The 143,596-nt window shown below is 42.9% G+C and overlaps 5 protein-coding genes and 2 long non-coding RNA genes across 15 annotated transcripts in view; 4 read left to right on the top strand and 3 right to left on the bottom strand.

The window, feature by feature from the left end:
- The window catches only part of Pdcd1lg2 (programmed cell death 1 ligand 2), a 62,009-nt gene extending 8,589 nt beyond the window's left edge, over positions 1–53,420 (bottom strand). The window contains exons 1-5 of the mRNA NM_021396.2: positions 53,198–53,420; positions 41,901–41,968; positions 26,804–27,109; positions 18,151–18,420; positions 9,739–9,874 (exon numbers count right to left, since the gene is read on the bottom strand). Coding sequence (NP_067371.1) covers positions 9,762–9,874; positions 18,151–18,420; positions 26,804–27,109; positions 41,901–41,955 — 744 coding nt within the window. The 5' untranslated portion in view covers positions 41,956–41,968; positions 53,198–53,420 and the 3' untranslated portion in view covers positions 9,739–9,761. The remainder of the gene's footprint in view (positions 1–9,738; positions 9,875–18,150; positions 18,421–26,803; positions 27,110–41,900; positions 41,969–53,197) is intronic.
- Positions 53,421–76,243: 22,823 nt separating this feature from the next.
- Cd274 (CD274 antigen) lies at positions 76,244–102,232 on the bottom strand. Of its 3 annotated transcripts, XM_030251020.1 has the most exons (8): positions 102,146–102,232; positions 96,833–97,188; positions 91,820–91,885; positions 90,440–90,781; positions 83,751–84,035; positions 81,753–81,863; positions 80,196–80,255; positions 76,244–78,949 (listed from the first exon to the last, which is right to left on the bottom strand). In XM_030251020.1, the coding sequence occupies exons 3-8, from the start codon at positions 91,869–91,871 to the stop codon at positions 78,927–78,929; spliced, it is 873 nt and encodes a 290-aa protein (XP_030106880.1). In that variant the 5' UTR covers positions 91,872–91,885; positions 96,833–97,188; positions 102,146–102,232; the 3' UTR covers positions 76,244–78,926. The 3 variants fall into 3 exon arrangements, with proteins under 3 accessions (XP_030106880.1, NP_068693.1, XP_030106881.1); NM_021893.3 differs by lacking the exon at positions 102,146–102,232 and having other exon boundaries at positions 96,833–96,901; XM_030251021.1 differs by lacking the exons at positions 91,820–91,885; positions 102,146–102,232 and having other exon boundaries at positions 96,833–96,926.
- Positions 79,388–85,590, top strand: Gm36043. Of its 3 annotated transcripts, none has more exons than XR_877803.3 (4): positions 79,388–79,975; positions 81,729–81,894; positions 82,938–83,017; positions 84,860–85,590. It is a non-coding gene; the product is annotated as a predicted gene, 36043 (long non-coding RNA). The 3 variants fall into 3 exon arrangements; XR_386642.4 differs by having other exon boundaries at positions 81,729–82,647; XR_001782679.2 differs by lacking the exon at positions 82,938–83,017 and having other exon boundaries at positions 81,729–82,647.
- On the top strand, positions 97,047–115,740 carry Plgrkt (plasminogen receptor, C-terminal lysine transmembrane protein). 5 transcript variants are annotated; one of them, XM_017318283.1, is made up of 8 exons: positions 97,047–97,133; positions 99,464–100,575; positions 102,200–102,542; positions 103,412–103,522; positions 105,936–106,022; positions 113,165–113,295; positions 113,870–113,979; positions 115,334–115,740. In XM_017318283.1, exons 5-8 carry the CDS (start codon positions 105,942–105,944, stop codon positions 115,453–115,455), a joined length of 444 nt encoding a protein of 147 aa, XP_017173772.1. In that variant the 5' UTR covers positions 97,047–97,133; positions 99,464–100,575; positions 102,200–102,542; positions 103,412–103,522; positions 105,936–105,941; the 3' UTR covers positions 115,456–115,740. The 5 variants fall into 5 exon arrangements, with proteins under 5 accessions (XP_017173772.1, XP_030106919.1, XP_030106920.1 ...); XM_030251059.1 differs by lacking the exons at positions 97,047–97,133; positions 99,464–100,575 and adding an exon at positions 103,200–103,297 and having other exon boundaries at positions 102,203–102,542; NM_026362.2 differs by lacking the exons at positions 97,047–97,133; positions 99,464–100,575 and having other exon boundaries at positions 102,468–102,542; positions 115,334–115,662.
- A 346-nt stretch (positions 115,741–116,086) lies between these two features.
- On the bottom strand, positions 116,087–129,701 carry Gm52390. Its single transcript, XR_003952902.1, has 3 exons — positions 129,589–129,701; positions 129,320–129,452; positions 116,087–117,020 (listed from the first exon to the last, which is right to left on the bottom strand). It is a non-coding gene; the product is annotated as a predicted gene, 52390 (long non-coding RNA).
- On the top strand, positions 129,669–132,584 carry Rln1 (relaxin 1). Its single transcript, NM_011272.2, has 2 exons — positions 129,669–129,953; positions 132,173–132,584. The coding sequence occupies exons 1-2, from the start codon at positions 129,743–129,745 to the stop codon at positions 132,517–132,519; spliced, it is 558 nt and encodes a 185-aa protein (NP_035402.2). The 5' UTR covers positions 129,669–129,742; the 3' UTR covers positions 132,520–132,584.
- A 6,436-nt stretch (positions 132,585–139,020) lies between these two features.
- On the top strand, positions 139,021–142,985 carry Insl6 (insulin-like 6). The gene is made up of 2 exons (NM_013754.1): positions 139,021–139,294; positions 142,600–142,985. The coding sequence occupies exons 1-2, from the start codon at positions 139,024–139,026 to the stop codon at positions 142,902–142,904; spliced, it is 576 nt and encodes a 191-aa protein (NP_038782.1). The 5' UTR covers positions 139,021–139,023; the 3' UTR covers positions 142,905–142,985.
- Positions 142,986–143,596: the final 611 nt, after the last annotated feature.

Here is a 143,596-nt window from a genome sequence, read left to right as displayed (position 1 = left end):
TGAGAATTGAAGTCAAGACCTCTGGAAGAGCAGTCAGTGCTCTTAACCACCTAGCCATCTCTCTAGCCCCACAATGTATTTCTTAATCACTGTTGGTTGCAAAACTGCCACCCAGTTGTACTGCAGCTGAGTATGTGAGTATACTGTCACTTTCTTCAGACCGACCAGAAGAGGGCATCAGATCCCATTACAGTTGGTTGTGAGCCACCATTTGCTTGTTGGGAATTGAACTCAGGACCTCCGGAAGAGCAGTCAGTGCTCTTAACTGCTGAGCCATCTCTCCAGCCCAATAAGTCATTTTCTTAATTAGCGATTGATAGGGAAGGGCCCAACCCATTGTGGGTGTTGTTATCCCCAAGCTGGTGGCCCTCGATTCTATAAGAAAGAAGGCTGAGCAGGCCATGGGAGCAGCGGGCCAGTGAACAGCACCCCTCCCATGGTCTCTCTATCAGCTTCTGCCTCCAGGTTTCTGTCCTGTTTCAGTTCCTGTCTTGGCTTCTTCTGATGATGAACAGTGATATGGAAGTATATAACTGTATAAACCCCTTCCTCCCCAACTTGCGTTTTGGTCATGGGGTTTTATTGCAGCAATAGTAATCCTAACTGTGACAAGATAAAAACTCAACAGTGCACTGTTAAAGTCACACTTCAAACCATCAACACCACATTGTTCCATCTCGTACCTTCCCATGGATGCTCATCTGGCAACAAGTACCAGAGTCCCCCGGCAGCTAGTTCCACATGACAATCTATCCAGAGCCTCAAACAGAGCCAGAGCCAGGGTCGCTAAGCTGTGCAACGAGAGAGCATGTGTGAACCCATCCGGACACAGCCATGTTGTGTTCTTCTCAAAATGCCCTTCAGGGAAAACATCCATACAGAGTATGGAGCTGGAACCTTCACTGGGTTAGCAGATCTTGGTGATAGACCATTGCTAAAAAGATGTAGGACAAAATATACTTAAACTGGGGGGGGGCTTTAAAATATGAAATATACACATACTTCATATTTTATATATTCCCTATATATTTATAATATAGGAAATAAGATCTGTCAGAGAAGGTAAGACTGGGTTCTTACCCAGAGTCTTCCATGTTTGAAGGCTCAGAATTAGATGTTTTAAGCTCACCTCAGAAGTACCGGTCAGGGGTGGAAACAATTGTATCTACACAGACAAGGTTAAAGAGTTCTGAGGAGGTTCCTGGAATCCCTAGAACCTGATATACTTCCTACCTATCATGCATATCAGATATTTACATTACAATTCATAATAGGAGCAAGGTTACAGTCATGAAGTAGCAATGAAAATAACTAATGGTCGGGGCTCACCACAAGGTGAGGAGCTGTATTCCAGGGTGTCAGGATTAGGAGGCCTGGGTACCCCTGCTCTAGACTCCCCTTCCTTATGATTCCATTACTATTACCTTCTCCATGAGTAGAAAAGTCAGCTTGAGGTAAGCTTATCTGACAATAAATAACCCAGAGCAGACATTTAAAAGACACCAGCATAAACTTTTGGTTGTTATTTGAAAGAGAAATGTCCCTTACAGGCTTCCATGTTTGAACACTTGGTCCCCGGTTGCTGCTGTTCGGGAAGTTGTGAAACTTTTATGAGGTGGGAGTTAGCTGAAGGAAGTAGGTCACTGGGGTTTGGTCTTGAGGTTAATAGCTCGTCTCTACTTCTTGTTCCTCTGGAGCTTCTGGCCTTAGGGCGGTGTGAGCAAGCAATTGTCATACATGCTCACACTGCCATGGCTTCCCTCTCCAGTATGAGCTATCACCCCTCCAACCATGACCTAAGCTGCTTCTTGTCTGGTCTTTGGGGACTGCATTGAGAAAAGTGACCAATACACTCTTCTTTTCTGCCATTGTTCCATAAACAATGCAATGTCCCTACTATTTACAAAGCTCGCATCTGCGCTGTCATAGGTATTTTTCAGGAATCAGAATTATTTCAAGCCCATGTGAAGATGTATATAGGTTATCTGCAAACATTGGGCCATTTTCCCTAAGGGACGTGAGGACTCCCTAATCTAAGTGAGACTAGAACCAATTCCCGTGGAGATTGGGAGAGAATTGAATTTATCAACTCAAGCTAAGATAGCAAAGGAGGTGAGAAAGAAATGCAAGCTGCTCACCCTTGGCTCTGCTCACTTCTCTGTTGTGGTGGGGGAATTTGTTGTCTATAAAACAAAACTCCCACAAGTGTCTAGCTTCAGAATTACTCCTCTCTTTTCACTTTAAAAGTATCATTATTAGCCGGGCATGGTGGTGCACGCCTTTAATCCCAGCACTTGGGAGGCAGAGGCAGGTGGATTTCTGAGTTCGAGGCCAGCCTGGTCTACAAAGTGAGTTCCAGGACAGCCAGGGCTATACAGAGAAACCCTGTCTCGAAAAACCAATATATATATATCTCATTATTAATTGAGCGTTTCATACATGCATACAATGGGTTTGGGTTGTATTCATCTTCCCATAACACCCCCCCCCCAAGGACCACCCCTCTATCTCCAAATCCTCCCACCTCTGACATCCAGCCATCCACTGGAGCATGGCCAACATACCAGAGCCCATACCCTTCACTGATCCTCCCTCCCTCAGATGACATCACCTGTCAATAACTTCTCAGCTGAGTATGGGGTTCACGAGCCCCTCCCTGATCTGTGCTGAAATGTTGTGAAGGCATCCTCTAGTTCAGGTCTTATACAGGTCTCTATAGCTGCTGTAAACTTATGAGTGTAGTGGTCCCATTAATGTCCGGAAAACACTATTCTAGATCTGTCCTTCCCAACTTCCGCCTCTAATAATGTGTTTCTTACTCCTTGATGACCCCTGTCCTGGCTGGCTTTGTGTCAACTTGACACAAGCTAGAGACATTGCAGAAGAAGGAGCCTCAAATGAGGAAATGCCTCCATAATGTTAAGGTTTGGTCTTTTGCTATGCGAAATACTGGTTACTCCCAGAGACCACATATAGACCCACATAATGCTATGTGACCTTGACTCCCAAGTTATCCCTAATTGGTGAATAAAGATGCTGACAGCCAATAGCTGAGCAGAAGAGGCATAGGCGGGATGTAGGGTTCCCAGGCTTGGGTCAGAGGAGAACCACGAGGTGGGAAGAGAAGAAGTTGGAGAGAGGAGAAGCTGAGGTGGGGTAAGAATCTTGAAATAATGGCCACATGGGTTGGCTAACTGGAGTTAAGAGCAGCCCAGACAAAACATGGCAGATTATTTAATGGGATTATTGGCTAGGAAATAGACATAATAGCATGGAGAATAAATATCTGCCCAGCTCTTGTGCTGATTAAGGCTTATTGTAAATATAAAGGTTATGAGTATCTTTTATCTGGGAACTAAATGGTCAAAGGTGGAGTAGAAAACCTGGATTGAGATTAAATATTTTCTACAACATCATGATCCAGATGTAGGATATTTTCTTATTTAGTGATCCATGGGGAAGAACCCAGTCCACTATAGGCAGTGGCACCCCTGGGGTGGTGGTCCTGTGTTCCATAAGAAAGCATGTAGAGCAAGCATGCATCAGCTCCTGCCTCCAAGGTCCTGCCCTGCCTGAGTTCCTGTCCTGACTTCCTTTGGTGAAGAATAGCAATGTGGAAATATAAACCAAATAAACCCTTTGGTGTTTTGTTGCAGAAAGTGAAAGCCTAACTAAGACAGTCTGTAAACCTAAAGAGGTAAGGGTGCGATATTGATGTCCTATTTTGGCTGAGTTCACCATAGACAATTACTCTCTGAACTTTGAGCCATTATGAGTTTCTTTGCTAACCACTGTCCACTGCACAAAGAAACTTCATGATGGGGTCTGGGAGCTGCAGAAATCTATGAAGATAGAGATAGAAATTTAGAGAAATGATTGGTACTGTTGTCCCTTTAGCAACATCATTGTAGTAGCCTCACCACCGGGACCTCTGAGCTCGCCAACCATGGATTCTTGGTCACAGATACAATACCAACTACCAGGCAGCTCCTCCTATAGAGTGGGCCTTAGATTCAATCAGAATATTGATGAATATCAGATTGTTCATAACTGTGATATTATTGCTACTACTGTACCCATGGGTATATATTGCCATGACAGGCATTATTGTGGCTCACAGAACTCTCCGCTGGGTAAGGTGTTGATGGCTCACCCCACGCCTAGCAGCTCACATTGTTCCTGAGATACTATGAAAGGTGGCCAGCAGGGAAGAAGCTTCCTGGGTAGGGCCAACTTAATATTTCTGTGTCCTGTATCTACCAGAATAAGGACTCACCATCAGGTTCTGGGGGGCAATCAAGAGCAATGGCAATAGTTTGTATTGTTTTGGGAGTCTCTAGGATACCCATGACAAACAACAGGAGGGGCATCAACCCACACCTTTACTTGGCTTTTTGTTTTTGTTATGGGTTCTGGGAGAAACATTATTATTATCCTCTATGTAGAGTAACTCTAATTAAACTTTTAAATATGAATATATAGATTCTATGAATACATAGGTTAGGTGAAGAATATATATACTTGTAAAATAGGTTCCCACGTGGCTTTTTTGAATGGCCTGTTTGACTGACGCTTTATACCTGGCTGTCCAGGAATAGAACAAAAGGCTTGATTGCTCAATTTACACTAACTAAGGTGTAAAAGACTGATGTCAGAGTTGCTAAGAGAACAAAAGCATACGTTTGCACGATGAGTTGCTGTTACCAGGTTTTTCTAGTTTTATTTCTTCCTTAAATAGCACTTGCTATTTCCTATCAGATTCTCTTCTAGGACCTGGCTCTCCACTGTCCTGCGCTGCTCCTGCCTATCTGGCTTTTTACCAGTTCCATCATGACCATCCTGACATTAGCTTGGGCTTTCAGAGTCAAGGATCAATTCAGTGCCATAGCCAGGGTAGTCTCCTTCAAGAAGATTGGTATTTGAAAGGAACCCAATTCTCAACTCAGAGGAGCTGCTCTGGAATGTCTCGGTTTTCAGTGGCAGCCCCCTTACTGCCAGAGGTCAGGGTTAATATTCTCCACCAGCCATAGGCAGCCAGAACATAACGCCTTTGACTTTTGGTTTAGAGTCTGGCAAAGTCCCGACTCGGTCTTCTAAGGCAGCACCAACCTGGTGCTGGTCCCTAGGCTGGATGATGTTGGCTGAAAAACTGCTAGTTACCAGCTCATGATCAAACGAGGATTAATATTCGAATCTAAAACCTTAGAGACTTTTATAAGAATTATGGCCGTTTTTTCTGTTATTGAAGTGTGCTGTATTGTTGTATCTAATAAAAAATGTGGGAGAAGACTGGGAAAATAACTCAATAAAGAGGCTGCTGCACACGGGTGAGAAGCCGAGTTGATCCCCAGCATCTGTGTAAAGAGCTGGGTGCAGTAGCACATGCCTGGGAGGTGAATGTATCCCTGGGGCTCAGTGAACAGCCTCACGTCATAATGGAAGACTTTGTGTGGAGGAAACACGGCATATGGTGCCTGAGGAATGGCACCCAAGGTTGATATCTGTATTCTACACACAGCATACTGATGTACCTTGGTCACATATGAACATAGATGTACATGCACACAGACATGTACACACACATGTACATGCACACATACACACACTTGTGCACACACAAGTCTCCACACATCTTAAGAACCATATTTCCCATATCTTGGCAAGAACCAGATTTGTTTGTGTATGTGTGTGTGTGTGTATTACATCTGTGCTTTTTATTTTCAAAGTGTTGTTGATACTTTCATAATATACACTGTAAAGGAGTTCTTAAAAACTGCAATAGGAAGCCAAGGATACATACCTGTACCAGGCTCGGGAGGCTGAGGCAGGAGAATTTCTAGTTTGAGATTAGCTGGGGCTACATAGTAACTAAGAGGTCTGTATGAAATGGGAAAACACAAGAACATAGTAGTCCCAAGTTTTATTCATATTTTATTTTATTCTATGTGTATGTGGAGGGGGATGTGTGTATGTGTGGTGTAGGTGTGTATATAAGAATTTGTGTCTGTGTGTGTATGTGACTGTATGTGGGGGAGAATGTGTGTGTGACAGGGTATATGTGAGTGTGTATGTGTGTGCGTGTGTGAGACAGGGTATGTATGTGTGTAATAGGGTATGTGTTGTGACAGGGTGTGTATGAGTGTGTGTGTGTGTGTGTGTGTGTATGTGTGTGACAGGGTATGTGTGTGAGAGAAAGACAGGGTGTGTGTGACAAGGTGTATGTGAGTGTATTTGTATATGTGATAGTGTGTGACTGTGTGTGTGTGAAACTGTATGTGAGGGAGGATGTATGTGTGACAGTGTATAGCTACAGAAACTAAGCATTTACTGGTATGAAATAATTAACTTATTTAAAAGCAATTCTTTGTGCATATATAATTCTACCATTTATTAAAGACAAAAGAAAAATTTTATACTAGTGAGTTAGTTGTATTTAAAATTAATAGTTTTATGGTGAATGGCAGAGAACACCTCTCACATAAATATACAACACAAATTAGCAGAAGTATATTTAGGGGCACTTAAGAAATTTTTGGAAATTCTGTCCTAATAACAACCCAAAACTCATTGATAACTTTTTAATGAAACTCAAGCTAGCAATTAAATCAGCTTTAGAAATAAAATTTCTAATGCAACTAAATATAAAGTTATATGAATTTGACACATATTGAGGAAAAGTGGTAGAAAAATATTAAAAGTGTTTTTATATAGGCATGTAGTGGCTCACACCTTTAATCCTGGCACTTCTGAGGCAGGGGTAGGCAGATCATTGTGAGATCCAGACTGGCCAGGTTTACAGAGTGAGTTCCAAGACAGCTAGAGCTATGTAATGAGACTTTGTCTTATATTATTTGTATGACATAAGACCTTGTCTTGAAATATACTTTTAGAATTAAGTTATTCTATTTCAATGAGATAATAAGACTTTGTATGTACAATAAAAACACTGCAAGCCATAACACAGAATAGTCTCAACTTGGACCCAAGGTGTTTCTGCAGCATCCTTGACATTCAGTTATAGAAGAGCATGCACAGTGTAAAGTGACTGTGTTGTATGTCCAGACCATGCTTTAATGAAGTCATGTGATAACATGAATGAGAACTGCCATAAGCACCTTGCATTTGTTATATATGTATGTTTGAATTGATTATTGCTCATTGCATGTGCCAAGTTTTTTTTAATCCTCATTCATTTAAGCCACCTGTAGTTTAATAAGCTCTACAGATCTAGACTCTGTACAGGTAACTTCTGTGGGACTCTGACTTGGCTTCGTGATTGGCCCAGCATGTAAATGAGAACTCATTTAATTCTTTGGGTTACGACTTCCTCTTCCCTTGTATGGATAATACTATTCAGATTGCTGGTTTCAATTAAGCTCTTTTGCCATAAAAAGAGTCACACATTTTAGAGTTCAACTGTCTATGTTGTGTGACTTTGGGAAGTCACACGGATTTTCTGAACCTCAGTTCCTTCATGGACAAAATAAAGGCACTGCTTTCTGTCCTGGGCAAAGCTTGTAATTTGGAGAGGAGTTGAGGGGGACATTTATCACAGTGCTGGGCAGTGATGTGCAGTGATGTTGGCTGTCTGCAGTATCCAATATTGTAGCCTGTAACTACAGCATGTGAATGCTTTAAATATGGCTACTCAAATGGCCAAAGCAGGTCTGTCATGCTCACCTACAGACAGTAGACTACAAGTTTAATGAGCATTGCAGAAACCCATAACAGACCAAAATCCAAGAGTAAGCACTGCCTTAGATGAGATATCTATTTCACTCCCTCCAACACTCAGGGAACATCATGGAAGAGGGGGAGGAAGGAATATGAGAGACAGAGGGTGGGGGGAGGATCAACAAAACGTCAGACATAGCTGGTGCACTCGGGAACCCAGCATAGCTTGTATATTTGCTCAAATATGCACAAGATTGGTCCTGCCTACATTTCATTATGGATGAGAAGGAATCCACGATGCCCCCTTCTGAGGCACTATTGGGAGGTAATGGTTGCTATGGAAAGGGGTGCCATTTTCTTCAGTGGTGTAACTACCGGTCAGTTGACCTTTAATAAGTAACCTACGCTCATGCCTCATGCTCCCGCAAACAATTTCAATTAAGCTCAGGGGGCTCCACCCACACAAAGAAAACGAGAAAGTAGAGAGGAGACTTGTTGGAAAGAAAACGTCAGTAGGAAAGGAAGGGGAGGTAAGAGTAGAGAAAGGGGGATGGAATGTCTAAAGTTCATGATAGGTTCATATATATGCATGTATGAAATTGTCAGGGATGAAAAAAGAAAAAACTTACAATTTTATTGGGCATTATCTTATATATATATACCACATAGCATTTTAGATATTGAACATATATCTACTGATGAGAGAAACATAGTTCCCATATACTTAAGCCTAGCTGATAAAACAGAACTAGAATTTGCCAACTTCTCTGGAACATATTGTTTCACACTGGATCCTTCAACAAAGGATTGAATGGCTCTATGAAAGGAATAGTTAATAAGACACTTTTATGGACTGGCAATGGCTGCCCTCCCAGTACTCAGCAGGCATCATAAGTTGTGATTATCTGATGAATAAATCTGTACAGGAGCCGAGGAGGCTTCTAGAAAGAAAGGGATGGAGACTTCTCTATCTTTACTGTAGTCTCAGGACAACAATGGCCCAAAGAACTGTAGAAGAGAGAGAAGTTAAAGCTCTTGACTCAGGTTCCTTATGAGGGTCTAGTGTAGAAGGGGCAAATGGTGCAGCTGACGAGAAGGAAGGAAGCCCCTCTTTCCTCATCAGCCATGAAAGTTTAATGGGCTCTGCATGGGACTCTGCTCTAGCAAGGACTCAAGAGCTCTACACCACAGTGGCAGTGAATTAGTTATGGCATCCTCACATGCTACTTGCCATTGGTCTCTGTGCAAGACACATATGGCTGAAGAGGCAGGTGGGACTTCCTGTCGGCCACAGTTGTGTACATTCAACCCCTTACCCACTAGGCCCTCAGCATTGGCTCAGATAGGGCCCTCTGGTGGACTAACTTAGCTCCCTGGGAGGCTAGAAGAGGACCTTAGATCCCCTGGAGCTGGAGTTACAGGTGATCAGGAACTTCCTGATATGGATGCTGGGAATTGAACTCAAGTCCTCTGTAAGATGACTCTCTTAACTCAGGAGCCATTTCTCCAGCCTAATCATCATGGCTTTTCACACACATATACACTTCCATCATTGTATCTCCTTTCCGCTGTGCGGGTACCTTGTCCTTGTATTTATTTTTTTTTTAAGTCTAGAATCTATATATCAAAAGAAATATAATCTCTGTCTGCACCTTCTGAGTAGGGCTTAAAACGATGACCTCTAGCTTCATTTCTTCCCCTGAAAAATGACAGTATTTAATTTTTTCTTTAAGGCTACAAGGTGCTCTGTTATGCACACATATCACATTTTTTTAAAAAATTGTTTATCATTGATGGGAATCTGGCTGATTCTATAACTTGGCTACCATGAAGCTTGGAGGGCAAGCCAAACTCCTTCAGCCCTGGAACAAACTTCCCCTTAAAAAACAAAAAAACCAAAATAAAACAACACAAAACTTCAGCGTGGGTTCAGCTCACTGAAGACTGGACCATGTTCTTCTTGGAGTAGAATGTCCCCAGGGTAATCTCAAAACCCTTCTAGGCTTGAAGTGCTTCTCTGAAGACCCGCAGGCCACAGGCTTACATGGCTTGTAAGTCACTCACCTTCTTCCGTAATACAGCTTCCCCTAGATCCTCTTTCTCTGGATTATCACTATGGCCAGGAAGATCAAAGCGATGGTGCAGGCCGGGATGAAAACATGAAGTGGCCACGTTCTGGGGACTTTGGGTTCCATCCGACCTGGGTGAATGAGAGAACCGGAATCTCATCACAAGGTGGCCCCGAGACAGACTGAGGTGGCTTCCTGTGTGGTTTCTACCACGTGGAAATGAAGTTAAGCCTTCATTCCACATCTCTCTCAAGTAGAGGTTCTTTTCCTTTCACCTCCACCCAGTGAGGCAGCCTCTTCTTTGATCTCCACATTCACCCATGAAAGAAGAAAGGCTGAGAAATGTCCCCAAAGTTAGACAGCAGGTGATTCAGCTATGATGCAGTCCTTTTGTCGCTTTGTTGTTCCACCCACCCACCTATTCGTCATCTTTCTTTTTCCTCCCTCCCACCCTGTCTCTGTCGCTATCTCTACCTCCATCTCTCTTTTCTTCACCATCTGGATTTTCTCATTCAAGTAGAAAAAGTCCCTCAGCTCAAAAATGTATTTTCTCCCTCACTGATAAGAACTCAAGAGCCTAGACTCTGCACTGTTAGTTATTCAATTTTAAACACCAGCAAGGTCCTTTTGAAAGAGCAGAATATCCCCAATGGGCTGACATGTTAAATCCAGCCATTCAGATACAAGTTACCCCTTATCTTGTCTGAACTAACCAAGGTGCTGCCACTGACACATCCATTTAGTGAAGAGGCGATTTAATTTAAAGGCTGGGGAACAGCTTTGCAGAGCACTGGTACCTTCAGGCTGGCCAGATGGAGAGAAAAGAGGGCTACAGAGATGTTGAAAACATGGCAAAGAATAGGCACACAAGTTACCCTATGCCTATTTCTGCTGGCTGCTCTGCTCTTGACCTTCCCTCTACAGAGTATGGGACCATGGGAAAATCTGGCTAAGGAAGGATATATATATATAATCCAGAGTCACTTTAGAGCCAAGGAAGCCTCAGGGATGCTAATCTGTCTATGGTAATTGTTTCCAAGGAAGTAAAACAGCCAGGGTTTTAGATATAGATCTTCTTGATCCAAAACTCAAGCCCCAGAGCTATCATCTTTATCCAAGAGCATGTGAACGCTAGAACCAAAAAGATAAGGGCCAGTTTGGTAGATGTAGGGAGAGGAGCTGAATTGGTTCTTGATTGTGTCAATAAAGAAGGTGGAAGCTAATTGCTGGGTGAAGGGTAAAGGTAGAACTTCCGGGTCCAAGGAGGAGGAGGAGGAGGAGGAGGAGGAGGAGGAGGAGGAGGAGGAGGAGGAGGAGGAGGAAGAGGAGGAGGAGGAGGAGGAAGAGGAGGAGGAGGAAAGAGAAAGGAGTTTGTGGCCATGCTTGGGAACAATGAGATTCTGCTCCCAGCAATTATGCTATCTGACAAGTACTAAGTTAATAAAGCTGTCTAAGTCTCAGAGAGGTGGGCAGAGATAGAGAGAGGCAGTAGCTGGTGGCTAGCTGGGAAGGGCTGGGAGCATAATCGCAGCTCCTGGGAAAGGCACCAGCTGGCCATTGGCGGAGCTAAGCTGGGAAGAATGGGTTTTTCCGAGAGTGGGGATGGCGCAGCAGATCTGCCAAGGAGATAGCATATTTTTAAAATTACATGCAACAGGTAGAGGTGTGTTGCAAACCCTAACTGATCACACTGCTTTTTTTCTACTACATGCATGTTGCAAGGTAGTGCTGTGAGCCAGGCCCCTGCCTCAGCGTCTTTGGGAACCCTTGTTCTGTCCAGGTCTGCTCATAGATCCTTCCATGTATGGAATTTCTGCTTACCCTTGAAGACTTTAGTTTTCTTAGAATGCATTTGGAGGATAGAGTTGGCTCCTAAGCCACCACTCAGTCTGGTATGAAGCCCAGCACCACTGCAGGAGAGACTTAAGTCTCAGTTCCTAGGCTGAATTGACTAGTCTATGTTAGTTACCTTGTAGCAACCTGCTGGTTATTAATCTTACCTACTCCCTCTAGTAGCTACCATGTAGCAACCTGCTGGTAATCTTACCTGCTCCTTCCTTCCCAGTGCTAGGTTAATAGTTAGACATAGAGCTCTCTGAGGGGCTGCTTTTCTAGACCTCATCAGCACTTAAACATAGCCTGTAGTATAAACTAAATTCCGGCTAAGAGTGAATTCTCCAGATCTTGACTTAGAACATCAAAGTTCTCTTCTACTACTCTTTCCTCTCTGAAGGCAGGGATATAGATTTGGCAATGACCCTGATTTGACAATTTAACAGGGACGATATCCCGGAGAATGACAGAGTAACAATATGGAAATAACCTGGGTCATTGAATGACTTACGGAAGGTAGTTGTTTAGCTGCCTGAAGCGTTTTCTCTCTCTCTAAGTATTATGTAAAGAGAAATACACAGTTGTGTTGAGTCATTGCATGTTTGAGAATCTTCATTATGGCAGCATGGGTGACCTACATATTCTTTTCTATTATTTTAAGATAACTGCATTCCCTTTAACAATGATAAGATATGTGATGGAAAAAAATATCCATCCTATTCTTACCATAGCCCTATGCACTCAGAAAGAAGCCAGGAGTCTTGCTGGAGGTGACAAAGTGGCCTCCCTACTCCTTGTTAGTATCATATTTCATTTACCTACACAGTAACTTTTTAAGCATGTGTATCATCATTTACTGTAACTGTATACCTGTGAGACTGAGTTCCCAGAAGGCTCTGTAGGGTAGTCAAGTTCTAAAGCCAAGAGGCGGCAGAGATAGCATTTGAAAGTTTGAAGTCTGGCTTCAGAGTCCACGTTCTTTTCTAGCTCCTTACCTGAGCGGTCCCAAGAGGGCTTCACTTTTCTGCCAGCTCTACCAGGTATTTTACGGTTAATCCCATGACCTAGCCCAGTTACATATGCCAGTGAAAATGTAGCCACTGGCTGAGGACAGCCCTGTTTCTAAAGGAAAATGACCTGATGACTCCCTACCTGCTGACCAAAACTTAGTGCACTCAGTCTTCTGTTCTAGAGTGTCAGACATCCTCCACCTTCTGTTCTAGAGTGTCTGGCACCCTCTGCCTTCCTTCTGTTCTAGAGTGTCTGGCACCCTCTGCCTTCCTTCTGTTCTAGAGTGTCCGGCACCCTCTGCCTTCCTTCTGTTCTAGAGTGTCCGGCACCCTCTGCCTTCCTTCTGTTCTAGAGTGTCCGGCACCCTCTGCCTTCCTTCTGTTCTAGAGTGTCCGGCACCCTCTGCCTTCCTTCTGTTCTAGAGTGTCCGGCATCCTCTGCCTTCCTTCTGTTCTAGAGTAGCAGGCATCCTCTGCCTTCCTTCTGTTCTAGAGTGTCCGGCACCCTCTGCCTTCCTTCTGTTCTAGAGTGTCTGGCACCCTCTGCCTTCCTTCTGTTCTAGAGTGTCCGGCACCCTCTGCCTTCCTTCTGTTCTAGAGTGTCCGGCACCCTCTGCCTTCCTTCTGTTCTAGAGTGTCCGGCACCCTCTGCCTTCCTTCTGTTCTAGAGTGTCCGGCACCCTCTGCCTTCCTTCTGTTCTAGAGTAGCAGGCATCCTCGCACCTCACTTCTGCATTTGTTTTATTCACTGATTTCTGAGGTGGTTCACAGCAGTCAGCAGCCAGCAGTGGGTGAGTAGCTCGGTTGATAAGAATGAGAAGAATCAGCTAGACAATGGTTTTAAGAGGTAGGACCACTTGGGAGGATGTGACTGTGTTTATCCTGCTGCTATTGTTTGGGGTCACAAGGCAGGGTGTCACATCTGGTCTGTCTACGTAGACTAGGAGCTGAGATGAGGGAGCTGAGGTTCTTTATGACTGATTATGTTTCTAATTCGTCATGGCAGCACTTGTCATGGCCCAAACATGACGTTCACTATGATCTGGATACAAAGAAGATTCACGCGAACTATGAAAACACACTGGAGGCTACTTGTCTTGGCCGCCAGCTGAAGGGAGTCAAAAGAGCCTGTGTGAGTAGGAGTGCAGCCATCTGTCAGATCCCAATTCCAAAGACTAACGGACAGGTTTGAGAGTCTGAGGTCTGAGAGACAGTCTAGCAGGACATCGCTGCTTCTGGATACGAGTGTTTGTGGAAATAGCAAGGCCTCTACACCAGCACAGAGCAGGCTTTGGTCCTCTGATCTGGACTCAGATTAAACAAAAGGCATTTGAGGCTTTAAAAACAGCTCTGACTTCCACTCAAGCCCTAGTCTTTCCAGATGTCTTGAAACTTTCTCATGTGTTTGTTGATGAAACAAGACAGAAGGGAGTTTTTAAACCAGACTTTGGGGCCACGGAAATGCCCTGTGACATACCTGTCTAAACGACTGGACCCTGTAGCCACAGGATGGCCCACCCATTTAAGAGATATAGCAGCTACTACTAGACTAATTAATAATGATCATAATGATGTTAACTCTGGGTCAAGATGTTATGCTCACAACACCCCATGGCACAGTTGAGGCCCTCCTTTAAGGAGCACTAGAATTCTGTCTAATGCCTGTGTGACCCAGTTCCAGGCCCAACTCCTGGCCCACCCTCGAGTCCAGTTTTAAAACCCCACCACTGCCTATCCTGCTGCCTTCTTTCCTGCTGACAACCCAGAAGTGCTCATCCGTGACTGTCAGGAGATGAAAGATGACAACAGGTATGTGGGAGCTGCTGTAGTTACTTTAACGGAAAGGATTTGGGTCCAAATTTGGTGCCTCAGTCAAGAGAGCAGAATAGATCTGACCCAGACTCTCAGATGGGGAAAGTCCACTACCATATACACCAGCAGTTGCTATACGTTTATTAGCAGACATGTCCATGACATGATCTGTAGAGAAAGAGGGTTTCTTGGTGTTGGGGAAAAGAACATTAGAAAATCTTTGTCCTCCTAGGGGCTATTTGGCTTCCTCCATGAACTGCTGTTCTCCTGCCTGCCTGCTGACCTGGCTACCAGACAAATGTCCCTAAGACCAATGGGTCTATGGGTATTCTGATGGTGTACCCTGACCTGGTACTGGCTGAGAATCCATGGGAGAAATGGACAGCTTAAACACACAGGTTGACGGAGGACTCCAGAAAGAAAGACTGTTCTCTCAGAAACAACAGGCAGGATTCTGGCAACTGACCTTTACCAGGCCACTCATTTGGGGTCCACAAAACTTCTGAGCTGCTCAAAACAAGGTATGTTATACCTAGACTGGACAGCCTAGTGTGGAGGCTTCAACCAGATGCCAGGTTTGTGCTCAAGAAAATGCAAAACAGAGAGCCCTTTCCCAGGAAGGGGTCCAAATAAGAGGCCAACACATCACAAAACAGTAAAACTGACTTTGCCAACATTTAGCCTGCCAGAGGAGGATCAAAACAACAACAACAACCACCACCACCACCCAGTACTTGCCAGTTTTTCCAGTACTGCTCAGATAGTAGTTTTAAAAACTCCTCCAGGTCCTTTTGGCCTCCACGTCCCCTGATTTAGCCTCCCCCTCCCAATGGGGTCTGACAATAACGTAGCTTACAGCCCAAAACCTATTAAGTAATAGCTAAAGCTTTAGGCACTGACTGAAAACTTCACTGTGCATACAGACCTCAGAGTTGTGGCCAGGTCAAAAGAATAACCAGGACATAAAAAGAAACCCTAACAAAACTCTCATTAGTGTCCAATGAGAGGGGTGGATAGGCCTCCTTCCTTTGCTTTGCATAGACCTGTTTCACCCCATATGGGGAGGGACTTACTCCCTATGAGATTATATTTGGAAGACCTCCCCCACTGTTTCTCGAGCTCAGAGACCAGCAGTTGACAGAACTCTCTGACTATTCCTCTGTCCAGTCACTATAGACCCTCAGTCTTGGACTAGCTGAGAGACCCAGCCAACCTCCAAGTTCACCACCAGTTTCTATTTGTTCAAGTCAAGTGGCTGCCCTAAAGGGCACTGAAAACAACTTGGACAGGACCCTACACAGTGATTCTTTCTACTCCTATGGCTGTGAAGACAACTGGCATTACACCATGGATTCAGTACATCCAGGTCGAGAAAGCAGAAGCCACAGACACTGTTGCCAAATGGACTGTCTCCTGCACTGTGACCTATTAAAATTAAGGTTTCACTGGGCCCCAGGAAACAAAAAAGTTTCCATTGTAAAAATTAGGGTTGTGAAACTGAGGCTTCCTAAAATTCTTCTTTAAAAAAAAGTTCTGGCCTTTGGGAAACAGGGAAAACCTGGGGAATCGGACTTTATGCCACAGGAAGGGCCCCCGGGAGTTCATCACTCCCAGCCAGAAGTTGGCCAGGATGGCTGGTTATGTTTAGACAGCCCAGCCCTCATACTACAGAGGGATAGGAACTAACTAGACTGTCAGTCTACTGACTGACAACATTCATTGTGACTAGGATCAACACAAATTAATATTACAGGACTTACAAGGACCTGAAACTTGCCTAATATACAAAACCTTTAACATAATAGCTTACCTTATTCTGATGCCTGCTATTCTGCCTTATGGGCTGATTCATCTGGATGACAGCAATATCACCAAACCCCTGACTATTTGGTGGAGAGTAGTTAGATTCCCCTGCAGAAAGTATCCTATAAAATTGGAGAGGTTTAGACTTCTCACGAGATGAAGAAAACTATGTCTAGCCCTGGGAAGAGCCTGTTGTTTCTATGCTAATTGATCAAGAGTAATTAGAGAAAGTCTTGCTATGGTTGAAGAAAACATAAAAAGAAAGAAAGAAAGAAAGAACAAAGGAAAGGAAGGAAGGAAGGAAGGAAGGAAGGAAGGAAGGAAGGAAGGAAAAGAGACAGAGCCCTAAGTCAGATAATTGATGCCAGTGTCTGTTCTCGTAGTCCCCTTGGCTAACTATCTGCTATTAGTGCTCACTGCACATGTCATTCTCCTGATTTGATCAACCACGGGCCCTTATACCTTGAACTAAAATAGAATGAGCCTATGGTTTAACTCACTCTCTAGGGCCAGTGGGGAATGTAATAGAGCTCCAGAGGTTACTATGCCTTCAGACCTTAGCACAACTGACTCCATGATGGATGTGCCATTCAAGTCATAAAACTCAGCCCAAGGACAGCCCCATCTGACAAATAAAAACAAAGACCTTATCCATCCAAGTTCATAGTTCTAGGAAATTCTCTAAATGTACTAACTAACCTTGCTTTATTTCTGGCTTCTGTAGTTCTGCTTCTGGTAACTGTTCTTGTTAACTGAAAAAGGTTAACTACACCATAATCTCAAACACACAGTATGATGGACAGCTGGCTAATACAGACTTTCTATTGGCTTAAACCCATGCTGATCAATCTTCTTTTGTGGATTCTCTACATTTGGATCAAGTTCAGGGAACACATGGTGAAGAAGGGACGGGGACACACACATACACACACACACACACACACACACACACACACACACACACACAAACCAGCCAATGGGAGGCACCAGTAGGACACTGGGGGACCCGCAGAGTGGTTGTGGTATGTCACATACTTCCCTCCTCGAAGCTGCACTCCCAGAGGAGCTGCCTCACAGCTGTCTTCTCCTGGTAGCCTCTCCAACACTGGTAACTCTTTCTCAACAGTAGAGATCTTTGCCCCATTCTATGTTTGTAGTTCTTCGATATTCTATCTCGACTTCATGAAGAGTCTCTTAGAACCCCTTTTTGAACAAGCCATATGAGCGCACCATCTGTTTCTTGTAGAGGAATTTTAATCCAGCAACATGACTGCTTTGGCAAGGGATCACATCCAAAAACCTAGATCTATGTAATCTGGCTGGAATTACACACCTTTAATCTCTATATCTGGAATACAGACACACCCTTAGTACACACCTTTAATTCCAAACCTTGAAGATTTGGTTAGTTTGTAGAAGGAAGCAGCCATGTATGAAAACGAGGGGCAGACAAAGTGACAAATCTGAGAAAGACTTGACAGAATGAGTCAGAGATAGGATATGCCCAACTCTCATGAGGACAGGGAAGAGAGGTGGCTTAAGAGAGAACAGTGGAGGGAGAGAGAGACAGACAGAGACAGAGATGACAGCAACAGAGAGACACAGAGAGAGGAGAGAGAGGAGGCAGTTTTACAGAGACAGGTGAAGACAGAACGATCCAGAGACTGAGAAGGAAACAGAAGATTAAACATATTGCCGGTTAGTTTGAGGCCAAGTGGGCAATTCAGTCAGAAGCCAAGAGAACTCAGGTTGAACCAGTCAGCTGGGAGAGGAATTTTGATCCAGAAGAGCTGAATTGAACCAGTCAGCCAGAGTTCAAAATGATCTAGAAAGCTTATTCAGAAGTAAGCTTCTGAATGACAATTATCTCTTGTGAATACAAGTTACACTTAAGATTTTTCCCGTCTGAACTCTAATTGATAGGACTAGGAAATGGGGGCCACACTTACTCAGAGGGTCAATGATGGCTGAAGTCAGCTCCTTCATGTGAGCATTCCAGAACATGCAGCTGAAGTTTCTGCTAGGCTGAGGCTTGAGGCGCAGAACACTGGTGACCTGGTAGAGGCCTTCGGGGGTCCTGATGTGGCTGGTGTTGGCAGGAACACTGACATTTTGCCAGGACACTTCTGCTAGGGGATAACCTCTAGCCTGGCAGGTAAGCTGCACCTCCCCTGTACCTGGAACCTCCAGGATCCTAGTGTCTATCCTCATGTAAGAAGCTGGACAACAGAAGAAAAAGAAATGTTGTTTTGGATTGCTGTACAGTTGTACTCAATGGAAGAAGAAACACGTGATTACTATTGATCTTAGGTGATACATTTTTCTAAACTCAAAAATATTTCCTATGTCTCAGGTTCATTAGCTTGTATAGTTTGAATAGTTTTTATTCATACAGTACAACAAAGATGTTTTGTTTGATACACATAATTTTTGTTGAGGTTGACTGAAGACAGGTTGACAGTGGTATCCAAAGTCAGAAGAAAAAAGATGGATAGACCCAATGTTTGAAAGTAGGAAGGCTACAAATTTACATCCTAGCACTGTGCTAGGATGCCATATTCTGTGGTCTCTTGTATTCTAAACAGTCTCATAATTGAAGGATGGTGAAAGCTGAGGGAATGGTTAGGGCTAGATTACCCCAATAGATCACTTTTCAGACAGCATCAGTAGAAAGTTTACTCAAAAGTTCTTCCTTTCCCTCCATTATCTTTGTGATTAGGAGGAGGAAAATAAGGACTCATGTATGAGCTGTAAAAAAAAAAAGAGCTGGGTGTGTTTCTTATTTCTCAGTACAGATATGTTCTGTGACTGCACACTAAATGAACTATTCATGTGTGATTTTCTACTTTCTAGAACACGGAAATCTAAACCCAAAAGGAGATATTTGGAGAGTCAGGAAGGCACAAAGACTGTCCAACAGTCTTAGGCCACACCTAAAAATTAACGAATACCGCTACACATGTATATAGCTGGAAGTGTTGACAATCAACTATGGGGTTTTGATGATGGAAGGGGGAGCGAGTCCTGCCTTTCATTAACTGGGAAATATTTCCTTAAATAAGTAGTACAGGCATTGAAGTAAAAGCAATCTTGAAGTTAAAACCACAGTTGTTGAGATGGTTAATCTTGTCAATTTGATTGGACAAGAAGCTCAGTTATCTAGTGGGTGGGAAGTCTGCCTTGAACATAGACAGCACCATCCCACAGGCTGGGAACCCAAACAAGCTAAAGAGAAAACAAGCCATGATGGGAGTTCTCTTTTGCTGTATCCCTCTGATCATGATGGACTGGATCCTCTGAAACTGTGAGCTAAAATAAATTCTCCCTCCCCTGACTTACTTATGTCAAGTGCAGTATCACAGTGGTGAAAGGCAATCATAACAGGTGTGATAAGGTAGTTTCTTAAACTGCTGGAATATATAAGAACATAACACTCATTGGAAAGACCATTTCATATTAAACTAATAGCAACTATATTTTTTAGATTTTGTTTTTGAGACAGGCTCTCTCAATGTAGCCTAGGCTAGCCTTGACCTCATTACGTATTCCAGGATGAATTTACATTTGCTGCCCTCTGGTGTCCGTATCCTAAGTGCTGGGATTATAGACCCTGCATGACTTTACCCAGGTGGATAACAGTTATGTGAAAAACCTTAAATACCTATGTATTTAATGCCTTAAATACCTATAGCACTCACAGAATCTTAACTGTAAGCTTTGCGGCATGACCTTTTTACCTAATGTAGAACAGTGAGGAGGAAGACATGCTCAGAGCCTTTCCCATGTGATTTGCCTCTCTGTCTTTCTCTGTTCTGCTTCCATGTAATAACTTATTAATTTGACTAGTTATATTCAGAGACACAGAGAATCAGGGTTTCCCCAGAGATTAATTCCATCACCAGGGATTAATCCCAGGGCACTGTACATGTTAGGCAAGTGCTCTTCTGCTGTACTATATCCCCAGGCATAAGAAAGATGTTCTTATCTTTTATGAATGGATTAGGGTCTGTAATGGTAAACTTTAATTGTCAATTGGATACAATCTAGAATCATCTGAGGCAAGCACCTTAATGAGGGGCTGTCCACATTGAGTTGGTTGGTGGGCATCTCTATGGGGTATTGTCTTAATTAAGTTGATATGGGAAGACCCAGCCCACTGTGGGTGGTGCAGTTTCCTAGGCATGTGGTCCTGAACTACATAAAAGTAGGGAAACCAAGCTGAACACAAGCAAGCAAATGTGCATGCATTCATTTGTCATTGCTCCTGACTCTGGGTGTGATCTGAGCTCCTGCCTTGATTTTCCCTCAAAAAGAATACAAGGTGGAACTCTAAGCCAAACAATCCCTTCAAGAATAAGTTGTATTTCCTCAAGGTATTTTATCCAAGCCTCAGAAATAAAACTAGAACAGGGTCTAGTGAAAATCTGTGCTTCTAGATTAAGAGGAGAGGGCAGGGAAGAAGAGGGTCTTTGCTCTTATTCATGCTCTCCCATGTAAGTCACCCAGAGATGCTCCAAATAGGGAGGCGAGGGGAAAATCATGTGGCCAGGCCACCATTCACCTGTCACATGATGTTCACTTCCAATATGGCTTTGCATTCTTGTATGCTGCTCACACTTTTTAAAACTTTGAGAAGAGGAGGGGTTAAGTGGCCATAAAATGTGGCCCTAGCCTGGTAACCCGACCATTATCTTATTTAAAGTATACAAGAACTGTATGAGGTTGGTAAATTTTGGATTCGTAGCTTGTAAACAAGGAAACAGTAGAATCCTTGAGATGGAGAGATGTGAACTTCTGCATTTTATCATAGCACTTTGTATTAAAAATACCACAATGGGCCAAGAAATAACACAAACAGAAAGATTGCCTTCTCTTTATCAATCTAGCAATCCCCAGAATTCAAAGAGACTTGGACTCTGAAACTGTCTACTAAATGATTTGGTCTAGTCCTCCCAATCCCTTGGAACTAAGTTTTGGGCTGTCTCTGCCAATCAAACAGTATCTGAAGTAAAAATGTCAAGTACTCATTTCACCTCTAGATTAGCCATACATTTTCTCTGGGTTCAGCATCTTCTTAGAAATATTTCACTATATCATACTGTATCTTATGTCTACTTTTGTGACTTTGGGGGGTAAATATGGAAAACGAATTTTTGGAGTAGTTTGCTGTAGGGGCGATCCAGGCAACTTCCATGGGAGGGCTTCAAACAAGAAACTGATCTTGGCTGAGCAAAGAAAGGTGATTCAGAAGGGGAAGGACGAGGAGCCAGGTGCTTGGCTGAGACTTTGCCTTGTGGGGTGTAAATGAAAGGACACATCATCGGAAAGGATAGATAGTTAGCTAAAGGAACCATCATGGTTTCAGGAAGAGATGGAAACCCCCACCCTACACAGTTACATTATCAGAAATGCCTTCACAGTCCATTTTTCATTGGAAAGTAGTTGGAGAGATATTATCCCCAACAATATAAAATGAGGAAGTTGGACTGGGGTAATATTCTTGTGAAAAGATGAGCAAATGAGTTTCAGAGGTGGAAGTACTTTTAAAAGTTCAAGATTTCTTTGAAGGAAGGTCTGATGGAATTCTACACTAAAGCCATCTGGCCCTGGGCTGTTTTTTTGTTTGTTTGTTTGTTTGTTTTGTTTTTTGGGTTTTTTTTTTTTTTTGATTGGTTGGTTGGTAGGTTTTTAATTCCTTCTATTTCCTTAGGAGATATGGGCCTGTTTAGATAGTTCACCTGCTCTCGATTTAACTTTGGTATGTGGTATCTGTTTGGAAAACAATGCATTTCATCTAGATTTCCCAGTTTTGTTGAGTATAGGTTTTTGTAGTGGGATCTGATGTTTCTTAATGTCCTCAGTTTCTGTTTTTACGTCTCACTTTTCATTTCTGGTTTTGTTAATTTGCATACTGTCTCTGGGACCTTTATTTAGTTTGGCTAGGGGTTTATCTTGTTGATCCCCTCAAAGAACCAGCTTTTAGTTTTGTTGATTCTTTGTATAATTCTCTTTGTTTCTAGTTGGTTGATTTCTGTCCTGAGTTTAACTATTTCCTGCCTTCTACCCCTCTTCAGTGTGTTTTTTCTCTTTTTGTTCTAGAGCTCTCAGGTGTGCTGTTAAGTTGCTAGTGTAGGAGCTCTCCAATTTCTTTATCAGGGCACTTAGTGCTATGAATTTTCCTCTTAGCATTGCTTTCATTGTCCCATAAATTTGTATGCTGTGTCCTCATTTTCATTGAATTCCAGGAGTCTTTAATTTCTTTCTTTATTTCTTCCCTGACCAAGTTATTGAATAGAGAGCTGTTCAGTTTCCATGGATACCTCAATCCCACTTGGGAAAGAGAAGAAAGCAATTGGGGGTGGGGATGGGATCTGGGTGGGAAAGGTGACAGGGAGGGGAAGAGAGGAATATGATCGGGGCAGGGGGGAATAGGACTGAAGCCCTGAAGGCCAGCACAAAGAATGGAAACAGGCAACCTCAGGAGGTAGGAGGTGGGAGGACCCTCCAGAATGTACCAGAGATCTGGGAGGTGAGAGACTCTTAGGACTCAAAGGGAGGGACCTTAGATGAAATGCTCTACAGTGGGGAGAGGAACTTGTAAAGTCCACCTTCAGTAAAAAGACAGGCCATCAAGTGGAGGGATGGGGTTGCCATCCCACAGTCACAAACTCTGACCCAGAATTGTTCCTGGGTCGATCTGAAAGAACTGCAGGAACAAAACTGGAGAAGGGACCGAGGAAAAGGAGGTCCAGTGACGGGTCCAAATTGAGATTCAGCTCAAGCCCAAGGCCTGACACTATTACTTATGCTATGGTGTGCTTACAAATTGGGGTCTATCATGACTGCCCTCTGAAAGGTCCAACAAGCAGTTGAAAGAGTCAGATGCAGATATTTACACCCAAGGAGCCTCAGTTGAGAGAAGATGTACCTAACCCTTGAGAGACTTGGGGCCCCAGGGAGTGGGGAGGTCTGGTGGGGTGGGGCATGGGGACATCCTTGTGGAGACAGAGGAGTGGGGTGTGGGAAGTGTGGGATGTGGAACAGTTGGAGGGTGGACTGAGAAGAGGGTGAAGTCTGAACTGTAAAAAAAAAGATTAAAGAATAAAAATGAATGAAAGAAAAAAGTTCAAGATTTCCAACTCAATGAGAAGTTCTTCTCTTGCAATAACTTTGCTTTGTTCTTCTTTGCTAGATAACTACATTGGTGAGGGCTAGGCACGAACCTAGAAGCACCATGTCTTCTGCAGTTGGTGCTCTAGACATGTTAACTAGGTGAGGATGGTTAAGTGTGTCATTCCGGTCTGTATGTCTTGTCCTTTCTGCTATAGCAGAGATGAACCAAAAACTCACATATGCACAAATTCATTTTCTTCTTCTTCATCTCCTTCTTCCTCTTCTTTCTCTTCTTCCTTTTCTTCCCTTCTTCTTCCTCTTCTCCTTCCCCTTCTTCCTCTTCCTCTATTTCTTCCTTTTCCTCTTCTTCTTCCTCCTCCTCCTACTCTTCTCCTTCCAATTGTTTTTGAACAAATAGAACTGGGATTTATTAGGAAAAAGTGAAAAAGTCCAGGAGGCCTCAACTCCAAACAAAAAACTAAAGGCAATTATAGACAACTAAGGAATATTGAGAGTGGGAGAAATAGTTTTCCCCAGCGAAGAGTACACCAAATGGGTATTCAATACTGAGTATATATATATGGTATTGTACAGATTGAGCAGGTTGTATGATATATATGTATGTATGATATGTATACATATATGTGTTTGTGTGTATTTATGTGCGTTTATGTATATACATATGTCTATAGCAACAATTAATGAAAAAAGAATAATGACTTTGCAAAAAGATAGATATGTGTTTGGGGTGCTAAAAAAATTAAAATGGTATAATTATAATTTCAAAATATAAAAATAATTTAAAAGAAAAAGTTAGAAAAATAACTTCTGAGAGAGGGTAGGGCTTCAAGGAAGGAATATCCATCTTTCCAATTTATGTTTAACATATTGAAGCTATATATTCAGATGTGTATACATTTAGAATTGTCATGTCTCCCTAGAGTGTGGATTCTTATTAGTATGAAATGTGGCTTTTTAAAGATCCTGCCATTTTTCTATGGCATATAATGGTAGTACAAAACATAGATCCTATTACCATTTTCATACACACACTGACCCCTCCATTACTGTCAGCCCCCCTCCTCCTTCCTCCCTCATCCCTTCCTGTCCCCCGATAGTCCCCTTTTACTTTGATGGCATCCCTTTCCCTTTATAGTCCACAGATGAGACCAAACATATACATTTCTTCCCAAGTCTTCATTATGTCTCTTTACACAGTGATTTCCAGTTCTATCCATTTTCCTATAAAGGACATGGTTATTTTCCTCATTATGGCCGAATTCTCCATTAAACATACACACTACATTTTCTTTATGCATTCATTTGTTGTGGCCAACTAGACTGTGACTTGCCTAAGAGGAATAGTTCTACAATAAATGTGGTGTGTGTTTTTATGGTAGGCTGACTTAGGGTCCTTTGAATTTATACTTAGGAGTACTATAGCTCAATTAAACGATAGTACTACTTTTAGTTTTTTAAGGAACCTCTAGTCTGATTTCCACTATGGCTAGAGCACAGTGAAATCTAAAGTAGGCCAAATGAAAACATGGCCTTTTATCTTTAGCAACATCTGTTTTTCTCATACTAGCAATCTCCTAGCTACCAACTTGTAGTTAAATGTAGCTATCAATGGGAGCTTCCTCTTCCTTCAGATGCCATCTTCCCATAAGCACCACGTAATTACACTTCCATTGGGAAGTACATTCTCATGCCATCAACTTCTTCCCTCAGACACTTGTGTGGCTTGGTAAAATAACATAACAAGCGCAGTGGCTAAGAATCTGAAAGGTGTTAGGCAAGGGCTGGCGACATGACCGTTCAGACTCTCAGCTTTCTTGTTAATTAAAGGACTTAGCTCTCTGCTCTGCTCTGACAGTGTCTCTAGCAGCAGAATCATTTCATTCCTGTCACCGGCTCTCACTGAACGGTCTGCCAAGTGACATTCCCAGGGGCTCCACTGCCCACCACCCACGTCTTCCTTAGTACTCTTGCTGATGTGACTTGCTACCTTGTTCCCTTGCTGAGCTTTCAGTCTCTAACATTAAAAGATTGATTAATTTCTACTTTAGATTTCTATATCCTTCATGGTTTCTATTTCCCTGGTGTATGTATGCATGTGTGTGGGGAGGGTGTATGGTGAATGTTACTCTGCACATGTGTGTGCAGGAGTGTGTGTCCATATAAGGAGTATGTGGTGTATATTTCTCTGTGCATATATATGTGTCTAGGTGGGCATGCCCATGTAAGGATCAGAAGATGGCTTTCCTTACTGTTCTCCACAGCACTCTCTTGAGATGGGCTTAAGTTCACTGTTTTGGCTAGGCTGACTGGCCAGGGAGCTCCCAGGTCCTGCCTGTTACTGCTCTGGGACACTGAGGGTACAAACAAAAATTGTTTTTACTGCAGGTGATGTGACTTTGAATTCAGATCCTTACTCCTGCACAGCAAATGCTCTTAGCAAACTCGGCAGCCCCCACATCACTTCTAAGACAAGGGCAAACTTTGCACACAGCAATTGTTGTCTTAATCATCATAGTGGCTCAGAATAAAGTGGAAATGTTCTTATATGCTTTTGTCTTAACAGGATCCAGGTGAATTTCAAATAGTCACTGTACCGGCTGGGTTTGTGTGTCAACTTGACACAAGCTAGAGTCGCTACAGAGAAAGAAGTCTCAGTTGAGGAAATGCTTCCATGAGATCCAGCGGTAAGGTATTTTTTCAATTAATGATCAGTGGGGGAGGGCCCAGCCCATGGTGGGTGGTGCCTTCCCTGGGCTGGTAGTCCTGGGTTCTGTAAGAAGGCAGGCTAAGCAAGCCATGAGGGACAGAGCAGTAAGTAGCACCCTCTATGGCCTCCAGTCTCCAAGTTCCTGCCTTGCTTGAGTTCCTGTCCTGATGGCCTCCAGTGATGGACTGTGATCTGGAAGTGTAAACTGAGTCAACCCTTTACTTCCTAGTTTGCTTTTTTGTCATGGTGTTTCATCACAGCACTTGAAGCCCTGACTAAGACAACCACTGAAATAAATCTTTGAGGGTTGCTTCCAATCTGTCATTAAACAGCTTATGGATATTATATTATAGGGCCTGACTTTAATTCCAAAAGCTTTCCCCTCTTGGAAAGTCAGGACAGTATGTTCTTGACTCCAGGTAGCCATATTCCCCGGTTTCCAAGTTCCCCTTGGGAATGGAGCTGAAGGCACAGATGTGGCTCCATTAGTAGGTTATTTCAGCCGGTACTTTCCGAGTCCAGCAGAGGAAGAGGCCTGGTGTCTGCTCATTTTCCTGGCTTCCCCTGGCTCCATTGTAAGCTTTAACCCCCGTTACCTTGACTTAGATCTTATACCAGATGCCAAAAACCATTTCCGCTCAGGTGCCCCTTTGAAGGGGCTGCCTCTTAAGACCCGGTCTCTGGTTTTGGCCTGAGCTACCCATGCTGTTGTGTAAGCTATCACAGCCCTCCGTCAGAGATGACTTGCGGGGGACACTCACCTTTGACTTTCACCGTCAGGTACTTGTAGTCCCAGGCGGCCCCGCAGATGACCAGGCAACGGTACTGCCCGGAATCTCTCACTTGGACACTAGGGATGTGGAACAAAGCCTTTCCCAGGGGCAGCTGCTCCTCCAGCAGGGTGGCTCTTTCACTTTGCAGAGACGTATCATTTTCTACCTTCTGCAAACTGGCTCTTATCCCTTCCAGTTCAGTGCATTCTCTGCGGTCAAAATCGCACTCCAGGCTCACACTGCTGCCGACGTCTACGGTGTACACTTCTTTAGGGGCTGTCACGGTGAATAAAGCTGCAAGGGAGACACAGCTCGCTGTTGTCTGCTTTTATGTCAACGTTTCAGTTCTTCTGGAATGAGAGTTGTGCTCCCTCCCTCCGGCATCTTTTAGAAGATCCTCGCCATTCTCTGGGCTCCTCTCTTCCCTCCCCTCATCCCATATAGAAACAGTGGAGTTCTTGCCTCGGGACCTGGAGGTGGTTTTCTCATCTGAACATTCCCACCCGCACAGCTGATCGCACTCCTGTTTCTCCTGAACACCCCAGCAGGAACTTCTGATGGACAGGCCTGCTTGCCCTCAACAACATCTCCCGCTAGCTCCTCAGGGCCCTGCAGTCAACCCAGAGCATTTCCTCTTTTGAGACCAAACCTTTCTTTAGGCTGCCCTACCACTGCGATCTGCCTTATTTATTACCATTATATTTCAATCACCTGGGCTGACTCTCTTTAGTTTGTATGAAGTCAATTTTTACCTCTCTTTGCCAAACATCACCACCTCCAACCAGCGATAGTAACAACACCTCTTATTGTTCACAGAGCTCATAGATACATTAGTATCCCTTTTAGTCCCCCTAGAAGCCAGGGAGACAGGCAGCATTGTTACCGCCTTTAAAATGAAGTAAGGCATAGAATGGTTAAATTACTTGCCTAAGAGTGCATAGCTAAGACTGGTCCAGGATTTCTCAAGGTTTCACATGCTGTTAATCACCAAGTCATAAAAGTTCAGTGAAGATGTTCACTCTTGGATCAAGAAAGTCAAAGGTGATGGGGGGGGGGGCTATTTTTAACCACTACAGGCCAAGTTCCATGCAAGGTACTTTGTTACTGTATTACCTAACACTATGACCTGAAACATGTATGGTCATTAAGATTTTATAATTTTGTTCAAAGACATTGGCTGTATTCTTAGGAATACAGTTCATATGGTAGCAATTTAGGGCCCATTGGTGTTTGACCTGAAAAGCTGCAGTTTCTATTCACAGTATTTTCCAAAATTTGAGATGAATCTCATCAGAGACATGCGAGATAATTTCATGTCATACAAAACCAAAGCCTGAAGGGAAGTGAATTGTTTGTAGAGAAATTTATTCCCTTCTCAATTTGATTCCAATCCTTCACCTACAAGCTTCCTAACTCGACTCTATTGTTTTGGAATGAACATCTCTTCTTTAGCAAAAGGTAGGGAGCTCCTTGGAAGATGACTCGCATTGGCAAGAACTTAGTAGGACTGCTTGATTTTTCAGTGCTTGCTTTTGTTCCTAGCCTCCTTTATACTAGTGTGTTACTGAGTTTCTGCCTATACAAAGTAACCTGTTTGCTTGTATTTTAAACAATGAGTTGACTTAAATAACTCTGCAACAGCTGGAAGAAATCCCACTAAAATCAGGGACTAGACAAGGCTGTCCACTCCCTCCCTACCTATTCAACATTGTACTTGAAGTCCTAGCCAGAGCAATTAGACAACAAAAGGAGATCAAGGGGATACAAATTGGAAAGGAAGAAGTCAAAATATCACTTTTTGCAGATGATATGACAGTATATATAAGTGACCCTAAAAATTCCACCAGAGAACCCCTAAGCCTGAAAAACAGCTTCAGTGAAGTAGCTGGATATAAAATTAACTCAAACAAGTCAATGGCCTTTCTGTACACAAAGGATAAACAGGCTGAGAAAGAAATTAGGGAAACAACACCCTTCTCAATAGTCACAAATAATATAAAATACCTTGGCGTGACTCTAACTAAGGAAGTGAAAGATCTGTATGATAAGAACTTCAAGTCTCTGAAGAAAGAAATTAAAGAAGATCTCAGAAGATGGAAAGATTTCCCATGCTCATGGATTGGCAGGATCAATATAGTAAAAATAGCTATCTTGCCAAAAGCAATCTACAGATTCAATGCAATCCCCATCAAAATTCCAACTCAATTCTTCAACGAATTAGAAAGGGCAATCTGGAAATTCATATGGAATACAAAAAAACCTAGGATAGCAAAAACTCTTCTCAAGGATAAAAGAACCTCTGGTGGAATCACCATACCTGACCTAAAGCTGTACTACAGAGCAATTGTGATAAAAACTGCATGGTAGTGGTATAGTGACAGACAAGTAGACCAATGGAACAGAATTGAAGACCCTGAGATGAATCCACACACCTACGGTCACTTGATCTTTGACAAGGGAGCTAAACACATCCAGTGGAAAAAAGACAGCATTTTCAACAAATGGTGCTGGCACAACTGGCGGTTATCATGTAGAAGAATGCAAAGTGATCCATTTCTATCTCCTTGTACTAAGGTCAAATCTAAGTGGATTAAGGAACTCCACATAAAACCAGAGACACTAAAACTTATAGAGGAGACAGTGGGGGAAAGCCTCAAAGATATGGGCACAGGGGGAAAATTCCTGAACAGAACAGCAATGGCTTGTGCTGTAAGATCGAGAATCGACAAATGGGACCTCATAAAATTGCAAAGCTTCTGTAAGGCAAAAGACACTGTCAATAAGACAAAAAGGCCACCAACAGATTGGGAAAGGATTTTTACCAATCCTAAATCAGTTAGGGGATTAATATCCAATATATGCAAAGAACTCAAGAAGATGAATTCCAAAAAATCAGATAACCTCATTAAAAATGGGGCTCAGAGCTAAACAAAGAATTCTCAACTGAGGAACACGGAATGGCTGAGAAGCACCTGAAAAAATGTTCTACATCCGTAATCATCAGGGAAATGCAAATAAAAACAACCCTGAGATTCCACCTCGCACCAGTCAGAATGGCTAAGATCAAAAATTCAGGTGACAGCAGATGCTGGCGAGGATGTGGAGAAAGAGGAACACTCCTCCATTGTTGGTGGGATTGCAAGCTTGTACAACCACTCTGGAAATCAGTCTGGCAGTTCCTCAGAAAATTGGACATAGTACTACCGGAGGATCCAGCAATACCTCTCCTGGGCATATATCCAGAAGATGTCCCAACCGGTAAGAAGGACACATGCTCTACTATATTCATAGCAGCCTTATTTATAATAGCCAGAAGCTGGAAAGAATCCAGATGCCCCTCAACAGAGGAATGGATACAGAAAATGTGGTACATTTACACAATGGAGTACTACTCAGCTATTAAAAAGAATGAATTTATGAAATTCCTAGGCAAATGGATGGACCTGGAGGGCATCATCCTGAGTGAGGTAACACAATCACAAAGGAACTCACACAATATGTCCTCACTGATAAGTGGATATTAGCCCAAAAACCCAAGATATAAGATACAATTTGCTAAACGCATGAAACTCAAGAAGAACGAAGACCAAAGTGTGGACACTGTGCCCCTTCTTAGAATTGGGAACAAAACACCCATGGAAGGAGTTACAGAGACAAAGTTTGGAGCTGTGACGAAAGGATGGACCATCTAGAGACTGCCATATCCAGGGATCCATCCCATAATCAGCTTCCAAACGCTGACACCATTGCATACACTAGCAAGATTTTGCTGAAAGGACCCAGATATAGCTGTCTCTTGTGAGACTATGCCGGGGCCTAGCAAACACAGAAGTGGATGCTCACAGTCAGCTAATGGATGGATCACAGGGCTCCCAATGGAGGAACTAGAGAAAGTACCCAAGGAGCTAAAGGGATCTGCAACTATAGGTGGAACAACATTATGAACTAACCAGTACCCTGGAGCTCTTGACTCTAGCTGCATATGTATCACAAGATGGCCTAGTCGGCCATCACTGGAAAGAGAGGCCCATTGAACTTGCAAACTTTATATCCCCCAGTACAGGGGAACCCCAGGGCCAAAAAGTGGGGGTGGGTGGGAGGGTACGGGGGACTTTTGGGAATGAGGAAAATACTTAATTAAAAAAAAACAATAACTCTGCAACAGCAGAAACAGCCTAGGCAGTGTTTGCATGTAGAAATTGTGGGAACCTGTATGCTGCATCCTTGAGTAATGAATGGGTATCCCAATGATGGTAGTAAGGTAAGACATGGAAATTATTTCTAAATCATCACAAAAGATTGGATTGAATTATACTCCATAGATCTCTTTTATCATTCATACAAGAAAATAATCTGATCATCAAATATTTGTGGGCTTTTAAAAAAATATTTTTATTTAGTGAGCTTGAGTTCAAATCCCAACAATACCAGGATTAGTTAGGGACCTTTGGAGCAGGGGAGGGGCTGGCTTTTAGCTTCTATGAATCTGTCTGTATGAGGTAAATATCCATCTCTTGGTTCTGTGGGAAAATCTGACCAAGGTGGAGCACGTGTATCACCCGTGTCTGCCAGCCAGCAGGGACTCAGAAAATGTTCTTTCAGGTGATGGTTAATTCTTGGGAAAGTAGTACTCATGTAGGGAATGCACAGTCATACTTTATTGGCCAGAATAGTCTGTCCCTCCCTCCCTCTCTTCCCTCTTCCCTCTCTCCCTTCGCTTTCGTCCTTTCTCCTTTCTCTCTTTTCTTTCTCTCGCTGACAGGGTCTCACTATGTATCCCAGGCTGTTAGCTCGTCCTCCTCCTGCCTCAGCCTTCTGAGTCCTCAGATTCTAGGTGCCCACCACAACTGTGGCAAACCAGAATATTTTAATTAACCAGGAAGGTTGTCTGTTCCCTGGCCTGACTCCAAAAACCTTTTGGTTTTCCTGCTGGCTGATGTTCACATTGCAATTCACTTTTGGATCATCTTTGGTTATAAGACAGGGTCTTGTTACATAGTTCTGTATAGTCTTGGACTCAAACCTTTCCTGTTTCAGCCTCCTGCGTGCTGGGGTGGCCAGGGTGTGGCCATACTCAGCTTGCCAGTCTCTTTTAATTCAAACTTCCATTATCCTTCAAACCTTAGAAATGAATAAGATTGCTTGCTTTGGCATTTTTCAAGTATCCAAAATATTAATCTCACTTCTGGAGGAGCAGGGAGGGAAAGGGGAGCGTGGTGAGAAGACTCCTAGCCTGCCTGCATTCACTTCTCCCTGAGGCATACTTCACAAGAGACCACACGAATCAGCAACTGTGGGTTACCACCCAGCATACCAGACAGTGATTTTCACAAATGAGCTTTACCAAAAATGACTGGACAGTTTATTACCTCCATTCTCTGCTTTGACTACAACTAGAACATTAATGCACATTTTACACAGATCTGTAGTGTGGAGGAGATGCACACATGCCCAGCATTTGTTTGTGTAACATGGGGCCCAGGAGAAAGGCTCTAAGGTATATGCTTCTATGCAAAACAATGTAAATCATGCGTGTCCTTGCTGGATCAGGCTGAAAAGACCCTCGGATCATACTAGTAAAAAAAAAAAGGATGTAGCTCAGGAATTCCTGTATGATTCCATTCTGTAGAGTCCTTTGCATGCTGAAATAACAAGTTCTTATGTACTTAGTGTTTAGATCCATTCTTAGGAGAACTGTGATGATTAAGTCTTAATTCGATGGGATTTTGAAACACCTAGGAGTCTTAACTGAGCAGGGAAGATCCGCCTGGGAGTGACAGCATCTCATGGACTGGGGTCCTGGGTTAAGTAAAACCGAGAAAGTTAGCTGAGCGTCAGCATCCCTTTCTTCCTGCTTCCTGATGTGACAGCTGCCTCACATCTGCTACCGCGCCTTCCCAACCACTGTGGACTCCTGTGTCCTCTCCAATGGTGAAACAAAATGAACCCTTCTCCCTAAGGTCGCTTCTGCCAGGCTGTTACTTAGGTACCAGCCAGGGAGAAAAGTGACTAAATCAGAAATCATCTCTAAACCCTTCACTCACTTGTAACTAAAAGATACTTTGTTTCAAATCCACTCTGCGGCTCCCTAGGGGGCGGGAAGCATAATCATCCCTCATCAAAGATATACTAAGCTATTTTCTGAGCATTTAGCTTAGGAATTTACTACTACTAAAGTCTGTTTCCCCTTTTAAATTTCAGATGCCCAAACGGAAAACAAGGAGAGAGGTGGTGAAGGGGAAAGAGGAGTGTGCAAGGAAGATAACTGGCTGGGTAGATTTGGAGATGTGTTAACAGCTAAGCTGTTTACCGCTCTATCTTTTTTTTCTCATGAGAGAGGAGAGAGAGCCCATAACTTCCTCTGGAACTCCCCTGTCATTACCGCAGAACTTCCCTCATCCCCTGCCCCAACCTTTTATAAACACATGGCTTCTCTTTTTTTTTCAACCCCACTCCACCCCCACCCCTTGCAGAATAAATGCCTTGAGCTTTAGAAATACATTTTACCTTTCAGATAGGTGACTTTTGGGGGCTTGGGGGTAGTATTTACAAGAGGAAAGAACAATGACCTGACAAACCGTGCATCGGAATACTTCACAATGACTGAGACTTGTTACTTAGACTAACTTCACCTCAGGTATAGCTTCCAAGACATGCAAAGCTTTGGGCTTGATTTCTCACAAAATGGGTAGTTTAGGAGATGCAACATACGTTTGAAATTCTATAACTTTCAGCTTTTTTGTGAATCACAGAGGAAATGAAACCACTTGTAATGGATTCTGTACACAATTCTTTCTCAGGGCTGGCTGTCAGCGGGTTAGACTAACCAAGCAGAAGGCCTCAGCCAGTCTGACACAGGAGCCTTCTGGGACACTGCCTCTGCCCACTCATGGTTGCTTTAACAAAATACCTGTGTGCTGTGTACTGAAGTTCAAGATTCTGGTGGTGGGGGCTCCAAGAAGCTTGGCGCCAGCACACAGCCCTGCCTGTGTGAAGAAGCAGAAAGGGATGGCCATACTCTTGGGGTAGTTTCCCGTTATAACTACCCACTCTTCAAAGACAGATGGGACTCTTTTTATCAGTGTGGACGTTTGGGATTTAATTAACTTCTGTTAGACCCTACCTCTTAAAGCTTACACCACTGCCCTGGAGGTATAAGGGAACAGGAACCTTTGAGGAACATATATCTAGACCATAGACCATAGCAAAGACTTTTTTTTTTCTTAGAAAAAAATATTAATGCCCAAACCCTAATTCGCATTCTTTAGATGAAGTTATTATTGGGGTAAGCAGACATTCGTCTTGCCGTTTCCCTGGAGCTTCTAACTTGCAGACAGTATTGAATAAGTCTAACTAGGCAGATCAAACATCTGCAGTTGCAAACACCGACGACCACCTTGCCACCTGAAACGTTGCTTTCAGCGTCACCTGAGCACTAATTAGAAACACAGTCTCTCAGGCTTGCCCCAAACCTAAAACCCAGGATCTGTGAGGCAGACTTAGGACACTGTGTAACTGGGGAAAGAGTGATAGTTAACCTTTATTAAACACACTGGTCCCAACACCCAGGGACTCTTCTATCCTCTGATTGGTCCTCTGTCATCCCTCCTTAGTAGGTGATACTGTTCGTATTTGACAGGTTTTAAGAAGAACAGTTTGCTTAAGGCCACTGAGTGGTGTCTATGGAAATGGAACACAAATTCATCTCTAGCTATAATTCGCTCTCCTCTCTCTGCTCTGATGACTCGGCTGCGACTCTACCAGCTACTGCCAGCAAGAGTAGACAGCACCTAAGACTGAGGCAGGTAAACGTTTGGCTTTGTGGTAAGGTAACTGTGTTTTCTCTTACATTTCATTTGCTGTGCAGGAACTAAATTAAGCTTCAATCTAGACCTGAACTTCCGAAGCGATCAAAGGACACCCAACTTAGATAATTTGGGAGTCTTTTTTTTTGATCCTGAGGTCAATTTAGCATTTTGAAAACAGGCCTTGGTGACAGCTGGCACCTGTCACATCTCCAGGAAACACAAAACAAATCATTTGCATTCTCTCCCAAGATAGTTTCCTTGTTAGGCTAATTTTGAACTTTTTTCTATTGAACAACAGAAATTTACTTTTCTTTTTTGCCTTCCTATACAGTGTACTTAAAATATGAGAAGGGACTGGGAGGTTTTTCACAAAGTCCCTACTCTTCAGAAAACTGTTCTGTGAACTAGACTCATGCTCTGTGGCTCTGTGTGTGAGCATCTCACAGGACATCCTTCACTGTAGAAATCCTACCCTGGCCAGGGTCCATTCCTTTGCTGTCTTATTTCCTGTTTGCATCGCTGCTGTGGAGGAATAGCTGACAAGAAGCAACATGAGGAAGGAAGGGCTTGGCTTGCCTTGGCTCACAGTTCAAGGAGGTACAGCCTATCACAGCAGGAAAGGCCTGGCAGCAGGAGCAGTCACACTGCGCCTGCAGTCAGGACACTCATTTCAACTTACTCTCTCCCTTTTATTCAGTCCAAGATGGCAGCCCACAGCACAGTGCCATCCACGCTCAGGGTGAGTCTCTCTTGCTCAGTTAAACATTTCTGGAAACACCCTCAAAGACACACTTACAGGTATGTTTTCTTGGTGGTTCTGAATCGCAAGCCAATTATCAATATTAGCCATCATACTCATACATATCAAGAGTCATTGACAATCAGAATGAGTGGGGTGTGCTCTGCACCAGAGTCCTTCAAGCAGCATCATGGCCAAATTCTCCCTCTCCACCCCTACCTGCTTCTGTCCACATCTGGAAGATAAAGGGCAGTAAAGGAGGGAAACCTCCATGATACAAAGTACGGGTTTGTTTCTGCCGAAGACATAAATATAAAAATAAATACTATCTGTTCAATACATCTGGACTACAAGATAGTTTTAGATTTTGCAATAAAAGACACAAAAAGTAAATTAACTGTAAAGTTACAAGAATCAAAAGAAGAGGATACTCACAAAAAGCTGGGCACATGCCACGGACCAAAGATTCAAAATTAGCTTAAGGAGGGTCAGTGGACCCACACAACTATGAACTATTGCTTTGTGATAAAGAGTCAAAGGTGCTTCCCTCTGAAGAAATGACGGAGAACAGTGGGGCCGCAGTGGGTGAACATTGTTAGGTCTTTGACTTGCACTCCCATATGCTGTATAGACACTAGCTCAAACTTGATTACAGACCTAAATGTAGCGTGAACAGCTATGAGATGTTAGGAAAGAATCCTTTCGATTTGAGCTGCTGAGAGATCAAAAGTGTGGGACACGAAACATGACACCCTTAAGTCAGACCACAGTGAGTATGTCCATGAAGCCTTGTTCAAAGAATGGAAAACAAGCTGAGAGATAATATCCATAAGCCATATACCTTATAATAGACTTATATCTCAGATAAATAAGGAATACTCGACGCTTTGCCAGAAAACGAAGAACCCAAATTAAAAATTATTAGATGATTTCCATACGTAGTTTACCAAAGAAGATACGCGATTAGACAATAAGCACATTAAAATGTGCTTAGCATCATTGGCCACTGGAAAACTGAAAGCTACAACCACAGCAAGGTATTTCCATGCATCTGTGGGGGTAACAGAGGTCCAACACGGCAATGTTGCTACCAGGGCCAACTGAAACTTTCAGACACTGCTGATGACGGTGTAAAGTTGGTACAACTGCCATGGAAATCTAAGAATTTCCTATACATTTGTTTATAATGGCCACAGGGTCTAGAAATTCAATATAGCTAACAAGTCCAAAATGCATGTCCATGCAGAAACCTATTTGCAAACATCTATAGCAACTTTATTTAAACTCACCAGAAATGGGAAATAGCCCAAGTGCCCTACAACTGGGGACTGGATCACAGAGCACACACCGCTCAGTAACAAACAGAAATAAGCCATTGATAAAGACTGCAACACGCATGAACCTCAAATGCATTACACTAAGAGAAAGAAGGCAGATAGCCAAGTGTCTGCAGACTATGCTGTGCACATGTGTGGGCATATCACAGTGAATTCCACTAAACAATATAATCTAATGTATATTAATAATAAAAAATAAGTAATTACATAAAGACTATCTAATCCCACTTTGATTGCAGAGGCCATTACATGACCATGTATTTGTCAAAATACACAGTTATTTTTCCCTTAGTGAAAAGGTGAATTTTACTGAATATAAACTTAAATACTTTTAATATAAAAATGTATCGCTAATTCTGTTAAATCTTTATAGATAGTATATATTGGCATTTCTTCTAGGTTCTGCCCCACAGTTACTTGGCAACAGCCAGGTGTGCCTGACTCACTATAAAAGGGGCTGCTTGCCCCCTCCTCTCTCTTGCTCTTGCTCTTCTCTTCCTCTCTACCCTCTCTTGTGCTTTCTCTCCTCATTCCCCTCCCCCTCTTCTCTCCATATGTTCATGACTGGCTTCTACTCCTCCTCTTTCTTCCTCTCTCCCTTTCCTGCTACCTCTCCCACACCTCCTCTCTTTCGCTCTCTGCCTTTCTCTGTCTCTACTACCCCCTCAACTCCCCTCCCTATGCCCTGAATAAACTCTATTCTATGCTATACCATAGTATGACTGGTCCCTCAAAGGGAAGGGATGTCTCAGCATGGGCCCACAGAGGCACCCCCTTCTCCCACACCATACCACACCTCCATCAGACATATCCCTGGCTTCTTTATCTTTTTTTAATAAAACACAACAGTATACCTACAGAATATACATAAGGAAAGAGTTGATAATTAATGGATCATGAAATCAGAACAATTCAGGCTTCTCTACAGTCTTGCAGGGGTTCACTTAGCCCAGACACTGAAATAGCTGCAATGCCCATCAACTAGGTAAATAGACTATAGTGTGTTCAGTAAAATATATAGTTGCTTAAAACCTGGGGTTGCTTCCATTTGCTGACTTGGAATCTACAAAGAACGTATACTGTCTGAATGCTTTAAGAGATTTCTTTTAAAGCCGGACATGGTGGCACACGCCTTTAATCCCAGCACTCGGGAGGCAGAGGCAGGCAGATTTCTGAGTTTGAGGCCAGCCTGGTCTACAAAGTGAGTTCCAGGACAGCCAGGGCTATACAGAGAAACCCTGTCTCGAAACACCCCCCCCCCCAAAAAAAGATTTCTTTTAATCATCGGTAGCCAATTGTTTTTATGAAGATCAGGGCCGTAACAATGAGGACATGAGCAGGGCTTTGAGGAGCAGCCTGCTTGGGCTGTAGAGGGGTAGTTCTTGGGGGTGGGGGGCGATGAACACTCTGGGGGTATTTCCAGCAGTGTTTGGTCAGGTCAAGTTTGTATCTGTTTTGTGTGGTTTTCGGTGTCCGTGGCATATCTTACAGCAGGGTGATTTATAGGAGAGTTATTAACGCAATTCCTGTAAGTAAAATGAGCATCCAGGAGCCCACCCCTCATCCAAGAACTAGAGCATAACTAATGACACCTCTACTGCTTCCAGAGGTAACTGATACTGAGGCCGGTGCTTCTCGATGTCTTGCTTGTTTCAGCTTCACCTAATTATTGAGGGATGCTCCAACAGCAGACTTAGGAAAAAGGCATTGTGCTGTGTGTCATCCTTCCTCCTGGGTGTTTTACGGATGCAGCAGCTTGTTTGTGTATTTACTTCCATGCTTATAATAACATATCCTTGCCGTGGACCGTGATTTCTCTATTTTAGAGCATTAGGAATGCTACTGTCTGTCTGTAACGACTAAATGATCCGCTAAGCATTTTTTAAAATTTAAACCTAGAAATTTATGCATAGAGGGTAATGAGGAATCATATCCGGATAACTCCTGGGTAGGAACTGTTTTGTTCAGGGAAGATACGGGTCAAGGGCTACACACCAAGCAATTACAGAATTGGGGTCATCATTCCCGCCCCCGTGATAACCAGGGAGTCCTCTCAGGCAATGAGTATCATAGCCCCCCTACTCTCAGGATCTTTTAAAAACTCTCCTATATTCTTTAAATTTTTGTACTTTGTATTTTGTAAATAATACCTGAATGCGCAGTTTCTATTTAAAAGCCTAAACAAACACACAATGATACTGTAGTTTCCCTTTTCCTCCCTATCCCAGGCCTTTTCCCTTTCAATCACCATTGAATAACCACCAGCATTCCTAAGCTTTGTTTTCTAGGTGCCCCACCAATAGCTTTCTAAGAAATCAAAATACCTTAATTAGAAAGACACATAACGATGCGGTTAAAACACACAAGGAGGCGTTCTAATTTAACACTCATTTTAATAAAAATGTTTTGCAAAGAAAGAGTAGACAGGAATTCTAAGTTTACTGAGCGAGCAAAACATGCTGTTTGGGTTTTCTTTTTATTAATTCATCAACACAACTCATAACATATGTTTTGGTTTGTGAAATGCTCAGAATACACATTAGAACATATCTCCAGAATACCGAATGGCTGAGAAGCACCTAAAGAAATGTGCAACATCCTTAGTCATCAGGGAAATGCAAATCAAATGACCCTGAGATTCCACCTCACACCAGTCAGAATGGCTAAGATCAAAAACTCAGGTGACAGCAGATGCTGGCAAGGATATGGAACACTCCTCTATTGCTGTGGGAATGCAAGCTGGTACAACCCCTATGGAAATCAGTTTGGCAGTTCCTCAGAAAATTGGAGATAGTACTACCTGCAGACCCAGCTATACCACTCCTGGGCATATACTCAGAAGATGCTCCAACATGTAATAAGGACACATGTTTCACTATGTTCATAGCAGCCTTATTTATAATAGCCAGAAGCTGGAAAGAACCCAGATGTCCTTGAACAAGAAAATGTGGTACATTTACACAATGGAGTACTACTCAGCAATTAAAAATGATTGATTCAGGAAGTTCTTAGGCAAATGGATGGAACTAGAAAATATCATCCTGAGTGAGGTAACTCAATCACAAAAGAACAATCATGATATGCACTCACTGATAAGTGGCTATTAGCCCAGAAGTTCAGAATACCCAAGATACAATTCACAGATTCATATGAAGCTCAAGAAGAAGGAAGACCACAGTGTGGATACTTTAGTCCTTCTTAGAAGGGGGATCAAAATACCCATGGGAGGAGACACAGAGACAAAGTTTGGAGCAGAAACTGAAGGAAAGGCCAGTCAGTGACTGTCCCACCTGGGGATCCATCCCATATACAGTTCCCAAACCCAGACATTACTGTGGATGCCAACAAGTGCTTGGTGACAGGAGCCTGATATAGCTGTCTCCTGAGAGGCTCTGCCAGTGCCTGACAAGTACGGGAGTGGAGGCTCATAGCCAACCATTGGACTGAGCACAGAGTTCCCAATGGAGAAGCTAGAGAAATGACCCAAGGAAATGAAGGGGTTTGCAGCCCCATAGGAGGAACAACATTATGAACCAACCAGTACCCCCAGAGCTGCCAGGGACTAAACCACCAACCAAGAGTGCACAAGGAGGGACTCAAGGCTTCAGCCGCATATGTAGCAGAGGGACAGCCTTGTGGGACATCAATGAGAAGAGAGGCCCTTGACCTTGTGAAGGCTCAATGCCCCAGTGTAGGAGAATGGCAGGACAGGGAGTGGGTGGGTTAGCATGGGGGGGGGGGATAGAGAGGTTTTTGGAGAGGAAAGGAGACAAAATTTGAAATATAAATAAAGAAAATATCTAATTGGAAAACAGAAAAATATATATCTCCATTTTAAAACTTATGTAAAAATCCCACCCCCAGTTAGACGATTCACAATTTATTGTCTACTGTCATAATTTATTTAGTACTGTTAGCACTATAATAGGGGCAGGGGAAGGGCAGAAAGGATATCAGCGTGTGAAAATCTTTCATATGCCACCTAGTAACTAACTATGTCATCTCGGGCACATTGAAACACCTTCCCATGTCTCAGCCTCTCTCCTTGCCAAATGAGTGTTGTGAAGACTGAATGAGACATAAGCTGCCTTGCACATTGCCACATATCCGTCCTTGTGTGAATGTAAGCATACCTTGCTTCCACCATCCTTCCCGCTCCCTCAACATACGTCAGAGCTCATAAAGACTGTGATTGCCTAGTGCTGCTTTTCTTAAAAGAAACAGTCCTTCCCCTACAGAGAGTGCCAGTGTGTGTGTGTGTGTGTGTGTGTGTGTGTGTGTGTGTGTGTGTGTGTGTGTGTGTGTTGGGGGGGGGGGTGGCGCGGCGGGGCGGCGCAACAAAAAACAAAAATATTAAAACAACAAAACCAAAACTTGCCATCCCTGTTTCCCTAGCTCCTTCATTTCCTAAGCAGCCCACAGGGAAAGAATGAGAAGCGTGGAAGAGAAGCGTGGGCTGACCCCCCGGACAGAATGAGATGGGAGAGGAGACAGCCACTTATCAAAAGGCTATCCAACGCCAAAGTACCACTTTCCCATGATTCCCCTCAAGGAAAGCCTCACGCTCCTGCTGTGGAGCAGCCACACCCTTAGCCCCACAACTGTTGCTTTTTTTTTTTTTTTTTTTTTAAACCCAATGTTCTCTTGGTACTGCAGCCCTGATGGCACACACCAGTGATCTGAAATGCCTTCCCCAGGGAAATAATCAATTCTGAAACAACTTTCTCCCTTCTAAACCACATCCTCCACGGTATGTCCCATCAAGTTCAAAGGCATAGCCTTCTGACTGAGTTTTCATTGGGGGTCTATTGTCTCCGAGTTTCCAATTCAAGTCTACGTTATGGTATTAAATGACCAGTGGCTGCCGCCATTGCTTGTTAAAAAAAACTCACATGAGTAACGAAGTGCTCTATGTTTGCCTCAGTCACTGTCCCTGATAGAGGGCAAAAGGGTAGCTGCTTGGCACCTTACATTAAAGGAAGCGGCCTCTTAGTTCGTTCAGACACATGTAATTCATTGCAAGCATTGGGTAGTGGGGAGAGATGGATCAATAATACCCTGGAAAGTATTCTTTTCGCTACTTGAAATATCCAGTAACCACACTCCCTCTAAAAGAATGCCCACAGATACTCATTTCCGGCTTTGGCTAGGAGCCACCACCTGCTCATCGTCCCCAGGACCCTCCCATCTTCCGTTCCTACCTGCTACAGGATGAAGTTGTAAGCTCAGGTTCAGTATCGGCAGCAGGAGCAGCATGGTCTGTGTCAATCTGAAACAGACAATTGAGAGTCTCAGGGCTCCGCGCGCGCTTTTTCAGTCTCTGAGAGTTTAACTCATCCCAAGAGCAGGGTAATGACTCAGAATCCAATCTTATGGGAGATGCAAGTGACAATGGAGGAGCAAAGACAAGAAGAGAGGCTGCGGGTTGCTTTTCTGGAGAAGAGCTTATTATGCACAGCAAGGAGGAAGACGACACTCTTTCTGAATTCAAATGAGCTGCTCTTCTTGCTCCTCGCATGGCCTTTTCTGGAGAGCAGGGTGGACAGCAACAGCCACCCACACTGGCAATCATCCGTATCCTTGCGGGCCTCCACGTCACTTTCTAAAGCTCAGTCAGTACCAAAATCAGTCTTGTTTACCTAATAATAAGCCATCATCTGTAGCTGGACTGGAACTCGCGGAGCGTGATCCCGGAGAACAGGGCTCAGGAGACCAGAGCTGGTGTATCAATATGTATTAATTGACTAAGCAGAAAGCATGAAGCTGTTGAGTGCTGCCACCCCCAACGTGCCTGTTGTATGGTTTGTCTCTTAATGAGCTTTCTAATTATTAGCTTTCAAATTACTTATTTCTTGGAGGGGGGGTTGAAGCAGGGTCTCAGATTGTCTAGGCTGGCCTCTATCTATGTTACATAGCATAGGCTGACTTTGAACTCCTGATCTTGCTTCCACTTTCAAGTACTAGGATTACAGGCAAGTGTCACCGTGACTGACCCACTTTTTATTCTTTTGGACATATTAAATTGAGGTTAATTTTTATTACTTGTTCTAAGATATACCTCAAAGAAGCTTAGTAGAGTCTGTATGCTGAAAATGTTTACCTCCACGTTATAAAGACTTTTATCAGCTAACTGTTAATTGTCTTACACAATGGATTTCATTGTAACTCTTCAGGTATGTTTATAATGTACTTTGGGTTATGTTTAGTCCATTTACTGGATCTGCCACTTCCCCCATCTCCTCATTGCCCCCTTCCTCATTAGCAATTCTATAAATGGCATTGAATTCTTCCTTATGGCTGACTAATGTTCTATCATCATTCATATATATATATATATATGTATATGCATATATATGTATATATATGTATATGCATATATATGTATATATACATATATGCATATATACATATGTATGTATATATATTCCATTTATCTATCAGTGAGCACCTGGGTCAGCAACATAACTTGCTTACTATAAATGGTAGAGCAATAAGCATGGATATATGAATATTTGGAAGCTGACGTAGACTTCACTGGGTATACTTGGAGGAGGGGAACAGCTGGATCATATGGTGGTGCCAGTTTTAGTTGTTTTATTAAGGAATATCCATGCTGATTTCCATAGTGGCTGTACTAATTTACACTCCCATCAGCAGTGTGCAAGGGTTAATTTTGCCTGCATCTTTGCCAATATCTGTTGTTTTGATGTTTCCTTGACGATAGCCATTTTGATTGGGTGGGTGTCTGTGTTTTATGAGAGCTCTCAGGTCTGCCGGGGTCAGGAGGTGTGGTAGGCCCTGCTCTAGGGGACAGGAGGTATGACTGGCAGGCCCTGCTCTAGCTCAGTGTGGCTCCATCTCCTGTTTCACTTCTGACCTCAGGTTTTCTGCATCCACAGAGTGCTCATGTTTGAAGCCAGCTGGGAAGACACACTGCTGTCAACCCTTCTGTCTTGAGGCTTTATTAGCCAGAGTAAGCTGCACGCCTCAGGCCCGGGAAAGCAGAGCCAGTAAGCCGGTGGAGGGCTTCGCTCTGGAGCCCCGGGGACTTTGTCTGCATTTTTAGAGAGGACGGTGCTTTGGTTAGAGAGTAGACTGCTTTGGAAGGATGAGCTGCAACGCAGCCTTAGGAGGGCACTGTATACATTTGCACTAGGGTGCTGGGCTAGTGGAGGGCGTGATCTGTGGAGGGTTTTAAAGATGTGTTCATTAAATTTATTTTTAAATGTTCAGCAGCTTTATTAAAATGTTGTTAACACACAAAAGCAGGCCGTATAAACTTAATGTAAACTCTTGGCACACTATTCATTCAGTTGGACTGCTTAGTATATGCATAGAGTTGGCTAACCAACACCACTATTTAATTTGGCAAATCTTAATTACCACTAAAAGAAGGAACCATATTCACTCAGAAATAGTCCCATTTCCCCTTCCTTTTTCCAGAATCCTGGCAGGTGTCCATCTGTGTTGGTCAACTGCTTGTGTTGACATTTCATAGAAATGACATTGAGTAGCCCTTGACCTTTTGTGGCTTGCTTCTTGCACTGAGCATGATGTAAGGTTTATCTGTTGTGCAGCACACATCAATACTTTATTCCTTTCATAATGGGAAGATATTGCATTGTATAATAAGCCAAATGTGTTTATTACTTGCTAACATTTTCTCATAAGAACTAAGTCTGTTCTGTTCATATCTGGGTCTCTAATCTGTTTTGAGTTCATTTTTGTGTATGAGCAAGGTTCTTTTGCACATACTCCAATAAATTTATTTTAAAAAACTAAACTGTCCTTTCTCTGTAGAATTATCCCAGCATCCTGGATGATAAACGTGGGGTGTATTCCTGGACTTTGCATCCATGTTGCTCAGGTCTGTGTCTGTTCTCTGCCCCCATCACATAGTGCCGTTTACTGTAGCTTTGTGAAAAGTTTGAAATTAGGAAGTAAGGCCGTCAGCTTTGTTCCTTCTGAAGTCCTCTCTCTCCCCCTCCCTCTGGCCCTTCCTCCTCCTTTCCCTTGAATTTCTCTCTCTTGAGTTTCTGTATGAATTTTAGGGTAGACTTGTCTATTCTGCACAAAAGGAACTGGTGTGCTTTGCTAGGAATTACATTGACTCAGCAGTTCCATAATTATCTCAACAATGTTGTCTTTCAAACTCTAAAAGCAGTCTTTCAGTTTTCTTTTCTTTTTCAGATTCTGAAATATTAAAAAAAATTATTATTATTGGCAACAAAGCCATGTGTAGGAGCAAGTGCCATGGTATGCATCTGGAAGCTAGCTTTATGAAGTTGGTGCTCTCCTTTCATGTTGTGTGAGGTTTAGGAATAGATCTTAGGTCACCAGGCTGGCTCAATAAGAATCTAGACTCACTAGGCTATCTCACCATACCAAGGTTTTAAACTTTTTATTTGCATACTTAAAAGCTTTACATTCTAATAGTTACACATTCTAATAATTAAAATAATTTGAAAAAAAAAGGCACTCTGATTATAGGACACGCTGCAGCCTGCAGGACACAGAGGGTGACCTTGGATTTTACTCCAGGTCTCACCACTTTCCAAATCCAGCTTCTTCGCTCACCAGCAGGACGTTCTTTCTCTTTCCTGCCAGTCAGACCTGTGGATGTGAGAGGCAAGCCGAGCCAGCCAGAACTTTGTTGCCAATTGTTACCGCTGTGAAAGGGAGAACCGAGTCTTTTAAACTTTGTCCAACCCCTTCACATTTTACAAAGCTAAACAGAGTAACCAAGTAAGGTCAGAAGGTGATGTTTGCTGAGCGCTCACTGCCTGTTGGTGGCACTTGCCTCACCATCTGCCCACTCCCGTCTGTTTGCTTGTTTCTTTTGAAGGAAGAGATTCTCTCTTAACATTTCTAGGCTCTTCAGTCTCCACTTACTGAACTACAGGATGTCAGCCACATCCGGTATTTCAGATAAGGTTGAGGAGAGAACCCAGCGAAGTGTGTGAGCAATAAAGCCTGATCTGTTATAGACTAGCCCATTTTCTTAGAGCTATGTTTTTGAAAACAAAACAAAACAACAACAAAAACAAAAAAAAAACAAAAAAACACCTGTAGGACATTGCTGACAGTATAGGTAATTAAAAGGAAATACAGACCTCCTGGGCTTAGGGATGGAGTCATTAGGACACTAGAGGGCTAGGAACATCCATTAGATCTGAAATGCCTGCTAGAGTGCCCAGAGAAGTTCCTCAAGATGTGGAAGGGCAGACAGTATAAAGCTGGAGGTAGAGATTGGACCTGCTTAATGGTCACGTAGGCCACAGCCTGCATGGCATCAGGGATGAGAGATGGGAAGAACAAAGTGGGAAGCAACAGACCTGAGGTACTGATTGCAACATGTCTGGACCATGTAAGTCTTCCTTACAAAATGCATAACTTGAAAAGTTATTGTCTTCACGCACAGTAGTTGGCACTTGCCAACGTTCTCACTTTTGGACAGTGACAGGGTGACAAGAGCCAGAGTTCTAGTGATGAATAGGCTCCTGGGCCACTCACCACTGGCTCAGCTTCCCTTTCTTCTTTAGCCACCCAAGGGGACTTTCCTGGAGCACTGCCTTCTTGGAACACTAAGGGGCAGACTCTGTTCTAAAGGTACTTTCCAGCCTGCAAATGCCTGTCCTACTAGTCTGTGCAATGGGTAAGAATGCACACTCTAAACCCAGACACATAAGCAATCAAAATCTGAGGTTACAAATGTATTAGCCTCTAACACATCAGACAGCTTAGAAAAGCTTTGTGCTTTATTTCCTCTCCTCCTCCTCCTTCTCTTCCTCCTCCTCCTCCTCCTCCTCCTCCTCCTCCTCCTACTCCTCCTCCTCCTCCTCCTACTACTACTCTACTACTACTACTACTACTACTACTACTACTACTACTACTACTACTACTACTACTACTACTACTCTACTACTACTACCACCACCACCACCACATGCCAGAATATTAGGAGTCATTCCATACTTTCCTCCCACCCTCTTGCTTCTACGCCCACTGTGCATCTTAGATGGTCCCTGTCCCTTCTGCTTTCCTGTGGCATCACCATAATTCTGATTCTCATTGCTTCTCATTCTACCCTAGTGCATCTTCCTCACTGCTGGCTCCCCCTTTGTGGCTCCCTCTACACCAGCCTTGTTGAGGCAGAGAGCATCAATCCTGGAACCATTCTTCACTCTTCTCTCACCCTGCGTCTGATTCATCAGCTAGTCCTATAGGCTGTCTCTTCACTGATCTTCAGAGCCTAATCACTTCTCACCACCCCAGAGATTCCGTACCATCTGGGACATTATCATCTCCTGTGGTGATTTCTGCACCTTTCTGATAGTAGGATTCCAAGACCCTACCTAATCTCATTATCTGACATTTGATTCCCAATACAGCAGCCAGGGTAATTATTTTAAAACACAAGTGCTATTGTTTTCAAGTCAAGTTTTTCTTAGGACAGCCTTTAAATGCTTTTCCTGCCCTGGTCTCTCTTACCTCTCGGTCACATAATGACCCATGCCCTTTCCATGAACAGGAACTCATGGTGGTTGCGAAAATCTAATCTCATTTTACTTTGTAAAAATAAATTTTTTTAACTTTATCTCAGTTTCTTTGTAAGTTAACTTTACCTCAGTTTCTTTGTAAGTTTTTAAAGATTAGTATGGCATCATATATGTCTTGTTAAAAGCCTTAAACTCTTTTACATTCATTACAACCCTTTTCTAGTTGCCTTATGTGGTTTCCTGTATCCTGAGTGTATCCTAGTCACCTATAATGATCACTTACAGCTCATTACTGGCATGTAAGGTCTCAGAAGTTTGTTAGATAGATAATAAATGACACGCACAATTTTTTACCCATGAGTCTGGCTCCCCGTTGGATTCCTTTTCTTTTAGATAAAAAGAAACTTGAGAAAGAACTTCCTATAAGTTAAGGCCACAACAGGATGAGCTAGTCACAAAGTAGACAATCATTATCCTAAGACTTACTTAAGACAAAGGCCCACTTGGAAGCAAGAGTTTCCATTGGTGGAGAGTGATTCCTTTTCAATGCTTGCAAGCTTGCCAGCACAGATACCTTAAGCTCCTCCATCATAAACTTGTCTCAAAACTCTTTGCAATGCAAATATGACCTTTGTCCTTGGAGTTCTTAGTGAGAACCAATTTTTTTTCCTCTAAACGAATATGTACTTAGAGCCCTTATAGTTAGGAAAGCAAAAGTCAAGTACAGTGAATAGAAGGAAGAACAGACTGCTTTGTAGCTAGGCAAGCAGGGTCTGGGGAGTCTGGGATGTATGGAGTGATGGGGAGTCTGGGGTGTATGGAGTGATGGGGAGTCTGGAGGATGTATGGAGTGATGGGGAGTCTGGGATGTATGGAGTGATGGAGAGTTTGGGGGTGTATGGAGTGAATATATAGCCAAAATGAATAAATTCATAATTTCAGAGCATCCAGTCCTTCAGCTGCACGAATACTGTTATACACAGACAAGAGAAGTGTTCAGATGACTAGTCCTTCTTTTTAGTATTCTTTCTAAAATCCACATGTTTTTTATAAGTCAGTGACCTACCATCTATTCTTGCTGTGTGTTCATTTTTTCTTAAGTCTATGGTGATTAGGTGGCTACGAGAAATCATCAGGTTCGCTAGCACACTAACACCTGCATGTCTTGGTCAAACCTCACCAAGTGTACAGAAGTGCTTGTGGGTGCTTGGATGATACATTGTAAATGATCAATTATTCTTCACATTGACTGCCATTATCACTTCTGAGGTAACAGACAGTCTTAGGTTTAGAAATTGCATGACTTTATATCTGCCCATCATCTGTGGTGACAGATATTATATTATTACAACAGACAACTTATTAAATTTGTATTCATCTCTATTAATGGGATGGAATACTTAAGTTCAAACTACATCTCAACTGTCCATCCCATAAACACCAAGCTCCTCCAATATACATACTGGCTTTTTTGAGTCTTTCTATCAGACTGTGGAGAACTTGTAAGAGGATCCACTTAGGAAAAGACCCGTGCAAGCTAAAGACATTATAATAAGTTAGAAGGTCAAAAACCCCACTCAGGTAGAAGCTGGTGTAACATGAGTGTTAAGAGAGCCAGCATCATGTGAACTGACTACAGATATGGAGACTTCCTAGGGATGGGGGACTTAAAGTGGCTTTTATAGCTCTGAGACATTTGACCTGAAAGTTCTTTGAGTAGGCACCTGAGAGGCTCAGATAAAAAGCCTCAGAAATGCAAAGGCATGGGAAAGCTGAAGGGGCAGTGCCAACAGACAAAGTGGTTTCTGAAATTCAAATTCAAACAACAATGTGCTTAGTGCCAGGCAGAGGGATAATGAGGTTGCAGTGCCCTTCATCCCAAAACAGTTAAAATGCCAAAACAGTGTGAAAAGTGTGTGTGTGTAAGTGTGTATAAGTGTGTGTGTCAGTGTGTGTGTCATTGTGTGTGTGTGTCAGTGTATGTGTGTGTGTCAGTATGTGTGTGTGTGTGTCAGTGTGTGTGTGTGTGTGTGTGTGTCAGTATGTGTGTCAGTGTGTGTGTGTGTGTCAGTGTGTGTGTGTGTCAGTATGTGTGTCAGTGTGTGTGTGTGTCAGTGTATGTGTGTGTGCCAGTGTGTGTGTGTGTCAGTATGTGTGTCAGTATGTGTGTGTGTGTCAGTATGTGTGTCAGTGTGTGTGTGTGTGTCAGTGTGTGTGTGTGTCAGTGTGTGTGTGTCAGTGTGTGTGTGTGTCAGTATGTGTGTCAGTGTGTGTGTGTGTGTCAGTATGTGTGTCAGTGTGTGTGTGTGTCAGTGTGTGTGTGTGTCCGTGTGTGTGTGTAACTGGAGAAGGGGTATAATGGAGGTTTACCACTCAGTGAATCAATGTCTTCTAGATGTTTCATCATAAATCTTTGTTTAGAGTCAGAAAGGGGAAGCAAGAGAGAGAAAGGAGAGACAGTAAGACCATTCACAGGACACTTGAAGAAACAATTGGCAACTGATCAGCCATATAGGTGAGAAAAAGAGAAGCATCAAGGATGACTGAGGCTTTAAGGTCAGAAGGTTTTAGGGCTAGACAAAGATGTCGGTTCCACCGTGGAAGTGTTAGCTAATATTGGGGACTGAAGATACTGTCTTAGTAAAAGAACACACTGAAACTATCTTGTAAGGCTAATCAACTCTAAAGCGTGGTACCTCAGTTTGTGGTACCTCAGTAATATCTGGGGACATTTCCAGTATCTTCTTTTCAAATCAGAATCAAACTTCTTGTTTTATATTCCACTTTATTTCTGGTGGTATGCCTACCATTTTACTGAAAAAAAATATTAAAACAGTAATATAACAGCATTCAATGCATCCTTGTGGTCATGGCCAATGTATTAGTCAATGTTCTCTAAAGTAACAGAACTTAGAAAATGAATATTTCTCTCTCTCTCTCCCTCTCTTTCTCTCTCTCCCTCTCTTTCTCTCTCTCCCTCTCTTTCTCTCTCTCCCTCCCTCTCTCTCCATATATATATATATGGCTTGCAGGCAGGTTGTGATCCAGATAATCCAACAATGTCTGGATAAAAATGGAATGTCCAAAGAATCTATGAGTTCACAACGCTGGTTGACTTAGATGGTTTTCAGTACACCTTGGAATTCTGAAGAAGTAGGCCCTAATGCTAGTGAAGAAATAGAATTGCTAGGAAAACTTCCTTCTTCCATGTCCTTATATAGGTTGCCAGTAGAGGTGAGAGCAAGCAGGCAAAGAGCAAAAGCTTTCTTCTTCATGTCTTGTATAGGCTTCTAATAGAAGAGAAGGCATGGCCCAGGTTTGATGAGAATTAAAATCTGGATTAAAGGTGTGTCTTCCTACCTCAAAGATCCAGATTAGAAGTAGATCTTCCCACTTCAAAGTAAGCAAAAATCCCTCCATTTTAAGGTTTTAGTTAACGCCAGATGGGAGTCAAGTTGACAAACAAGAATGGCTACTGCAGCCAGGCACTATCCAGTGCACTCAGGGCTCAGAGAATCTTCAAGCATTCCAAGCCAATGGAATGACTTGCAGATGGAGACAGAAGAGAAGACACTCAGAAGCATCAGACAAGGAAGAGAGTCTGTTGATGAAAAGAGCTCAGGTAATAAAGGTAAGTAGAGCAAGTTTTCCATTGCAAGAGCAATGTTCATTGTTAATGGGCCCTCATACTTGGAAGGGGAGAAAATGGAGCAGAAAGATCACAAAAGCCAGATGACCAGGGTGTTTGCTGTGAGACTGTATTTCCTAGTAATGTCAGAATTTACACCCATAAAGTCTCAGTAGCATAACTGCCAAAATGTGAGCTGAAGAAAGACAATAACAAGAGACAAAGGAGAAAGGAGAAAACCCTCAGGGCTTCATCCCTACACCATGAACTATACGCAACTACGGAAAGCTGGGACTGTGCCAACTGGTTATCCAATACCAAATGGCCAGCTCGGAAAACGTACACATGAGTAAAACTATACACACACACAGCAGGTTGTATTTAGAAATATATATAACCATAGCTAATGAAAAAAATGCCTCAAATTTGAAAGAGAGCGAGGCAGAAGATGTACAGGATTTTGGGGAAGGGGGGGGGAAATGATGTAATTATATTATAATTTTAAAATTTTTTTAAAAATGAAGAAAAATAAAAAATTGTTTAGAACCATGGAATATTATCATTTAAACATGTTTCTTTCTTTCTCTAATAGTGTACTCTCAGAGTCTTGCTTTGTAAACACAGGCCAGATGGGAATATTGGCTGCTGTCCAAAAGGATAACCACACACAGATGTCAGATGTAGAAAAGTAGAGTTTCAAAGTTATTAAACTGTTAACTTCAAAACTCAGAGGGAGGCAATGTTAAGAATGTTTTTTCCCCCCTCAGGCTGTTGAGATGGCTTGGTGGTAAGGGTCAAGGCCTTCCAAGTCTAAGTTCCATCCCTACAAAGTACAGGCAGAAAGACAGACCCAATTCCACAAAGTTGTCCTTTGAGGTCAACACATGTGCTATGGCACACACCACCACCACCACTGTACAATATTAATAAAAACAAATTTAAGCCCCAAACAAGAATAGTTTTCTCTATAGTGAAACTTTTTTTTAATGCAGAAAGTTCTTTACCTCATGAAGACGCTCATTAAGAATAAAAAACAACCCTGAGATTCCACTTCACTCCAGTCAGAATGGCTAAGATCAAAAATTCAGGTGACAGCAGATGCTGGCGAGGATGTGGAGAAAGAGGAACACTCCTCCATTGTTGGTGGGATTGCAAGCTTGTACAACCACTCTGGAAATCAGTCTGGCGGTTCCTCAGAAAATTGGACATAGTACTACTGGAGGATCCCGCAATACCTCTCCTGGGCATATATCCAGAAGATGTCCCAACCGGTAAGGACACATGCTCCACTATGTTCATAGCAGCCTTATTTATAATAGCCAGAAGCTGGAAAGAATCCAGATGCCCCTCAACAGAGGAATGGATACAGAAAATGTGATACATTTACACAATGGAATACTACTCAGCTATTAAAAAGAATGAATTTATGAAATTCCTAGGCAAATGGATGGACCTGGAGGACATCATCCTGAGTGAGGTAACCCAATCACAAAGGAACTCACACAATATGTACTCGCTGATAAGTGGATATTAGCCCAAAACCTAGGATACCCAAGATATAAGATACAATTTGCTAAACGCATGAAATTCAAGAAGAACGAAGACCAAAGTGTGAACACTTTGCCCCTTCTTAGAAATGGGAACAAAACACCCATGGAAGGAGTTACAGAGACAAAATTTGGAGCTGTGACAAAAGGATGGACCATCTAGTGATTGCCATATGCAGGGATCCATCCCATAATCAGCTTCCAAACGCTGACACCATTGTATACACTAGCAAGATTTTGCTGAAAGGACCCAGATATAGCTGTCTCTTGTGAGACTATGCCAGGGCCTAGCAAACACAGAAGTGGATGATCACAGTCAGCTATTGGATGGGTCACACAGCCCCCAATGGAGGAGCTAGAGAAATTACCCAAGGAGCTAAAGGGAACTGCAACCCCATAGGTGGAACAACAATATGAACTAACCAGTACCCCGGAGCTCTTGTCTCTAGCTGCATATGTATCAAAAGATGGCCTTGTCGGCCATCCTGCAAAGAGAGGCCCATTGGACTTGCAAACTTTATATGCCCCAGTACAGGGGAACCCCAGGGCCAAAAAGGGGGAGTGGGTGGGTAGGGGATTGGGGGGGGTGGGTATGGGGGACTTTTGGGATAGCATTGAAAATGTAAACGAGGAAAATACCTAATAAAAAAAAGAATAAAAAACACTGAAACACCTGGTCTTTGGAAGGTAGGAATGATTTCATTGTAAGCACAATTTCTCAGAGTAGGATTTTTAAAAAGTGTTCCCCCAGCACAACAGACTCACCCATCTCAACAACACAAACCCAGAAAGTAAGAGAAGTTCCCAATGTACTTCATACTCACATCAGCACCCAGCACAGCTCCTCAAGCAAAGACACAGAAAAGGCAGCACACAGTTGCTCCTTGTATCAGGTTCCCTGGAAGCCAATCACACCGACAACCAAACCTGCCCGGGACAGGAGCCGTAAGTGTGTTCTCTCTAGTTGGGAGACAGAAGGAGACAACAAAGATATGCCACATTTGACATTAGGATATATCCAACAAAGGGAACAAAAATGATGTGGTCACGATCCTTGAAGCTGTTTTCCTGTTAAAAAGAAAAAGCGGGGGTGTGGGGTGTCATTCAAACCAGAATGGTTTCTGAGGAACTGGAGCATGCTGCCTGGAAGCATACTTTGGTTTTGTTTTCAACAGTTCTGTTTTATCTTTAGGCTCTCTCAAGCCGCTTACCTGCCAGGCACCCTAGAGCCATTGTTCTTGTCAGCTGCCCTTTAGCTGTACCCCTGGTCCACATGTACCAGGGATTCCCCACAGCAAGCTGGCTAATGAGACTAGCCATTATCACAAGCTCCGGGTCTGACTGAGAGACCTGGCCTCATTGAATAAGGTGGAATATGATTCTCTGACATTACCCTCGGGTCTCCATATTCACACTCACAAGTGCATCACACAAAGGTATGCCCACATGCACACACACACAGAGAAATAGAGAAAATAAATACAACAAGAACACTTCCCAACTTCTCCATGGCTTCCCACCAGGTAGCTACATGGCAGTCTTGGGCATCCCTTGCTTTGTAGAGCACCACCCCATTTTTACATGGCCCCATCCCTTGTACATATATCTCTGTCCCTTTCCTATCTCTATAAAGGCATCAGCCATTGCATTTGTGTCCAGCCTGATCAATTATAATTGTATCTATAAATTGTTAGTTTCCAAGTAAATTCAGAAGTTCTGGGTCTAGACTATGACTAGGGTTTGGGGTGAGAGGGTGGGGGTGGGCATTAGTTTACTACAGCATCTAGGTGGGCATGACCTGGCACTAATTCCCTGCAGTATCTTATCTCATTTTCACTTCTAATCTAGAAAGTCAGTCTACACAAGAAGGAATGGCTAACATACAGCACAAGATATAGCAGTGGTTTCTTAGCTGCATGGCTAAATTGGAACTCAGGCCCATGTGGCCCCACCATTTCATGAAGCTGAGCAGGGCAAAATTCAAACAAGGTGATTAAAATAAAGGCTACAGTAAGTGCAGATGCGGAGGGTAAGACTTCTTGAACCCTCAGGGGCAGGAGAGGTAGGGGATGTGAGAGATTTAGGTCTTGGCTTTTCTTGCTCTCTGCTTTTGCCTCCCTGACTCTCTGACTCCTGGTTTGCAGGGCCCTTCTTCTATACTTGTTTGCTTGCTTTTAAAATGTTTAAAAATATATATTATTTTACTCTCTCACTTGAGCAAGAAGTAATGATTGCAAAAAGGAGTGTTTGCCTCGACTACAAAAAAGGAGGGCTCATAAGGGTGACTCTGTCTGGGAAGAGGTCTTCAGGCCTTCCTCTGCAGACCTCCTCCCACTCGTGGCTCTGAGATGCAGTCTCTGTGTGGCTCTGGGATTTTAGCATCTGTGGGATCCTCAGCCCACCCTCCAGGAGCGAAGCATGGAGAAGAACCACTCTTTAGGCCTGAATTTGCTCCAGTGGCTGCTCACCCACCAGCCTTTCCTGGACTAGTTTGAAACAAGGAAAGCCCAAGTGTCTTTACAACACAGCCAAAGCAACTCAAGCTGCCGTCTCTGCATGCTGGCCTGCTTGGAAAGCTATGTATCTAAAGAGAAAAAAAATGCCAGAGGGGCAGCTACAGAACTCTCCACAGAGTGTTTCTCGGGATGGGGGACAAGAAGGTGGCTTTGTGGTTGGTATGCAGTTGCTCTTTTTTTCCACCTTATATTGCATTTTCTGCCTGCTATGAACCCATATTACTCTTTTAAATCTATAGAAGTAACTTTTAAAAGAAGAGTAATGGAGATTATGGTTAGATATCAAACAAAACCGAGAAAACATTTTAAGAACTTAGCAAAGGGCTCCTATGTCTTTATTTATTAAACTACAAATAACTGTGAAATCTCTTACATTATAAACACTCATAAGCTCTTTCTTTGTTCCCAAAGGTCTCTGACAAGGAGGGAGGGAGCGAGACAGACAGACAGACAGACAGACAGAAACAGAGAGACAGAGAGGACAGTAGATCCTTCTAACATTGTATATATATTGGTAATGGAAAACAACAAATTAGGTCAGAAAACATACTATTATAATATGCATAATAATGATCTCATTAAGTGTACAAAATTACCAAGGGCTTCCATTATGAACAGAGACAGAGTAAAGAGAGGCTATGTCACGCCCATTTCTGTCTCTCCCTAAGACATTTTCTTCTAAATGCACTGTGGTGACTGTTGTGTTGTGCCTACTCTGACTGGACTGGCTTTGGAGAAATAACAAAGGGCAGGGGCTGGGGAAGGCTTGAGACCTAAGAGAAGCCTGCAGCTGCTTTAGAACAGGTCCTCTCACCTTTCCCAAAGTCTACAACCAAGATTCAGGTATGGGCTTATCTGGAACCTGATAGAAGGGAGTAATGGCTAGCCTCCTCTGGAGCATAGGGACTTGTGGGTAGAAAGAAGGACATACACAGCTGGGGACAGGGAAATCTGCCTGGAAACTGGCCCCTTGTATTACAGCCCAGGAACTGGAGGCCGGTCTGTTTCAGGATACAGAGAAGCTTGGAATTCCATCAGGATCCCCACTGAAGGAGGGAGGTGGGGGGAAGGGTAGACTGAAGCTCTGTCCAAAGCAGCTGAGATGTTCATTTCAGGACCCAAGTAGAGGTTTTAGCTCATTCACAGACAAGAGCTCTAAAAGCAAAGGGTGGGGCTTTATGAAGTACTTGCCACTCCAACTTCACCCCTCTGCACCGTGAACAGAGAATAACTAAGGCTCTGACTCCTGGCCAAAAGGCAAGTTACTGAACTCAAAATTGTCAAATTTAAGTCAGATCTCCTTCCCCCAGAAAGGCCTCTTCAGAGCGGGGGTGGGGGGGTTGGGGGTGAAGGGGTTGTCAGAGGTCAAGCACGAAGTCAGGCATTTGACTCCTGGACTTCAACAATGAAAAATAGAGGAGTGGATTTATGTGACAGGTAGAAGTTTCTAGAAGCCTAGAGAAGACATGTGTCATCCTCTTTCCCCCTCTTCCTGGACAGAAGAAAGGATTGCTGGACGCAGGACATTGGACACATGACACAGGATTCTGGACACAGGATGCTGGATGCATTGACACTGGATGCATTACAAAGGTTTGGTGCATGGAGTTTCTAAAGGTGGGAAGTTTACCACCCTGCGCATGCGTGTAATGGGAGATGGTGGTGTTCATAAGGATGAAGGAAATGGGACTACCTTTGCTCCCAGGTCTGGATCACGGAGATGCAGAAAGGCTGGACGCCTGTGGCATAGGAAGACAGGATTCTAAGGCTACTGATTGCAGTTGGAACCAAGCTAAGGTGGCCACGTCTCTTTTCTGCTCTGAGGCGGGAAAGCCAGGAGCTTAGCTTGCTTTGGGAGAAGGCATGAGTTGAATAGATACAGGATTGGAATTTTAGCTGGAACTGACTGTGTCAGGTCCTCAGACCATAGCACAGGCCTCCAGTATGACCTAAGATTCTAGGCATAGCAATGTACACATGACAAGAGAAGTGAAAATGTATATCCACACACAGTCTACGTCAGTGTTCATGGCAGCATTATTCACCATAGTCCAAAAGTGGAAACAACCTAAGTACCCACAAACAGTACCACAAACAGCACTGCATAAAGCACAGTACTCCGTATGATGGAATATAATTGAGTCCTCAGGATAAGTGGCACAGCGGCATATGATGTGATGATATGATACCGTGAGATGTCAATGCACCTTGAAAGCATTCTATGGTCACAATGCCAGGCACTAAGCCATGCGTTATATAATCCCGTATCTATGAAGCATCCGGAGTCGACAAACTCACACAGAGACAGAGGATACCGGACTACAGCTTAGTGTCGGAGAGCACTGGGGGAGGCAGTTAAAAGGCACCTGGCTCCATTTTTGGATGAAAATGTTTGCAATTTGATTGCAGTACAGGCCACACTCTGATTGCAGTTCTCTCTCTCTCTCTCTCTCTCTCTCTCTCTCTCTCTCTCTCTCTCTCTCTCTCTCCCCTTCCTTCACCCATCTCCTCTAGTTGAAAGACTGAAGTAGCAGCAGATGGAGAAAGAAAGACTGGTCTGGCTACAGCCTGGTCCTGGCCCTATCCCTTCCACAGTCTGGCTTGTGATCACAGCCTCAGCATTGTATGGATGCTTATGTGTATTTAGGAGTTTTTCTTCAAGTAGGTCTGGGTTAGATCAGACACAGGGGTGGGAAAGCCCCCACCCCCCAGCTCCATGCTGAATCCGGCTGGACTTTGTAGGGATCAGCAGGAAGAAAAGACTTCAGGAGTGAGAGAATCTGGTGAAGACCCCTGTTCTCTCGTGGATGTAGACCGCAGAATTAAGAACAGGCCTGGGTTTAATTAAGACAGGGTGGAAATTAGTATGGACAACTCCGGACCTTCGGAATCAGCCGATCTCCCCAGGGCTTCTCCCACCAGAGCTAGCCAGGGCTATGACGCGTTCTGGAGACCAAACTGAAAGGGATTACAGTTCCCGATGCCGATGCCTGGCCCATATCCCTTAGCCTTTAGACCCAGAAGTGGATCAAGAGCTTGGGCCAAGTAGAGGAGGCAATTAGACTAACGCTCAGGTGAATGAAATCAGCTTCTCACAGTGACTCTCAGGTTTCAGTTTAGGGGGAAAAAGTGAAGTGGTAATTTACCTTCTCAAATATAGTCAAAGGTATCAGAAGGGACCGCTGACTCACGCTTAGGTGTCCAGTCAGTGGTTCCTGAAGCGGTTCAAGTCCGGGGCTTTCGGCTGCTTGCTAGAATCCCCGGGGGAACTTGGAATGCACAGAGAGGTACCCTGGGGGTACTGTCCAGACACCCCAGCTGGGACTTGGGAGTCTCTGCTTTTCTCAAAAGTGCTCAGGTGGTTCTGGAGCAGTCTGCCCTGCTTTGATTTGGTGGCTCGGCATCAGGGAATTCACGTGATTGATGTCCACCGACAGATAGCATTAACTGGGTCAGAGGGTGGAAAGGAAGGTGAAGCTATGAGACAAGCTTTGCCTCTCTCTCTGTGTCTCTCTCTCTCTGTGTCTCTCTCTATCTCTGTCTCTCTCTTTTCTCCCTCCCTCCTCCCTCCTCTCCCTCTCTCCCTCCCTCCCTCCCTCCCTCCCCCCTCCCTCCCTCCCTCCCTCCCCCCTCCCTCCCTCCCTCCCTCCCTCCCTCCCTCCCTCCCTCCCTCCCTCCCCCCTCCCTCCCTCCCTCCCTCCCTCCCTCCCTCCCTCCCTCCCTCCCTCCCTCTCTCTCTCTCTCTCTCTCTCTCTCTCTCTCTCTCTCTCTCTCTCTCTCTGGAGAGCTCATGTGGTAGTCTCCAATCCAGCAATAGAAGAGGAGAATGCCGTTTAAATTTAAATTGCTCTCTCATGGGTGTAGGCGGCAGAGTTAAGAACAGGCCTGTTCTTCAAAGCTATAACAACTCAAGAGGAGGGAGCAGGGTGGAAATTAGTGTGGACAGCTCCAGACAGAAGCCAGTCTTCACCCCTCTCTAGCTGTGTGGCCTGACTGTTCAGAGCCCTGGCCTCCAACACAGGGCTTTGTGAATTATAGCCTATAATGTACATAGAACACCTAGAAGTTCTTCACTCGAGTATCTAGTATAAAATAGGGCCTACTACTGGCCCCTCTGGTTTAAGGTACATATTAAAAACCAGCAACTTCTTGGTGTCAGAACTCTGAGCCAGGTAAGTAGAAAACAGAAAAAAAATTTTTTTTAAATCTTACGAGCTAATTCACAAATGCCACTTTAATTGCAAGGCCTCTTGTGAATAACTTCCAATTATCAACAGAGGATGTTCTCTTACTGAGTGTTCTCTTCCAAGGCTGGGGATACAGGCCTCCACAAGGCAACTGTGTCAGCCTCAGGGGCTTATGCCCAATAGACAATGACAAATGAACAGCGTTGCCACAGGGTGGTGAGAGATGAGGACGCTTGTGTACCTTCCAGCCTTCTGGGACAGCTTCCCTACCCAGAGACCCTGGGGTCTGTGTGTCTCAGTGTGGGGGTGATGGGCTCAGCTTGGGTCGCAGAACTCTGACTAAGGGCACCCAGGGAATGAAGAAAGTACATATGTGTACTGTGAAGCTGGGATCAGGCGGGGTTCTCTAATCCACCACTATGGCCAGTACCTGCAACCTTTATAAGGTACAGCACAGGGGAGGTGCTGGCTAGTCTGGTAGAAGGTCTCTGCAGATGACTAGCCTCAGGCTGTAAACGTCTAGGAGGAAGAAGCTGCAGTTACTAATCCCTGCACACACTGACCTCTCGTCATAAACACTCATACCTAGACTCCCGAGGAAAGCCTTGCCAGTTTCCCATGGGCCAGTTGGTCTTGGAGTCCTTGACAGGCTATGCCCATAATGAAACACACATTCACTCAGAACTTCCCTCACATAGGAATCCCTCTTCTCCCTACATCTTGGCCTGGAACAAGGTGTTAGTGGACACAGTAGGGCAGTGAAGTGGTACCACATGACTCACTACTAGGTAGGTAGCCATAGCAACTAATTAATTCTAAATGGAGTGCCTGAAACGATGCCCTGTTAACGACGGAGGAAGCACAAGTGGGGGGAACCGAGGGAACAGGAGGCCCACAAGACCCCAAGAACCCGCAGGGTCATCTGTTTGAATCCACAGCCTTCACTTCTGCCTTCTCCCCACCCGTGACCCCGTGACCCTAGCTCCTGCTCAGCTCTCGGTCCCTTCCGTGCCCCATGCATGCAGAACCGGTGAATTGATGCTGTAAGCCAAAGATACGGCATGGTGGCCGTTGCTTTGGAAGCAGGCCTTTGACCAGATAGAGCTCTGTTTCACCCCTTGTCAGCCAGAGATGTTAGACAAATGACTTCTCTAATTCCCCATTTGATCATCTGTCAAATGTGGATCATAAAAGACTTGCTTCCTGGAGCTACTGTACAGGTAACGCAAGTTGATCCCAGAAGGTCCTCAGACACCGTTGGCTGGCACACAAGAAGTCCTCTATGTGGCTTTTAGTCTTATAGGGCAACCAACCCAGGTCACATCTCTCAAATATGAGTGATTTAGCTCATTGACTTAACTCAAATTTTAAAACTGAAAGTATAGCTCCCCACCCCCACCCCTGGCACAAAATGAAACAATGTATCATTGTAAAAAATATTTTAAGATACAAAAAGAGTATATTATAAAGAAGACAGTAAAGAGTAAACCTCCAGATAATTGCTCTCTGGCTTTTGGCAGGCATAGTTGGCAGGCACTCTGTGCCTATCCGGACATATCTGTAGAGATGCCCTTCTAAGTACCATTATGTTAAAAGGCACTTTAGGGAACCAATAGCAAATACATTGTGGACATAGATCCCTGTGAGTTAATACAGTCCCTATAAGTATTTTGAGACTGACAGAGGTTTTCCTGTCTGGGAACACCACAATTTATTTAATCTACTACTACAAGTCACGACCATTTGACTTGCTTCTGACACGGCGCCTAACAAATCAATGGCAGCTGGAAACACTCTGCACAAGCAACTTTGAACCTCTGACCAGTCCATCCTGCCAGGCTGTGTGTCTGCAGACTGACTTGGCAGCAGGTAGGATGGCACAGGGAAGGCTGTGGCTGCTGCACTAGCTCAGGGTGCAGCTGTGGGAAACCCTGTCGGCTGATGGCCAGTTCATGGGTAGGCAAATGTCTGGAGGCTTTTCCTGTCCATGGGTCTTAAAGATGCCCTTAATAAAGTGGATGATTTTTCCAAGGCTGAAAGGGGAGAATCTAGTGATCTGGTCGGCCTCTGGTGCCTTACAACTTCTCTGAATTTCTGCCTTTTCTAGGAAGCGGTTAGGGAAGTTTAATTGGCAGAAAAACGTCATGTCATTTTTGAGGAACTTTTTTAGGGTTCAATCCACAGGGTATTTTTACCCCACCCAAGCTTGGGATGATTTTCCTCAGACCCCAAATTCTCCTTATTCCTGATGGTGACTCTGCATATCTTCAGTAAATGAAGTCAGGGTGCAAGGTCATACGCACGAATGGTGGCTGGAAGCTGCGTTGGCTTCTATGGGCTAGAGAGGAGAAAAAGATGATGTCAACCAGGGAGGGCACGGCTGGCTGGGGAATGGCTATCAAGGCCTGGTCAGTTTGGCCTGGCTCTCCTCACAGGTAGGGAAGGGGATTAAAAGCTTGGACCTTCAAACCAATGGTCAGCTTGTCTCCATCCACTTCCTCCTGCCTCCCACATCACCAACCACAACCACAGAGATCTAGCAAGGGCCATCCCAGAGCAGGGACCATCCCAGAGCAGTAGTGTTACCAAGTTGCCACTTAACTGCCATTCCCAAGGAGAGAATCAGAAACACAGGCTGAGCCCCACAGAGGTGAAAACACTGCCAGATAGTTCCACCTGCTTTGAACATATCCACCATTCTACTGTTAAAACCCAGACAGATAGAGCCCTCATCCCTCTCATTTCCAAGTAGGGGAACTGGTGCCCAGGGAGTGGACTGTTGAAGGCTGCACAGAATTGTCTAGTTCTGGGTGTCTCTCACTCGCCACTGCTCCTCTTCATTGTTAGCTTCAGTGCTGGTTGTAACAGCATCTCTGATGCTGTCTTCAACCAGGTCCTCCGATGAGAACAGAGCTGTCCAGGAGACTCTAGAGCTGAAGACTCTAGAGCTGATCTTCAGCAGGCTGCTTAAAGAGAAACCTCAAAGGTGACAAAAACAAACAAACAAAAACAAAGAAACCAAAACAAGCAAACAAAAATAACCAACCAACCAAACAAACAAACAAAATCCAACCCAAAACAACAACAAAACAAAAAACCTCCTGGCATAGTAGTGTATGATTAGCCTGGTCCTCAGCAGGCAAGAGTCTATGAAAACAAAACAAAACAAAACAAAAACAAAGAGAAGAAGAAACAACAAAAAACAACCCTTCTCAAAAGCTGCTCAAACAAGGGGCTCGAGGGCGGGAGGACTGGAGAAAGGGCATCTTTGCTTTCATTCTTTGTCTGCTCTTGTTCCCTTCCTTGCTGCTTCCTGTGTCTGCTGCCCTCTGTTCTTAGGCGAACTACTTCACAATCAATAGTCACACTGCTAATGTCTCCTGCAGGTGGACATTCTTCATATCATAGACACAAAATTTGTCTGCACAGATTTCCTTGTCTAATAGTGTGAGAAAGTAATCTGATTTAATAAGCGTTTTGGACCACATGTCCAGGTTCAACTTAAGACCTCATTATACTCAGGGAAACAAATGAGGTATCTAATGAGGTGTGCAAGGGTCAAGGGCCCTTTAAGATGCTCCCTCATGGGATGTGCTAAGAACGAAGGGAAGCTAGTCATGACGGCTCATGTGTGTAATGCCAGCACTTGGGAGGCTGAGACTAGAGGATAGTTGATAGTTCAAGCTCAGCCTGCAATATGTAGTACGTTCTAGGCCAGCCTCATCTATAGTGTAAGATCCAATTGTTGATAGTTCAAGTCTAGCTATATGAGTGTATACACACACACACACATACACACACAGTAAGTTTTAGGCTAGCCTTGGCTATAGTGTACGATTCTATCTTTAAAAATGAGGCAATGTGTCATCTCACAGTAGCCGTGGTTGCCTGTACAAGATCTAGATGAGAACAAGCCTGTCAAAATGCCACCTTGGTGAGTAAGCTACTGGCAATTGATGGCTGCCGAAAGAGGGACAATCTCTAGCCACATGCTGATGGTAGAGTCCCCACACCAAAATGTATGATGATGTCACATACCACGTCCATATGGGCAACACTAATTGACCTGAATGCAGGACTAATAACAACAACAAAGTTGGGTGCAGACAGAGTGGGGTGTTGTAGGGGCATTGGAGAGATGTGATGTTGGGTGGATATGCTCAAACATAATGTATACATGTATGGAACTTTCAAAGAATACATAAAAATAAGTATTTTTCAAACAAAATAAAGAGACAGGAAGATGGCAAAGGGTAAAGTCAGAAAGCTATTGTGCAGTGAACCAGGAGAAGACTGGCATACTGGAGGGATGGCTGTTCTAGGGAGGGGCTACAGTATCCTTCTCTTACAGATACAATGGCCATGCCACATGGTAACCAACAGACCCTTTCTCCTATCAAGAGATTTTTATTAGCTAGGCATGGTGTTTTAACTAAAACAAAAACAAAAAACAAACAAACAAAAAAAAAACCATTTGCTCCCTCTTCTTTCTGATAGGTGTGCATGATGCATGCACACACATGTGCATGTCATTTTCATTTCCAGTAACCTGAAGTTCAAACCAAAGCATTCTCAGAATCGTCTTGACATTTGAGGAAGTAGCCTCCTGCCTTATCTCACCATTCCACACTCACCCTCGCTGACGGTTTCATAATTACCAAACCTGAGCTTTCCCAAACCTCTCCACAGACTTTCCCAATGTCTCCCTTTCAAGCAAGAAGTTTTTCCCCCTGCTCCATGATCTACATTCACCCAAATTTTGTGGCAAATTAGGATTTATGGAGAACCATTTTCCTCTCGGCTCCAGAGGTGTTTACAGCTGAAAGCTTTGGATCAGGCCACCCAGAAACATGACCGTGTCTTTCCAGGCTATATCATGAAATGATGACGACTTTTGGAACAAATTAAACATTATTGATCTAGAATTCAGAAAGGACTCGATCCACTTACAAGGGTCTGCATCATGTAAAATGGAGTACAGTCCTGACGTAGGGCTATAAACAGAGTCTGAAGCAAATTTCCTTCTTTCTGGGACACTCCAGAAGGACAAGCTCCCTGTCAGGGCTCACCAAGGTAGCCTACCTATTAGGAGCTTTTCCCAAGCTATGACCCTCAACACCAGCTATTTCCTGTTTCCATGGCCCGCGAAATGCTGCTTCTGTAGAACCAGGCTCACAGTCCTGCTGAAAATGACATTAAAAACTTTCAAATCCTTCCCATTGTACTAACTGTACTATCTGTCTTGGAAATTGCATGGTGAGCTTTAGACTCACCTTGTGGCTTTCACACCCATGTCCGTCACTCTCTGGCCTCACACTTCCTTTTCTTGAACTTGACAAACACTTTATTAGTGTTTTGATGAATCTTGTGCTTCTGGCTAGGGCTTCATCAGGTTTGTAATAGAAAGCCCATTTAAGTGTGTCTTTTTCAAAAAGCCCTGTCCCGCCCACCCTACTTAAAGTTGGCTCCCAACTCTGCCACCCATCAGTGTGGCCCCTTATTGGCGAGTGTTCTGCCCTGACATGTTTTTTTTTTTTTCTGTTCTTTATCTTCACAGTAATTTCTCACTTAGAATGTGTGTTCCAGGAGACCAGAAGCCTTATTCTTTGATCCCTCGGGATATTCCTTCTTTGTTCTCAGCATCTCACTGGAAGCTTGACATCTAGCAAATATCCCATAAAAGTTACTTGAACAATAGGATGAAATGATTTCTAGTCTTTCTAAGCCAACCCTGACAATAGTTCCAAGATTTAGGGCCAAAGTAAAGCAATCCATCACTTGAGGAAATACCAGTATTTTGGTTTTAAGACAAAAGAAAGAAAGAAAGAAAGAAAGAAAGAAAGAAAGAAAGAAAGAAAGAAAGAAAGGGAAGAAAGAAAGAAAGAAAGAAAGAAAGAAAGAAAGAAAGAAAGAAAGAAAGGAAGGAAGGAAGGTATCAAGGAAGGAAGAGAGAGAGAGAAAAGAGAAAAGAAAAAGAAAAAAAAAAGAAAAAGAAAAATTTCCTAGAAAAGTAAAAAGAATAAAGTAATAAAATGAAGGATTCTTCATTAGTAGTCCTAGACCATAGGGAATAAAATCATTTTTAAAATTTATTTTGAGGTTGGAGATATGACTCAGCAGTTAAAAGCACTGATTGCTTTTCCAGAGGACTCAGGTTCAATTCCCAGCACCCACAATCTCCCTCATAACCTTCTGTAACTTTAGTCCCAGGGGGTCCAATAGGCATTGCATACAAATACCACACAGAAATACATTCTGCAAATACTCCTATACATAAAACAATAAATACATGCCAAACTGTGTGACAAGCCCAAAAGCTTGGACACAAACTTAGTCTCCTGGAACCTTGGCATTCGGTAGCACAAATGCTCCAAACTTGTCCTGTGTCAGTCGGTGAATGGTTCTGTGTGCTTTCTTTCAGTATTGTTTTTATTATAGGTGCCTCCAAGGAATGATTTGACAAATAGCTAAGTTAGATTGAACTTTGCTTCCTGGCCTTTCACTAATGTCCGGATGTCCTAGGCAGTCCTTGAGCAGACTATGGGCTTGGAATTTTGTAAGAATGTAACTCATTCAGACAAAATGCCTCCAGTGTTGATAAGAAATCAGGCATTGCAATTTGCCAGATAGGAGCTAGAAATCTCAGGTCTAATTCAACAAAGTATACTTAGACTCCTCACTACAGTCAGGTATGGCAGACTACATTACATATTAGAAGATAGTTGGTGAGTTCCTCTGACAAATGGAGATTCCCTAAGGGTACTTAAAAGAGCAGCCAAGTTACTCCCATATGCAGGAATTTACAATGGTCTAGGAAGGAGGGTTGTGGTTTAAGGAGGAACTAGAGTGTTGCATTATTCATGAAAAGGTCTGCTAGAGCAGAACCCCCTGGTGCAAGCTCTCACAAGGTTCAGAGGAATAGCATACATTGTGACTATGGTGTGAAATCCTCACCTGGCTCCTAGAATGGTTGACTTTAGAAAGGGCCACCTTTTATCTCAGTTTTAACCACTGCCTGGTTCCTGTCAGTCTTTATGTATGCATTTCTCTGTTTTGTGTCAGATAACTTCTTTGTACCTTGGCTGATGTGTCACCTAACTTCTTTGTTTTCTTCTGTAATATACGTCTGATGCTCGCTTTGAGAAATTACATTCAGATACAACACACTCTCTGATGTCCATGTCTGTTTGTCATCCCTCCAACTCCTTGTCCACCTGAGAACCAGGACCCTGACTTCTCCTGTGGGTTGAGGGACTGACTAAGTCCAGTCTGTGGCAAATACATATTTAAAGATGCTTAAAAACTGATTAAACAACTAAAAAAAAAAAAGACTCAATAGATTCTAAATTCTATAAATACCACAACTCACTGTAGGCTTTACATAGATACTGAGCAATAAATATAGTCATTTTGATACCCTCTCTTGCCCTCACTTTACACGCATATACCACTTTCTCCCAGGCAACTAGACTTTTTCAGCTTCCCTTGAAATGAAGCTCTGCCAGGTATTGCTAAAATTCTGTTGCAAGGAGACACAAACATCTTGCCCTCTTTCTAAGCTCCCAACAACAACCAGAGATACAGTATCACTAGAGTTCACTCTAGAGAAACCAATACGTGGATTAAGCTTACTTACAGAGCAATGAGTGAGGAAGGAGTTAAGGGCCTGAAGGAACTTTAAAGCAGCTATGCTGGAATGTCTGAACCCAGCCTGGATGACTCCCCCATGACCAGAGGTTGGAGCCTCCTCCCTCTCTAGCCTCTGTATTCCAGTCCTTCCCTGAATCCATGACCAGTTAAAATAAATAAAATTATTTATTAATTTATTATCAATCATTATTTATTATTTATTATGAATTGCATACAACTGGCTGGGAGGTGAGGCTAGAGACACAGGTGAGAGTCTCAGGGCCCTCCCCACACCCCCTCCTGTGGGAGAATGGGTTCAGTGGCCATGATCTTGTGAAAGTAGGCACAACTGGAGTTGCAAAGACGATGGGAATTTGGCTCAGACGATCATCCTGTACATATCCTGTGACAGTCCACCAATACAACATGAAGAAATCCTGTGTTTCCAAACCTTGCTTAAAAAAAAAAAAAAAACTTTTGTTGAGCTTCTTTTTGCTTTTAGTCCAAACAGGTATATGTAACACTCCTAAGAAAACGAACATTCCTGTGTTAAAGGGACTAGAGTCGTTGTTGACCTGTGTCCTTGAATGGTTACCCGGCGCACACTGCTTATCTAGGTCGGTGTGTTGACTTTGTTTGCTGTTGTGAATTTTATTTCATGTCTGACAGAACATATATATTATTTTTCCAACTTATATATGGTCCAATCAATGTTTTTGCATGTACTAACTCATGTAATTGCCCTAGTAACTCTTCTAGCCAGATACTATCTTTGGCTCCAGTACATATGTGATGAAATCAACACACAAGTTAAGATATATATGCAAGTTTAGACATGTAAGCAGTAGCCAGACATAATTCAGATCAGATATAACTCTAGTTCATGTTCATTCCACTATTCTGTTTTAGAGTTTTGTTACATTGTTTGATGGTATAGGGTTTTTTTTTTAAATGAGCTAAATAAATAACCTTTAGTCTTTCTAGCAGGTTTGTGTTTCCAAAGACCTTGGGAAATACTTTGACATTTGGCATGGAAGGTTTGGGGCCTCTGACACATTGTTCCTCAAACAGCATTTGGTATATGGAGGCCTATCTCTAATCTCAATGGCTGCCTGTGAGTTTATTCATTTGGCATCAGTTATTGTTTTTAGAAGTGGGAGGGATCAGAGATAAGATTTCATGAGTAGGATGACTGCCTACAGGCAAGGGTAAAGGGCCAGATTAATGATTACATGGTCAACGAGGTGAGGAAATGCACCCTTTTTTCTAGTTAGTAAAATAAGTTCAAATAACATAGCCTAGAAATGATAAGAAACAGCCCTAAGGAAAGCTCTGGTATCCTGAGGGAAATCCTGTCTATCCCCCTCAAAGGCTCATGTATTGAAAGCTTTGTCTATACGTGCTGGGATATTCATTGAAATGAAGAAAGTAAGTCGGGCAATGGAGGCGCACGCCTTTAATCCCAGCACTTGGGAGGCAGAGGCAGGCAGATTTCTGAGTTCGAGGCCAGCCTGGTGTACAAAGTGAGTTCCAGGACAGCCAGGGCTATTCAGAGAAACCTTGTCTCGGAAAAAAAAGAAAAGAAAAAGAAAGAAAGAAAAAGAAAAAGAAATGTAAAAAGTAGAGGCCTATTTGGAGGGAGCATGTTGCTGGAATTATTCCTTTAAAGGGTATGTTTTATCCTCTCCTTTTTCCTTTGCCTCCTGGCCAAGCCTTCTGCTACAATGCTGTTTCTCATCACAGTTCCAGAAACAATGAAATCAAAAATCTCTGAACTGTGAAACAAAGCAAATATTCCTTTCTTTATGATGATTTTTCTCTTTCAGTATTTTTATTATGGTGACCCAAAGCTGACTCACACAATATATATTCCTTCTTTGCACTACCAGGGCAGAATTGAGGAGTAATGGCAGAGACCATATGGCCCTCAAGCCTGAATATTCCCTGCCTGACCCTCAACAGAAAATGTTTGCCCATCCTGTTATAAAAGAAGGAAAATTAAAAAAAAAAAAAAACAGGCTGGTGTCTGATTATGGGAATCTTAAATAGAGAGGCTATGGTATTTTGGCTTTGTGATCCAGTCAATAAAACCACCTAGGCTCCCTGACCAAGAAGATGCTGTGATGACAGAAATGTCTTCAAGGATGCTGCTGACCTTCTTACAAGTGCTGAAAAGATGGAACTAAAATCAGGAAACAGAAACTAGTTAGGAGCCAGCTACAATTAGTCTATACGAGGCTGTTAGAATCTGGAGATGACACCATTGTTATGTAGATCATTAATATCCCATTATCCATAGAGAAAAAAAACCATGACTTTGTTCAGATGTCCTTTTCTATGTAGGTCAGTGGAAGGTGGTCTGTCTCGTCCTGGTTACAGGGCAAGTCCTTACTTATAGCTGTTGGGTCTCAAACCCAGCACAAATGGCCGAGGTGTTTACTATATCAAGGCTGATGCTGGCCACCAGGTTCTCCCAGCATCCCTCAGGCTCTGCCTGTTACAGAGTCCTCATGGCTGGCACACCACACCTGGTACCCTAAACTTCTCCAGCTCAGGAACAGGGCTGGGTTACCCTTCCCCCAGCTGCTCTTCCCTATATAACCCATTTGGGCTCTGCAGGTCCTTTTTAGTCTCTTGCCCTTTCAGTCTCTTGGTTCCCCAGCTCCTGCCCTCTTGGCTTCTGGTGCTCCCCTCTCACCTCCCCCATCACCTCATGTGGCCCAGTTTGCTGGCCAAGTTCACTCCGGACTCTCCTGAGTATCTCTGCTTCTGCCTGAACTTTCCCTTATATGTCTAATAAAAACCGGAGTCCTTAGGAGCTGTCTTTTTCTCTATTTCTTTTATTTATTTTTTTCATTCATCTGGTAATCCATGCAAACCTTAAAAAGTCAAACAGCAGCTTGGTTCAGAGTGGCCAAGTTCTTTGGGACAGCGCTCACTCCCTCAGTTTATGCCATGGACAGAAATGAAGAGACGCTGGGCACCACCCACCATGTTTCAGCCCAGTCAGAAAGCCAATGTGAGGCCAAGAGAACAAGAAATTCACCTTGGGTGTTTCCACAAGGCTCTACTATGAAACAACATAGAGTCTCCCGCAACACTGAGGGCGCTCAAAGACATTCTAGGAAGGTACAGTTATAAACACACCTATAGGTGTTTAAGTTACAATTGAAATGGCATACTGCCTTACAGTGATTGCCACACTGGAGTAGAAATCACCTCTTCCAGATCTGAAATATCTAGCAGTTTTAGGGAAAGAGTAGATAATATTTGTTAAAACCCAATGCTACCACATTTACAGTAGAAAAAAATTCATTGAAAATGACATAGGTAAGTGTGATATCATTTAAAAATGAAACAAAACACGATGCAAATCTATTTTCTGTTGCTTTTAAGATGTTATTTTAAGAGAGGAGAGATATCCAACAGACACATGGTTAAAGGATAATGATTTGTTCTTATGGAGAGGCAGACATAGAGAAAGACAGGGGCTGAATAGAGACTTGGGGGGACCGTGGGCACGAAGTCAGCAATACACCACGTGACAACCCACAGGCTGGAACCCTGACTGGCTGTCATGGTATGTCTATGGCTACAGTTGGAAATATCATAGCCTTAAAAGTTAGCCTAGTCCCAGAGAAGCAGAGTTAAAACTCACTAGTACTGCTCTAATAGAATTTTCTAGACACCCAAAATAAATGAGTTGGTCATCATAACAGACAAAACAACCTATGAAAAAGTAAATGATATTTGTTTTTTGACACGGTCTTTTGACATGGCAGTAAAATGGGGACGTGATATTTTCAACACAGTAAATGGTACAAGGACAACCAGATCTATATACAAAAATGTGATTTGATCCCTGTCTCATATGTGAAAAAAAACCCACAAAAACTAAAACCTGATTCTGGAAGGATTTCATCTAAACGTGAAACAGAAAATAACAGAGAATTTAGAAGGAAAGGGGAAATAATTCTTCATTGATTTTGAGTAAGCAAAATATGTTTACGACAGAATGCAAAAATAATGCTAGCTGTGGGGAAAGGCTGACCAGCTGTAATACGTGCCGTGAACTTCTCTTCATGGAGTTACTTCATCGACAGAGGTGACAGACAACCCGTTAGCAGCTGCAGAGGAAGAGTCTCAGCCATGTGTCTGACTGGTATCCGGGACCACTTAAGGATCACTACAAAATCACGAACATAGACAGTCTATCTTCGGTGTCTTTTTTTTTAAAGATTTATTTTATTTTTAATTATGTGTATGTATGTGTATCTGTGTTGGGGTGTGTGCACATGAGTGCAGTTGCTGGCAGAGGCCAGAAGCAGCCGATTTCTCTGAAGCTGGAGTCACAGGCAATTGTCAGCTGGTAGACATAAGTGCAGGGAACCAAACTTAGATCCCTCATAGGGCAGTATGTGCTCTTAACTGCTGAGCCATCTCCCTAGACCTTTATACCTTATATTTGTGGGCTGCACCTCAGACTCCTGTGGAATCTTGATAGTAGGTAGTACTGAGCCTTTTCTATCCTTTGTTTTCTCCACATACATGCATACAGATATGTGATACATATAACAAGTGTTAATTTATAGATTATGCATAGAAAGATTAAAACTTATAAGATTAAAGATTATAATTAGAATAATTATAGTTCTATGCTATAATAAAATTATAGGAATAGTTTCTCATTCTTAAAATGTGTTGTTGCAATGTAAATCTTAGCAGCCTCGGGATATAATTTTTTTTTCCTTATTGAGTCAAATTTTTTTACACTTTCACTTAAAAGGGACGCATGATATGACTTCTTATTGGTATACCAGCATTTCCATCACCACCATTAAGAATGGCTTTAGGGTCATTATTAAGTGACTAAGGGACCCTTTGGACACAAGCACCGCCATCTTGTGACAGTTGGTCTGATGAACCAGACTACTTCTAAGTGACCAGTGGGTGGGAGCTATGCAGCAAAGGTCTTCCTCAGGAAGTTCATGACACAGAGGGATAAGTGACCGTAGACGTCCATGGTTTATTCTGACAGTTTTCTGGCTTTTGTGCTGTTCAGCTTCTGTAGGAAGAGGAGCTATTCCCATAAACCCAAGAGTGTATTTCAGCCTTCATATTCTTGAAGGGGATGTCTAAGTCACTTACGTATTCCCCAAGATGCCAGGTGTGGATAGTAGGCACCCAGTGAACTGAGAACAAAGAAGGTATTTATCATTTATTGTGTGTAGACCCCAATCCAGTTTGACCCCAGCTGGATCATGGTTGTACCGTTTTCAGTTGTGAAAAGAGGGATAGCTTCCAGATAGAAAGCTCTTTGTCGTGAAATAAAGAATAAAGTATCTTTTCTAAAAACAAAATCAAACATGGTCTACCCTAAACGCAACATCTGGTGACTATGTCATCCAGTCTAAGTTTAGCTTTGCAGTAATTCAGCATTTACTGGCATGGAAGGCCCAAATGTCTCTAAAGAAATTGATGCCCGAAATTTACGCACACAAATTGAAAAGAAACTCCAATTAATTTTGACATTATGAAAACTCCAACATCAATGTGCATCAATGTAGCTCTTCAGTCTGCCACAACTTTAATTAGTGCATGCACTAATCAATGACAAATGTAGAAGCTAAACACTTTGCAGGTGGGAGGAGACGTGGCTCAGTGGCTAAAACCAGACATTGATCTTGCAGAGGACCCCGTTTCAGCTCCCATCATCCACATGGTGGCTCATAGCTATCCATGGCTTCAGTTCCACGAGATCCTCTCCTGTCCTCTGTGGGTACCAGTGATGCGTGTGAGGAATTTACATGCATAGAAGCAAGACATTCAAACCCACAGTAGAAAATAAACAAATCTAAAAATAACTTTAAACTTTAAAAAAAAAATATTTTAAAAACTTAATACTTTTAAAGCCAGCATTTAATTAAGTCCTCCATAACAGTAATGATCTGGATGGATACAGAGCTTCTGGATCTTAAAATAATTTAATAGACCATTTCCTGAAGTCAGCTATACCAATACATGGGTTTCTTGTTGCCTACTAATACCAAGTGGTCTGCTGGGCACTTAGATATCAAGTGGGTCGTCCTGACTCCACTTACCATATGAAACAGGTTCAGAGAAGTCAGAGAGCCTCTGACGTCATGCCTGAGGTCATGGGCGTTAAGTCAACTTCCTGTCCTTCCCAAATACAAGTAGGTTTCTCAGTACCGATGGGTTTTTCTTTCACAATGAGTAGTCAGGGTCCTGGCTTGTACAAATAGGTTTTATGTTTGTCTGTCTGTTTGTACTTTTTTCCCTAAATGCCTGGATTATTAAAATTATTTTTGAAGTCTTCAACACCTCCAGTGTCTTAGAAAGAGATCATTTTATTTGGTTTCATAGACCTTTGCATTGGTGACTTAGTTCAAGCTTGTTGTGGTTTTGAAGGCAGGACAGCTACTCTCAAAGCAGACAGACAGACTTCCCAGGAAGAAAGCAAGACATTAAAATGAGAGGGAAAGCCAGACTCAGGGGATTTCAAGACTCAACAAAGGCACCAAATTACTGACCAGAAAAAGCCCCACCTCTGTTAGGCCAAAATTACAAGTGAAGTTTTTAATGTTTGGCCACTCCCGAATAAAAGTGCAATGGATAAGCGTATACGTGTGACAATTTGCAGAAATGCTAGGTCATTTGTAAGCTGATAGAAATTGCCAGACCATCCAGTACAGGGGCCGTGCCATTTGATATCCCCACTGTCTGGAAGAAGTCACTTTCTGTGCTATCAAGGGTTGGCATCTTCTTCATGCTTCAGAGACTGCTGTCCTCTGTGAAGGACGGCTGGCCCTTCAGATTGACTTTCAGTTTAAATTTTAGGATGGTTATCTTACAAGGAAAAGGAGTTTATTTATCTTGTGCTTTCAGAGGCATCAGAGTCCAATTTGGCACTCGACACCTGGCAACAGCCTCTGATGGCATCAAAGCAGAGTGAGCAACCTCACGGGGCAGGAGCCGAGTGTGTGCAGAGAGCAGTGTGCACAAGGGATCATAGAGAAAGAGCTAGTGAAGGACCCTGAGATCTCATTAGATCAACCATGATATGGATTAATCCCAGCCAAGGAGAGTAAGGCTAGCTTTCCCCAGTAATCGTATGACCTGACTCACTTCCCACAGAAACCCACCAATCCTCCCCAGGACCAGCCACCATCTATTAAAGGCTCCATCCCATCTACGCCACCACTTTGGAGATGACGCATCCAGCACAAGACTGTTTGAGGGACAAACCATATCCAAATCAAACCTCATCTGCTCAGAGTTCTCTTCTCACTCTTCCCAGGCACCATGTTCTAAACTCTCATGTTCTAACACACGGATGGATGGTTTCAAATGATTCTTTAAGTTTGTTTAATTTGACTGTTTTAATTAAATAAATGTTTTAAATGAATTTTTACGTTGTCTCTTTGGCAAGACTGCAAGGCATGGGGTGTATCTCTGACTCCCTCATAGTGCCCAGTAAAATATAATGGTAAGTCGCTGAGATGTTTGTAATGGAAATGGCATATTAATTTCTGGAGTTAAATGGCACTTTGTATTTCTCAGCTTGGGTGGGGACCAGGGGAGAGGAAGGCTTACCCTTAGACTCCAAAGACACAGAGTGGAAGGAGACCAAGCTGTTCAGAGAAAATACATTCCCCAACATGTTGGCACGTGATGCAATCCTGCCAGGAAGCCTTCTGATGGTAAACTCCTTGACTGTCCAGGGGCTCAGTTTCCAGGGGGGCTGAGATAGTGTGCCATTATTACTACAAAGATGCAGATCTTCATTTATAAACATCCAGAGTCTATCATATGTTATTAGAAATACCAACCATGTTTTGAGAGAGTATCTGGTTTTAAGAAATTATCCAAAGATCACAAGCTTCTTTAAGTTGAATTGCTGAAGACGTGGTCAAGAGAGACAATGCATTGAATGCCACACATGTTCTTTCTTTCGTTTTTTTTTCCTTTTTTTTTTTTTTAAGATTTATTTTATTTATATGAGTACACTGTCTCTGTCTTCGGACACACCAGGAAAGGGTATCAAACTCCATTACAGATGGTTGTGAGCCACCATGTGGTTACTGGGAATTGAACTCGGGACCTCTGGGAGAGCAGTCGGTGCTCTTAACCACTGAGCCATCTCTCCAGCCCGACACGCACTTTCTTTAATGGTGACTGTGGTGGTGTTTGTTTGAAAACTACAGATTTCCTTATGGTTCTAGGAAAGTCTTGGGTCCAAGCCCTGAACTTTACTTAGCTCCAGGATTCTCACTTTCTCTTCAGAGCCTGAAGGCTGAAGCAGACACAGCTTCATGTTGCTGCTTGTGTATCCCTGTGTTCACTGATCTGAGCATGCCCTTCAGGTCCTCCACTCTGTGAGGCCCACTCTTGCTCCTCCCTCCCACCCACCCACCCCAGATCTCCATTTTGGGTGGAAGACTTTTGATAGTTTTTATTAAATCCTTAAAATGAAACAGACCAAAATGTCTCAATATATATAAAGATCTATTTCTATTTTATGAGTTTGCATGTTTTGCCTGCATGTATGTATAGACACCATGTGTACCATAGTACCCTCGGAGGCCAGAAGAGGGCACTTGATTGGCTTGATTGCCTGGAAGGTGGTTGTGAGTAACCATTTGAATGCTATGAGCTGAACCTGTGTCCTCCAAAAGAACAGCAAGTGCTCTTAACCACTAAGCTCTCTCCAGCTCCTAATAAATTCCTTAAATAAGTTATTTTGATAATATTCATCATTCAGGATTCAATAGCATGCTGTATATACATAAATGCTGTGTGGAAAAAAGAATAAAGCCAGGAATGCAAATATTCTAAGAGACTTTTTTTTTCCCCACTGGAGGTCAAACTGGAATGATTTGAAAGAAAGCAAAAACCAAATCCCAGCTGCCCTGAGCTAGCTATGTGCTGTCCCCAACTCGACTGTCCATTGTCCAGTCACCACTCTGCCATCCTCACCAGGCTGGTCACACAAAGAACATCCAGACAGAAACCTAGCATAACTCTCCTGAGAGGCTTCACCTAGCAGCAAATGGGAACTGATGCAGAGACCCACAGCTAAACATCAGGTGGTATTGGAGGAGTCTCATGGAAGAGACTGGGACAGAACTGAGTGAGCCAGAGGGGTCAAGGACACAATAAGAAGACCTACAGAGTCAACTAAGCTGGGCCCAGGTGAGCTCACAGAGACCACCAACCAATGAGCATGCAGGGGCTGTACCTGGACCCACTACATATTCATAGAAGATGTGTAGCGTGGTCTTCATGTGGGTCCCCTTAAAGGCTGGAGCGGAGGTCTTCTCTGATTCTGTTGCCTGCCATTGGATTCCCTTCTCTTAACTGGGCTTCCTGGTTGGGCCTCAGTGGGAGAGGATGTGCTTAGGCCTACTATGATTGGATATCCCAGGGTCAGGTGATACCCAAGGGGGCTTCCCCTTCTCTGAGGAGACAGGGAGGGGCTAGTGGGGAGGAATTTAAAAAAAAAAAAGAAAAACAAATGTTTAATAAATAAAAATATTTATTAAATTAATGCAATACATTGACAATCTGATGCAAAATAAAATTTATGGTTATACACAACACAAAAGAATAAAGTGCCACACCAATCCAACACCATGAGATGGCATTAAGATTTCAAATAAAATGAATAAATAGAATGTGTTGCCCAACCCGATATTTTCTTAAACTTCATACAAACAAGACATTAACATGAGACTCATCAATAAGCTTGTGTGAACAGGTAACAGAGGGGGTTCCACCGGGGGTTCGGCTATGCTCGTCTTTCCTTTGAGACAGGATCTCACTACGTAGCCCAGCCTGTTCCTTCAGTCTTGACATGTGACAGAACAAGGAAAACTGTAAGAAAGTTCTGGGTTCCTCCTCCTTTCCTCCCCCCAGAGAACACAGATCCTCAAGACCTCTAGGTAACAGTATCTTAGAGGCCCCTGTGGTAAGGAGAGGCAGTAGCTGTCAAGGGCTCACACAGAGCTAATGGGCTCCTTCCAGGGCAGCCAGCAGTCAAGGAGCAATGCTGACATTCCCAAAGGAGAACCTGTAATGAGCAAGTGAGGCGTCTGTGTTTGAGAGAAGTCAAGGAAGAAACCAAAATGGCTCCAGGCCTGCTTCTGCCATGGAGACACAAACAAGGCTCCCCCTTGGTACTGGGGTAACTCAGTGTACCCTGGGGACTCATGGTCTCCCTTTAATCAGACACAGAACAAGCCAAATACAAACTCGGTGAGTACGTGCTTTATAAATGGTGTCTACAGATTCAGGCAGCAGACATGGTGTCTGGCCTAGACAGTGTGAGAGATGCCTAGAAGGATGGGGGAGAAAACCTAGAAACAAAGAGCTTTAGATCCATTCTGGAAGCAGCATAAATATCCATACATTAAATAAAAAGGGCGAAGAGCACAGAAAATGCATAGTGAGCAACCATTTAGGTACAGATAGACAGAAAAAAAGAAAGAAAGAAAGAAAGGAAGGAAGGAAGGAAGGAAGGAAGGAAGGAAGGAAGAAAGAAAGAAAGAAAGAAAGAAAGAAAGAAAGAAAGAAAGAAAGAAAGGAAGAAAGAAAGAAAGAGATAATATATATTGACAGACACTTTAATATATATTCTACATATTAACTGTCGTTGGGTAAATTTATATACAAAAACAATAGTAGTTGCTTCTAGGAAGGAGTAGAGAGGATAGGCTGAGGGAATAGAGCTGGTTTGGTGTTTTTCTTCTTCTTTGTCTTGGGGACCATTCTGAGACAATTCCCTGTTGATTTGTGTTTGAATTGTATGTGTGTGCATGTGTAGGAGGGTGCACTTAGGTCTATGAGTACATGGTGTGTGTGTGTGTGTGTGTGTGTGTGTGTGTGTGTGTGTGTGTCTAGGCATCGTTTTTCAGGCTCTGCCAGCTCCTGTAGGCCTGGAGCTAACCATGTAGGCTAGGCTGGGTGGTCAATGAGAGCTCAGGATCTGCCTGCCTCTGCCTCCCTAGTGCTGGGATCAAAAGCATGCACAAACATACGCAACTGTTTTTTATGTGGGTTCTAGGGATAAGACTCAGGGTTTCACACTTGTGAGGAAAGGGTTTTACCAACTGAGCTATCGCCTCAGATGTCAATATCATTTAAATAGAAACATTTAAAAAATAAAAGAACTATTCAACAAGATTCATGACACTTCATGGAGAACAAGAGACTGTATGGCAAGGATAGCAAATGAGGTAAATGTAATGCTAGACAATGAACTGGAGTTACTTTCCAGTGTCTCTAAAATGCAAGCTCCTTGTTAATGAACATTTCTCTGAGTATTTAACACACATAAACATGTCCGACCGGTACTCCGGCGTACATCTTTATGCTCAGAGGCCAGCACAGTGCACAAGGCATGTTGTGATTGATATACAATGCTACTCAATAATCAGTTTTTAAATTAATTTCTTAACGACAAATTCTATCCTGAAAGGACAGTGGCTGAAGAACAGAAATCTGAGAGCTGATACTCTGTGGGCAAGTGACTTAGTCGCTCAGCTTCCTGGCTATGAAGTGAGGATAACAGAGGTTAGCTGTTGCTATGGTGATGAGGGTTGCTATTGTAATGAGATGAGATGTTGAGTGCTATACCTGACACCTATAAGGCTGATACAGAACAACTGCTATCGAAGAGCCTTGAGGACTGAAAAATAAAGATTATTTGAGTCAGACAGCAAGAGCCTGTCAAACCAAGCAGGTGACCTCTGTGTTCCCTGCTTGTATCAGTAGTTACGGAGGATGCTAAGCAGCAGTTGAGTTTGGTGACTACATCTTAAGATCTATCATGTCGTCAGAATTCACCAGTCATAATTACATGCCCAAAGTGAGAACACACAGACTCAAAATAAATAGAAGGCACTTATTCTTCAACACTCATGACTCCATCTCTCATCCCGGCACTGAGCAGAGGAAAAGGTCACTGTGCAAGGACCAGCTGCTAAGCCAGGAACCCTCAATCCATTTCCCAAGACGACTGATGGGCAACTTGCTTAGCAGTGTCTCCCTGGAAAAAATGTCCGTTGTTCCAGGCTCCTCTCCCAACACTTTCTTGGTTCTCTCCCTCAGGTTCCATCTTGAGTCTTTGGACTCATGTCCCATGGGCCCTTTCTTTCACAGACCACAAGCTGCCAATCGACGATCAGAGGGTTCAACACTGCTTACGTCTCCTCGAATTGTGTATCTGGAGAGTGATCATAGTATAATAATTTCACAGGGGCAGGGAATATGTGGGGGGGAAACGTATGATATGTAAGATAAACAAATGGGATGTTTGCTAGAGCAGATAGTAACGTTGCCGTAAGACAGAGACAGATACTACCTATGTCTGACTACCCTTACATGATGAAGGATGACTAACCATCCTTGCTTGTCCGGGACTGCCCTAGTTTTAAAATGGAAAGTGTTCATGGCTGAGAAATCCTCAGTCTTGAGCAAGCCAGGCCGGTTCCTCAGGGTGACTCAGCAGAATAAATGGTAATGTACAGGAGGGAACCTGCTTGGGTCTGCCCAAGTTAGCGAAACCACTTTAGTTCTGCCTGGCCTTACTGTTTGGTTTCTAACAACACTAAAATGAATTAGAACACACTGTAATTTACTACAAGATAGTTCAGTTAGAGTTTTCTTGTTCTTTTTTCTTTTTTGATTTTTTTCGAGACAGGGTTTCTCTGTGTAGCCTGGCTGTCCTGGAACTCACTCTGTAGACCAGGCTGGCCTCAAACTCAGAAATCCGACTACCTCTGCCTCCCGAGTGCTGGGATTAAAGGCGTGGGCCACCAACGCCCGGGCAGAGTTTTCTACTCTTATAAATACAGACATTAGTAGCAGCATAGATTGAAGCACCTAGCAAAGAACGGACGTCTGTGGTAGCAAGTCTGTGTGTTCTTAGGCACCTCGCATTATCTTCTCAGCCCTGTTTTCCCTACTATACAATGGAGATGATTCTCATATTTATCTGATTGGGGGCAGGATGATGAAATGAAATGCCATATCATACACATGAAACAGTTAACAGCTAACCACACAGCAGAATCATTTGCTTAATCAAATGCCCATTCAAATAAGTCAACAGCGTCCCTGGTTGCAGGGCTACCACACAGACACCGCAGCAGCAAACCCAGAGTTTTCTCAGATGTGGCGATCCTTAGGCAGAGGAACCAGCAGCCCCCACAAACAGCTTCCTTTGGAAGGAGAGGAGATCACGGCTAAAGTATGTCTCTTGTTGGTAACAGTAGCTTTTTCTGCTCTTCCTTTTGCTTTGTTTTTTGTTTTGTTTGTTTTGTTTTGGCTGTGTGGTTGCTGGCCTGGAACTCCCTATCCCCCTGCCTCAGCCTACAGAGCGCTGGAACTGCAGCCCTTGCAGGACCCTGCTTGGCTGCTCTGTCCCACTCATTCCCTCGGCTTGCCCCTCCCTCGTTACTCACACTTACCATTTCGGTTTTTTGAGCTTGTATCTTCAACGCCACATTTCTCCACATCTAGCATTCTCACTAAAGAAGAAGAAATCAATCTTAATTCCTTATAGCAAGATGCTACTACAACCCACAGGGACTCGATTTTCAACTTAAGGTTTTTAGGAGACACCGATCAATCCCCTAATCACCAGGCTTTTAGCCCGTGAACTTCCTTATTCCAGATCCCACGCCGCAAAGTTAATTATTCAACAATTTAGGGTACATACTTTCATTCTCAGATGGTTTTTAGGACTGTCTACTTTGTCTTCCACCCTTCCCTCAGAAACGTCCCACATCCTGAGCTAGCTTACCACCTAACTGACTCTCTGCTTTCCTCATCCTCAGCCAATCATCCCAGATGCCATTAGGCAACAACTGCGGTCCTGTGCAAGTCCTAGGCTAGCCCTAAGCCAGATGTGTCTCTGAAGCTTAATCTTCACACCCTGGCAACCCTCTTGGTTCTGCTCAGGGCTTATTCTTTGGAAGCAGCTGGTCGCTACCGCCCCAGTTACAACACTTTTCCCATACACGCGCCCTCCAAAAGGGTGATGGGGAATTCCTCTCTGATGATTGATGTTCCCTCCCATATTCTATTTCCCCATTTGGCTTCACACAAGTCCATGCATCATTGGCTCACTTGGTATGCATTTCAAAGTATTTGGTGAAAAGGTTTACTCTAAGTCACTTTACAATAGGAAGGCATTATTTGAATATATTCATTTTCCTAGATTTCAGTCATTCTTATGGGTAAGTACTGAAATAAATATATGGAAATTATTTTAAAAACTGTGTCATTTCGTCTTCAGAAATCTTGCAAAAAAAAAAAGTGCTTTGTGGTAAAGATGCCACAGCTCTTTTTAGACAGAAGTGTTTTTCCACTTAGGGTATCCAGAACCCAGCTCAATAGGTGGTGTAAGGAACACAAGACTTGAGTTCACCTGAGACCAATAGGCACCACAGTGCTCTGTCTTCAGAGTCTGTAGAAAGAAACCTTATGGCTTTCTTCTTTAGCCTCCATTGCTACCTATCCCTGCACCATTGACCTCCAACCCCAGTTAGAGCATCTTCCTTGTTGTCTAAACTTGTGTGCTGCCCAGCTTTACTCTGAACCGCTGAACAGGGAACCTCACAATGCCCTCCCCCTCCCCCACGCCTTGAAAGCTAAGTCTTTTAGCTTCCCTACGCCCTTGTCCAACTGATACCTCTTCATATTACAACAGGGTCCAACACCGAGCTCCAAGGTAGGAGATGTCGCAGAGCAACAATGTGAACAGGACTTAAGGAAGACTCAGTACACCAGAGTCACTGTTAAAACTTACTCTGTGTAACTGAAAGCAAGCCCAGGGAATGGAGGGCAGCACCTTTCAAGTCAGTGTTTCCTGGTGAGGTTCAGCTAGCGTGCAGTGTAGGACGCCCTGTGATGTGGGTCTGTTCTTGTCAGGGTGGTACCATCTCTGGCACTGCCTGCTCAAGGCAATGGTGAAGGGACCCTCATGCACTTCCCTGCAGGCAGTACAGCAATGGAGGAAATACCTTGTTTTCTCAAGAAGAGGAGGACCGTGGACACTACAATGAGGAACAACAGGATGGATCCCAGAAGCACCCAGTGAGTCCTGTTCTGTGGAGGATGTGTTGCAGGCAGTTCTGGAAAAGGATAAAGAGAAGCTGATGGAAGGTAAGGCTTTGCTGCGCCATAGTCAGGGGAATGATGACTCCTGAAATATAGTTTGGTCTTAGGGTAATCTTAATCACTGAAAGTTAATGTCCAGGTAAGGGTTGGAAGAAGAAGACAGATCTCCTAAGAAACTGGGAGCAGCACAGAGAAGAACTCCAGGCCTGTGACATGTTGCCACAGAAAGTGACTGCAATATTAAATGGTAACCTTAGTGCAGTAACTTCCTTGTGCACTCATTAATATAGACAGTAATGGCTGACTTGGTGTGGAAGGCCAACTCCCGAACATGGGAAAGCGGGGCACTGCTAAGCCGCTTCTGTCTCCCACAAATGTGGACCAGTGCGGGTTGTGTTTCTTCCATGTCTGAGACTCTTGGGCACTCCAGTCATTAACATCTCCCTGTTTCTCTGCCTGGAGTTTTGAGAAAGAGAAAAATGGGTCCCAGGGCTCTGGGATGCTCTGAGATTGCTAACTTCCATCTCCTGTTGTAACTCAGCTCCTATTTGGTCCCACTATGAACCCAAGTTACAGATGAGAAGAGACACTCAGAGTGGTTAAGTTACTCCAGGATGTCCTACAAAGAAATGGCCAGAGAACAGCTTTTTGCTGTTTTATTATGATGATGTTTGCTTGTTTTGTCTTTGAGGCAGGGTCTCTTGTAGTCAGTCCATACTGGCCTTGAACTTGCTATGAAGCTGAGGATGACCTTGAACTGACCCTCCGGCTTCCACCACCAAAGTGTTTAGACTATAGGTGAGCCCTATATACGTTTATATGGCGCTGGGGTCAGAGCATTGTGGATGCTAGGCAAGTACTCTCCCAACTGAGCTACAACGTCTCCAGCCCCATAAAACATTTAATGGTAGGAAACCAACAATATAGCTTTTATGGAAAAGTCCAATTCTAGTTAGAGTGTCTTCCTTTTTATTTTACATTTTTCCAAACTTGTGTGCTCCTTTTGGCTCCACGCCCATCCTGGGCTTCATTTTTCATATTGGTTGACTTTTTAATGTAGTTTTATATATCTTCTCTAAACTTCACAGAGCTATCTCTAGACATCAATGTACTGTTGACATACATTGGGAAAGGGGTGTCGATGGAGGCAGAAGCAACCCTCCTCAGAGTGAGTACCTCTGGGTTCATATTCATATAATGCTCTGAGCCTCTCACCAAACTGTCTCCTGTGGCCCTATTTCTGTAAGGTAAATGAATTTTAAAGACAGCTGAATTCTCAAACGATTTTCCTACAATCATTTTCGTGCAGCTCATTCTATCCCTACAATGCCCTGGCCTGGTGAGTTACAACCCAGCTAGTCGGTTGCCCATAGGCATCAGCCTCGTGTTCTATGCACAGGCAGACTTCCTGGAGTTGAAGTATCAGGGAATGCCCTGAAGAGGAGTATGGGAAGAAAGGATTCTTCCTGTTGAATATAAGATACAAAAAAAGGCAATGCATTTGCTTTCTACTACAGCAGCCCGGGAGGGAAGAGGGCAGCTTTGATGTGACAAAGGTTTACATTCCTGAAGCATAAGCTTGCTCTCACGTTGCCCGTGGTGCCCAAGTTACAAGAGCATCTCCTACATGCGACTGTCACCTGTTTCCTGGAGCAGAGTAACTTATGTCCTATCCAGCCACGAATACTCAATGACTAACATACTGTCTGTCAGGAGCAAACACTTAATTCTTGCTGAGTGTTGACCAAGTAGCATTATGGCTTGCACGCAAGAGAAAGAGGAACTAGAATACGTCTAGCCAATGTAAGTTTCATGTATTCATACACTCGGCCAACTACTGCTAAATGACTATGGCGGATGGCCATCGTGCTAGGAATCCGGGGACGAGTTAGGCAACTCACCTGGGATGATCAGCTCCGCTGTGTGGTTTTGCCCTGGCTGTGATCTCCAAAACGTACAGTAGAAAACATCATTCGCTGTGGCGTTGACCCTCAGACTGCTGGTCACATTGAGAAGCATCCCCTCTGTCCGGGAAGTGGTGACACTTCTCTTCCCACTCACGGGTTGGTGGTCACTGTTTGTCCAGATTACCTCAGCTTCTGGATAACCCTCGGCCTGACATATTAGTTCATGCTCAGAAGTGGCTGGATCCACGGAAATTCTCTGGTTGATTTTGCGGTATGGGGCTAGGTCAGAAGCAAAGAGAGGTCAGGGCTCTCCCATCTTAGGGCTAGCCGTGTGGCTTTGTGGTGTCTGCTTACAAAGAGCATCAACTCGGGCTGGCTATTGGAGAAATATGTCCCCGGCTCTGCTACTTTGGCAGCAGGGAGTGAGTGTTAGTCTGCCTCAGGTCTTCTATTCAAATCTGGGCCATGTTTGGGCTTCAGGAACAACCTTGTTGTTGTAAAAACCACACCAGGGTGTTTACTGAGTGCAAACTAGATGTAGCAACTAAGTTAAGTAAACTGTTACCTAGAAACCACAGGTCTTTCTACCTCAATGTAAATAAAACATATCTATTTCTTCAGCAATCATTATCCAACTTACGATTCTTTAGTGAGCCATAGAGAGCCCAGGATAGGGGCTTAGGTGACTACTTCATTACCAAAGATGTAATAAGAGCACTGTAATACGGTATTTTCACAGGAACTTGACACAGAGTAGCTAAGACAAAGCAAAGCCGTAATGTGTTTGGTTGTCCATGAACCAAGAAAAAACACCACCAACAAAATAGGTATAATTACAATTTCAAGTAACAGCTTTGATGAACACTTGCCCAGTCTTGTATTTATCACATTCAAGACCAACTAAATAAAGATGAGACCACTATACATTATTAAATAGGCACATCAGGAAATAATGTCACCACAATAGGGTCTAATGCCACATGGCCCGTGACCTAATTCTTCTGGGAAATTAGTGGTTTAAATTTGAAATCACTGCCAATGATAAAGCATTCGGAGTGAAATATCTGCTTTCCACTTTTGTTTTTCACGGGTGCTGATGGAAGGAGAGTTCTGCTTCACCTAGAAGACCATGGTGAGCAGCTGATGAGTGGATTCGTCTGAAACTGACTAGACCTCCGCTGCCTCCGTCCCTAAGGTGAGCGTGTGTGTGAGGACGCAGGCAGGAAACACCAGAATTGTGCACGCTTGCTCTAGGATCTGTAAAATCAGTCATGCCTCATAAACGGTGACGGCTGTCACTGAGTCTGAATGTCTGACACAGGAAGAGGGGAGTCTATTGATTCATATTTGGGTTTCTATGGATGTTTCCAATTCTCCTGTCTATTTTTGTTTTGTTTTCCCTTTGAGGAAGAGTTGCATGTAGACCAGGCTAGCCTTGAACTTGCTGTGTAGTCAAAGGTAACCTGCCTCTAGCTCCTGAGTGCTGGGGTCACAGGCAACTGAGTTGCCACCGCATGTGGTTCTATGCTGTGCCGGGGATCGAACCAGAACTTCATGAATGGCAGGTAAGCACTCTACCAGATGAAATACAGACCCGTCCCTCTTGTCTATCTTTAATTGAATTCACCATCTTTAAAAATAAGCACATTACAAAGTCTTCTTAAAGAAACTCCAGATCAAAGATAAAGCTCACAATTCAACACAAAGCAAAGGGAAATGTAAGCAGTGACGTTACCAGTCATTTTCGGACATTAAAAACGAAGATTGAAAGGAGTTACAGAGACAAAGTTTGGAGCTGAGACAAAAGGATGGACCATTTAGAGACTGCCATATCCAGGGAGCCATCCCATAATTAGCCTCCAAACGATGACACCATTGCATACACTAGCAAGCATATGCTGAAAGGACCCTGAAATAGCTGTCTCTTGTGAGACTTGGCCGGGACCTAGCAAACACAGAAGTGGATGCTCACAGTCAGCTATTGGATGGATCACAGGGCTCCCAATGGAGAAGCTAGAGAAAGCACCCAAGGAACTAAAGGGATCTGCAACCCTATAGGTGGAACAACACTATGAACTAACCAGTACCCCGGAGCTCTTGACTCAAGCTGCATATGTATCAAAAGATGGCCTAGTAGGCCATCACTGGAAAGAGAGGCCCATTGGACACGCAGACTTTATATCCCCCAGTACAGGGGAACCCCAGGGCCAAAAAGTGGGAGTGGGTGGGTAGGGGAGTGGGGGAGGAGGGTATGGGGGACTTTTGGGATAGCATTGGAAATGTAATTGAGGAAAATATGTAGTAAAAAAATTTTTAAAAAAAGAAACATAAGCTATAAAAAAAAAGAAAAGAAATGTCAGGACATGCCTTACTAGGGGCTATCATGATAAGGTTAATTAAAAATGGGAAGATCCATCTGAAAAAAAAAAAACGAAGATTGAGTTGGATGTGATAAAGCATTGGCTAAAATAAGCTTCAGGATGACTGCGACCATCTCCATTTGTTAATCATGAACTTCATCTTAACATACACTGATTCTGAGTTGTCAGAATTTCCATATACTCTTTGTTCCATGTGTTTCTTCTTTTGAATATCTTTTTTGTACAGTTTCAGAATATATCATGTGTTAGATTGAATCAACCACCTGAAATCAGTGAGTTATCTCCTTCTGATCTTCACAATGGCCATTTCTTATAATATAAGCTATACCTATTGGCACCAGATATATCCTTTATAATCACACACATGTTTATAACACCTCAAAGACAAGTTCTGTTTGTTTTCAAACCTCTGGCTTATCTCTAGAACACTCTGTTACTGCTGTGATCAAAAACCAGGAAAAGTTCAAATCATGTTTAAAGCCATTCTGTTCCTTGATACCCACTCCAGAGGTACAAAGACAGGCAACAAAGCGAGGCTAGGAAGGGCATAGATTTTTAGAGATGGGCTAGTTGGGTTCCGAACCTGGCTGCATAATTTTATCGGGGTGGAATTTAGGCGGATCGCATTTTTAATGCCTGAAAATGGGCACAGCAGTGCTGTGTAACATTGAATCTGAGATGTCACCTAGGGAAAGACACATTCCGATTTGAAAGATAGTCGATAGGAAAGAAAACAAGCCATGGTCATGGGCAAGTGCCTCCCCCGAAGAGTTATGTTAAAGATGAAATGAATTCATATGAGCAAGAAGCCCAGGGCACAACCTCTCACATATCAGGTGTTCTGTGAGTGTTAATTATAACATCTACCCCTGCTGTTGTTAGGCAGATGTGGAGGACCATGAGCACAGCTGCGGAGGACTGTGAACACAGAAACAAGAAAGTTCCTACGGCTCACAAGGAACAGTCTAAAATCTCCCAGATTCATGCCCGTTCGTATAGCATACATTTTAAGCTAATTTTTTTTTAAACCATTCCATCAACAAACACGGTTTTCTTTTCTTATTACACTGCCCCTTCATAATACGTCAAGGCCAACAGGTCCAACAATAAAACTGACCAAAGCCCCTACCCCTAGAGCTTGTGTTCAAGAGAAGGAAAGAGACAATAAGCATGATATGCTGAGACATCTTAGATAGGCATAGATGACAGAGAAAAGGTTTAAACAGAGCTGGGGGATCGGGTGCACCATGGCAATCCTTAATTGTTGAACCATGTGATGAGCGTGTTTCTTACAGCTGCTTAATGCCATCTACGGTCCGAGGACTACTAAATGGACACTTCATTCTTTTCTGATATTGAGGTCAGTGATTAAAGCTGAATATTTTTCAATTAAAAGCCTGATGCCTGAGGGTCTTCTGTAAACCTTTGAAGGTAGAACATTATCCAAAGAGATAATAAAAACTGAGTTAATCCAAAACTACACTCTTTCAGATTTCAGTTTTGAAATAATTCACCTTTAAAACCCCATGGCGAGTGAACTCCCTGTAGGGCTGCTTCACCACCACACACTTGCAGTGATGGGAAGGAACCTTGCTGTGAAGTCATTTGCATAGCACAGAATTCAGGAGTTCTACTTCCTTGACATGGAAAGCTTTTGCATGCCAGCGACCATGGTGCTAGAAACTGAAACCAGGGTCCTGTACATCACTGGGCATGTCCTCAGTCCTGTTCCTATTTTAATTTTATATTCATTTATACATGTATTTATGCATGCATGCATGTATGTATGTCTTTGAGAACGGATCTTGCCAAATGTATGTATGTATGTATGTCTTTGAGAACGGATCTTGCCAAATATATGTATGTATGTATGTCTTTGAGAACGGATCTTGCCAAATTGCCCAGGCTGCTCTTGAACCTGCTATATGTTCGTAGCTCAGACAAGTCCTAATTGCGCGATTCTCCTGCCTCAGCTTCCCACATAGCTGAGATTACAGATTTGAGCCACAACCAAGGTTCAGACTCTTGGCCTAGACCAGCTAACGTGCATGCAAATGGCAAGGTGAACTGGGAGTAAAATATCGACGTAGTGATTTCTGTAAGAAAACAAAATAGTCAAGCAGGCCTTCAAGACTGCTTGGATACCAGCTTTGCCGCATCACAGGTCCCTCCGTGGAGAAGCCGTGCGCTCCAAAAGATTGTCTTTGGTATCAGAGATATCACTGAGCACATAATCTAGAGTAAATTCCTCCTTACCAGAGTCACCTACTCCTAACAAGCCATGAGAGACCTCTTGTCACAGAGGCTTACACCCTGCTCCCTTCTTCCTGACTGCCCGCCTTGAGCTCCTTCCAGTGCCCCAGGTCCAGCAACTTTGACTGCTCATGGCCTTCCAGCTTCACAATGTCTTTAAAAATCTTGGAACCAAACAGGAGCCTCATATTTGCTGATGTACTAACAGCTGCTCAAGATATTAACAACCATATCCCGAGTCTCCTTTCATGAGTGTCACAAATGAAGAATTGTAAGTAAAAGGTAATGGAAGTTAGAGCCAAGCACCGAAATAAGGCAAGTGGCATCTTCATAAGCTCTAAGCGACCCACCATCACAGACCCATTAATAAACTGTCGAATGGACACATTTTTCCTAATCTCTACATAAGATTGCGTTAATAACTGCCGTGATCCCTTATGAGGAATGTGAATTTTTCCTATGTATAATATTGAGCTTCACACTAGTTTAGGAGTAAAAAGATCGAAGGAGACTATCTGATTCTAGCCAAATAGTTTTAAAGTTATTATGAAAACCGAAAAGGAGCAGGCAGACCATCTGCAACGTCTGCCTGGAGAAGACGGGGTTCGGCTCAGTGTCCATCAAGGTGAAGTTTCCGCAGACCACGAAAGGGACCTGATTCGAGGGACACCACTGTGGGAGGTATGTGAAGAGGAGAGCCTTGGGGATTTCCAGTCCTGGTGGGCAACTGGGCTGGCTGTGTGCACGCCTGCGATGAGTGAAGCTCTCAGGTCTATGCAACCCAACAGTGAAAGCAGGGGTGGTTAGCAAGGTGTTTTCCTTCCCTTAGTTAGTTCCAACCCAGAACCGTGAACTCAAGGGACCTGATGACATTTCTGTGGCTCGTTACCCAGGAACTTACACTCATAGTTCCTCCTCAGCACTCCCAGAGATGCAGGCCCTGAAAATGAATGCATGCCTGCTGAGTGTAGCCTGTACCATCTCTGTGGAAGAACGGCTTCTTCTACACTTAAGATCTTCACTTCTCATCCTTCATAGATTAACCTTAATTTTTTAAAAAGTGACCCTTACAGTAGAAGCTATAGATAGATAGATAGATAGATAGATAGATAGATAGATAGATAGATAGATATAGAGGTATATGCACACACACACACATATACATTATATATTGTGTATATATATAAAAAATGTGTATGTATGTGTAGATATGTGTGTTTATATATGTATACATATATAAAACTTTGTATGATATATGATATGATATAACTATATATATACATATATATATAAACACACATTGAATTTTGTATGGAGGTATTCAAAGGAAAGAAAATGTGCTAAGCCTGATAGATTAAATATAAACAGTAATCCAATCAAAAAGTCATGGAGGGATGTACAAATAGTAGTTACTGTATATTTATGCTTAGAAGATGGTAGTTAGGGAGGAGGGACATTTTTATGATTCTATTTCTTTCCATGACATTCAAATTACTTGTAAAAAAACATGTGTGTGTATGTATGTTTGCATGTATATATATTTACAAGTAATTCAAAAAGCTTGCAAAAGTGAAATGCCAGGTGTTTGCTTTTTATCATAAATGCAATATATAACTATGCATATAACTATATATTGTAGTATATATTATTATACATTATATATTATACATTATGTTATATGAAATATATGCATATTATATCTTATTGCATGTTACACAGTTATATCTATACATCTATGTAATATATTATATATTGCATTTATGATAAGAAACAAACACCTGGCATTTCACCTTTGCAAGATCATGGTACTGACTGCAAAGCATGGCTGAGTATTATCTGGTACTGAATCTCAAGTTACTATCAAACACACAGTGCTAGGCTTTTTCACTGGTGAAGTGTGTGAACGAACGAATGAACAAACGAGCGAGAAGAACAGGCTGCTGTTGTTCTGTGAGAAGTGCGTGCGAACTCTCAAGAATGAAGAGCTCTCAACATTAGGGAGCTGTTTTAAATACGGATGAAGCCTTCCCCATCCAGGGTAATTCTTACCATTGACTTTCAGCGTGATTCGCTTGTAGTCCGCACCACCGTAGCTGATTATGCAGCAGTAAACGCCTGCGTCCTGCAGCTTGACGTCTGTGATCTGAAGGGCAGCATTTCCCTTCAAAAGCTGGTCCTTTGGCAGCGAGGCTCTCCCCCTGAAGTTGCTGTGCTGAGGCTTAAGGTCCTCCTCTCCTGCCACAAACTGAATCACTTGCTCATCTTCCTTTTCCCAGTACACCACTAACGCAAGCAGGTCCAGCTCCCGTTCTACAGGGAATCTGCACTCCATCGTGACGTTGCTGCCATACTCCACCACGTACAAGTCCTTTGGAGCCGTGATAGTAAACGCTGAAAAGGAAAGAGGACCAGCCCTCAGAAGACAGAAAACTCCTCCAAACACATCTGAAAACCTGGGTAAAAGGTTACTATCATTTTATTTAGGGAATCACATGAACACTAAAATTCTTCTTTGAAATAACTTCATGGGGCGGGGGTGGGGGGTGGTGGTGGTGATGCAAGCTAGATAATATATTCCCAGTCTTGTTTAAAAGGAACCAATAAATAAAAATATATTATCAGTGGGCCACCTCCCTGGGAATGTTCAGTAGTTATTCATAGGAAACGGATCACCTGTTAGTTCTGTATTACCTGATATTTTTATATTCATCCCCTGGGGGGTGGGGGCGGTTGTTGTTCATTCCTTCATTTGTTTCTGGTGTTGGGATTGCACCTAGGGCTTTTTTTTTACATCAGCCAAGTGTTCTACTACTAAACCACACCCAAAGCTCCAGTATTTTCCTTCATCCTTTCCAAGTAACTTATTTTTTTTGTCTTCACAAATAATTTTATTTATTTTTAAGATTTTATTTATTTATTAAAAATACATACAATATATTTGCCAAGTAACTTATTTATGGCAAAGGAGAATGAGAATGTGTTTGGATAAGCAAGGTATATTCCTTATAATTATCTTAGGGGATGGAGTGATTGCCCAGTAAGTAAACGACTTGCTGTGTAGCCCATGGACCCAAGTTCAAATCCCCAGAGACCAGGTAGAAGCCAGGTGCAGTAGCATGTGCCTACAATCTCAGTGGACTGGGAGGTGGAGACAGGAGAGCCCCCAGGAGGTTCTGAGCTAGCCGAACTACAGGACTCAGCAATGTACAACAAATAAGAGACCTTGTCTCAAACAAGGTAGAAGGTGAGGACTAAGCTCTAGGTTGTCCTATGAACGCTTTATGTGTGCCTAGCAACTGCACATACACACAGACCCCCCTCTACACACACATATACACACACATACACACCCCACAAATTACTTCCATTTTTAATTCATAGCTAAAATATTGAAAATATAGAACCCACTGAAAAGATTTGGTGACTTACCCCGTAGCAAGTGACAGCAGGCTGTGAATATAATGCCAGCAAATATCCTCATGTTTTGGGAACTATCTAGTAACGGGAAACACAGAGAGGTCTGCTTAATTTCAATAGCAGAGCAAGGAGACACTAGTAAATGTGTCCTTCTCATATATACATAAGCCCTAAAAGCCAGTCTGGAAAGAGCAGACGAGCCAGCTGTAACTGAAGCAATTCTGAGGGCTGGCCAACAACCGATTTGCAAGTGTGGAAACACAGCTGAACAGTTCAAAATTCAATGCTTTCATTTTGTAACTCAAAGCCATGTAGAACCAAGTGGAAAGAAGTCAGTATGATGGGATCAGCAGCTTTACATTGAGTTATTAGCCCCCCAGATTGTTAATGTACATTCAAACTCAGCCAAGGACCCCCCCCAGGCCCCCCTCCATATGTATCATGCGTTCTTTCAACATTGAAACGTATTTGAAAGCTAAAACCTGCTTTAGGCAAAGCTTCAAAGCAAAGAGCATCCAATTTTCACTTTCACTTTTCAATGCTTCCTCCCCATTAAAATCTCACCTCTGCCTCGCACCTATTCCACATGATAAATCTTTTCCCCAGTAAAGACAGTACAGTGGTAACAGCTATGGGAAGGAAGGAGACTTCCATCTGGCCCGGTTACTCTAAGGTCTGGATGTCTGAATGCTAGTGTCCCCTCCGCTGAACACTTTCCTAATTCACTCGGCAAACACTGAGTATCTCCTCTGAATCTGGCACTATTTGGGGCACTGCTGAAGCAGCAGGTGGGAAACAGGAGCCATTCTTCCATGAAACCGGTGTCTAAAGGAGTGGGCTCAAAGGTGAGCGCTACATTCCAGCCAGTCTAATAGTTTACATTTTCTGCTTCTGTGTTATTCGCATGTTTACAACGTTCATGGGAGAGTAGGTCTTCCCTTACCGTCTCTCTGACCTGTGTGCTCATTCACAGTCAATCTGAAAGGTGTATAAAGCTGACGAGGACGGCTTCTGCATCCTAGCCTCTGAACTCAGTGAGAAAACTATACATCGGTCAAGAGGAAGACGGATGAGAGTCTCACATAGCTCGAAGGATAATCAATAAAAGCGGAAAGAACGCTCTCGATAAGAAAGTCCATGGAGGATCTGTGATACCATTTGGACCTTCTGCTCTACCAAAATTACAGACTCCTCATAGGTAGCATTAGTGAAGATACAGGGATTTCTTGACCTTTCCTGGAAAGGATGTGAAATTGTATAGCTTCTTAAAGGTCAATTTTGTAATCTCTTAAAACTTTAACTGTGCATGTCGTATGATCTCTCTATTCCTGTCTTGGAAATTCATCTTAGAAAATATAAGTCATATGTAACAGAGATGACACAGCCAACAACAGTCCCAGACTTGAAATACCCCATGTATTAGCTAATAAAACTGTGTATACTCAAAATACCGTGACGGATAACTGTGTATACTCAAAATACCGTGACGGATAGATTTCAGTATATGCACAGGGGATGAGTTTGCAGAGAAGTAGGAAGGAGCTTAGAGGGTAGTATATAAACAAAAATATTCTTGTGTCGTAGAACAACCCCACTTCTCTTGAAGACACTGCCTGACAGTGATTATCTGCAAAGGTAATTGTGGCTTTTATAGGGAAGACAGGTAAGTTCTTACACATTTATACTTAAAAAAAAGTTTTGTTTTTTTTTTTTTTACTTATTTTATGTATGTGAGTACACTGTCACTGTCTCTAGACACACCAGAAGAGGGCATCAGATCCCATTACAGATGGTTGTGAGCCACCATGTGGTTGGTGCAGTTTGAACTCAGTACCTCCGGAAGAGCAGCCAGTGCTCTTAACTGCTGAGCCATCTCTTTAGCCCACATTTATACTTTTTTTAAAGGGAAAGAGATAGAAAAGGAGAGATGAAATAGCAAATTTTTTCTTCATTTTTTTGTGTGTGTGTCCAATTTTCAAATGAGTGAATAATCATTTTACTTATTAGGAAAAATAAATCATTACACCTATCGAATTTCTTGTGAGGGACCCTGAAACGGAGCTCAGACGTTGTCACTGAGGTAGAGTGACCATTTCAGTTTATTTTTATGGTTGGATATTGTTGGTGTTGTTATAAAAACGAATGTAGGCACATTACACACATTCTCCTCTAGGGACCGTTTGGTAATATTGGCTAACATATTTATTTGGTTGCCAAAGCTTGCTTGGGACGAAGGAGAGCTGTTACTGATGTGATGAAATAGAGGCCCGAGATGCTGCCAAGACCCTGCCCTGCCGCCTTCCCCCCCTCCCGCCCCCCGCCCCGCCCCAAGGTGACAGACACTGAGATGGCCTACAGCACCACCAGTGCCAAGCTGGAGAAACGGTGACCACTCTCAGCATGTCTGTCAATAGTTTCTGTTCAGCCATTTTCCTCTACACTTTTAAAGATTGATTTATTTTATGTGTAAGAGTGTTTTGTCTGGGACTGGAGGGATGGCTCAGAGGTTAAGAGCACTGGCTGCTCTTACCAAAGTCCTGAGTTTAATTCCTAGCAACCATATGGTAGCTTACAACCAACCACCTATGAGACCTGGTGCTCTCCTCTGCCCTTCAGGTGTACACGCAGGCAGAACCCCATATAAATAATATAGAAAGAAATCTGTTTTGGGGTTTTGTTTTTGTTTTTTAAGAATGTTTTGCCTGCTTGTACATCTGCTTGCCATATGTGTGCCTAGTACCTCTGAGGTATCTCTCCAGCCCCCGTTGTCTCACACATGTAATAGCCATTTTTAAAATGTAAGATTATGGCATAATTTCCCCAAGTCTTGTATTTAACAGGCCCCTAACACGGAGCGCCTTTGCTGTTATGTGTTGTCCCTTTTTTCAGAGTCACAAATATGTGTGTGCTTGGCCAATGTTTGGGCGAGTACCAGTTGTGTACCAGGTCCAAGTTTAGGCTTGAATTATAGATTTCCCTAAGGAGATCTGCGGATCTAGGGAGAAAGACTATGGCAACTGATACCACTACATCTTTGTGCAGCACAAACATTACTTTTTAGATCCCCCCATTCAATTCTTGAAAAATGCAACTTGATTTGTTTAAATAAATATTTAGCTCTCAATAATTACCTGATTACTTATTTTGACTGTTAAGGTCATAGCCTTCTTGCTGATTATTATGAATCATTGATGTTAGAAAAGGGCAGATGCAACAGCATCTGAGAGACTGGGGGAAGAGGCTAGCCTGGGCTACATAGTGAGACTCTGTCTCAAACAACAACAAGAGCATGAAAATAAAAACAAACAACAACAACAAAACAAAAAATAAACAAACCAAACCAAACCAAGGACATTTACAAAAAGAGCAAAATCAAATGACTCATTATTAATCATATCTCTCCAGTTCATCTGCCCAAGCAGATGAGGCAGGATGACATCCAGGCCTGTGAGGACACAGTGACTGTTGCAATGAGGCCCTGGGAGAAATGGCCAAGCCGAGTACTAGACAGTCACAATGAGGTACATGATATCCACTGAAGACTGTACCTAATTTTTCCTACGTTGATGGCAGACTCAGTTGGAACAGTTATCTATTGCTTATGAGTCTGCTTTAAAGCTTAGTATAAAGTCTGAAAGGTGATGGGTTGGGTCTGATAGTCACCTTCTTCAGTATCATATCCTCCCCTCCCTGGCTCTCAGGGTGCAGGTGTGAGCAGTAGATCAAAAGGGGAAATTCAGGGACCATGTAAATCAGCATGGCCTTTGACCTCTAAACCTGCACCTCTTACATGGGCTAAGAGTCCAGGGTCACCTTCTCCCTCCCTCCGGCAAGAAACTGTAACCTTTCACAAATTCCCAGACAAGAGCTGAGAGCCTTTCACAGAACAGAGTTTAAAGTAAAGAAGTGACGCTCATTCAAGATGGGGAAATAGGTTTGTCCCAGGGGAAGTCCAGATGAAGATCTTGGAACGCCACTTCTTTATCTTCCCATGGGGGGGGGGGGCACGGGGGGGGATGGGGGGGGGAAGAGTGCCTGGGGCGGGGAGGGGAAGCAGATGCAAACTTCCTTTCTCAAAAGAGTGAAAATTTACCCAGTTTTCAAATTCTATCAAATGATCCTGAACCCTGTGCTCAAATCCATCCCTTCTCCATCCCTCCTTAGAGCAGCATATAACCACTATCATGTCTTCCTATCTATGATGCTCAGCTGGGAAAGGTGAATATTTTCCCTGTATAAAGTTCTCCTTAAACACCGCTTGGTCACTATCATCATCAGCTGCGGATACTTTCTGGAATGTATTCTCAGGTTGTTGTTTTTTTTTTTTCTACACAAAGGCCTTTCAGACACTCAAACATAATGAAGTACTTATACATATAAGAGTTTATCTAAATGAAATACCTAGCCATATTCCAGACAGTCACATACACAGATGGTCAGTGGATGACTGAGCTAGTAAGGCACTATTACTAACCTGTGCATTCCTCAGTGGGAGAGTGATGCCCTTTAATAACCCAGCACAATGGAATATAGCAATTAAAAAAAAACTGGCTAAGTAATTCATAGGAAAGCACCTGTAATAATTTATTTTTAAAAAAAGATAGAATATTGTACTTTCACCTCTTATGACAACCCCAACCTAAACTTTAACATAGCCTAGGTCACTGTATCTAAGAACTGTTTGGGACATTTTCTTCCAAAAATCCTTTAGGTTCTCTGGGCAGATAGAATGAAAATCTTAAGCTCCAGCATCCTAGACCTCGACAGAGGAAGGGACCTCCGGAGATGCTTCAAGTGGAAAGACCCAGTCATTGCTAGCAAACAGTCAAGTCGCGCTAGGACCAATTAATTCATCTCTTCTGACCCAGCTACCTACCCACAAGATCCATAAACACACAAAACTGCGGATTCTGAGTTCTTAACTTTCCCAGGAAACCGGTTCCCTTCTCCGTCCTAAAAAGGTCTAGGGATTCTGGCTCTTTAAAGTGCCCTGCAAGCGGATTCCGCGAGAAGATGCTCCCTTACCTGCAGGCGAGGAGACTGGCCCGCGACGTGCAAGTGCAGCCTGGCATGAGGCTTGGGGACCACGATTTCCTGGTCTTATCTCGAGTTCAGAGCCCCGCCCACTCCGCGGAAGCCTTGTCCAACCTCCGCTGTCTGTGAAACCGAAGCCACCCAGTCCCTTTGAGCATGAGTTTATCTCATAGTATTTCCTGCGGATGACTTTAGAGTCAGCTTTGGGATATTCACAGTTTAAGAAAAAACGAAACTAGGCTTCGGTGCGGTGACACACGCCTTAATTCCAGTACTCAGGAGCCAGTGGCAGGTGAGTCTCTGGTCTATAGAGAGAGCTCCAAGACAACCGGGCTGCTACTGAGAGGCTGTCGATAAAAACAAAAACAAACAAACACTATTTAAAAACGAAACTAAAAGTGAAAGTGAAACCTGCATTAGCTTTCTTGTAAATCAGGTTCCCTCAAAGAAACAGTCCAGAGTAAACAACTCAGCTCTATTTTGGGTGGGAGTGGAACCTGAGGTCGGGGGTGGGGGTGGGGGGGAGCGTGTGCTTGGAGATCCACATAGGTTGCCTTCCTCTACAGCTCCCACCTTGATTTTTGAAAGAGGGTCTCTCTTACCTAACCTCGGGCTCGCAGCTGGCCAAACTAGCCGGCCAGCGTGGTCCAGGGATCCCCATCCGCGCCCCTGCTGCCAGGGCTAGGGTCTCAGAAATGGGCCATCACTGCATTTATTATGGGTAATGAGGACCCGAATTTCAAATCTTCAGGCTTGAGCAGTGAGCGCTTTAGAAGCAAAATATCTGAAGTCATAAGATCTCTGACTTAAATTTTATCTTCAGAATCCAGACACTTCAAATTACCATCCGATTCCCCATCTCTTTCAAGCCCTTTCTGGATACGTGGATACGTGACAGTCTTGACATGACTTTACATATAGAGTTATACAACCTATAGAGTTAATATCAAGCAAATGACTCAGTTTTAATTCTAGAAAGTAGGTGTGTCTGTATAATAGGAAATATATTTTTAAATCGTGGATTTGGTGACTTCCTCAAAGTTCCTCGACATAATGAAACCAGTTGTCTTGCCGTTCAAGAACTTCCCATCTCGAACCGTGCCCTTTGTGAACGCTGTGGATCACGGCCAGTCTCGGGATCCAGGTGGGGGAAGTCTATTCTAAATGATGTTGAGAAAGACTTTCTGCGAACTGGAAGTGTGGACTTTTTCCAAGACAAAACCTTGGGAACTCCACAGAGCACTGTCATCTTTAAACATTTCACTGTTGGACTTCAAGGGCCTTCTTCATTCTCTGCTTTCCCCCACTTACTTACTAAAACTACTATTCCAAAGTAGTGCACTGGGTGAATACTGGGGTGTCCGCTGGCTTAGTTGTAATGAGATTTTCACATTCTCAAAGCATCTCCATTTTTAACTTGGAAGTCATTGGGGTTGATGCTGCCTAAAGGATCTATAGAGAATGTGGCACTCTAAACAGCAACAATAAAATTGGAATAAGACCAGAGCCTCAGCTGAGATAGTCCCTCTTCCAAATGTCTTTTGAACCCCAATAATAGAATAAAGCAATTAAAGTTAGAGATAACATTAGTTGGCTGACTGAAAATAAAATATAGACTTTATATGTGGAAATTCAGTCTAAACATATGTGTGTGTATATACACGTGCACAGACAAAACATATTTCTAGTTAATAGGTTTGTGTTTGTTTGTTTGTTTGTTTGTTTTTGGTTTTTCGAGACAGGGTTTCTCTGTGTCCTGGAACTCTGTAGACCAGGCTGGCCTCGAACTCAGAAATCCGCCTGCCTCTGCCTCCCCAGTGCTGGGATTAAAGGTGTGCGCCACCACGCCTGGCCAAGCTTTATGATATGTTAGTATGGTTGTGACTATTCAGATCTGTAAAAAATTCACTTTAGAGACCCACTCCTTAGCTGAGTTCCCTTGGTTCCATAAGGATCTGAGAGGTGAGGATTAAGCCACACCCCCTTAGTAGTCTCTATGATATGTGAATTCCTTCTAAAGCTAGAAGAGGTGAGGTGGTTTGGTTTTGTTTGTTTTGTTAAAGCATTGCTTACAGTCTACATAAATTCTCCACAGAGAAGGCAAGGGGTGACTGAACCTGGTCTCTCTGAAGCTCTCCATGGGAACTGGGGCCTGCTGCTTTCGCTGATTTGCATATGAGTAATCTGAAGAGTCGCCCCACCCCCACTCCTCCACCTGTTTCTACTCCTCCGACATTTATTCTCCCATGAAGTTGTCCATGCCCCCTTAATGAAGTTTTGGTATCCTCCAGAAATAGAAAGTGAGGATGTGACTTTTATACACACACACATACATGTATACATGTATATATGTGTGTGTGTGTGTGTGTGTGTGTGTGTGTGTGTGTGTGTGTGTATAAAATCACCATCTCAAAAATACACATAAGCCAAAATAGCCTAGGCAAGGAGATAAGTATCCCTGAAAATGATATGAGTTTTTGTGATTTGGACAAAATGAATAGAGAAACGGTCAGACAAGAGAAAAACAGCGGCTAGCCAAGACTGAAGAGTGGAACAAATCTCTAATGTCATTTCTAATCTTGCTGTTTCCTGTTCATACCCCACCTGGCCTACTCATTTCAGGGAGATAAACCTCCTTGCTGCTCCCAGTCTGCTTAGCTGACGATGAAGACCAAGCAACCATCTCAAGGGTAAGGCACTACACAAAGTGATTCCGGAGATACCCAACCTGCAGGAGGGACAAACTGCAAAGGCTGAAGGGGAGCAAGCGTGGACAGTTCCTGCAGAGAATATTACTGTGCTGCAGTCTAGACTGAAAGGCTGGCTCTCATCACGTCTCAGAGGGCCTGGAGGGTTAAGGAGAAAGGTTGGTTCCCAGTGGTAATGCAAAGTCATTGGAGAGTGCCAGAAGCAAGGGTCAGGCTGCGTGGGTCTGGAGTTACAGTTAGTTGTAAGCTGCTAAGAATCAAACCTTGGTGCTTTGGGGTGCCCGTAACTGGATAAGCTCTCTACAGCCCTAGTTCTCAGAGCTCAGGGACTATTTTCTGAAGGGGAATGAGGAAGAGGAGGAGGAGGAAGAGGAAAAGATCACTCAGGGGAGGAGAACAGGCTGAGATTCACAGGTTGAGAGCAGGGTCATGTGCGTTGCATGGGTTGCAGGAGAAGGAAGTTAGCAAGCAGGTGCTTAGTCAATACTGACATCACAGCTGAAAAGCACCCTAAAGAGAAACAGCTACAAGTTTCCTGCTCATCAGCTGTGCGGTTATTTACATACAGCCTAGGAAGGCTAAAGCCCACACCCTCATCACTATTCCCCAGGGCTTCCCCAGTCAAGCTTCTCTTGGGATGCTATGAAATGCTTGGGCTGCGCCACATGAAGCTTCATCTGATTCAGGTTACACTCTGAGATGTACCGGCGGCCCCTGCTCGGAATAGTCTTCCTTGGCTACAGCATCATTTAAAAAAAAAAAAGCCTATCAAATTAATAAGATGAAATCACAGTAATGATTAAAAGTGTCAGTAATAGTAAAACGGGTGCATACACTAGGTTACCTAACTTGTATTATGAGTTGTGCTTCCTGGAGTCACCTCCACTTCAGGGCTGTGTAATTGGAGACATCTCGCTCAAGTAACTTGTGGAAGCTTACGTGTTCAGGAAAGGATACAAGTGGGAGTGAAACCCGGAACGATGCCCCAGTGTCTGCTACACAGCGGCCACACAGGTGGACTGTCAGGTGAGCGTCCTCATCCACTGCCATCAATCACAGTGTGTGGATTTTAAGGCCTTGACTTACTACTGTATGCCCCAGCCATTCTACCCCTACTACCCAAGACAACTGACAACATGCTCACAAAACTAGCAATGTTCTTCATACTAGACTAAATAGAATCATGCAAATGTCCATCGGTCTCAATGGACACACAAAATGCCTTATAGTCATACACTGGACTACTATTTAGTCCCAACAAGAAATGGAGCCATAATCCATGCTATAGTTTACCTGTTTAATTTTTCTTTCCATTTAACATGTATTTACTCTCTGTGTGCGCAAGTGCACACTCATACGTGGAACAGTTAGGGATGTCAGAAGACAGCTAACAATAATGGGTTCTTCCCTTCCACTATGTGGAGCCCAGAAATAGAACTGGGTCTCAGGGTGGTAAGCATGTTTACCCACTGAGCCATCTCACCAGCCCCTACTATAGCTTAGATACACACACACACACACACACACACACACACACACACACACTAGTGTTAAAGTAAAAGAAGTCAGCTCGGCATGGTGGTGCACGCCTTTAATCCCAGCACTTGGGAGACAGAGGCAGGCAAATTTCTGAGTTCGAGGCCAGCCTGGTCTACAGAGTGAGTTCCAGGACAGCCAGGGCTACACAGAGAAACCCTGTCTCAAACAACAACAGCATCAACAACAACAACAAAAAAAAAATAACAAAAACAAAAGAAGTCCGTTTCATTTATACGAACTATCTAGAATATGTAAGTCTTTGAAAAGGTAGAACATAGATTAAGATGGGGTCTCTAGGGTGACTGCATGTGACATTATCCATAAAGATAGGTTCTATAGATTGACTGAGAAAAACAGCTCATGATGAGGGAAGGATCTGGTGAGGTCTCGCACACACAGTGCAAATGTTAACCACTTCTGCTCCCAGTCTTCTGGGCGGAAAACACATTCTAAATCTTTCTCTTTGAAGCTACAACCCTGTGTGTTTAACATTCTTGGTTCCCACAGTGTTTATCTGAAGGTACAACGACCTCTGTTCCTCGTACAGGTTACAGAGCTGGGAACAGAACGGAGACAAGTTTAGTCTGCACGTATAGACACTACTTCCTACCTTAGGGATGGGCTACTTGTTTCTCTCCAAAAGCATTTACTCCTAGCAACACCCATCTCCTCCCACAAATAGAACTAAATAAAGATTCTGTTGCAATTTTCCCATCCAAGTAATGTTTGGAATGAGGGATCTAAAAGTCAGAATAAGGAACACTGGAACTAAAAACATCTATACAAGCCTGCGAGGCTAGATATGCCTGGAAGAGGCTAGATTGCCTTCTCTAAGGTGTGGAGCCAACACATGCTAATGCAGAGCCCTTCCTAAAGGTTGTGATTCACATACTATTTCCCCAACCGGTTACATAGTAAGTGCTAATGGGTCCAGTGTTTCCTAGTGAAGTTCGGAGTTGTACTATAGACAGACAATTCTGGTAGGAGTACGAAATATGGAAAACGCATAGGGAAATACGGAAATTCTGGTCACTGTCTGCTTTTGTTCCCTGGTTACCTTTAAGCGAGATTTGGTGATGGGTTTTGTTGTTGTTTTTGTTTTGTTTTTGAGGCACCGGACTCCGAGGACTTGAAACATTTCCACGCTGCTTCCTTGGGCCTTCCCTCAAAATCACGCACCTTACAAGACCATGCAGGTTGGAATTTGCGGTTCTGTCCCGCCCCGCCCACCTCCCGGCTCCAGGCGCCTGCACCGGAAGAACACCCCAGGCCTCCGCGGGCACCCGAGCGCTTAAGGGAGCCAAAGGCCACGCTGATTGGTTGAAGCTCGTGATCCACTGTCATAGCCAACCAATCCTGGGGCTCTGCCGAAGCAAGGTACTGTCCCTGCGCTGATCGCTCTGGAGCTCTGGCTAGAGGCCTCTGCTGCGGTCACCGTCCCCGCACCGTGTCGCGTGAGTGTTTCGGGTCACAGACACCTGGGAGGGAGGGGTCGGCTCCGTCGCACGGTCCCGCACAGCTGCAGCTCTGGCTGGGCAGGGAAGGCCAGGGCTCTGGGTTCTTGCTGATGCCTCCGAGGCTGACAGGTATTGCCAACCCAGTTCTGTGAGTGTGATCTCTCTGTACCATTGTCACCAAGTTGGGACAAGACTGCAGAGTGCAATGGACAGGAAAATGGAATTCCTTTAGGGAAATACCTATATGACGCTAAACTGGCTCAACAGAGCGAGAGTGGAAACAAAACAAAACACCCCCAGAGGTTATGTGCTTCCTGCTAGGGGACTTGGTTTGGAAGAGTTATTGAGAATGATAGTGATGTTGTGACTAGCCAAAAATTCTGGTACTAAATCAGGGAAGAAATCTGGATGACAGAAATCGTGTAGAATTTCTTTCCTTCTAAATGGAATCCAGGTTCCAAGGATGACCAGGGAAAGTCTGTCTGGGATCTGTACAATCAGGACACCCTTCCCAACACGCCTTTCCAGAGTAATTTGAATCATGGCCTCTTGGAACAGGAGACACGCCTGCCTCCCCATCCTCAACCCAAAACAAACAAACAAACAAAAATCCAGGAGCAGCCTGGACTCACATCTGTATCCTCCATCCTATAGGACATGGTGGTTGTCTGTGTTGCCTGTAATAAGTCAGTTTGGGGCCACGCTTACTTATCGCTGATAATATCGTGTCTCTGGGAGAGAGACATTTGGAGGTATTTGGGACATCCTAAGGAAAGAGTGCAACATGGCTTTGTTAGGTATGGTCAGAAGAGGTTGGAAACACTGTTCAAGGGTGAAGTTACAGGGTGTGGCATGCTCATTGGCAGGTGAGATCTCCAGAGGGACACTCCTGTTTGCCTTCTATATTTAACCGTGTACCTGAGATTTCCCCCGACACATCCAAAGTCCAAGTCCAAGAGAGCAAGGCCCAGAAGGAGGTAAGCCTAAATCCTAGCTAGCTTTTCAAAGTGTTTCTCTTCTCTTCTCTAGACGATTGACTGAAAGATTGTCCGACCACTTCAAGGGATGGAGAGCTAACCCCCTTAGGCCAAGGGACTGAGGGGAGAGTGTGTGTGTGTGTGTGTGTGTACTAGAAAACAGTCGGTTTCTTTGAAGATGTTTGAAGATGCTTGCAGCAGATGTAAAAATTCAACCGTCTGCTCCGACATGCAAAAGAAAACTAAAGGATGTTGAGCAGCCTGACAAGGTTGATCTTCTGTCAAGCATTCCTTATTTTGTGCAATTATTTGTGTGAAATAGAAGCCACAGAGACTATCATGATGGATGATAACACTTCTCCTGCAGGCTCAGCTGGAAATGACTCATGTGAGCTGCCAATACTTAGATAAGAGAGCAAACGGCTAGAGACCCCTCCACGATGAGTGCCCTCTGCCGCTGCTGGTAGGGTGCTAAGTGGGACAGTGAGAGTCAGGAGGAATCATGATGTCCCAGGGCTGTGGAAGGCTCTCTCTTCCTTCCTGGGAAGTAGTTCAGCCTCTGCTCAGCCTCGCAGCTGATTGGCTCAAGGGCTGCTTAATTCCAGGGTGCGATCTTCGTCTTTGTCAGAATACACGGAAATCATTGAAACCAGGCTGTCAGTTCATACTCCCCTGGAGCCCGACTAACAGGGTAACCATCCCAACTGATTCGAACTACCCCTGTTCTCCATGCTCATCTGCTAGGTTACTCTAAACCCAGGGATTTCCTTATGAGGAAAGCTGTGGAAATAACTGTTGTCCGGGATTTCCTCAGATTATACATAAATCCTGGCTGTGAAGCATTGAGACGGGCTGCTGTGGTGGAAAGGTATTTAACAGCCTAAGACAGCACTGAAGAGAGTGGAGATGTTGTGACACGCCCCCCCGCCCCCCCCCCCCGGGCCTTATGGTCTTCTGAAAAACCAATAACTAACCAAAGTGTTTCTCTGAACATACTCAGTTATATTTAGAACAAAGTTAGGAGTTCTTACCCATAGTTTATAGCCCTCTGGGGTAGCTGTTATACCTAAATAACAAGGCCATGCCTGATGTAGAGGGTGGCTCAAGTCAGTTTTTAAGGAAATGATGGTAAAAAAGGCGATATAGATCATAAGGGGAAAGAAAATCAAAATTTGAATTCATGTCCCAGGCTAGTAAAACAAAACAGCCATTCTATTTTTTAATTTTACTGTAAAATTCAATGAACTATATTGAGCATATTATTATAAAAAAAAAGGTCTGTACTTCTTCAGGCTAACCTAAGTGTTTCTGAGAACAGTAACATCGGCTAAGATAAACCACAATGTTCGGTGTATATTCGGTGTAATAAATGCAGTTTTCTCTCAATGGTATTTCCAACTTGCAATGAGCTTATTGTGCTATAACTTCCATTGGAAATAATGGAGAAACTCTACCATGTGGTCATTTTAAAACTCCATTTCTGGGCTGAGGAGATGGCTTGGTGGGTAAAGCACTTGCCATGCAATCATGAAGACCTGTGCTGAAAGCTTGCACATCAATGACGACCTGGGCACAGAGGCACACATCTGTAATTGCAGTGGTGAGATGAGAGGCAGACACAGGAGGATCCCTGGACGCTCCCGACCAGCTAGCCTGGGGTACACAGCTAAGAGGAACATTCCGGAAAGACTGTCTCAAACAAGGTGGAACGTGCAGAACAATACCCAGGGTTACCCTCTGACCTGGAGGAGCGCTGTGGCACACACCCACCTGCACTCACGCACATGAATGAATATATACACTCACACAAACTTCCCATTCCTGGGGATCCATTTGCAAAGGCGTGTGAGCATCCTCACCCTGCCCTTTTGAGAGCCTCGGTAACGTGGAGAGAATGAAGGCGAGGCTGGAGAAAACTGGCTAGGGGGAAATCAGCTGCAAGAGGATGAGACCTGTGTCAGAGAAGGAGGGGAGCATGAGACGTCAGGAGAAATACTGAAGAATTGACCCTAAGACACTTACATCTTAAGACACAAGGTCAAGAGGGACAGACGACAGTTCTGAACTCACATCCTCAGATGCATGGTCTTCCTGTCTGTCAGAACAGCTGGTATGAAGGTGAATCACATTAGACTTATAGAAGGGAAAACCGAGGTAACGTGGCACTGTGTGTTCACAGAGCAGGGAGAGATGGGAAATCATTTCAGTCAGCTGTTCTTGGCTGAGAGAAGGATGCTCAGGCTGGGTAAGAAGTATGCCTGAGGGTAGACAGCTACATAGAATTTACACTGTTCCCTAGGTCATCTCTCTCTCTCTCTCTCTCTCTCTCTCATCCCAGTTGATAGGAGTCCAGAGCCTGTATAAGGATGCACAGAGTCTGTTATTTAAATATGCCTTGCATTTTCCACTTTAGGTCAAGATGGGGTTTATATTCTCGAAATCTATGAACGAAAACATGAAAAACCAACAGGAGTTCATGGTTACGCATGCTCGGCTTCAGGTATGTGCTAGTTAAGATGCCATGTTCCTAATCCTGTTAAGTTTCTAGAATGGTGCTCTAGAGGCACAGTCTCTTCGACTCCCTTTGACTCCTAATTAAGACGCTCCTGGGCTCCATCCTCAAAGACAAGGTGAAGTGGATGACCAAATAACTGGTGAACAGCCCATGTCTCCAATCCAGATACTTGAGCCAAAATTTCTATACCACTAGGTAATTGCTTAGAGTATATTATGAACAGAATATGGCTCTTCCTCGAGGCATTCTGAACTCCTAAAACCTGTGAGTATATTAGGAATATGATGCCTTACATGGAAAGGGAATTTACAATGTGTTCATCTAAAGAAGTGTTATCATGGATTATCAACATGGATCCATTGTAACTTCCAGGACCTTTATAAGAACGTGTGTGTGTGTGTGTGTGTGTGTGTGTGTGTGTGTGTGTGTGTGAGAGAGAGAGAGAGAGAGAGAGAGAGAGAGAAAGAGAGAGAGAGAGAGAGAGAGAGAGAGAGAGAGAGAGAGAATTAGATGTTATACTGTTACCCATAAAAGTCTTAAACATAGTCATAACCTGAGAAGCACTCTACTGGCTTTGAAGATGGAGAGAACCAGGGCCATGGGCCAAAAAATGCAGGCAACCTTAATAAGCTGGAAAAGCCAAAGAAACAGAGAGACAGAGCCTCGCCAGCCCGTTTTGGCCCTTTAACCATTGATCATAACTTGTTAAAGCTGCACTAGGAAACTGTTATAGACTGTGGTACTTGACCTTGGATTGTACAGTAGATGTTTAGAAAAAAAAAAGTCGAACAGATTGCTGAATTATCTAATATAAGCTGTCAAAGTATTTTAAAATATTACACAGCTGAATGTTAAAATGTTCGACCTAAATTGTTTTGCTAAGGTTTTAGACAATGGTCATGATGAGGCCCCTGTGGTCTGTTATGGCTCTAAGAGTAGAAAGCCCTACTCTTGGGCAGTACAAGTGAGAGATAACCTAGACACCCGGATGAATCAATTCATAGCATCCTGACTGTGCACATGACCGGTCCTCGGTCTCCTGGTCTGTACCCTAGAGGCAATACACACTTCCGAGATGCTCCAAGAAGTAAAAATTATGCACATTATATAGAATGTACATTATATAGAATGTGTACTATAATGCCTCTTGCTTATATTAGGTGTTGCTATCATTGCTATTAAAAATATTTTTTAAGTGTTAGGGTTTCATATAGCCCAGGCTAGCTTCAAGCTGGTTATGTAGTCTAAGATGGCCTTGAGCTTGTAGTCCTCCTGTCTGTCTCTTCAGTAATAGGAGTATTGGTATGTACCACCATACCCCACTGATGTTAAAAACTTAAGTTTCGGTGTGGGATAATGGTTCCTTTGGGGAAAAGGGAAAGAATGGGCAAGTCTTACTGTAATGGAGCAATGGCCAGAGGAGACGTATAGGTTAGGAATCAGCCCAGTATCTCAGAAATAAGAATGGCGTGTGGGTGGAAACTACAAGAGTTTCATTCTTATATCAGACTACATGACCTCAGGATCTGTGAAGATCTGAGGATTCTATTCCTCTTTATTCCTCTTGGAAGTTACAGAAAACCAGAGACTCCTACACCAGAGGAGTCCGTCACTGCACGGAAGCAGTGTGAGCTAAGTACCGATGTCACTTCCTCCTGCTACTCAAAGCCCATGCACTCTGTGGATGTGGGTCAGGTATGGGGAACACTGAGTGTCGGGAATCTACTGCTTCTGTGAGGAACCATGAACAGGAGGAGTGTGGAGGCGTTTGCTTCGTTTCATGCCCCAGGGTTGTTCACTGGCACGAAAGCAAGAGATCGCTCAGCTCCGGTAGCTAGGGCCTTGCTTTTTTTTTTTTTTTGACCTACCCATCAAGAATGTACAGAATGTTCAAGGTCCTTGGTGGTCACCTGACTGGCCAGAGGCAAGAGAACGGCTCCAGTTGTACCTTCCAACACACTACCTTCGTTTTCCAGCAGACAGACGTTCTATTTGTCCTATCTTGGATTCCCGACTCTACAGTGGACATGTCACACCTGAGGCTCACGTAGCTTCCACAGAACAAAGGTTATTTTAAACAAAAACTCACCAAATTACTTACCATCAGTTACTGGCTGGTGTGAAATCCCCTCAACAACTTGTATGCTGGAAACCCAACCCCAATATGACTTCATTTGGAGACTGGGTCTTTACAGAGGTGATCAAGTTAAAATAAATCCTTAGGGTGGGTATTAATCTGATATGTTGTTGACTTTTAAGAGGAAATTTAATCATGTGCCCCAAATATGTCATTTACAAGCCAGTGACAGAGATCTCCTCACAGCTTGTCCAGGAATCAAATACATTGATTTTTTTGATTTCTAGATTCCAGAACTGAGACAAAAACAAAAACAAACAAACAAAAACCCTCTCTCTTTTTTTTTCCTATCGTTTAAACTAGCCAGATCGTGGTCTCTGTTTTTTGGGGGGTGAGGGAGGCGCAGTGGTGGCCGGTATGCAGCTTTAGCAAACTAAAGAGGGAAGCACTTGGAACCTGCGTCCAGAAGGGGGCGCTGGTGCATCGAGCAAGGAGCTCCGTGCAGCTCAACTGCAATTTTCTGCTTTTCTCCCTATTTCTCTAAGCCCTGCCAGGAGCATCAGAGAGGTCATGAGTGGGAGAGATTTTGGTCACCATGAGGTTTTTGTACAGAATGGCGCGTCAATTTCACTGCACACTTATCTGTGTGCACGGCAGTATCTGAATTGCATCAGGCTCCTATCCTCACTGCAAACTTTGCAAACCGACCTCATTGGTTAAATTCAGCCCTTCTTCCATGAAAAGAATGCATCCTAAGTGTTGTAGGGTCGCTACCTACATAGTTTCAGGAGTTTAGACATTTTTGCAGATGTTCGGTGATTATTATGACAAGGCCTTTGTTTCCCTCCTCAAGAACCACAAAAAGTTTTGTTTTTATTTTCCTTAAAAAAAAAAAAAAAGATGGTTTTTGAGAATTTCATACAAGGCTTGAGGCTACGGTTAAGTGGTAGAGCATTTTTGCCCAGCATGCACATGGTTCTGGGGTCAGTACTGCTGGGGGTGGGGGGTGGGGGAGGAAGAGGGAGGGGGTGTATAAGATGGAAGGGACTCACATTAGTAGTTACAACGATATTACCGTCAATTTTTAGTTTTCCGGTAGAAACTGCTTCTTCTAACTTCCGTTACTGAGGAGCTATACAGTGCAGTTCTTCACAGTGCCACTAGATGGCACACAAACAACTTTATAACACCGCAAAACCTGGAAAGAATCCTGATTTTATGATGTAGGCTGGAAAGGGGAAACCTAACACAGAGAAAGAAATATACAGATGTCTGCCCTAGTTATGCAGTGGGACTGTAGACAGAGAGCAGTATGGTAATGCAAAGATTAGTGGGCAGCAAAAGTTTGTCATTTGCTGTGTTCAGGGAACAACATGAGAGAAAAACAAAATCCAACCAAACATGAGAGCCCAGGCTGTCTGTGTGCTGAAAAGTTAAGGTAATATAGATTCTCTTAGTTTTTAGTGAGATTGCATTTTGCACATGGAAGATGTAGTGTTCTGACCCTGGTTAATTTTTATTGGAGCCACCTGAAAAGAGGGAATTTCAGTTGAAGAACTACTTCAGTTAGATTGAATCATGTCTGTGAGAGATTGTCTTGACTAACGAGTGATAAGGGAGCGCTCAGCCCACTGTGGGCAGCGCCATTCCTAGGCAGGTAAGTCTGGGCTGCATAAGGAAGCTAGCTGGATAGGAGCTCCTGGCTAGAAAATAGTGTTTTCCACATGGTCCCTACCTCCAGGTTCCAGCCTTGAGTTCTAGACCTGACTTCCCTCCATGATGGATTGCAACCTGGAAAATGAAATAAATCCTGTCCTTCTAACATTGTTTTTTGGTCATGGGGTCACAGTTACAGAAGCAGTTCCTAATGTGAAAATAATAAAAAACACTTCCAGACACACCGTTTTAGACATTACGATGGTCAGCGGTTTATGTGAATTTCTGTAGTGTGCTTATCAAGTGCTAAAATGCCTTGGTAATTTCTTCTCTCAAGGGATCACACATTCTTGAACAGGGTAAAGATGGCAGCCAATGAGTTCAGTACTGTGTTAAGAACCAAGAACGATGTATATTAGTATGTCTGATGACTACAGAATGGCAGGGGCTTTTCTAAAGGCCACATATTCAGTTAACACTTAGTCCTGGCAGTGAACCGATGTCAGCTAGTTAATGGAATAAACATGGAAACATGGGGTTGAGACCTTTGCTCTCTGTCTGTTCTGACATGGTTCAAGTAGTTTATGTAGAACTTTTCTTAGAAGAAAAAATATTTAGATCATGTTTAATGAGCACACTTTTAAATCTATTAGGAAAACTGATGTTAGTTTTAGGTTTATTGTTAGGTTTTGTTTAGAATATTTGACGACTCTAGCTATTGGTTTAGGCGGTTACTTCTTATAATAATTATACCTTTAGAGACATGAGTTTGCTACATATGGGTATACTTTAGTTTTTCAATCATTAAACATTGTTTAGATGCCAAATACTACTAAGACATAATTTTCAGTTATATTTTTCCAAAAGAAAAACGTTAACTTCAAGTTTCATTTGTTTCAAAATTTTTGAACATGAAGACCTCAAAGTTTTTAAAACTACGGTAGAACGAGAGATTACGTCATTACCTTTCTTCTTCCTCCCTCCCACCTGATCCATGAGGTCTCTCTGATGCCTCCTTACTAAGACTCCCACTGCCCTGTGTCTCCTTTGTTGCAGCATGACGCTAATCCCAGATTTCCAACCCCAGGTGAATCATTGTTGCTGTTGTCATTGTTGTTGTTGTTGTTGCTGTCCTTTGAGACAGGGTGGCAATGTAGCCCAACGTGGCCTCAAATTCACAATTCTTCTTTCTGTGTCTCTTCTTGAGTTCGAGAAGGACGGTCATACCCTCCCAAGCCTGGTGCAGAACTCTTATCCTGTGAGAGAGAGAGCTTTACAACTGTGTTTGAGTCCAGTCGTTATAAAGACAACGACTTCTGCACAGTTTGATGGCTCCTTTCCCCTTCTGCACACTGTGTGTTTGTCATGTCATGCAGTCCCGGGATCTTGTCACAGTCTCATCTCACCTGGGGCATCCTCTGAGTTCTTGGCTGACTTATACATTTTGATACGCTGAGTTCACTCTTTACCATAAAGTTTATTCCTGTGACAAGGACAGCGTGTTCTGTGTCCACCCCAGCATCATCCTGTTTATGATCTTTAGAAAGATCTTTAGAAACCTTTCTGCTTCTGCCTTGGAGAGTTCCTTGTCATCACTTTTAGACTGATAACTATGTGATGCTTTATTGGGGATAAAGAGAAAAATGTATCCTGTGGTAGTTCGTTTAGACAGTAGTTCTTAATCCTGGCTGCATACTAGAACTACCTAAATGCCCTGAAAAACACTAAACTAAACTTATGCTGACCTAACCTTCCAGTTAATATTCTGAATAATTCTTTTGATATGTTAGTATGGCTACTGGGACCTTGAAGAGCTCCACAGATGTTTACAGCTCAGGACACAGATGTTGAACGTGCCTGGATCTTGTTTTGATTTAGATGCCTTTTCATAGGAACACAGATTATTAATTACTGTATTTATATCACTTTGGAAGATATGCATTGGTATATGAGTTTGGAAAAAAAAGTAGTCTAGCAAGGATAGGTTTTACACACTCACTATTCATGTGTACAAAGTCATATGATGTATCTTTAACAGAACTCAAAATGAGTCTCAGCTTCTACTGATCAAGGCAATTTGGGCAAGACAAAGTGGCTCAATTGCTTCTTGCTCTTTCTCCTTCTCCAATCTTGGTTTGACCTAGGCGACCGCAGGTGGTACAGGCATTAGAGGAGGCTTCTCTGATTGAGGGGAGCTTCTCTAATGACTCCTAGGAAACATGAGGTGATCTGCTCTGAGGACATTGACCGTGCTCCAGAGGGGAGTCTGGCCATGACTTCTACACTCTTCAATGCTGTGGGTCCTTGAGACCCAGTTATCTTCTCCAGCTATCTCTGGCTCATATTCTCTGCCCAAGTCTCTGCTATGAGTGTAGCATTCTGGTATGCTACCTCCTTCTAATTTTTAGCTATCCCCTGTAAACCTTTTCATGGGAAAGGGAACCATGTGGACACTTATGTAGCTGAGATGAACCCAACTGTCTCTCTCAGGCCTGCCTGAGCCCAGATCTGCCTTGCAACCATTGTCTCTCTACTTTGGATTCCCCCCTCCCAGAATCCTCTCTGTTTAGGGATTCTCCAGCCCCACCTGGGGTTTACTTAGTATGCTCCTGTACTACAACTCCCAGGAGAGGCCACGTGGCTAAGCCTTATCCTTACACCAAAACGCATTTTCCTCTCTCAGTTCCTGCCACGGTAGAACGAGGACACGACGAGAAACTGAGTCACGTTATGTTTCTTCCATCACAAACTCTAGCTTTCTGTTTCTTAGCTTTGCTGATGATGTGTGCTGTCGGGGTTTTAGAATTTAAAAGACAAGAAGAAGCAGTTTCTCTCTGAAGAAAGAGGGGCTTACATTTTATTTTGCTACTGCTCCGTGATTTTTCTTTTTTCTTTTCGTTTTTTTTTTTAAATCCAACCAGGTATTGTGTCCTGTAGTTTGGGCTGTTCAAAGCCAAGAAAGGCACTGATTGAAGTGCCACAAGACAAAACATGTGACAAACAAAAATCTCTATTGACATCCCTCCATCACTGTATGAAGACCTGGCATTTCAGTTTGTAGTGGGTGCATTTGGAAGGCAACATGAATGGAGGGCAGCACAGTGCGTGTTTAGTGACCCAGAAATCTTTCTTCACACAAAACAGAGAAGCCAGGGAACATAGCCCTGACTTGGATCCTTAGCCATACAGTCAAGACCTCAGCGAGCAGGGCACATTGGAAGGAATTGTCACTGCCAAAGGTACAGTTGCACAGAGCTGTTCAGGAAACCTAGTGAAAATCTATTGTGATTTAAACAAAAGAAAACTGCCTCAGAACAAAGGAAGGAGGGAAAGCAGATGTGACACGGTTCCAAGGTGGCAGGTGACTAACTGCCCTTTTGTCTTTTGTGCTTAGCTGGAAAGGCATCTGACCATGCAGAATGAGATGAGAGAAAGGCAAATGGCTATGCAGATCGCCTGGTCTCGGGAATTCCTCAAATATTTTGGAACGTTTTTTGGCATTGCAACCATCTCTTTAGCAACTGGGTATGCTTTACAATTTACTTGAAGAGTTTCTGAAATAACAAAGCCTTTGCCATGGTCGTAGCACTCATTAAGTTGGCTGGAGTAGGCCTTTGAGTTTCGAACCCTGAGTATTATATAAACAAAGGAAGCTCCCGTAGCTTACCCCTCTGTAGAACCAGAGCAGTAACAGCTCATCGTGTCTTCAGTTCCTGACGTTCCTTTTGTCTATTTCTCTCGCCTATAAGTTAAAGAGAGCTCACTTGACACCAAGATGGATGGCCTCTGTGCTCATCCCAGAGGCAGAACTCAATCATAGTAGCTCTCAATCATTGTCTGCTTTCAAAGGAGGAATCTAAGCCTTGAGGTCAAAGGAAGATTGACAAGTCATAGACCCTCCCCTTGAGAGCCAAAAAAATCTGGCAAGATTTGTTGGACAAAGAAATTCAATTGTTCAATTTCTATCGAAGGCTCAGATGAATTAAATAGCCTACGAGATAGAATACATTCTTCCAAAGGTTTTTTTTTTTATTTTAACAAGGATAAGATATGTATTTGCAGGTTATATTTGATATTTATTGTTTTGTTTCTGGAACAGAGCACTAAAGCGAAAGAAGCCAGCCTTTCTCGTTCCTATAGTCCCGCTAAGCTTCATCTTCACCTACCAGTATGACCTGGGCTACGGAACTCTCCTACAGAGAATGAAAAGTAGGTCTTCCTCAACTAGAGCCGCTGTGTCGTAATTCATCTGTGGTTCAGGACTGGGGCTGAGAGATGGCTCAGTTGGTAATGCGCTCACTCTTCAAGCAGGAGGGCCTCAGTTCAGTCTCTAGTACCCATGTGAAAAAGCCAGGTGTGACGGTACAGGTTTGTAATCTCAGTCCACGGGAGGCAGAGACACAGATCTCTGGGGCTCCTGGCTAGTCTGAGATCTTGTGTCATGCACAAAAGCAAACACAGAGATAACATCTGAGGATACTGATGGCTAACCTCAGGCCTCCTCACGCAAGTACACACACATGAATGTATACATGCACCCACGCACGCGCAGCACACACACACACACACACACACACACCCTCCTTATAAATCTTTGACTAATGTGGATTCTGATAGGACCATTTTCCTACAATCCAGACAACCAGCATCTCTTCAGTGGCATGGAGTCAGCTTTTACTAGCTCATAAAAACTGACTGCTAAATGTTTAGAAATTTTGCATGATGGATATGGGGAACACTTGTTTTTTTAAAAATTAAACAAAATAGGTTTATTTATTTATTTGTAATTAAATAAAATAGGTATAAGCCTACAGACTGATAATTAAATTATAATAAACACTAAATTTCGTTTAAAACAAAAAAGCATTAAATACGCAGAACTCATCTGTTTTAAATTATTTTTCTATTCGGTATAATCATAAATTACTTGTATCAATTGTATCTGCATTATGCAAATGTAGACGCAGCATACAGATGCGACAAAAAACCAGCATCACTCATTGGTGGCTTGTGATTGGTCAGGTGAGGAGTATTTACATTGTGGAAACTGGCGACATGCCAAGTCAAGGATTAACCTTGTCCTTCTGCTGATCATCTGGGCCAGGGATTGGAAAACGCTGACATTTTAAACCTTTGGGAAAGAATTCTAATGACTTCTATAAGTATTCTTCCTTTTGCAGACAACTTATTCATTTTTAGTGTCAATTCTCAGTTGTTTGTGTGTGTGTGGTATATTGGTCAGATCAAGGTAATTATAGTGATCGCCTCATGTATTTATCTTTTCTTTTGTGTACTATTTCTGAGACACAGTCTCCCTGTGTGGCCTAGGCTGACCTTGAACTCATGATCGTCTTGTCTTTCCTCCTGAGTGATAGAATATAAGCATGTAATGTGCTTCCCCTGAGTGGTGTATTCCTTCTCCTGAGTCAGATGGGTGCTCAACTCTGAGATTTAAGGTCATGGATCCAGTCCCCACCGTGTGTCCCTGGATCAGCAACCAGGTCCTCTTAGGGAACCCTTAGGACGTCTTCATCAGCTTACCTGTGTCTGCATTTTACTTAAGGTGAAGCTGAGGACATATTGGAAACAGAAAAGACGAAGCTGGAGCTGCCAAAAGGACTGATCACCTTTGAAAGCCTTGAGAAAGCCAGAAGGGAGCAGAGTAAACTCTTCTCAGACAAATGAAGTCACAGTTATCCTCAGAGCACATATCGTGTCTCAAAAGCACAAAGTTGTTGGCTTGAATCATGGTGTTTACAGTTTTTTAAATGATCAAGATTTTGATATGATGCATTTTTATTTTAGAATATTAAAATTCAAAATGAATTTGTTGAACTATTTTAAAATAAAATTTCTAACACTCCACCAAATCATGGCAGTATTCTAAACAGCATTCAAATTTCTCGTGTGTATGTGTGTTTTATAAATATCCAAGGGCAAAATTAATAAATTGTGTTGTTCTGAATTTGACCCCAATGTCCTGCTGCTTGAGGTCCTGTGAGACAGACTGTCCTCGGTATTCAGTGCTCCCAGGCATCTGCTGTTGTGTCCTGTCTCACACAAAAGAAGAGCGACCAGTACACCGTGAACTACAACGTTTGGAGGAGGGGGAGGGGGAGGGGAGGAGGGGGAGGAAGAGCCGATGAAGTTGAGAGATATAAATGGGGGTCAGTAGGGAGTGTGAGGAGGGAAATGGGTTGATTTTATTTCATTGTATACATATATGATAGCCTTAAACAACCAATCAACCAATTGATGATAGATAGATAAATAGATAGATAGATAGATGGATAGATAGATAGATAGATAGATAGATAGATAGATAGATAGATAGATAGATAGAAGAAATTATAGAGGAAAGAGATGGTGATTTCATCTGATGGATCCAGGCACAATGGAATATACCATAATATCAACAAATCAGGAGGCTAGGGCAGGAAGTTCTTAAGTTTGAAACTAGGCTGAGCAGTGTAACAAGATTCTGTCACAGACACACACACACACAATCTCATAATACTAGTGTGTTATTGGTGTCCAAAATGGTTCATCAAGAGTTTTAAATTTAGAATTATTCTGCTATGTGAGCTTTCGAACACCAGTGTTCAGCAGGTATAACTTCAAAGCTGTGTCGCTAAAGACCTTACAGAACATTTAGCCGCTGTGCAACCCACCCAGGCCCGTGGCGCTCTATGACTGTCAGACCCTTCCTGCTGGCTCCTGGTCTTGAGGTAGAGTTCATTAATAACTCACATTCAAACAGCTACTCCTATAAGAGTCTTCTCCATGTACAGAGAGACAAAACCCAAAGCCGGTCTAAACAACTGCCTTTAAGCACAGCTATGTTAAAACCTGGTTCAAATGGCCTTAGACTTGATTATTCAAAACTTCCCTTTTTCCTATTACACTATCCTTTTACTGAATTGACAAACATTTCATCTGTAACTCTTCATTATCTTAGTCATTTATGTTAATTAAATATTTAGTGCATCTTAATTACAACTTTTATTAAATTCCCAATACTGAATCAGTTACAGTCTCTTAGCTAGCTTATTATTACAGCCTTTTGTGTGGCTTCAAGAAAAATGAGGTAATAAAACATGAGAGAGCATGAAAGGCGAGAGAAAGCTGAAGTTGCTTTATGAACAAACATTTAGAGACTCACGGAAACCACACTCGATGGTTCTGCCAATGGTCGGAGACAAAGTTGGGGTGGGACACTTAGCAGGTGGCTTTCCACTTCCGGAGACATGCTGGCAGAGTAAGGCAAAAATATGTAGTGAGTTCAAGACCAACCTGGATGACATGAGACTCTCACAAAACCAAAACCAAAAAGTACGTGGGTTAGAAGAGAATAGACAAGGGACAGAGTCAGACTGTCAAAATTGGGCTGGGCAAGGAGTTTGGTGATAGAGTACTTGGCTACTGTGTATGGGGCCCAGGGTTCAATTCCTAGCCTGGAAAGACACACACACACACACAGAGGAGTCAGACAGATATAGAGACAAACTTCATATGATATCATATATAGTACATATGTGTATTCACTCACAGACGTCAAATTTCAAAACCTCTGCAACCGATACGATTCAAATGTCAGCCATCTAGTTGACATGTTGTATAGATTTCAACAATTCCAACACATGAATATCCAAATGTGAATGGGTATTCTAGTCACTCTCACCAGAACACAGGTTTTTTTTTTTTCTTTTCTGTTCTGCCATTCTGAGAAAGGAGTAGGCTCTTGCTGAGAAATCCTTATTAAATACAGACTGTTTCTCAAACATTGTGGTGTTTCCTGCCCTTGGGGGGTGGGGAGGAAAGTGTCTATTCTGTAAGAGGATTGGAAATGTTCCTTTGGCTTTAGCCTTGTGGGTACCCGCAGGAGACTTCAGGAAGACAGTGCACACTACCAAAGTGTAGAAAGCAGTGTCTGGCACTTTCAGTATCTCCACTGATATATATATATATATATATTTTTTTTTTCAAATACCTACTTTGGTTAGCCTAGTGACTGTTGAAGGCTAGAGCAGTTCCTGGGTTATATACAGGCAGAACACAAGGCCCAGAAATGTGTGTACATGGACAATCTGAGAGGTCTAAAAGTCAAGAAGAGGGCTGAGGGGGAGCTGTGAGGGGAGGGGCTCACTCGAATGCTTCCATTAGTCGACAGGCCATGCATAGCTGCCAGGGACCATAGTGGGATTCTCTCACAAGCCAGTTCGTTTTTATAAGCTAAGAGAGTGTGGTCTCTTCTGACGCACACACACATACATGTATCCCCACTGCCGTGACTTTGTTGTTCTAAGCATAAACACCACCTAAATAGCAGAACTGTACGTACTTCCAAAAATCTGAATGTTTTTACATCAGATTTCCATCAGTATGAGACAACATCTAAATCAGTGGTTCTCAACTTTCCCAATGCTGCAACCCTTGAATACAGTTTCTCATGTCGTGGTGACCCCCAGCCATAGAATTATTTTGTTGCTATTTCATAACTGCAACTTTGCTACTGTTATGAATCATAAGGTAAATATTTGATGTGCAGGATATCTGATATATGACCTCTATGAAAAGGTCATTCGACCTCCCTCCCAGGGGTCATGACCCACAGGTTGAGAAACACTGGTCTAAGATCAAAGAAGAACATCAAAGTTTTTCTATTATAAATTTTCTGCTGGATTCTGCTATTGTAATTAAGCATCGAACGCCGCCAGAAGTCTTAGATGCTGACTCAGCGCTGTCTGCCACATTCACTCCCTTTCTGTTTAGACGCATAAGGCAGGGATAACTTCAGTTAGAACAGCTTTCTCTGAGCACTTTTGGTACCCATTACTGGAATTGCTTCAGTTACTATTCACTGCATAACCTCCATTCTTCTGTGTCATTTTTTTGTTCTTATTTTTTAATGAGAGACCTGTTCTGGCCAAGTCTCCTTTAAATAAAATAGCTCATGCATTGTGATTCCACTTATGAAATCTTTGGCAACACTAACCTCAGTTGACCATAACAGCATTTTCCTGGAAAGTTCAGCACTGACTAGAAAGAATCATGAGGGGAAATAGAACTGACTGTGTCATGACAAAGATACGGCGTACACCAGTGTCCTCATTTGTCAAACTGCATGCCTAATATTTGTGCATTTCAAGGTGTATTATCTAAAATTATAATAACTATCACCATAATTTCCATTGTTATAATTGGATGAGTTGGAGACTATAGTGTGTGTGGTGTGTGTGTGTGTGTGTGTGGTTTGTGTGTGGAGTGTGGGGTGTGTGTGTATATATATATATATATATGTATATGTATATATATATATATATATATATATATATATGGGGGGTGGGGTGTGTGTAGTGTGGGGTGTGTGTGTATGTGTGTGTGGTGTGTGTGTGGGGTGTGGGGGTGTAGTGTGGGGGTGTGTATGTGTGTGTATGTGGTGGGGGGGTGTAGTGTGGGGTGTGTGTATGTGTGTGGGGTGGGGTATGTGCAGTGTGGAATGTGTGTGTGTGTGTGTGGTGTGTGTGTATATGTGTGTGTGGTGTGTATATGGGGGTGGGGTGTGTATAGTGTGTGGTGTGTGTGTGTGTGTGTGTGTGTGTGTGTGTGTGTATGCTGTACTGTGTGTGTATATGCCTGTATGGAGAGAGAGAGAGGAAATTGTAGATACAGATGAAATAAGAATGGTAGAACACTAGTCATGGAAAACCAGTACGTGGGTGTTCTTTATGTGACATATATATTTTATATGTAATTAATTAATAATCTTTATAATTAATAATCTTTAAAAACTAAGGTATTTCCTAAATCTGATTTGCAAACTTGATTTTTCTAGACTTCTGAAATTTCTTGCATTAGAAAACATAAATAACAAAAGCATAATGTTGAGTGAAAAAAACCAAAATATTCAGAGGGGTTCATTCAACATGGCAATGAGATTCTTGAAACACAACCTGGGTCAAGGAGGTGATGTTACCAAGATGATGGAGTGGGAGGTAGAAATCTTCATCCTCCACCCCCAGGGGAAAAAAGCCAGTTATTTATTTAAAAAAAAAAACACCCTTGAGAAGGTCCACTAAAATTCTGCAATACAGTGGAGAAGAATAAGATGGAGCATCTATGTCAATAGGCCAGTTGATGCTCGTCTGAGACACCCGGATGGCTAGGAACAAAAAGGAAAGGCTAGACGCTCTGTAGCATTAGCGGTATACTGTGAGCTGTAAGGTGGAATCACTGTGTTCCCAAGAAGCTTGCTCACCAAAGAATGCCACAGAATACTCAGCAGCTGTTCCTTCCTGGAAACCACAGAGACCTGACTGTATGTTCCCCACCTCTCCCAGCCTTTTTTACCCTGACCCCCACCCACGCTGCTCCAGAAATGCCCGCATTCTAGATCTATGCTCTTTGGCTATATTGCCTGGCTCACATCTCAGACACCAGACTTACTCTTTGCTAACTTGTACTTGGACCCCCAGTGTGAACATTCTAAGCCTTGGATGCTAAGGATCTCTGCAAGGTGGCCAGCACTGAACTCACCATCTGTCAGGTGACAGAAAACCTAAATAAGAAACAAGGAAGTTGAATTACACTTCCTTGCACACCGACCTAACATTTCCTCTGTCATCTGCTGAATACACACTCGTAACAACTGTTCAAGGGACCTTCTGCATGGTGGAGCATGGGTTAAGTCTCGGAACACAGCATTAAAATTTTCAGAAGATTAAAGTCATATCAAATATCCTTTCTGAGCACAGTAGTTGGAGCTAGAAAATAGTATGATGAGTCATGGAAAATTAACAAACCTGTAGAAATTAAACAATATGTTCCCAACTGACAATTATATCTGAAAAAAATTTTAAAATGTTAAAGATTTAAATAAAAATACAATGTTCCAAAATTTATTGGTGGTCACAAAAGTTTTTACAAGAGAGAAGTTTGTCATGGTATGTACTCACTGAGAAGTGGATATTAGCCTCAAATTTCGGAATGTCCAAGGTTCAATTCACAGACCATATGAAGCCTAAGAAGAAGGATGGATGCTTCAGTGCTTTTTAGTAGGGTGAGCAAAATATGGAGACAAAGTGTGAAGCAGAGACTGAAGGAAAGACCATCCAGAGACTGCCCTACCTGGGCATCCATCCCATATACAGCCACCAAACCAGGACGCTATTGTGAATGCCAACAAGTGCTTGCTGATGGATGCCTGATATGGCTGTCTCCTGAGAGGCTCTGCCAGAGCCTGACAAGTACAGAGGAAGAAGCTCGCAACCAACCATTGGACTGAACTAAGGGGGGTCCCTGATGGAGGAGTTGGAGAAGGAACTAAAGGAGCTAAGGGGGCTTGCAGCCCCATGGAGGGAGCAACAGTGTCAACTGGCCAGACCCCCTGGAACTTCCGGGAACTGGACCACCAACCAAAGAGTACACATGGAGGGACCCATGGCACTGGCCACATATGTGGCAGAAGATGGCCTTGTTGGACATCAGTGGGAGGAGAGGCCCTCGGGCCTGAGGGTGTTCAATGTCCCAGTGGGAATGTAGGGGGGAGGGGGGAGTGGGGGGGGAGCACCCTCATAGAGGCAGGGGCTTGGAGATATGATAGGGGGTTTCCAAAGAGGATACCTGGAAAGAGGAAAACATTTGATATGTAAATAAAGAAAATATCGGGGGGGGGAGAGAGAGAGAAGAAGGAGTAGAAGAAGGAAGAGGAGGAGGAGGAAGAGGAGGAGGAGGAGCAGGAGGAGCAGGAGGAGCAGGAGGAGGGTAGGTTGTAGTGGTCGTCATTTTGAATCATCTTCTAATTGAGTCACTTTGCTGGAGGGAGTGGTTCCCTACTTGGGTTATGGAGGTGACGAAACCCCCACCCACTGGTGGTGAGCACTTAAGAGGGTCGAATGGGAGTGGCAGGTGTGAAAAGATTGAATGGGTAAAACCCCTGTGTGAGACAAGCGTTCGCAGTATTGAGAGGGTGACATGAGTCCTGGTTGCCAAGAGAGTATGTGATTGGCTTATTTGAATACTCCAGCAGGCTAGCAGAGAATTGAGGCTCACTCCTCTGGGACCAGCAAGAGTAGTACTGCATTCTCTTTAGTAGGAAGGGTGTTTCACTGGGAGATGTTATCTGCCGTAATAGAGAGGCAGAGTAGCTTGTGGGCAGGCCTTCAGAGGCCCTTCCAGCTTTAGCTGGTATCATGGCAGCATGTGAGATTCCTGGCCATTCATTTGAAGCCTTAGAACCAAATCGACCCCATCGCTTCACCAGGAAGGAGAATAAGCATTTGATATATGGGAGGAAAGGACCACGACTGTTATGATGACTCTCTCTAGGGTTTACAAACCTGTGGAGAACTGTTGGTTCCATTTGCTCTGGCACAGCCAAGAGAAAACATCTGTGGTTTCCAGGATTCTTAGTATAAAATATGTTTTTATTTAACTGAAATGGTCTTGTCCTTGCCCAAGACTCTTGACCGAAGCCCAGTAAGTAGTTCTTTGGAAATAAAACACTCCCACTTCAGTGGCTAATCGATGCAGCCAAACAAAGGCTGGGTGGCTTGTCCCTTATCACCCACCTTAGAGCATTGAGGCTAATACTTATGAGGTTTTTGGTTGGCAGGTTTTATGTGTATGGCTGGCTATCGGTCAGTGGTCCTTGGTTCTACATTAGTGGTTCTCAATATGGCCCCTGAGAGGTTTTTTAATATTATTTATTTATTTTATGTATGTGAGTACACTGTAGGTGTCTTCAGATACACACCAGAAGAGTGTATCGGATCCCATTACAGATGGTTGTGAGCCACATTGTGGTTGCTGGGAATTGAACTCAGGACCTCTGGAAGAGCAGTCAGTGTTCTTTAAAAAAAAAAAAAAAGATTTATTTATTTATTATATGTAAGTACACTGTAGTTGTTTCAGACACTCCAGAAGAGGGAGTCAGATCTCGTTATGGATGGTTGTGAGCCACCATATGATTGCTGGGATTTGAACTCTGGACCTTCAGAAGAGCAGTCGGGTGCTTTTACCCACTGAACCATCTCACCAGCCCCAGTCAGTGTTCTTAACCACTCAGCCATCTCTCCAGCCTGACTCCAGAGAGTTTTATTTGTGAGATCTGAGAAGGGTATGTAAGAATTACATCATCAGAAGTATGGTATTTTTTCTGGGGTCCTAATTCTAGGCACTTGCCATCTTTCAATGGGCCTATTTCATTACTAGCAATAGAACGTCCCCAAATTAGTATGAGTTCCAGGTTCCATGAGAGGGCAGAGAGTGGATTGTGGTTGTGATGTTCCAAGAATGTCTGTGGTAATGGCTGAATTATGTGGCCAGAAATCAAACTGTGACACAGCGTCAGTGCCTGGTGTAACGTGAAAGCCACAGACCACAAAAAAAGGGCACACTTCAGTGGCCAACTGGTTTTTAAAACAATGAGCTAGAGAGATGGCTCAGGAGTTAAGAAAACTTGTTCTTCCCGAGGACTCACATTCCATTCCCAGCACCCAGATGCCAGCTCACAATCACTCTTAAGTCCAATTCTACAGGTATTAAACATACCCTCTTCTCATGTGCTCGGGTGTCAAGCGTGCACAGACACGTTTGAGCAAAAATACTCATACATGTAAAATAAAACAAGTAATCTAAAAACCAAACCCAAGCCAAATACCTATTTGGAGTCTGCAGCTCGAGTCCTGGAGCCTTGGGTGTGGCTGGGGCACTGCCCAGCTTCCCCAAGCCCATGTGCTACTATCTGAGCACACTAATAAGCAACGAGAAGTGGCTTTCTCTCTCTTACTCTCTTAACTGAGAAATTCCCAATAGTTTCCTAGCGAGAAGCCCTTGGAGATCAATTTTTCACTGTTAAACTTTTCATTCTAGGTAAGGCAGCAGGTAGGGAACACTGGAGGAGTGATTGCAGGGACGGCTGGGAACTAGAGAGTTACCGCCATGTTGTACCCAGAATGCTTGGAAATGCGCATCTTCACTTTATTCTTCAAGCCCTGAATTGCAATAAAATGGTAGAGTACAAGGCAACCAACAGAGGTGCAGGGGCACACGGATCATCACTGGCCCCAGGAAAAGACTACCTGTAGTTGGCAGAGTAGTAACTGTAAGAACTGGTCAGGAAACACAAAGCTACAGGAAGTTACTGGTGGCCAGCTTTAGAAGGGTCTTTTAAAAACTGAGTGTCCCATGGCTTTGTGAGCCACTGGCCATGCCTGACTGTCTGTCACAGCGGTCAGGAGCTAGCGCAGGTAGGAAACCATGAGCAGAGGAATTCAATAGTAGGCTGTGGGAACTCAGAGGCGCTTGACCATCTGACATAGGCAGGACCTGTGCTCTTTGAAATAGCGATGTCAACCCAGAAGAGCCTGGGCAATGGGACACAGATGACATCCAGATATAGAAGCAGCCCTGCACACCCAGCCCTTTCTGTATCCGCCTTTCCTTTCCAAACGTAGAACTTCAGACAGAGGTCCCAGCCTCAGAATACACACTTATAAGACCGGGTTTTACATGCTGTCAAGAAAACCCATGGTAAAGCATTTAGAATAAACAGCCAACAATTGCTTTAAAATTCAGAGTATTGTCATAGCTCATGCATAAGTGTGCCCAAAGCATTTGTGAAAAAGTGCTGATTGTGTGCTCAGTTTAATGCTTTTATTTTAAAAAATCTATTTGGAGCAGGAGCAAGATGGTTGACTGTTGCCTACTACTTGACCCCTGCTCCAATAGGAAGAACTGGAATGAGAAATCTGTAGCTGTGTTTTGAAGTGCAGGACATAGAAAAGGAGAAACAGGAACCCTGGAAGACACAAAGATTAGAGAATGGAACAGAGTGTGAGAAACTATAGTCTCAGTTTCCCTGCTTGGGGAGGTGGGTGTACCACAGGGCCTAATTGGAACCAAAGGTGACCCCACAAAAGGTGTTACAAAAGCCACAGTGGGCATCATCAGTATGTAAATATCAGCTCAGGGTCACAAGAAATATGAAAACCACGGCGCCTCTAAAGGAACACACAAATAACAAAGCTCAACACACAGAGGCTACAAAGCCCCTGACAAGGGTAGAACTCCAAAGAATGAGCACAAGGATTGGTGACAATGAGCACAGCATTGGTGACAGTGCAGGGAGACAGGAGAACAAAGCTAGAAAACCAATTAAGGGTATGGCCGGAGACATTCGAAAAGAACCAAACAGAAACCTTGGGCATGAAGAGCTCACTATTGAGACATGATTAAGGAATAAGTACTCACATTTTGGGGCACCAGAAGCCAAAGAAATAGATAAAGTTATTAAAAACAAACAAACAAAATCTATTAAATAAACTAATAGTCGGAAAAATCCCACAGCCTCAAAGATAGACATGTAGGTATTGAAGGCACATAGAATACCAAATAGAAGTGTCAGAATTGACTCCCCTGTGGCATACATAGTCACAAGTGTGAAAATGACAAGGTAACCCCAGCTCCAGGGGACCTGACACATTCTGGCCTCCACAGGCATCTATATTCATATCACTTGCCCACCTACCCCCACATCCATGTAATAGTAATAATAACAAAAATAAACCTTTAAAAATCTTTTAAAAAGAAAGAACTTTAAAACCTTCAAGAGGAAAGTAAGAAGTCGCATCTTGGCCTCGATCAGTACATCTGCTTACAAGAAGTCTTCAGACCAGGAGGGAAGGGAATGTTTGATTCTGTGTTCTGAAAGAAAACACTTGACAAGCAGGAAAATTGTCCACATCAAAGCTGCCATTCAGAAATGCAGGAGAAAAGCAATGAAGACCCCAGAGAAGCAAGATCAGGAACTGGTCACTAGAGCAACTTCCATCACATGCTTAGTGGAGTCCAAACCAGAAATGAAAGAAAGCAAGCTAGCACCGTATGAACACTGAAAGAATAAGACCCATCTGAAACCCAAAAGTAAGCTGAAGTCCACTCGAGCCATGTACTAAACCAAGGCAACAGAATAAAATAGAGGACACAAATAAAAAATGAAGGAAAGTTACAGGAATATGTCTTTAATTATTAATAAATCAAATTTAAGTGTAAATGGACTAAATCCCCCAGGTAGAAAATACTGAGTTCTCTATAGGAAAAAAAAAAAAAAAAGATGGCCGTTCTTTTTCTGTGCCTGTTTCATTTAATGTAATTCCTTCCAGTTCTATCCACCATGCTATGAAGTGATCGGATTATATTTTCTTGGTGGCTATATAATATTCCACTATTGATTCTGTGTCTTGACTATTGTGAACTGGGCACACCGGGTGCACAGGCATCTCTTTGATATGATGATTCTGTTGCCCTGGGATACGTATCCAGAATGAGTTAGCGTCATCCTTCATCCCCAAATCTCAGTGTAACAAGGCTTAGAGATCAGGATTAGTTTTATACACCATCGCACTTTTGGCTGGTTTGGTTACTTCTATGCTATTTCTCACCAAGTAGCCTGTAAGGTTGTAAAACAAAACAAAACAAACAATCCTCCAAAACCAAAACTAGATATGTATGTGGAAACCTAGAAGGTGGGGAGGGATGGACAAAGGAAGGCTGGGTCTGCCTGGTACATGCTGTACACATGAACTGAAATGTCACACTGAGCCATAAGAATACATAAAATTAACATGCTGTCAAAATAAAAAGAAAAATATTTATTTCAGAAACTAACAAGATACAGGCTAAGTGGATATATATATATATATATATATATATATATATATATATATATGAAGGTCCAATGATCTTAGAAATAAATAACTCAGCAAATTGCCCAAAGCAACAGTATGCTGTCCACAGGAAATTCCCTTCACCAGTAGGCATACACTAGGCAGAGATAGTAAAGCATTCCACACTAATGAAAAGCAGTGGCAGACAGGAGCACCTACACTTGCACAGGGTAATAGTCACTCTGAGATAAACTGCAGAAGGAGACAAAGAAAAGTGACCCATTCAGCAAGAGGACATAGCAATTACAGATGAACACTGACCCATGATATAGCATGCAATTTATAAAACACTATAAAACATTAGAGACAAAGGGGAGAACATCTCGAGCGCAGTCAGAGTGGGGGCTTGAGCATCCTCTCAACAGGGGACAGACATGTAGATGCCAAGAAACACCCGAACTAACCCACACTGAAGACACTAGTGGAACTTTTCAACCCAACAGCTACCGAGTGCACACGCCTTTCATGCGCACGCCCACGTTCTCTACAATAGAGCACAGCAAAGCAAAAGAGCACACTTTAGAACATCAAAATCATACCACGTGTATCTTTCTGATCATAAGGAATAAAGCTAGAGATTGAGAATAAAAGGAACATCAGAAATTGTATTAACCTACACAGACTGAGCAACTGATACTGAGTAAATACTAAGTCATTAAAGAAATAACAAAGGAAATCAAAATTGTTTTCAGTCTTGTCTATAGACTCCTACCACAATTAATAATTTAAAAAATTATACTATATTAGTCTGATGATTGGTCAAAAAGCCATAATGTATCTCTCTTTTCTTGTATCTCTTTAATCAATTTATGTAAAAGAATAACTTTGAGCCTAAAAGAAGAAAATTCTTAAAACTTGCAGAGATGGAAACAACACAAGAAAGGTTAAGGAATTTTTAAAAAGTCAATAGCCAGCTGGAGAGATGGCTCAGCGGTTGGGAGCGCTGACTGCTCTTCCAGAGGTCCTGAGTTCAATTCCCAGCAGCCACATAGCCATCTGTGATGGGATCAGATGCCCTCTTCTGGTGTTTCTGAGGACAGCAACAGTGTGCTCACATAAAATGGATAAATAAATCTTTAAAAAAATAAGTAAATAAAAGTCAATAGCAAGGGGAAATTTATAGCAATAAGAAAAATGATGAGATTTCAAATAACAGACAAATTGTGTATTTCAAAGACCAAAAGGCAAGGGCAGGTCAAATCCAAAATAACAAATTCAAAAAGTAACAATATCAAATAACAATATCAAAAAGTAAGTAGAGACTAAATTATAATTGAAATGAGGGGCTGGTTCTGGAGAAGATGGACAAAACTGAGAAACTTTTAGTTAGAACAACTGAGACAAAATAAAGGAGAAGATGTAACTGACTAAAATTACAGACAAAGATCAAGGCCAAATAACTCAAGACAATTTTTTTTTTTTTTTTGTATTTTAGGTTTTTTTAGTAAGACTTCGTCCAGTTAGAGTCAAGAATGTTTGCTTAATTTCCAGTGCCTTTTTTTTAATGTATTGTAGAGTTTTAGGTCTTTAATCTGGTTATAACTAACAGCTGAGGTACCACAACTGAGGAGAGTTTGTTTAGTTTTGGTTTTTAAATTATGTTTGCTACAAAATACTATAGTTGCCTCATTGAGGACAACGTTAAAAGAAAGGAAGGATGGAAGGAAGGAAGGAAGGAAGGAAGGAAGGAAGGAAGGAAGGAAGAAAAGAGAGAGAGAGAGAGAGAAAGGAAGAAAACTAAAAGGGCTTTATATGCTATGGACAGTCTAATAAATCAAATTCATTTAAAAATTTGAAAAGAAAAAAATGGATAAATTTCTAGATATAAACTTATCAAGATTGACCCGTGACGACATAGACAACCAGAAGAGACTAAGTCAAGTATGGAGCATGTGTAACCAAGTCTCCCAACAAAGAGAAGTTCAGCCCCAGGTGGCTCTGTCGCTGAATCTTACCAGATTCTCAAAGTATTCCAAAGAATCAGTTTATTCTCTCAGTTCAGCATTGCTCCATACCAAAAGGAAACAGAGACACAACAAACAAAACTATAAACCAATGTCATTGATAAACATAGATACAAAACCACTCAACAAAATATTAAACCATCAAAAAGATCATTCATGGTGATGAAGGTGGATGAGTCCGAGAGGCAAGGGTAGTTTACCATATGCAAATCAATAAATGTAATATATCATCAGAATGAATTGCAAAAGCTGTAAAAGTTATCTCCATATAAGCAGGTAAACCTTTGGATAAAAGTCAACACTGTATCATTATTTAAAGCAAGTTACAGAAAGAAAGTTGCTACCTGACATAATCAAGAGTGTACAACAAGCAGCAGCCTACAATCATATCGGATGCGGAGAACCTGAAAGCATTTCCTGTGATACTTAGAACAAGACAAGGGCATTGGCTCTTACTGCTCTCGGTCCCCATTGTCCTAAAGACTTTAGGATGAACCATAAGGCAACGAAGTGCGCAGAAAACAAGTAGCCAGGAAGGAAGTCAAATGGTGCAGATACTATGATTCTATCTATTAAACACACTCTCTCTCTCTCTCTCTCTCTCTCTCTCTCTCTCTCTCTCTCTCTCTCTCCATTATGACTAACAGAATATCCACTGTAGGATCTAAAACCAACCTACAAATCTCAACAGGATTTTAAAACAACCGTACTGAATTTGCTTAAGAGAAATCACAAAAGGTTCACGTCAGCAAAAGCAAACAAAAACAAAACAAAAAACACATTCCAGGTGAAAAGTCAGTTTCCCTCTTAATTAACAGTTTACCCTCCTCCCGTTATGTCTTCTATGACCGGACCTACCAGCAATTGCAGCCATAACCTTAGTGGGGTTAGAAGGTAACAAGAGAAACGTTCATGCTGGGAAGCCTTTGCTTGTAAGAAGATAGGTGGTCTCTATTGCTGATGTGACTTAGTCCAGGGGCCATGCCTTATTCTGTAATTAAGAAAAAACTTCAAATCCAAAGTGATTTTGGGATATAAGGTTGTTTGGGGGCAAGAATAAAGAAGACAGAAGGGTGGTGTGATGAATGAAAGGTGGGTAAGGGGAACGAGACTCAAGAAGACAATACCACGCAGGCTGAGGGTGGGAAGTGGGTGGAGCTGGAACCATCAACACTGGTGCTGAGAGCTCCCAAGGGATATAAAAGCCGGATTGAGCACTGGGGAAGCAGCAGGAGCCCAGTCCCGCCAAGGCTGAGCCGCCCAGAAGCAGCCCAGACCGGAATGTCCAGCAGATTTTTGCTCCAGCTCCTGGGGTTCTGGCTATTGCTGAGCCAGCCTTGCAGGACGCGAGTCTCGGAGGAGTGGATGGACGGATTCATTCGGATGTGCGGCCGTGAATATGCCCGTGAATTGATCAAAATCTGCGGGGCCTCCGTGGGAAGATTGGCTTTGAGCCAGGAGGAGCCAGCTCTGCTTGCCAGGCAAGCCACTGGTGAGCGCCTTCTCATCTCACCCCTTCTTCTCATGCTTCCCATTGGCTGACCACCAATTGGAAAGGTCCCCTGCCTCCCCCCGGGGCGGGGGAGGTTTGTGATCCCCAGCCTCAGGTTTGACGTGCTCGTGCTCGGTTGGGTCAGAGTTTCAGTGAAAACCTATCAGAGGGAATTGGATATGCTGCAGGCAAGGGCTTCATTTACACTAGGAATGGAGCTAGGACCTAACGGGAGCCAAAATCTGGGCTGTGGAGTATGCCCGGGCGGACTACTGCTCCCTGTTTGTAAGACACATCACCTAGGGAGCCTTGCTGTGCATCTTTTTTTTAACTGGGCTTGCAGTTTAATTGAGAGGTTGGGGGGATGTAAGAAAATCAATAAGGGCTAGCACGCAGACTATCATGACCGAAAACTCATTAGTGTCATAAAAATAACATTTGAATCCAAAATCTAGTAATTAAAAAGTGAATACCTGTATGAGTTCAGTTAGATTAAAATGTTATATTTGTGTCTATTATCTACAAACCAAACATACGGATTTCAAAAATAGTTGTAAATAAGGAATTTCAAGGCACAAAAGCTTGTAAGTTAACTCTGACCCCCGACTACAGCTGGCCTTTGCTTACTGGTTTTAAGTACATCAACTTTGCTTGGCAGCCGATGAAACTCTGACTGGACAAAATCTTAGAGCAAGGAGGGATTGGTAAACTGAGTTAAAGTTAGAATGTCTTCCTGAAGGAAAAAGGCAGGACTTCTGATAGACACAAAATGGTACAGAATGCCACCTGCTGTCACTGGTTTAGACTTGGAATGAACAGGTGTGACAGTGCCATCACTTTCCGTGCCAAATTCCAACGGCTGAAGTTGGTTGTTGGCTAAAAGGACAACGGGACCCTTAGGAAGGATCTTTGTCCCAGAGCACCCCAGTATAGGGGAACGGTTTGGCTTTCTCTGGAGGGTAAGCCTCCAAGGCTAACCTGGTATCTCCCTTGCACACTTAGGCTGTGCCTTTTGGATTCCTTGGTTTCATTCTTTCCAGAGGAGTGACTGATTGGTAAGCTGACACGCTGTTCTGCTGGACATGAAGAATGGCATCAAGAGCTGAGCTATTGCACTGTAATCTAAACTTGATTAGCATTGCCAGGTTTTTTTTGTCTGCTAACACTCTAAATTTGTGCATTTGGAATAGGTAAGAGCAGGGGGAAGGTCTGAGTTACTATAAAGAGTTTTGTAGGCAGAAAAAAAATTTTTTTTCCTGTAAATCTCCTAACTGACACTGCTGGTGGAAACAGTCCGTGAATGCTGAACTGTAAATGTGTACAAAGAAGGAAGGGGTCACTTGGTTCTAGAGGGTTTCCCACAGCACGGGAGCAAACACCACACTCAGCACATTGGTCCAGGCACCACTGGGAAACACACAGTTTGGGAAGCGTTCTTTTTGGCTGTTTCTGTCTTGAGTATACAATACCACTGACTTGGAGCAAACACTCTAGGGAAGAAAGATTGCTCCGTAAGTGTTCAGAGACATCCATCCTTCTCTAGTCAGAGCTGAGCTGCTGGAAATATCTGTCTTTTAAACTTTATCCTAAAGCAGTAACTTGACACTCTGGGACTCCTAAAATCATGGAAATAGTTTTCAAGGACTACTTTTTCATGGTGCTAAGGCAATGAAGAAAATGACTCAGGTTAGAAAACATGTAAATGAGTTGGTTTTGTTTTATTTTATGTTACTTTATTTTATTTTATTTTTTGAGATGGGATCTTTCTAACATAGTCCTGGCTAATCTGGAATTCTGTAAACCTGCTGGCTTTGAACTCATGGAGGTCCACTTGCCTCTGCTCTCCAAATGCTAGGATTAAAGGTGTGTGGCACCACATTGGGCTAGAAAAGATGAAAAATAGTGTTGTTGATAGCCAGCGTGATTGCAGAGAAATAAGAGTTTAGTGACAAAGGGTGAAAATTACAGTGATAAAAGCAAGATGAGGACACTTGCAGAAAGAAGCCACATGGGGCAAACAGAGCCTTGGTAAGATCGTAGCAGTCTGAACTGCCTAGCCAGCAAAACCACTGAGATTTTCAATACTCTCTGACCCCGGTTCCGTGTTTAATTATATCCAGGCAAAATGCTTTTCTCTATACAGATGTCTGTATTTTCCCAAATGCACCTTGACATGAATATTGCCTACCCCACTCACTTTTCTTTTTTAAACTTAACAGAAGTTGTGCCATCCTTCATCAACAAAGATGCAGAGCCTTTCGATACGACGCTGAAATGCCTTCCAAATTTGTCTGAAGAGCTCAAGGCAGTACTGTCTGAGGCTCAGGCCTCGCTCCCAGAGCTACAACACGCACCTGTGTTGAGCGATTCTGTTGTTAGCTTGGAAGGCTTTAAGAAAACTCTCCATGATAAACTGGGTGAAGCAGAAGACGGCAGTCCTCCAGGGCTTAAATACTTGCAATCAGATACCCATTCACGGAAAAAGAGGGAGTCTGGTGGATTGATGAGCCAGCAATGTTGCCACGTCGGTTGTAGCAGAAGATCTATTGCTAAACTCTATTGCTGATACGGAGCTAATTGTGTACCACCAGTCCAGTGTTCACATGCATTCTTGCTACCTGGTTGATGGCCTCTTTCTGTTCCCTTTTCTTATTTATTAGGATTTGAGAAACCATAATTTACATATGGATTTGTCCTTTGATATAAAAGAAATGTTCTTTGAATTATTGTAGTTCTGTTAATAATATTTGTATGCAAAACTCATCTTGTCCTTTTAATGGTCTTATTGCTTTTGAATAATATTAATTTAAAATGATTATACATCCTTACCACTGCATGCATACAATGCTAATACAATGCTCTCTTAAGAAATCCTGTGGGCTCTTCTGGCCTCTGCAGGCACCACACATGCTTGTGGCAGGCAACATAAACTCAGGCAGAACAGCCATACTTGTAAAATTAAAAAGTAATAATTAAATAAGATACATTTAAATAACAATTTAATAAATCTATTAAACTGTGCTAATAATAAATACTACTTAAATGTTTTTCTTCGCATAACAGATTCACATTAAGACTCAATTTAGGAGACACTAGGTTATAAATATAAACAAAAGATGACTCCATTGCCTAATGAGCTTTTTAAAAAGGATTTTAAACATTAAACAGTGCAGCATTAAACGAGGATGATGACAGAGGTAGGGAAACAGTAAAGAGAACTCAAATTCTCATTTATTCACTTATGCATTTATTTACCAAATATTATATTATTATTATATATTATATATATAATATATATTATACTATATTATTATATTACTTACTAGCACTTAATTTATTATTTGTTGATAGCATTATTAATTGTATCTGTTAGTCTCAGTGATTAAGAACCTACTGTATTCCTGACTCTGTTTGAAGTAAGGAATATCACACAATAAGTAGATCAAATGAAGGCTCTTACCTCCATGGCGAACACATTCTGATAGGAAGAGAACACATGGATTAAGAAGTGACATCCATGCCAGTTTGTGCAGGACGGCAGGGGAAACACAAAGCAAGACAATGACAAGTCTTAACTAAGGCTACTATTGTTATGACGAAACTCCATGACCAAAGCAACTTGGGGACAAAAGGGTTGATTTGGCTTACACTTCCACATCACTCATCAAAGGAAGTCAAGGCAGGAACTCAAACAGGGCAGGAACCTGGAGGCAGGAGCTGATGCGGAAGCCATGGAGGGCTGCTGCTTACTGGCTTCCTCCTCATGGTTTGCTCAGCCTGCTTTCTTTCTTTTTTTATTTTTATTTTTTATTAATCATTCCATTCATTTACATCTCAAATGATACCCCCTTCCCAGTTACCTCTCCACAGTAACTCTCTCCCCCCTCCCATTTGCCTCTATGAGGCTGCTCCCCATCTACCCACCCACTCTTGCCCCACCACTCCAGCATCCCTCTATGCTGAGGTATCAAACCTCCACAGGACCAAGGGCCTCCCCTCTGATTGATGTCAGACAAGGCCGTCCTCTGCTACATATGTAACTGGAGTCATGGATCCCTCCCCATACACTCCTTGGTTGGTGGTCTAGTCCCTGGGAACTCTGGGTGTTCCGACCAGTTGACATTGTTCTTTCTATTGGTTTGCAATCCCCCTATGCTCCTCCAGTCCTTCCCCTAGCCACCCCCCCCCCCAGGGTTCTCTAGCTCAGTCTGATAGTTGTCAGCTTCCTTTCTTAGAACCCATGACCACCAACTCAGGGATGGTACCTCTCATGGTAGGCTGGGTCCTCCTTCACCACCAATTAAGAAAATGTCCAACAGGCTTGCCCCCAGCCCAGTCTTACAGAGACATTTTCTCAGTTGAGGATCCCTCCTCTCCAATGACTCTAGCTTGTGTTATGTTGACATAAAACTAGGCAGCCAGGTATAGAAAGCATTTGGTAAATCACATTGTTTAGCAGACAAAGCTTGAGCATTTAAATCTCCATGAAGGAAAGTGATGAGATTGTTCTTATGTATATTTTATTATATAGTATATGATATATGTAGTATATAGTATATACCATATGTCATATATCAGATATCAACTGATAGTTGATTTAACAGTATCTATGGATGCCACTAGAACTCAGGACAAAGCTAGGGAAACAAAAAATTGAATCAGAAGACAGAAAAGAGAAAGAGAAATTATATGTGGAAGTACTGAGAATATTAATGTATTAAACTCATGCTCCCCTCTGTCTGGCCATCTGAAGTTGATGAAATTGCTTCCAGATAATAAAATTTCATTGGAAATTATAAATGAGGCAGTTATTAACGCAGAGACGCGTAATGGGTCAAAGTACTGAGAACAAGTGACTATTGGGTGCTTAGCCCTAAACAGGACACTGACGTCATCCCCATCAAGACTCACAGAGTATCTGTCATGGAAGAAGGGAGTGGGGAACTAGAAAGCTCTAGAGAATGGGAAGAGTGCTCTGAAGTGCTGCCTTCTGGACACGGATCTGCACAAACTTGGACCCTTCAGCATTCTATCATGGACCAGGGAATGGGGGTGCGTTGGTTATGAGGTCTCACCCCTCCCTGAGAGGTGTTGGTTTTTTTTCTGTGATGTAGTCATTGGCAAGTTGCCCATGCTACAGTTAAGTAACCCAGCAATGACAAGACAATTCAAGACTCGTCATCTAGTTGTTCATAGCCTCTTTTAGATCACTGGTCATCTTTACCAGAAACATTTGAAGTTCTTTATCTGGCATTTGACCTATTTCAGGATCTTTGGGTTCCGTAGTTGAAGAATCAGAACCTTATGGAAGAGTTACTTGCTTTGGGTTTTTTGTGTCTTTGCATTTCTGTGTTACAGTCTGTTGGTTTGAATAGCTCTTCTTATTTGGTGGTCAATATTCTCATTGAACAATCTATTCTTGAAGACTAAATCTCCAGCATTACTTGGCAAGAAAAAAAAAACACCAAAACACTAAATTTTTGTATCAGCAAGAGCATCAGACTATACAATCTATTAATATATCACCAATGATTATAAAACTGAGGGCTGGTGAGATGGCTCAATGGGTAAGAGCACCCGACTGCTCTTCTGAAGGTCCAGAGTTCAAATCCCAGCAACACATGGTGGCTCACAACCATCCATAATGAGATCTGACTCCCTCTTCTGGAGTGTCTGAAGACAGCTACAGTATACTTATATATAATAATAAATAAATCTTTAAAAAAATAAAACTGATTTTATATTAAAATCATTTACAGTGAAAATACTAAGTGAATGAGATAATGGAAGAAGACACTGTCAGAAAGTCTAGGAACTGATGGATATTTCCAGCAGAGGAGCAGAACATAAAATCAACATAGAAAGAACAGTATCCTTACTATAGATCAGTAAGGAACTCATGGGGGTAGGGTGGGGGGAGGGACAAAACAAAACAAAACGAGGGAATTCCCATTCCCAGTAACTTCCCAAAACTCAAAGGGAAAAACTCCTACAGTGAAAACTTTAAGACACTGAATAAATTGGAAAGCTAATAGGACACAAAATGGCTTCCCGTGCTCAAGAACAGACAAGCGTTAATATGGCAAGATTGACTGCTATCAGCAAAAGATGTCTGCAGATTCAGTACAATAGGCAGCAAAATTCCAGTGCCGTTCTTGACAGCACCAGAAAAGATAACCCTAAACTTCACCTGGAAGCACAAGAGACCCTGAACAGCTAAAGAGATGCTCATCTGGAAGAGCAGTGCTGGAAGAGTTTCAGTAGCCAAGAGCAGTTACAGCAGAGTCCTAGATGCAGAAGCAGTGGGTACTGGCACAAGGACAGATCCGTGGACCAATGCAACAGTGTAGCAGACCCCAAGTAAGGCTACACATTTACAGCCGCCTGGTTTTTAACAAAGGTGGGAGAAAAGATAGCTTCTTGAACAAAAGGTGCTGAGAAAACTGGATTTTCACATAAAGGGTGAAGTTAGATTCTTATTTTCCATGTTGTGTGTGTGTGTGTGTTTTTATTTGAAATTTCTCAAAGACCTTAAAACTTGAAACTGTAAAACTTCAAGAGGATAATTTAGGGCAAACACTTCAAGGTGCAGCATAGCCAGAGGCTTTCTGAAAAGAACTCCAATAACGCAGGAAATGATCCCAACAATTGAAAAGATCACATGACAGTAAAAGGCTCCATATAGCAAAAACAAAACAAAACAACCCCTGAAAAACCCAGCCTCCACTGGGTACCCTACAGAATGAGGGAAATGATTTAGTAATTACACATTAGACAGGGTAATAATATCCACCCATATGAAGAACTGAAAATTTTAAATTCCAGGAAAGCTAATCATCTGATCATTTAATGGGTTAATAAACTGAACTCTCAAAAGGAGAAATGCAAATGACTACAAAAAAACAATACTTGAACATTCTTACCCACCAGCGAAATACAATTAATAAAGGAGTTGAGAGTCCACATCACTCTAGTTAGAATAGCTGTTATCAATAAACAAAGCACGGGACTGCAAATGCTGGCAACGCTGTGAGGAAACAAGAATGTGTGTTCCCTGCCGGTGAGAATACAGATACATGCTGCCCGCATGGCCGCTCCTGAAGAATCTAAAGAGAAGGAGCGCTGCAGAGCTTGGGAACTACAGGGGCTCTAAGTCAACCCGTCCCAGAGACACTCATACACATTTGTATTGCTGCACTGTTCACGGTAGCTAGGAAGTGGGGCCAGCGGAGACGTCCTTCACCATTGGTTGGGTGCTGATAATGCGCCGAGCTCCAGGGTTAAGAGCACTTGTTGCTCCTTCAGAGAACCTGAGTTTGGTTCCCAGCACCCATGTCAGGTAACCATTTGATCTGACACCCTCTTATGGCTTCAATAGGCACTACACATACCCATACATATATTTAAATATAAAAGCCAATTAAAAAAAAAGAAATGTGGTACATATGCACAATGAAATTTGAATACATTTATGAAGAAAAAACCCACAAAATTATGACCTTTGTAGGAAAATGGATACAAGTGTATATTATGTTAAATAAAGTACATTTGATTCAGAAAGACAAATATTTTATGACAATGTTCTGGAGTAAAATTAATAGTATGGGATTCTAGTAAATACATCTGAAATTAATTTTATAATATTAGAACTTATTCACTCAAAATTAGGCATGCAAATAATTTTTTTTCAGTTAAATAAATCCATTCAGCCATTATCCTGCTAATAATAGTGTGTAGCAGTTAAGAATGCATTCCCAGGCAGTGGGATGCTTTCGCGGGTTAAGGCACTTGCTGCCAAGCCTGACAATGTGACAACGATCTTGGGGTCCCATATGGTGCATGGAGAGAACTGGATCCAACTTATACACACACATCAGCAGTAAATAAACATCATAATAATAATAATAATATAATAATAATAATGGTGATGATAATTTATTGTAAAAAAGAATGTGCTCATATAAATAAATTAAGGCAATTTTTACCGGGAACCGGATACTAAATGATGCTTTTATGTACATGTAGAATCTAGACTTAAAACTATGTATTTGTGTGTTTATATATGTGTATGCTTAAATGTTTGTGTTTGTAGGTCATGAAACTACAAAAGGGATTCCGAGAGGGATGAGTGCTTAAAGAAGGTAGGAGGCAATCAATTAATAGAGGACATGTAATTAAAAAAAAGCAAAAAGGGGAATTACTAAAGGCAGGAACTGGGAGAGGGTGGTTAAGGGAGGCGAGTAAGAGAGAGTGAAGTACAGTGCGATAGATGTGAGAAGACACCGCGATGGAATGAGTAATTTTTAAAAAGGGTTTATTTATTTTATTTGATATGTATGAGTGTTTGCTTGCATGTCTGTATATGCACCACGAGTATGACTGGTACTGAACCGGAGTTACAGACTACCATGTGCTGCTTTGTTGGTACAGGGAAGCGACCCCGGATCCTCGGCAAGAGCAAGTTCTCCTAACTGCCAAGACATCTCTCTAGTTCCAGTACCAATTTTTTAAAGTTAAAAAATATAATCCATGAAGGAGATAAGTTTCTCCGAAGGGAAGAAATGGCTCCTGTAAACACTAGGCAAAAAGAAGATCACATTCCAGGTGTGGGGGGGATGCTGCATCTCAGAGTCCTAGGTTCTCATATTTCATGAGGCAGTTTCTTGGAGCGCACGACAAGGAAAATGAATGAATAAAGTCAGAGAAAGAAGACATTTTAAAACTTGCATTTCTGAGGCCAAAAGAGCCTGTTAATTTCAACTTTGACGACAAGGAAAATGAATGAATAAAGTTAGGAAAAGAAGACATTTTAAAACTTGCATTTCTGAGGCCAAAAGAGCCTGTTAATTTCAACTTTCTGCAAGCCGGAAGTCCATGTAAGCCTGGAACACCCCGCACCTAACCAAAGTGTTCTGGAGAAGATTGCCTGCGAGGGAGGGCAACCCGAGGGCGGTGCGGAGAGGGGCGTGGCTGGGGGCGTGGTGGGTGGCGAAGGCGGGGCGGGGCGGGGCGGGGCGGGGGCGGGGCGACGGCCGTTGCAGCGCGCCCGGCCCTGTGGCGGAGCCCAGGGATGAAGCAGCTGTGCTGTTCTTGTCTGTTGTGGCTTGGACTCCTACTGACTCCTTTCTCCAGGGAAGAGGAAGAGGAATCCAGACCCAGGAAGCTGTGCGGCAGGCACCTGCTGATAGAAGTTATAAAACTCTGTGGCCAAAGTGACTGGAGCCGGTTCGAGATGGAGGAGCAAAGTCCTATGACACAGTTCTTTCCCCACTACTCACGCAAGGGCAAAGCCTTCAACCCTCACCCTTCTTCCTCCGCCTGGAGAAGATTCACAAACCCAGGTAAAACTCTGAAGGGAAGGCTTGGTAGCTTATCAGTGTGCAAACTCCTCTTTTCTTATCCTTGACTTTGCTCTGCCAGTGAATTTCTGTAGGAAATAGAATTTGTACCTAGTGTACGTGTGAATACAGTTTTAAAAACCATACAGACTTATATGAAGTTCACTTTAGACTTAGAAGAAATAATTTGTTCAGAGTAGGCCTTATTAAAAAGATGGCCTTAGGTTTCATGTATACCCCAAATTCCGTGTGTTATAAGCTTAATCTCCAGGGCAGCGTTAGGAAGTGAAGTGAGGGAATTAAATTTTCTTGAAACGGAGTCAGGCCATTATCACAGAAGTGGATTGTCCTGAGTGAATCTGTTGCAAGATCACTTCATCCTCCTTTTCCGGCACCTCCGCTATGGGATGATGCTACAGGAAAAGTCCTTGGACCCTGGAGCATCTTCAAATCACGAGTCAAATAAATTCTTGCTCATTTGAAATTAACCACTGTCGGGGGCATTGTCAGAAGATAGATATAGGTGATGAGGAACTAGTCACATAGATAGGATGGGATGGGATTGGGGGCGTTTATTTAGAGGAAAAGTTTATTTAGGGGAAAGACACTGCTGTCTGAATTATACGGGGAAGAGCGAGGAGGTCAGGATGTGCTGAACAGGAGGGGAAAAGAAGCAACAGCGTAGGGCAGTAAGGTTCGTCCAGAAGGGCTGAGAGAGGGAGAGCAAAGCCAACGGAGCAATTCATGTGAAGTGAAAACTTAATAAAGGGCACAGGGAAGGACAAGGGCGGATGAGATGAGTCTCGGCATGGATAGCTCATCGATGCAGATAGGTAGATTGTAGTATGGGGACAGATGAAGCTTCTCTGTGGTTTGCAGCAGCACTGAAGGTGAACTAGCGTGCTGAATTGCATAGAGATCTCGTGGTCTTGACCTACCCTTGCCATTCTGATATTAGCCTTTCTCCTATGTTGTAAAATGTGTTTGTAGATTCCCTTAACTAATTTTATAGTTTTTTTCAAAGCAGTGTTTGTAAGTGAAGCAACTTATCAGAACTTTAAAAAAAAATCAATGTTCTTACTTGACTTGGAAATAAGGAATTAATGAGAGTCATAAAATGAAGTGGAACTGCTTGTAAACTACTTTCCTTTGCAACTAGGTGGAATTCACCCCTAAAACCATCTATGTGTGACTAGTTTTGCTTTCGATCTCTTTGTCATCGATGTGCGTAGCTTTCATATATCTGTGTCTGTCAAGATTTTCATAGGAATTCATTTCTGTTTGATTTCAAATGTTACAGAATTAATAACCATGTATTACCTAGACTATTTCCTCTTTTCTTACTGCATTTTGCTCCCTTTAATCTTTGCTTTTTTTGTTTAGTTATAACTCTGTCTTACTCACTGTAATAGCAGAAAAGGACGGGAAGCCACGCCCTCCAGCTTCAGGGGACAGAGCGAGCCTGGCAAAACCTCACACTGCAAGTGGGGGTTGGAAAGAAAGACCCAGTGATAGATTCAGAAAGGCCAAGAATCCACGCAGACTCTGACCTCCTCTATTTCCCTTCTTTCCCTTTTCTTCCTCCTCCTCGTCCCTCTCCTTCTTTTTGCCCATTTGTATTTGTGTTCCTTTATTCTATGACAAGCCTCATGCAATCTTTTCAGTCTTGAAACTCACTCTTTCTCCTCTTCCTCCTCCCCTCCTTCTTCCACCTTCTCTCTCTCTCTTTCTCCTCCACCACCTCGTCTTCCTCCTCTGTCTCTGCTTTCTCCTCCTCTTCCTCCTCCTCCTCCTCCTCCTCCTTCTCTTCTAATTTCAAACTACAGAAATGTGACTGAGCCAATTAGTTTCCCCACACACCATGGATTATCCTCCCCCATAAAGATTTCCTTCTTTGAGCTTACAGTGGGGTTACAGGATGCAGAGTGCAGCTCACAGAGCTGAATCTCTGGTTAAAGCCTTGGCGGGGGGGGGGGGGGATTCTCCTCCTAGGCAGTATTAAATGTGACCACAGTAGACATCCACAATGTCTCTGGATAATTACATCCAGGAGTTATTTCAGCTTCTATCATCCAGTAATATCATCCAATAATGCTGAGTTAGACAATGTAACAATAACTCTGCACTTGGAGCACAATGCCACTGCATACTTCTTTACATTTCGTTAAAGAACAAAGTGCTTCTATTAACCACCTAGTTATAACATACACATAGAAGACAGACTGATCGGAAATAATCAAAGGCAGACACTGTAAACAAACAAACTGAACACGGGGTTTAATGGTTATTTCAACAATGGTGACATATGAAGGTCATGAGAAGATGTTCAGAATCACCACAGGACCCAGCAATTCCACTCCTAGGCTTATACCCAAAGGACTGAAAACACCAACACATAAAAATGTGGGTGTGAATAGCCAGGGCAAGTGCCATTCATAATAGCCAAGAGGTGAAGACCACCAAAGTGATAGATGGATGAGTGAGGTGCATTGTGGGAAAGCCACACCCTGGGAAGTTATTTAGCCATGAAAGGAATAAAGGGGGAACATATATGATTACACATGGTTACTCATGGAAAATACTATGCTAATGGAAAGACAGACAAAAATGAGCACATACCAAATGCTACCACGTGTGTGAGATATACAGAATAGACAGAGCCATGGGAGAGAGCATGGCTGATGGTTGCCTGGTGCTAGAGGGAGAGATGGTGGGCGAGACTGTTAGCAGTGGCTGCTGGCTTTCTGTTTGTTTGTTTGTTTGTTCTGTTCGCTTTTGTTTTGAGAGGTGAGAGAAACGTTCTGGAATTAGAAAGTGGCTGGCGCAAAGCTTTGACGACCCAGTAGGAGTCACTGATTTCAGTGTGTTGTAAAATGCTGAATTCGACAGCACGTGAGCGGTATTGAGATAAAAAATGTTATTACAAAATATTCAAAGGTTGCTAAGCCTTCTCATAGGAAAACATCGCAACTATTTTACTTAAAAGCACATTGCCAGCCGGGTGTGGTGGCGCATGCCTTTAATCCCAGCACTCGGGAGGCAGAGGCAGGCGGATTTCTGAGTTCGAGGCCAGCCTGGTCTACGAAGTGAGTGCCAGGACAGCCAGGGCTACACAGAGAAACCCTGTCTCGAAAAACCAAAAAAAAAAAAAAAAAAAAAAAAAAATTGCCCCTGAATAGCTGTACTTTTCAACTTTTATTTAAAATGTTTTTTAAATAAGTATCTGATTTTAGTTTTGCAATACTAAATTCATATCTAGTAGGAGATTTGGATAAATAGGACTTTCTTCCCCCATTGTCTCTCAACAGTCCCTGCAGGCGTCTCTCAGAAGAAAGGAACACACACTTGGGAGCCTCAGTCACTGCCCGACTATCAGTTTGAAAAGACGGAGTTGCTTCCTAAGGCAAGAGTGTTTTCATACCACAGTGGCAAGCCCTATGTTAAGAGCGTACAACTTCAGAAGAAAAGCACGAACAAAATGAATACCTTCAGAAGTTTATTTTGGGGGAATCATTCCCAAAGGAAACGCAGAGGCTTTGCAGATAAGTGCTGTGTGATAGGATGCACCAAAGAAGAGATGGCCGTCGCGTGCCTCCCCTTTGTTGATTTTTAAACCTTAACGATTAATCAAACATCACTGGTGATAGAGATGTACAAACTGTCGTAGGAACTATGCTCGCTTAATAAAAGCTTACTAAATCTAATTTACTGCTTATATGTTCTTGCGGTTCTGCTTGTAGGTGCAGGACTGAACCACACTAGAGGATATTTGCAAGTAGTTTGTAGTGTTGTGTGCTGGTAACAAGAATCTTAGTATTTAGTGACTCCTATTTTGTCGAATATTTTTTTAAAGACTATGTATAGGTGCCATAATCCGTGTAGGTATTTGAAAAACGATCTATTTGGGTTTCGTCATGATTGAAAGCCCTTAAGCTGGGTTTAGATGGAATATGGCATGTTATCATTCTATCTAGATGATTAAAAAGAAGACTCATGCCCATAACGACTGGGTTCCTCTCAGTCATCCAGCTCATTTGTCTCAGCAACTTAAGCAAGTAACTATGCCCCTGGCACAAGCTATTGCACTGCAATAGTAAACAGACACATTGTATTGCGCTGTAATAGTAGACAGACACATTGTATTGCACTGTAATAGTAGACAGACACATTGTATTGCGCTGTAATAGTAGACAGACACATTGTATTGCACTGTAATAGTAGACAGACACATTGTATTGCGCTGTAATAGCAGACAGACACATTGTATTGCGCTGTAATAGTAGACAGACACATTGTATTGCGCTG

This window comes from Mus musculus, chromosome 19 (genome assembly GCF_000001635.26).
Source record: "Mus musculus strain C57BL/6J chromosome 19, GRCm38.p6 C57BL/6J".
Lineage (NCBI taxonomy): Eukaryota > Metazoa > Chordata > Mammalia > Rodentia > Muridae > Mus > Mus musculus.
This window is presented reverse-complemented; position numbering and strand designations above follow the sequence as displayed.

Bases quoted from the DNA above. Each gene is read 5' to 3' on its own strand.
- Cd274 (XM_030251020.1), bottom strand. From the start codon at position 91,871: ATGAGGATATTTGCTGGCATTATATTCACAGCCTGCTGTCACTTGCTA. The intron at 84,036-90,439 runs GTAAGAATTACC...CTTCTGACCTAG, and splicing joins AATCACGCTGAAAGTCAATG to CCCCATACCGCAAAATCAAC. The intron at 81,864-83,750 runs GTGAGTTGCCTA...ATCCTTTTCCAG, and splicing joins AGCGGAGCTGATCATCCCAG to AACTGCCTGCAACACATCCT.
- Plgrkt (XM_017318283.1), top strand. From the start codon at position 105,942: ATGGGGTTTATATTCTCGAAATCTATGAACGAAAACATGAAAAACCAA. The intron at 106,023-113,164 runs GTATGTGCTAGT...TTTTGTGCTTAG, and splicing joins TTACGCATGCTCGGCTTCAG to CTGGAAAGGCATCTGACCAT. The intron at 113,980-115,333 runs GTAGGTCTTCCT...ATTTTACTTAAG, and splicing joins TCTCCTACAGAGAATGAAAA to GTGAAGCTGAGGACATATTG.
- Rln1 (NM_011272.2), top strand. From the start codon at position 129,743: ATGTCCAGCAGATTTTTGCTCCAGCTCCTGGGGTTCTGGCTATTGCTG. The intron at 129,954-132,172 runs GTGAGCGCCTTC...TAAACTTAACAG, and splicing joins GCTTGCCAGGCAAGCCACTG to AAGTTGTGCCATCCTTCATC.
- Insl6 (NM_013754.1), top strand. From the start codon at position 139,024: ATGAAGCAGCTGTGCTGTTCTTGTCTGTTGTGGCTTGGACTCCTACTG. The intron at 139,295-142,599 runs GTAAAACTCTGA...GTCTCTCAACAG, and splicing joins GAGAAGATTCACAAACCCAG to TCCCTGCAGGCGTCTCTCAG.